This window comes from Bos javanicus, chromosome 15 (genome assembly GCF_032452875.1).
Source record: "Bos javanicus breed banteng chromosome 15, ARS-OSU_banteng_1.0, whole genome shotgun sequence".
Lineage (NCBI taxonomy): Eukaryota > Metazoa > Chordata > Mammalia > Artiodactyla > Bovidae > Bos > Bos javanicus.
This window is the reverse complement of record NC_083882.1, coordinates 14,464,867-14,609,045: the sequence shown is the minus strand read 5'-3', so window position 1 is coordinate 14,609,045 and position 144,179 is coordinate 14,464,867. Positions and strand designations below refer to the sequence as shown.

Genomic DNA, 144,179 nt, shown 5'->3' with positions numbered 1-144,179 from the left:
TATATTTAATATCTAGTGATAAACCATCATGGAAAAGAATATGAAAAAGTCTCTGTGATCCCCAGTTCAGTCTAGAATTTTACCTCCTAACCAACACAGTACTGACCACTGAGGTTTCTGCCGCTGTCTTGAGAGAGAGAAAGTAGGAAGACTGGGTGTAGCTTGGTTACTGAAAGCCCGCCAGGCTCTACAACCAGGGCACCCAGCAACTAGCCATTAAGGTAGTGAAGGGTTTATAAGGCTAGGAGAGTCTCAGGGCTTGCATCCTTTCTGCTGGAGAGGAGGAGCACCAAAGCTGTTCTCCTTCCCATGACCTGCCCCACCAATCACAGTTTGAGGATTTTAGTAACACCGTCTTTTTTCTTTGGACTGGTTTCGCTGTGGAAGAAGGCTGGAGACATTCAGCAGAAGTGCCACGGGCTGCACCGCTTGCTGTCTTGGCCCTAAGACAGGAATGAAGATGAGAACCCAAGTATCAGACTTAGGTTTTCATAACTGAATAGGCAAAAAAAATCGTTAAAGACCTCCACATATTTCAGATTGATGGGGGAAGTAGTCTAAAATTAATGATACTTTTATAACAGTTAAGACTTTGGTTTGATCATTATAAAAGGTATTAGTTGGTCTACAAGTTGTTCTCTTTTCAATTAACAGCCAGTTATGTCTACAGCTACTCATAATGCCTCCACTAAATGAGAGGGCTGAAGAAAAAAAAGTGAAGCATAGGAGAGTGTTACATCATTTCCAGCACTATACACTGATGGAAAAAAAAAAAAAAAGGAAAATCTCCAGAAGTTCCAACACTACACAGACCTGGGCAGTAGTACTTTGGAAGCAGGGTCATTAAAGAAACACATGAGTGCATGAATGCATGCTCAGTCACTTCAGTCGTGTTCGACTGTGTGCAACACTAGACTCTATGCAACGCTATGGACTGTAACCACCAGGCTCCTCTGTCCATGGGATTCTCCAGGCAAGAATACTGGAGTGGGTTGCCATTTCTTCCTCCAGGGGATCTTCCCGACACGGGGATCGAACCTGCAGTTCCTGTGTCTCCTGCACTGGCAGGCAGATTCTTTAACTGCTGAAATACAGCTGATAGAAACTCAAAGTGTGAATTCTGAGCAGTTGCAGAGAGCCTGAGAATTCTAAAGTAGAATAAGAGCTCTGATTCAAGAAGTAAATCATTCCAACACAGACCTGTGAGGAATAAGGAATAGTGTGGCATACAGAAGATAACAAAACCACATCCTAGAACAAGATGAAAATGGGGAGGGGAACTGGGCATAGATATTTCCCTTAGGCATTCCTGACCAAATCTTTACCAGTTCTCTAAGGAGTTAAGATGGGAAATCTTGTGATTGCTTGAATGTGTAAGATTTGGTAATTTGGTGTGTACCTATGTGTGTGTATATTTGCTTGTTTACTTAGTAAGTGGGACCTAGTATATGTTGTTTAATTATCCTCATTTAATTCTTCTTGTCTTCATTACTAGACCCAGTGTGAAACTCCACAGAAAATATCATAATAAATAATTACCTGGAATGTCTGTGCCCAGTGGACAATCATAATCAGATTCTGGTGATTTGAGTGAGCAGACATTAGTAACAAGCCTTCCAGAATGTTGCTCCAGCAAGATTATTCTTATCTGGATATGCCATACCAACATACTGGCAGGGTACAGAGCTGCAGAAGAAGGGATCCAAGAGATTTTGTGTAATATAAAATTCTCCCCATAGAGGTGTGATTTGACAGAAATTGATGACCTGGTCACCCACAAGCCATCTCCTTCATTAGCCTGACATGTGCCTGAAATTCTTCACTCCTTTTGTTGAGGCAAGCATGATGTTAACATGTAGTTGAGGGGAAGGGGTGATTGACATGCTTTGCTTCTACTCGGGCACTGCTAAGGCCATTGCTTCAGATTAACTAGCAAGGGATCTCAAATACAGTGAGCATATTTTTACAAGTCTAAAGCTGGGTCAAGGGGTTACAAAAGTATAAGTGTAGTTGTGAACTTTAAATTTTTTGAAATCATAACCGTACTGTAAGGACTAAGCTATTAAGTCATCACAAGCATGGAATAGGGTCATTTTAATTGAGTAAGAGAAAGACATGGCAATAGGTCCAGGTGGAATGGAAGAGTGTGGGGCCATCAGTCCCGGAGAAGATCACAGCAGTCACAAGAGGAATGGGAAAATGGGAAAGGAACGGGAATCACCAGCTTTGAAAAGACGAAGTCACAGGGCAGCTCTGAGTGGCCCTAATGTTTCCACTTAGCCCTTGAAATTTTTGCTTTAGTCTTTAGGGAAAGAAGAAGTAAAAGTGGACAAAGATAAATATGGATAGAATGGGTGCTCAATTCATGGTTTCCTGAGTCCCTACGCTGGGCCAACCCCTGACTCTCCCCACGGGGCCAAGGACCAGGTGGTGGAATGTGTGTTCCCTTAGTGACCCACCACTGAAAACGCCTCTTGCCCCACTTACACTGAGCTTCTGTTCTAAATATTCTCAAGGCTTATCTCAAGCAGAAATAGAGTTTCCTTCACACTTCTGAAAAAGGGCTGTACTTACTGATTAGTTATTTATTGCCATAAAGCTTAGCAATAATATGAAAACTTTAAGTACTAGGAAAGAAACAAAGCAGACACTCAATGGCAAGAAAGTTTTTTGCATTTAAAAGATCATCGTCTACCTGATATCCAGGCAGAATAGCACCAGCTCTTAATGCAGCTCTCAATTCCCTCTGCCAAAATAAGCTTCAAAAACGTCTTTAAGAAATAAATCTCCCAGCCCCCACACCTCAACAATATCATGAAAAAGCTAAATAGTTAAAATTAAAGCGATGAGGGATTCACTAAAACAAGTCATGGTAATTCCTTTACTGAGTAGGAAAGTGACTCACTTCAGATTTAGGGGAGGGTAGACCAACCCACTCCAGCGTTCTTGCCTGGAGAATCCCAGGGACGGAGGTGCCTAGTAGGCTGCTGTCTATGGGGTCGCACAGAGTCGGACACGACTGAAGCGACTTAACAGCAGCAGCAGCAGACCTCAGTCAGACTTTGCCTAGTCAGTGGAGGCTCTTTCTGCCTTGGTTGGAGAGCTCCACCTAGTGTATCTACCCCACTACACTGCTCACAAAGGCCCTTCTTGGTCAGCATCCCAAATACCCAAGGCTTTGAAAGCCCAGGGCCAACACTAATATTTATAAGCATCAGGGGGACACATGTGTCCTGGACTGTAGGATAAAGAAAGAGGAAGGAAGGGCCAGCTCTGAAGATTAGAAAGAGGAGTATTTTGGAGTGTGGAGGGACAGCTTTAGATTTCTTCTTACCGCCCACACACCCGGTCTGACCCCCTCTGCACCAGCCCACTTTCTTGGCCTTACCTGCCACCAGTCCTTGGATCCAAGTCTGCATTAAACTGAATTCCTCCTCATCTCTTACATTGTTTTCCATGGCTTCATTCATTCCATTCCTACTCCCTCAGCCTCACCTCCAAGTCAAACCCTGTGCATCTTTCGATTACTAATTTTTTTTAACTTGAATGCAAGCTTTCTTTCCAGTCTCTATGATTCCTCATACCATACACAAAGAGAAATTATTTCTCAGTTAAACTGCTTAGTGACATCTCTTGGAGGTTTTTTTATTTAATTCTTTGCTGGTTCACTAGGTATCGTGTGCTTTGGGGTAACTGCTCCTGGAGGGCAGTGGTGATGCAAGATATTCATTCATATCACATAGCACTCAGAGTGGGGCCTTAAACCAGATAGGCGCTTTCTTTTGATCTTATGCTTTCTTCTTCAGAACTTATTTCACTGTGCTTTGCATAATTCCTCATAAGAACTTATCTTTGTGAGAGAGTTCTGAATCCAGTTGTTAATCATGTACTCTCTTATCTTCACAACACAGTGGATGAGAGGATGGAGTGAGGATGGGCAAAAGTGGAAAAGAAGTACCTGCAAAGCTGAAGACTGAATAATTTTTTCTTTGCTTTAGGGGTTCCTCATGACCCAATAACCTAACAAGCTTAATTTTAATTACCCAGCCAATGCTACGTAAATTCTTGAATTCCTTGTTTTCATTAATATTTATAAACAGATTAATGTATATAGCCCTCTCTGAAGCATAGTAGCTAAGATCATAAATTTTAGAAAAATGTGTAAACTAAGCTCAATTTCCAGCTCTTATCAGTTGTATCCCATGTAACCCTGGACACATTTTTTGATACCATAGAACTTGTTCCCCCATATGTAAAAGAAGATAACATTCACCTAATGGGATTTTTATGAGAATTAAATGAGTAATATACATAAATCACTTATTGCAGTGCATAAGAGTAAGTGTTGGTGGTGATGGTATTTATATTCACAAGGTCTAACAGGAACCTGGCCCCCAGGAAATACTCAACACACCATACACACATACACATCTAAGTAAATAGAACAGAGAATAGATTCATCCTATCCCAGACACTATGAACAAGTACCCCAGACACCTGACTAACCACTGCTGCTGCTGCTGCTAAGTTGCGTCAGTCGTGTCCGACTCTGTGCTACCCCATAGACAGTAGCCCACCAGGCTCCGCCGTCCCTGGGATTCTCCAGGCAAGAACACTGGAGTGGGTTGCCATTTCCTTCTCCAATGCATGAAAGTGAAAGTGAAGTCGCTCAGTCATGTCCAACTCTTAGCGACCCCATGAACTGCAGCCTACCAGGCTCCATCATCCATGGGATTTTCCATGCAAGAGTACTGGAGTGGGGTGCCATTACCTTCTCCACTAGATGATGCAAATCCACAAAGATCCACTCTTGGCCCTGTCTTCAGCATCCAGTACTTGTCCAAGCAGTTCATTTATTACAGTCTTCTCTTTCTGCTCTCGTCTCCTCTGAATCTTTGATCTCTTCTTCCAGTTTCTACTTCTGGCCCTCTGTGCTGATGACCCAGTGGGACATGCCCCTGTGAGCTGACCCCCATGCTCTTTGACCCCTCTGAGAAGCATAGTCCGGGTCCACATACTCTCCACTCCGTAAAGGTTGCTTCTGCTTCCCATCCTTCCAGGGAATCCCTTCTGACCTCATCAAGGGAGGGAAATGGGCCACCATTATCTGAATGAGTAACTAACAAAAGCAACAATATCTGTCATTTACTTGAAAGATGAATACACTCTCAATTTTTCAATTACATTTTGACCAGTTGCAGGAAAATAATGTATTCCACATTTTAACATTGTACATTAGCCTGTCTACTGCTCGAGATTAATGCTTACCATTGTTAATTTTTACAATAAACTATAAATACGTGTCCTGCAAATGTGATGTGCCAAAACCTCTTGCAATAGGATGATTATTGCACACATATGCAGGACCAAGAATGTGTGAACTTGACAAAGTTTGTCCTTGGTTTGTTTTAGCACCATTTCCTGGCAAACTGTGAGATGCACTGTTTTTCCTGTTATTTTGCTTTCAGCTAGTTGTCAATGAATATCCCTCAGGTGTGGATTGACATTGCCTTAAGGTGTTCTAAGTGCAAAGACGTGTAAGTCTTAAAATACAATACCTCCCAGTGGTATTTGCACTTTTATATGGAACTCTTGAGGCAAGTCCCAGGAGAAGGGCTCTCAGTGTAAGATTTCAGATGTCTTGAAAAAGGTTGGAAGTTACATCGGTTCCTAAAATTACATCATTTGTGGGCTCGGTCACTCCATCATCCCGCTAACACTAGAGCCCAGACAGAACAGACAGTAAACAGTAAAAAGATAGTGATGAATATATAAAATATAGGACTCCCTTCTTTCATTTGATTTCTGAGGTTAGAACCAGAGCCATTGACTCACAGCTGCTCCAACAAGAGTTTTAGAACAATCAAGGCCAGCTATGAAAAAGCCTCTCCTGATTTGGCTCCTGACAAACAGCAGCTTTTTTACAAAAAGTAACAGCTCCTTTCCCTCAGGTAAAACCTGAAATGGCTGTGCTCTCTGTGAAATCCAAATTGGCCAAAGATTTTGAAAGGATATCATTTTGATACTGAAACCACCAACATGGAGAGAAAGTAGAAATGTTCTTTTTAGCAGGCAGTATGAGTCATAAAGACCGAAGATAAAGCTATAGAACTCAAACTACGTTATTTCCAGATGGCTGGCGTGTGTGCATGCTCAGTCACTTCGGTTGTGTCTGACTCTGCAACCCCATGGATTGTAGCCCACCAGGCTCCTCTGTCCACGGGATTCTCCAGGCACGAATACTGGAGTGGGTTGCCGTGCTCTCCTCCAGCAGATCTTTCCCACCCAGGGATTGAACCCATATCTCTTGCATTGCAGGTGGGTTCTTTACTCACTGAGCCACCTGGGAAGCCCTCCAGATGGCTCAGGGTACCTACATTCAATGAACAACATAGTCCTAATCCTCTAATGTTGTATTCCTCCTATGCCCAGTTCAACAGCATAAAGCTCACCACTTCATTTTGCTAACAAATTGAAAAACAACAACAACAACAACATTTGGAGGAAACTGTGACGGAATCCCAAGGCAACCAGTAAAAAACACAACAGAACATTAAGTATGGATGTAATTTGGCCAACATGCCATAGACGAAGGGAGGGGATTGTGGGCGATGCAGCACGTGGCTGGGGTGGAGAGCTTCAAGGGGGACCAATGATGACCATGGCCAGGAAATAAAGGCCCTGTGTGTACAAGGATGGGGAAAGGAATTACACCCCAATCCTGTCAGCATATTAGGGAGCATGTGAGTATCAGAGTGAGCTTCAATGGAATGATTCCTACTACATTAATGCATCTTCAGTTCAGTTCAGTCGCCAGTCATGTCCGATTCTTTGCAACCCCATGAATCACAGCACGCCAGGCCTCCCTGTCCATCACCAACTCCCAGAGTTCACTCAGGTTCACGTCCATCGAGCCAGTGATGCCCAGCCATCTCATCCTCTGTCGTCCCCTTCTCCTCCTGCCCCCAATGCCTCCCAGCATCAGAGTCTTTTCCAATGAGTCAACTCTTCGCATGAGGTGGCCAAAGTACTGGAGTTTCAGCTTTAGCATCATTCCTTCCAAAGAAATCCCAGGGCTGATCTCCTTCAGAATGGACTGATTGGATCTCCTTTCAGTCCAAGGGACTCTCAAGAGTCTTCTCCAACACCACAGTTCAAAAGCATCAATTCTTCAGCGCTCAGCCTTCTTCACAGTCCAACTCTCACATCCATACATGACCACAGGAAAAACCATAGCCTTGACTAGATGGACCTTCGTTGGCAAAGTAATGTCTCTGCTTTTGAATATGCTATCTAGGTTGGTCTAGGCAAGGTCAAAGACTCTCACTAGATGAGAAACAAGCAGAGATTTCCAGTTTTATATTATAACCTCTGAATTGATGGAGTTTTTTCCCCTATTTAAGCCTTAACATAACAATATGTTAAGAGTTTCTTGCCCCACATATTTCAAGATTTACTTCTGGGAGAAAGAAATATGTTAACCCAAAAACAGTCTATGAAACTTATTGCCTGGTAAATTTATACAAAAAATTAATGCAGAGTTATTAAATAAGAGATCTGGAAGACATTTTATTCTGAAATCAATAGATTTAAATAAAACCATCATGGTATAACATGTGACATAACACAGAGAATGTCCATTGAAGTGTGCGGTAGGGAAGTAGAATTATCTCTGGCATCTTTTGCAAGCTACACACATCTACCCATACATAGTTTCTGATGGAATCTCAAGGGAAAACTTTTCCCTTCCCAGCTCAGAGAGGAAGACTGCTGTGGATGGACAGAAGTCATCAGGTGTGTTAACTGAGAAAAGGTTGGCAGTCATCAGCAAAAAGAGGAAAACCACTGAGTTGGATGGAACAAGAAGTGAATTTGGGTTCCCACACATACCAGATACTTGTTTAGGGCTATTAAGTAACTTCTCCCTGAATCCGTTTCCTTGTCTTCAAAAAAGAGCATTGAGGGGTAGTCAAAGCTACTTTACTAGTTTAATGTAAACATTAAATAAGATAATATATGCAATAATGATATCAAAATAAATGTTAGTGGACTCTGAATTATATTGTGCCTTTCATGACTGTTTATGATATTTTATCAATAAATATGTCATATTCTACCCACTGTTTTCATTTTACCTATTTTCATTTATATCAACTTCCCCCGGTTTGTACCAGAAGGATTTCCTGGATTGTACATTTTTAATCAATTTGTGGGAAAGGAAGTTCTCAAAGGAAAGACTCTCCTCTATATCCAATGAAATCACTGGCATAGTATTTAGAAAGTTAAGAAAAAATAACTTGTTTACAATTATTTGATTCAACATGGAAATTTCCTTAAGTTTGGATTTCTTTCTGTTGATTTCATTGGCATAAAGTCAAACTGCTGAATATAAAGATATGAATCTAGTGTTTATGGAACAAAGCTGTGAAATTCTATCAAGTAACCTACATTTTATTCTCATTGGTGTTATCAATTAATGTGAAGTTGGACAAATAATTTTCCCAGATTACAAGTTAGTCCATCCAAAAGTCTACGAAATGCCACCTACCTGTCAAAGAAATAAATACTAGCATAATTCCATTGTAGAATATCACAAAACTAGATTTATATAAGTCTACACGCATAAGGATAAAGCCTTATTTACCTATTCCTATTTATGTATCACTAATATTTCTGTCGGAGAAGGCAATGGCAACGCACTCCAGTAGTCTTGCCCGGAAAATCCCATGGATGGAGGAGCCTGGTAGGCTGCAGTCCATGGGGTTTCGAAGAGTCGGACACAACTGAGCAACTTCACTTTCACTTTTCACTTTCAGTCAACACGGGTGTATATACTGGAAACTCCATGAGATTCGCAGTTTGGTGGATCAGATAAGAAGATTATGCTGAGACCAACATGCTCCTTTCTTTACCTAATGGTTTATCCACTTAACTGAAGGTTACCATTTTCTTTGGGAATCCATAAGAGTTCTAGGTAAAACTGACAAAATAATTCATTTTCTTAGAATTTTGTGATGTAGTTAATATTCATCTTAGAACCTTCAACATTTAAGAAAAGAGTCAAGTGTAGAAAGAAACTTCAAAGGCTATTTAAGAAGCAATGGGGAGGAATTTTCCTCTTTCTTCCCATCACACACCTCAATCCTCTGTCCATCTAAAATACTGAGAAATCAATACAGTTAAGTGAATATGTGTGAATTTATCATTGTCTAAGAACTGTACCCAGGCTTTACAAGCTACATTCTGCACCTTCTAAGCTGTCATAAAATGTAGTTTCATTTAGCTGAGGTTGAGAATATTGGGCAAAGTCAAGGTGAACATCCTGTAAAGAGCTTTGGAAACACTCTAGGGAGAAAGCTGAAGCCATTAGTCACTGGAACAACAGATAAAGTTGATTGTTCTAGAATTTGCTCCTAGACCTCCTTCCCCCACCTCCACTTTCATTTTGGCTGCTGTTGCTGCTGCTAAGATGTTTCAGTCGTGTCCGACTCTATGCAACCCCATAGACGGCAGCCCACCAGGTTCCCCCGTCCCTGGGATTCTCCAGGCAAGAACACTGGAGTGGGTTGCCATTTCCTTCTCCAATGCATGAAAGTGAAAAGTGAAAGTGAAGTCACTCAGTAAGGGTCCGACTCTTCATGACCCCAGGGACTGCAGCCTACCAGGTTCCTCCATCCATGGGATTTTCCAGGCAAGAGTACTGGAGTGTGTTGCCATTGCCTTCTCCGTTCATTTTGGCAACCAGTATTAAATACTGGTTCTACTCTGTTCGTGAAATAATACTGAAGGGAACAGGAACTCAACATTTACCTCCATTTATCTCAAATCTAATCAAGAAAATATGACAAAATTTCTAACACTTCCCCTGAAAGATGTTTTAAAATGTAGCTATATAAAATACATGAAAGTATTTAAAAATCATATTAGTAATAAAAATTCATTCTTAGGCTCAGAAATTTTGCCTAAACAACATCCTTTGCCGGGAGCCAGCATATTGCATATTGAGTGCATATTGCATATTGCATATTGAGTGCAGCACTTTCCACAGCATCATCTTTCAGGATCTGGAATAGCTCAACTGGAATTCTATCACTGCCGGGAGCCAGCGTGAGGAGCTCCACCCATGACAAAGGTCATGAGGAAGGAGGCTCGGCATACGCAAAGAGGGGATCGAGCCTCAGGAGTCCCCCTGGAAATTCTCGAGCATCTAGCCCCAAAACCAGAGTCTGCCTACTTTCTGCTTGTGCTTTCACCTACACCTCTGACTTTACGGGGGGCTGTCCCCCACTACCTCTCTCTGAAAAAGAGTTAGCTTACAGTTCCAGTTAATAATTCCTGGGTGTGACAGTGTTTAACCTACAAACTCCTTTGGAAATCCTCTAGCCTGCCTGAATAGGTTTTTCTGGCCACATGTGATTGTTCAGAGCCTCCCAACTGTGAGAGGCAGGAGATGTTCTAAACTGTCTAAACACAGATTCTTTTGAGTAGTTAAAAGATCGATTAGAAATTGTATTGGTGAAGGGATTTTCACTTATTGGGCCAATGTTTGCTGTGAAGTTTCCATATCCCCTTACCTGCTGTGTCCCTGGCAGTGTATTGATTAATATAATTGGTGTAAGTAGTAGCTTTAATGTTTGTAACCTGGGACCCTTGAGTTAATTCTTTTTCTTGTTATAGCCCACCACACCTTTGCTCTGTAGGAATGCAACTTTATCTAATGCTTTTGGAGGGTGGCTCCAACCAATCACCTTTAGAGAAAAATAAGTTTTCTGAAGAAAGGGTCTTAAAATGTTAACAGGCCTCCGGGCCAGAAGATGATGTAAATCACCTAAGCTTTTGCATATGATAAGTTTGCAGGAAGAAAGCCTGGCTTGCTGCATGACTCTACCCCTTCCCCCATTATCCTCTATGCATAACTTAAGGTATAAAAACTACTTTGCAAAATAAAGTGCGGGCCTAGTTCACCGAAACTTGGTCTCACCATGTCGTTCTTTCTCTTACCTTCTGGCTGAATTATTCAGCCTCTTTTCTCTACTGAATTTCCTCACTGAGCTATCCTTATTTCAGCCTCTTTTCTCCACTGAATTTCCTCACTGAGCTATCCTCATTCTATTACTCTTTATATCCTTAATTAACGTTTAATTAAGCAATTGTTTCCTGATCTTCGCCTACGCCGTCTCTCCTTCGAATACCCTGGATCAGTCGGGGCTGGTCCCCGGCAATCCTTCTCTGGAGTGCTGATAAAGCAGAATAAATACTCCTCAGAAATATTCAACTGCAAAAGGTCCTTTATGAAGCAACAATTTTACAAATGAAGAAATTAGGATTCAGAAGGTACAAATGATTTGCCCTGTCATGGACCTAGTTAAGAGAAGAGCAAGTTGTTTCTTCCACTTACTATCATTCTTTTTTTAATCATTTATATATAATTCCTGAGTATCTATTGTATCCACAGTGCTGTCTAAGGGCTGTACAGCATATAAACCAAGACAAGTCATGATTCCTGCTCCCAAATATAATTAGACACTTGACACAGAAAAAAATGATAAGTACTATTTATCAAACATTCATTATGTGAGAGAAATTAGGCCAATGTCAGGATTACAGACATTATTTCTTTAAGTGTTATTTTCTTCAGGTCACATATGGGAAAACCAGGATACAAAATGGTCATGTAATTGTCTCAAGTCACACAATTCATCTGAAGCAGGGGTCATATTTGAACCAAGATCTGCCTGATTCCAAGACCTTAGCTCTGTACTACACCTCTGAAACTTAACACTTATCCTCAGAGGTGATGGGAAATATTTGAATTAAATATAAAAGACATTTTTGAAAACAAGCTTTATTTACCCTGGAATAATTTACCAGAGAAACCTACAGAATTTCATCCTCTCTAAGTGACTTAAAAGTAGGAGATTTGATTTAAAAGTGGGCCTATGTGATTGCTTAATAGGAAATGAAACCAAATGTCATCTCAGGCTGTCTTCTAGCCTCTGACTCTAGAGAAAAACAATGACAACCAAAAAATAAAAACATCTACAAACCATAGTGTCTTTCTCCTGTATTTTCCCTTGCGTTCACATGAACTAAAAAGGTGATATATTGTAAATAAAGTAATTGCAATGCCATGTCGTGGGAACAGATGCATGGACTATGAAACTTTGAGGTGGTCTCAAGGAGGTTTTGCAGAATTTTTCATAGTAAAGCCTGGTACTGAAGTTTGGGCAAAGAGGAGTGTTTGTGTGCAGTGATGAAGCCTGTGTGTGGGCAAGGCAAACACTGCAGATGGCTGGAAAAGATGCTAATGCTGGAAGGCCCACGTGATCATTGGCATCCCGAAAGAGAGACAGATGTTTCCTCAAAAGAAGAATTTTAGAACAAGTGGCTTGCAGTCCTATTCAGGCTTGGTTCTTTAGCTGCCTCTCAGGGTCATATATACATTGGAACAACTATGTACCTCCCTCTGTATCCCAAGAAATAGACAGAGCAGATAGCTAAGAATCACAAGGACTTGAATAATAGTACCTTTCACCTGAAATACGTTTTTAAGTTTTCAAGATGTTTTCACGTTTTCTAACCCTTGCTTTAGAAACTTTGTCTTTGCTCACAGAGCGTGACCCTCTACAGTGCCCCCACACACTGTACCTTCTTTTCCTCATAAACCAGTCCTCTAGTATTCAGTTTGTAATACACTATCTCTTCTCTGCTAAGCTATATGCTCATTTCATGGCAGGGGATATGGCTGCCTTATTAAAACCCTAAGGGCCCAACGCAATGCCAGACACCTAGCAGGTGCTCAAAAGCATTTTTTCTCAGCACTCCTGAGAATATCTCTAAATATTCTCAGACATTCCAGAGAGGCAGAGTCTGGACTGGTTCTTTCATTAGGCTGCTTAAACAAAATCATTCATTCATTTATTCAACAAGTAATTTTTAGTTCATACTACATGTCAGACTCTTCACTAAGTGATTGGGAGACTGGGACTCTACAATGAAAAGAAGAAAAGGGACAAAAACTTTGTACTCATGGAACTTGCATGAAAGCATAACTATATTTGAGATAGAAATTTTAAAATCCAGCAATTTGACCACAAAATCCTTAAGTTTGCAGATTACATATGTGGCAAAGGATTTCACAAATTTTCCATCTTGATCGGGTGGAGATATGTGTCCATATAACCAGGGGAGTTTTAACTTGAGAAATAACTTAAACGGATAGAAATGTATTGTAATGAATATCAAACCCAGCCAGGGCCATGCTTCCGTGTGTACCATTAGAATATTCCCCAGTGGCTTTAGCACGAATACATATGTCCTATTGTTTCTTGCCACATATTAGGGTTCTGAGTAATGGGCCCTAGGTTCTGATGGGAATAGAAACTTGTGAAATGCAGAGATATATGTCCAGAGAAGGAAGGTGAAACTAACATGTACCAAGCTATTTGCAGGTGCTAAATTACGATGGATGTTTTCACATACTACATCATCTCATTTAATCTGGACAATAAACAAACAATAAATCAATCATATGGGCTCCCTTTTATTTCCTATATAATGAAGAAATAGGGTCAGAAGCAGAGCTGTGTCTTTACATATCAGTAGAGAGATTATAGCTTTTGCAGTGACCAGAGCTCCTAAATCACTTATTAACTTTCCAACTAACAAATTTATGAACTTGCTTAAAGAGTGAATAAATGAATGGTCTCTCCAGATACTAAGAAATTTGTTCTTCATGATCCTGTGCCAAAAAAAGAAATTGGAAACCATCAGACTAGAGAGAATGGCCATCTACTTTCTATTCAGCTGGGCAAGATGCTGTAGAAAATATGGAAACTGACTACAGCTGATGCTATTTAAAGAAATCCTGACTTTTCAGATTCTCCGCTCCCTTTCTTAATGGCAATTTTTTTTCCCTGTCCTTTAGGTCACAAGCTTTTCTCCAGCTGAAAACACAGCTGTCTCACAGAAACACTGCATAAGAAAATTAATAACAAGATGACCCAGAGGAATCAGGGAAGTTGTGATAAGACTGCTTGATGCTTTTCCTTTATTCAACTGGGAACTTCCTCTGGGCTTCACTTGCTGAGTGCCAAGAGACCAGGGGAGAACTCTAGGCATATGGAAGGGTGGGTGGGGGTGGCTGGAGAGAAGCAAAGAAAAGAGAGAGCAAAGGGAATTTTACAAAGGAGAAATGTCTCCAGCTGGGGCTGGTCCAAGGAAAAATCAAGGTCAGCAGAGGGGCTTTAACACAATCCTCTGCACCTCTCTCTCTTCCCCCCTCGCTCTCTGTTCTCTGCCCTGTTCTCATCACCTTCCGTTCCCATTCCCTTCCCAGCTGCTCTGTTTTCTATCCCCTCAAGCACCTGAAATAACAAATGCTCTGAAACAGGAGTTAGCCTGTGTGTGTGCAGTGGGGCCTCATTTTGTCCAAAAATTTGGGGGGGCGATGAATGCTTTTTATTTTATATTAAAACATTGGACACTGTACTCATGTTTCCCTTTGAATGCAACATTAGCAAATCAGTTTTCATTTTACAGGTTCTAGAGTATACAGACTTTTTCCTTTTTAAAAAAATTTTATTGGAGTCTAGTTGATTTACACTTTTGTGTAGGTTTCAGGGGAACAGCAAATTTAACTTCTATTCTGGCTTTAGAATCTAGACCTGCAACTACTTACTTTTAACTTTCAACCACAAACAAACCTATTAGCAGGCATTAAGGTTATAGTGGCTCAATAGTCCAAACCAGAATGGAATATACCCTGCAGGCAGGAATTGACACTCCCTTTCTCCTTCTGAAGTTTAATAGGTACTTCAAAGGCAGAATGTTGTGTAGGGCCAGATATCAGAATATATATATTCTTTTTATACCACTTTTGGTCTAGATCAATGATAATCAAATTCCAATATGCGTAAAAACTACTGAAAAGCAAAATACCTCTAAACCACGTATACGGTTCTTCATAGATTAGCTAAGGGCTTTTCAAACAAAACATTGCCTCTAAGTTTTTACTTTTGAACGTGCCCAGGTGCAAAAGTCACTTCCATTGTATGTATTTTTCCCCCCCCTGGGGAGAAGGTCTTTGAAATACTCTCTAAGGAATTTAAAACCACCCAAGGTGAGAATCACTTCTCTTCCCATATCAAATCTCATCTCTCTTACATTCTTTTCCCTCAGGCGTATCCTATCCCCTTGCTAAATTACCATGGCTTGGCACGCCACTCCAGTACTCTTGCTTGGAAAATCCCATAGACGGAGGAGCCTGTTAGGCTGCAATCCATGGGGTCGCTAAGAGTCAGAGAAGACTGAGCAACTTCACTTTCACTTTTCACTTTCATGCATTGGAGAAGGAAATGACAACTCACTCCGGTGTTCTTGCCTGGAGAATCCCAGGGACGGGGGAGCCTGGTGGGCTGCCGTCTATGGGGTCGCACAGAGTCGGACATGACTGAAGTGACTTAGCATAGCATAGCAACTGATAAATTAATCTGAGTTCAATTTTTCTTGGTTCCTGCACCTACACAGCACACGTACTTCACAAAAAACTTTAGCACCCAAACCTGAGGGAGTAGGTGATTTGGGGACATTCCAAGAACTTTGGCAGGATCAGGAAGGGAAATGCTTGAGTAAAGGAGTCAAAAAGGATTTTTAGAGTCTCTAAATCCACACCTTGAAGTAAGAAATGCCTCCTCCTTAAGGAAATTTCTTCTTGGCACTCTATCCATCCTACACCACTGCGGGTGTGCGGCAACATCAATGTGACTCTAAATTGCCTAACTCTGAAGATCTTTCGGGGAATAAAAGAGAAAGGACCTGAGAATCTTGAAGCAAGAGTGAGGTCTTGGGGGAGAGCTCCTTAGGCTTCCACCACCACAATCTTCCATCTGTTGAAAGAGAAGAGAATAAAATCAACAAATCTTATAGCCAAGCTCCTGAGATCCATCTCATGCCTTCAGGTCAGACAAGTATACAGAAATTACAGATCCCAAAATGGTTCAACACAGTTGGCATTCTTTGCCTCTAGGAAGTGTTGCTGTTAAAAGGAGGTTGGCCACCCCCCAGCCAGTTCTGGGTAGGGAAAATAACACTGGGAGCTCCCATTCCAACTGCCACACCAGGTAATTATTAATGCTCACTTGATCAGTCTAAAGAATCCACGAATTCCCTACCTTTGGGGAACACTCTCAGGTCGTCCCTACTTAAGCAGCGGCTCTTTCCCTCCACAAAGCAAAAATCACCAGGACAGCACACATCAGAGCATGCATGTGCAAAGCAATAGGGGAAGCTGAATCCGGTGTCTTGTAGAGATTTGATTATGGCTGAGCAATTACATGAAAAAAAATGGCTAGAGATAATAAACACCTTTCACTCAGAACACTGCATCTGCACTTTGGGCAATTGCAAATAGAAATACAGAAAATTCTATGCAATTAGATGTAAAACCAATGAAGAAAGTAATCTATCTGCACATAGAGTCTGGGGTATAAGAGTGTGAGGCACAGCAGTATAGCAAGGTAGGCCCTGGATAAAAAACTAAAACAAAAATGCTTGTTTTCTTTGGTCATGTCTAGCAGAGGGTTTCACCAGTTCTTTGGGATGGAGGAATCAGAATTCCTACCAGAACAGGGTTTTTAGTTTGTTATATACTACTATTTGTTCATATTAGCTGTGTAATCAAGTTCATATAATTTTCATTTTATAACATAGACTCACTAACCACAGATTAATTCTTCTATTTTCTTAATAAAATCCAAGATAAGGAATTTCCTCATATATTGTTACATCAAGACTTCTGGAGTATAATGAAACTTCAGTGAACTTTGCAGTCAAGATTTTTATATCCAGACAAAAATTCTAGGTAAACAGCAAGTGTTCTTATTCCATATTTTTGTTTTATAAACAGGAAACACAAAGGATTGAGGGATATATTTCCCCTTCCAGTGTCCCATGGATTTACTCTAATCCTTGTAGGTTTTAAAAAAGATGCAATCATAGAGTCAGGAAGTAGAATTGTTCTCAGTATAAAGCTAACAGGATTGCATACTCAATGACTTTCCATCTTAGCCTCAGAAACACGGCCCCATCACCTGAGCCCATGTAATGCCTGGCACAAGGGATCAGCTCATGCTCACAGTTCATGTCTCTGTTTCTCAAAAAACATCTCTTGCCATGTGACTTCTTCAAACTCTATCCAACAAACTTAACCATATTATTATTTTTGTTTTGTTTGCTTTTTGATTGTAGAAAATGGCCCCACTAATAGCCTTGGTATGATTTCCCTTCTATTAGATGCCACTGGGACTTTGAAAAGTAACTGGTCCTCAATTTGCTGATTTGTAAAACGAGGGTTTGGTCCAGAAGGTAATTTGTAAATTGCATATTTAGAGGACACATGAGTAAATGTTAATTCGTTAATTTAACAACAAAGAGATAACACTACATACCTATTCAAACGGCTAAAATCCAACATACTGACAATACTAAGTGCACAGAGGTAGGTGAAGCAATAGGAACTCTCACTTAAAGCTGGTGGGAACACAAAATGGTACATACAATTTGGAAGACAATTGCTTATAAAACTAATAGTCTTACTAGCGGTTGTGTTTCTAGGTGTTTGCCCAACTTATTTGCAAACAATGTCCATAAAAAGCTGCTGCTGCTGCTGCTGCTAAGTTGCTTCAGTCGTGTCCGACTCTGTGTGACCCCATAGACAGCAGCCCACCAGGCTCCCCTGTCCCTGGGATTCTCCAGGCAAGAACACTGGAGTGGGTTGCCATTTCCTTCTCCAATGCATGAAAGGGAAAAGTGAAAGTGAAGTCGCTCAGTAAGTGTCTGACTCTTCTCGAGCCCATGGACTGCAGCCTACCAGGCTCCTCTGTCCATGGAATTTTCCAGGCAAGAGTACTGGAGTGGGGTGCCATTGCCTTCTCCATAAGAAGCTGCATATGAATGTTTATATCAGCTCTATTCATAATTGCCCAAAACTGCAAGCAACAAAAATGCTCTTCAATAGGAATGGATAAACAAACATTACTATGTTGATACAATGAAATATCATTCAGTGGTTTAAAAAAAAATGTTGTGTACTTCCAATTATATGACTTTTTGGAAAGGTTAAACTATGGAGACATTAAACAGATCAGTTGTTGCCAGATATTCAGGTGGGAGGTGAGTGGGTAGGGTTGAATAGGTGAAATGCAAAAGATTTTTAGGGTGATGAAACTATTCTCTATGATACTGAAATAGTGGATATGTGACATTACACATTTGTCAAAGCCCACAGAACATTACAACACAACGTGCAACCTTAATGTATGCAAATATTTTAAAAATCGTTTTGGAGGTCAGAGGATCCCAGCATTGAATTTAGACTGTGACAAAGGAATCTAAATATATTACAGATTTATGAAACAACCACAATGAAGACAGCAAAGAATTAGGGTGCTGTCCCAAAAAACATTGGAAATCAGTGGAGTCTATAAGTCTAAAAGGGTTCTACATGTTCTATAGTTGATAAACTTGTTTCCTGTGAAATATAGGTTAATAATTCTAAAACCACTAATGGATATTGGAAATGAATCAGTACATAAATGATAGCAAATGATGGAAGCCAGGTTTCCCACTATTGGAGTGGGAGATTACAGACAAACAATGGGAAGAGTCTAGAACAGTCCATGTGGTAACAAGTTAGAGTTGGAGGCATCAGTATAAGCTAATATTTATCTCAACATAGATACAAATGGTTTCATATAAAAATATTTATAGATATGTGTATAAAGACTGGTAAGAATACACACGCATATCTCCTTGCTTTGTCATCTGAGAGGACTCAGAAGCAATGACACTTCAACAGCAATGAGCATTTCTAGTGCCCAGATCTTGGTTCCTAACACCATTCTCCAAGAAAAGGAATGAGAATTCCTTGCAGAAATAGATGATTCTAGGACTTCCACATAAAATAAGAAAAATGAGCCTAGAGCAACTTGTAGTGTCAGAAAGCACGCACAACAAAACAAAACCCTGCACTGATGAGGGATGGGGGAGTGTCAAAGGTATACAGGAGCCAACTGAAACAGTTCCTAGTGACAAACTTTGGAATAATTTCAGAAAAAAAAACAACGTTGCATTGGATTCTAACCCAAAGCATAAAGTAAGTATCCGTGAGTTCACACTGATGTAAATGATTAGATAAATAAGTAAGTAGAGTAGAAATAAATCTCCTGAGCAGAAAAATTCCAAATAATGTTTGTAGATATTCCACCCTAAAGAAAATGCAACTTATCCCCAGTACTTAAAGATGGGCTTCACATAATGATTTTCTTCCAAATAGTACAATGGAAGGGGAGAAACAAAAGAGTAACATTATAGTGAAGAAACCTGAAAAACACTGCCTCAAGCCAGGTGATAGAAGTTAACATCAACAGTTGCCGGGGTCCAGCCCCGGCTGATCCAGGGTATTCGAAGGAGAGACGGCGTAGGCGAGGATCAGGAAACAACTGCTTAATTAAACGTTAATTAAGGATATAAAGAGTAATAGAATGAGGATAGCTCAGTGAGGAAATTCAGTGGAGAAAAGCGGCTGAAATAAGGATAGCTCAGTAGGAAAATTCAGTGAAGAAAAGAGGCTGAGTAGCTTGGTTTACGCAAGATACCAATGAAACTTCAAGACAAGAAGTTTGCACCACTTACGCAGGCCGCAGGCATCCTTCCGTTCTCCCAAAGGAGAGGAGACACTGAGGCCTCCCCGGTCGGATCTTAGAAGCCCAGGCATAATTAGCAAGCATGGCGGGTTCCACGCTCCAGATGGAGACTCAGCCAGAATTTGGGAGAGAGAGCGACATGGGGAGACCAAGTTTCGGTGAACAAGGCCCGCACTTTATTTTCCGAAGTAGTTTTTATACCTTAAGTTGTGCATAGAGGATAATGGGGGAAGGGGTGGAACCATGCAGGGACAGCAGTTCCTGGTCCTAATCGAAGCCAGGCTTTCAAACTTATCATATGCAAAAGTTCAGGTGAATTACATCATCTTCTGGCCAGGAGGCCTGTTAACATTTTAAGAAACTTATCTTTCTCTAAAGGTGATTATTCCAAAGTCAGGCACCAGCCTCCAAAAAGCATTGGACAAAGCTGCATTCCTATAGGGCAAAGGTGTGGTGGGCTCAATCAAGAAAAGAATTAACTCAAGGGTCCAAGGTTACAAACATTAAGGCTACTACTTACATTTCTATACACCCATTATATCAATCAATACACTGCCAAGGACACAGTAGGTAAGGAGTATGGAGACTTAGCAGCAAACATTGGCCCAATAAGTGAAAAACCCTTCACCAATACAATTTCTAATCAATCTTTTAACTACTCAAAGGAATCTGTGTTTAGACAGTTTAGAACATCTCCTGCCTCTCACAGTTGGGAGGCTCTGAACAATCACATGTGGCCGGAAAAACCTATTCAGGCAGGCTAGAGGATTTCCAAAGGAGTTTGTAGGTTAAACACTGTCACACCCAGGAATTATTAACTGGAGCTGTAAGCTAACTCTTTTTCAGAGAGAGGTAGTGGGGGACAGCCCCCCATAAAGTCAGAGGTGCAGGTGAAAGCACAAAACAGAAAGTAGGCAGACTCTGGTTTTGGGGTAGATGCTCAAGAATTTCCAGGGGGACTCCTGAGGCTCGATCCCCCCTTTGCGTATGCCGAGCCTCCTTCCTCATGACCTTTGTCATGGGTGGAGCTCCTCACGCTGGCTCCCGGCAGTGATAGAATTCCAGTTGAGCTATTCCAGATCCTGAAAGATGATGCTGTGGAAAGTGCTGCACTCAATATGCAATATGCACTCAATATGCAATATGCAATATGCACTCAATATGCAATATGCCGGCTCCCGGCAAACAGTGATAAGTCACATGGCTAGTATGTACCCTTGATATGATATAGTGAGAATGACACTCTACCTAAGTGGTCATCCTCCCCAAAACGCATTACCCAATCCAAGCATGAGAGAAAAAAAAAAAAAATCAGACAAATCTCAACTGAGGGACATTCTACAAAATATATGACTAGTGTTCCACAAAATTTTCAAAGTCCTCAAAGCAGAGATGTCTGAGAAGTTGTCACAGCCATAAAGAGACTTGACTATTGAGTGTAATATTGTATCCTAGATGTTGTTGTTCAGTCGTTCAGTCATGTTTGACTCTTTGCAACCCCGTGGACTACAGCATGCAGTTTCCAGGTGAGATTCTGGAAATTAAAAGGATATTGGATTTTAAGAAAACTAGAGTTCAAAGGATTTCTGAATGAAATCATTGAAAACTGAAAGTGAAAATGTTAGTCACTCAGTCATGTCCTACACTTTGTGACTCCATGGACTGTAGCCCACCAGGTTCCTCTGTCCATGGAATTCTCCAGGCAAGAATACTGGAGTGGGATACCATTCCCTTCTGCAGGGGATCTTCCTGACCCAGAGACCGAACCCAGATCTCCAGCATTGAAGGCAATTTCTTTATCATCTGAGCCACCAGGAAGGCTCATAGTATCAATACTCCTGCTAAGTCACTTCAGTCGTGTCCGACTCTGTGCGACCCCATAGACAGCAGCCCACCAGGCTCCCCCATCCGTGGATTCTCCAGGCAAGAACACTGGAATGGGTTGCCATTTCCTTCTCCAATGCATGAAAGTGAAAATGAAAGTGAAGTTGCTCAATCGTGTCCGACTCTTATCGACCCCATGGACTGCAGCCTACCAGGCTCCTCCATCCCTGGGATTTTCCAGGCAAGAGTACTGAAGTGGGGTGCCATTGCCTTCTCCGCATAGTATCAATATTGGTTCACTAATTGTGACAGATGTTCCACACTAATGTAAGACATGAATAATAGTGGAAACTGAAAGTGGAATATACGGAAAGACCGTACCATCTTCACAATAATTCTGTATATCAATAAAACTGTTCTAAAAAGAACATTTATTTTTTAAATTATCCATAGTTGGATAATTGGATAATTTCAAATGTATCCAAATGTTACTATGCTCCTGCGTTGTATTGGGCTATTGCCTATAAAGTGGTGAGCAAAACAAACCTGCTTCATGCCCTCAGGAACTTATCTAATTTGAAGTGATGACATTCAGCAAATACTGAAAGAGTGAGAGAGAAACTATGCTGTGAGGATTTTATAAAGTCTAATGGTTACAGATGTGTAAAGATGTCCTAAAACTGATCCCAAAGGAGGAAGCAACATCCCCTGTCCATGTAATTTTCCAGGGGTGGGTTGCCATGCCCTTTATCCTTTACTCTAGCCCCACAACCACAGGCTGACTTTTAATTCAGCTAGCAAACACTTTCTGTTGATGACAAAGAAGACTCTATGAAAGGTGGGGTAGGCAGGACTTGAATGGATCTAATAGAATCAGACGATCTGGCATCAAATTCCTCATCCTGTCCCTTATTAGTCATTTAATTCCCTGAATTACAATTTCCTCACGAGTATAATACCTACTTTTCAGAGTTGGTATGAAGATTAAGTGTGATTTTATAAACTGCAAGGCACACTTAATGTCTATTTTCAGGCTCAGCTAAAACCTTGCACAAGTCAGCTCCCTTAGTCCATGTTCTATCCCATAATGCTGTCTTCCTTTTTCTCAAGTAGATCACAAATCACAGTCTTGCCAGGTATGCTTTCTCCTTTCTCCCCAAATATGCTTCTTTCTCCTTGAGAACTCTTGTCCCTCCACACCTGACTTTCTTATCTATAAAAGCCTGCTGTGCAATGACACTACAACTCAGCAGAGCTGCCCAAAATGGAAAAAATCATTTTTTCTACTTGCTTTGCTTTCACACAAGGAAGCTCAATTTATCTTGCAGAGGGCAAAAGGAAGTTTCTTCTGATTTATTTCTGGAAGCAGGGAAGATGTTACAGAGAAAGAGAAAAAAATTAGAGGACACAACTGCATGTAGGAGACATTACCTCATTGACTTGTATACCACTAACTCAGACTTTTTGATAATTAGAAGAATCCATGTATTTCTATTGAATAAAAATACAGGCTAGTAGTTGCAGTGTAATATGTTTAGTGGTATATTCTATTTAAATTAATTGACTTGATAGAAACAAACCCATACTAAATTACATTGACGTTATATGAGCACACTCTTCTAGTCATTTTACATGTATTAGATAACTGAGTCACAATCATATTCTGGATATGTGATGTTGTGTTGCATTAGTAATTCCAAGGATACTGAAACCGAACCAAAGGGCTCACCAAACATACAATAGCTGTGTGTAAGATGATGATTAAAAAAAAAGGTGTTGTTAGTATAGGAGTGAAAGGAGAAAGTAATACTTGGAATGTCAAATAAGAAAATGTTCTCAGGTGAACAATCATCAGAAGTCCCAAATCCATTGCCTGGTTAATCTTAATTTTTAATGTAATTCAGATGATGGTGTCTAGCACCTATTGAAAAATTGAGCATATTAATATCAGCAGCCCTGAAGCAAACACAGAATTAAACTTTATCCCTGCCTCCCCTCTCCCCATCCTAAAATGTGATTGAGTTAGCAACTGTTTAGATAGGTTGATTATAATAAATCTAGAGAAGATATCACCTGCAACAAGCACTAAAAAGCCTACAAAGAAGATTTTGACAAATACATATTCTTAGTTCATTCTAATGAATTCATAAATATGCATTGCGTGCATGTGTGCTAATTCACTTCAGTCATGTTCGACTCTTTGTGACCCTATGGACTGTAGCCCGCCAGGCTCCTCAGTCCATGGGATTCTCCAGGCAAGAAGACTGGAGTGGATTGCCATGCCCTCTTCCAAGGGATGTTCCCAACCCACGGAACAAACCCAGTTCTCTTATGACTCCTGCATTGGCAGGTGGTTTCATTACCACTAGTGCCACCTGAGAAGCCCTAAATATATATTATATACTGCCAAAAATATTTATTCATTAAAATACATCTCTTTAAGAATATTTCATAGTTTGGTGTGATCCACACAAGTCAAAGGCTTTAGTGTAGTCAATGAATCAGAACTAAATGTTCTTTTGGAATTCCCTTGGTTTTTCTAGGATCCAGCATGTGCTGGCAATTTGATCTCTGGTTCCTCTGCCTTCCAGCTTGTGCCTTCCAGCTTCCCTCTGGAAGCTGGAGAAGACTCTAGAGAGACCCTTGGGCAGCAAGGAGATCAGACCAATCAATCTTAAAGTAAATCAACCCTGAATACTCACTGGAAGGACTGGTGTTGAAGTTGAAGCTCCAATACTTTGGCCACCTGATGAGAAAAACTGACTCATTGGAAAAGACCCTGAAGCTGGGAAAGATTGAGGGCTAGAGGAGAAGGGGACAACAGAGGATGAGATGGTTGGACGGCATCACTGACTCAGTGGATGTGAGTTTGCACAAACTCAGGGAGATAGTGAAAGACAGAGAAGCCTGGCGTGCTGCAGTTCATGAGGTTGCACAGTCAGACATGATTTAGTGACTGAACAACTGCCAGAGATATTTATTCATTCAAATACATCATTATTTCTCTACTAATTTTAGCTTTAATACTATTTGAAATATTTTTCTTGTAGTACTTTCAAACGTATTATGAAAAGCTCTCAAGAAAAAGTTGTACACATCTTCTACAAAGAAACTGAGAAAGTACTCTCGATGTCTTCTGTTTACTGTTTCTGTTATTAATACCCTGCACTTTGCCTTTTCATAACAGTGCCCTTTTCACAACATCTGTCATCTGTTTTAAAGGTGGTGCAATAATTTTAGGGATACTAAATGCCTGACTTAATGTCTTGCAACAAATAAATGATGGGCCTCCTTGCCTGGGACCAAATTACATGTCTCTCAGTGTATAGCCAGGACTAGACCTTTAGAAGTCCATATTATTTGCAGTACAGCTGCACTGAGAGTTGTTTATTAAAAGAACATTTTTCAATTTAACTGTTTATAAAACACATAAATATATTAATGAGACTGAGAATGTTAAACTTCGTAGTATCAGAGGAAAAGGAAATTACCCAACAATCTGTTCTGTTAATTAATGCTGACAACAAATCACATCAGAAAAACGAGTTAAGCCCTCAACGTTAATTCATCTGAGAGAGACTCATTTTGTAGGATATAACTAGCAATGGAGAGCTTGGGAATAATCTTGGGAATTCTGAAGAAATGAAAGGATTCAGAACAGAAAAAGTAACCGTGTTCAGAGAGAAACAAACCACTCCCTCCTTCCACGCTTGTTTCAGCTGAGATTCTTCTTGTTGAAAGTAAGAGACACTAACTTAGTTTTGTTTAAGCCAAACATGGACATTTTTATTACAAGGACTCGGTGCTGTACAGAATCCAGTATTGTGTGTTTGGGGCTCATGATTCTGAAGGCTCTATTTTTAAGCATTCTTTGCCTGGAGGGAAGAGACTGGAGAATAGAAAAGAAGGTCTAGAGAGGACTCAAACGGTAGAAAAATCTGAACAGACTTGTTTCTGCATGTACAGAAACACTCTCAGATTCCCGTACTTAAGATACGCAGACATGGGTGGGGACTACTAATTTACTGAAGTTCAATAAATGAAGACAAAGGAAAATTTTGGACATTCTTGGCTCAGATGGTAAAGAATCTGCCTGCCATGCGGGAGACCTGGGTTCGATCCCTGGGTCAGGAAGATCCCCTGGAGGAGGGCATGGCAACCCACTCCAATTTTCTTGCCTGGAGAATCCCATGGACAGAGGGGCCTGGCGGGCTACAGTCCATGGGGTTGCAAAGAGTCAGATGTGACTGAGCGAAGCACACGCTAAGGTAGCTTTATTTCTATCCACAGAAGAAGCCTGAGGACATGAGTTACACAGAGACTAGGAATGAGATACAAAAGAGGGAGAGGGATTCTCCACAGACCAGTGAAGAACACAGCATGAGGTTTCTGCACCAAAGCTGTCCCCATTGGTGACTTTGGCACAATGAAATGGCTTTAGTACGGGGAAAAGCTGGGGCCAGGAAGTAGGAGGGAGCCAAGCCAAGTGCCGTGGGCAGTAGCATCTGCTCTTTGGCATTGGGAAAGTTGGCAGCAGACTCTACCCTGGGCAGAGAAGCTGTGGCTGGAAAAAAGTAGAATGGTGTTTGTGCATGTCCATTATAGTGAGACTCTCTCTAAGGACAGCTCAGAAATAATCTGTAACGGTTTTAAAGGAGTCGAGTGAATAGGCAGAGTGAAGGAAATAATATATTTGTACTGATTTTCTGATCCTCTTCTTTTACCTCTTACCCAATGTGGCTTGGGAAACCTGATGTATAATACATCACTAGAAATCTGTGACTGTATCTCTCTATCTCTGTATCTATAGAAATCTCTGATTATTACCCTGGAGCCATACTATTCATGGGACTTGACGGTAGAAAAACTGTTTTGTACATTTGTCTGCCCTGGCCTGAGCACTATTTGACACACTTTAAGGATTTGATAAACTTTGGTGTTTACAACAAGCCTGATGCCTCACATATATGGTCTCCTTTCAGGGTCATTTCTGTTCTCTTCAAAGGATTGGTCAAGATGTCAGTAAGTAATATGTATGGAGTACAGCAACATAGATCTTTTGAAACCCAGAACACGTCTATTACATTCATTTTATTAATTAATTAAAGGATTCCTTTTGGCTGCCCTTGGTCTTCATTGCTGCGTGCAGGCTTCCTCTAGTTGCGACCTAGCTGTGGTGTGCGGGCTGCTCTTACTGGTGGCTTCTCTTTAGTAGAGCATGGGTTCCAGGGTGCTCAGACTTCAGTAGTTGTGGCATGCGGGTTCAGTAGTTTTACTTGTGGGCTGACAATACTTGTAATACTTCATATAGTTGAGTGTTGAGTTTTAAGCCAACTTTTTCACTTTCCTCTTTCACTTTCATCAAGATACTCAACATCACTCATTATCAGAGAAAAAACAAATCAAAACCACAATAAGGTACCATTTCACGCCAGTTGGAATGGCTGCAATCCAAAAGTCTACAAGCAATAAATGCTGGAGAGGGTGTGGAGGAAAGGGAACCCTCTTACACTGCTGGTGGGAATGCAAACTAGTACAGCCACCATGGAGAACAGTGTGGAGATTCCATAAAAAAAATGGAAATAGAACTGCCATATGACCCAGCAATCCCACTGCTGGGCATACACACCAAGGAAACCAGAATGGAAAGAGACACAGGTACCCCAATGTTCATCGCAGCACTGTTTATAATAGCCAGGACATGGAAGCAACCTAGATGTCCATCAGCAGATGAATGGATAAGAAAGCTGTGGTACATATACACAATGGAGTATTACTCAGTCATTAAAAAGAATACATTTGAATCAGTTCTAATGAGGTGGATGAAACTGGAGCCTATTATACAGAGTGAAGTAAGCCAGAAAGAAAAATACCAACACAGTATACTAATGCATATATATGGAATTTAGAAAGATGGTAACGATAACCCTGTATGTGAGACAGCAAAAGAGACACAGATGTACAGAATAGTCTTTTGGACTCTGTGGGAGAGGGAGAGGGTGGGATGATTTGGGAGAATGGCATTGAAACATGTATAATATCATATGTGAAACAAATCGCCAGTCCAGGTTCAATGCATGATACAGGATGCTCAGGGCTGGTGCACTGGGATGACCCAGAGGGATGGTATGGGGAGGGAGGAGGGAGGGGATTCAGGATGGGGAACACGTGTACACCCGTGGCAGATGCATATTGATATATGGCAAAACCAACACAATATTGTAAAGTAATTAGCCTTCAATTAAATAAATTTATATTAAAAAAATACTTCATATAATACATGTAATACCTACATTCCTGAAAACTCTATGCAGTGAATTGCATATACAAGCAAATGCTATTTTAAACACCCATCACTGAAAAAAAAAAATCCAGAGTGAGAATTCCTTTGTAAAACAAATAATCACTTATTCATTTCTTTTATAGATTTGTCTTGCTTCCTTAGTGGGTTTTCAGAAAGGGGATGACACAGCAGTGTGCAAAGAGCATGGGATTAAAATCAAATAGACTAAAATCAATCTTTATCTACCGTTAACTAGCTGCGTGATCTCAAAGAAGTTTCTAAGATTTATTGAGCATGCTTCCTCATCTGTAAGTAAAGCTATAATCTCACAGTTTACTGTGAGAAACCATATAAGGAAGTTGTACATATTAGACGCTCACATATGTCATATTTTGTATTTTTCTCTTTCTCCATAAATATATATATATTCATATGGAGATAAAAATATATGCATATATACTTTTGTTGCTGTTGTTCAGTCACTAAGTCATCTCTGACTCTCTGTGACCCCAAGGACTGCAAAATGCCAGGCTTCCCTGTCCTATACTGCCTCCTACTGCCAGAGTCTGCTCAGTTCTAGTCCATTGAGTCGGTGGTACTATCTAACCATCTCATCCTCTGTTGCCCTCTTCTCCTTTTGCCTTCAATCTTTCCCAGCATCAGGGTCTTTTCCAGTGAGTCAGCTCTTTGCATCAGGTGGCCAAAGCACTGGAGCTTCAATGTCAGCATCAGTCCTTTCAATGAATATTCAGGGTTGATTTCCTTTAGGATTGACTGGTCTGATCTCCTTGTTGTCCAAGGGACTCTCAAGAGTTTTATCCAACATCATAATTCAAAAGTATCAATTCTTTGGCACTCAGCCTTCTTTATGGTCCAACTCTCACATCTATACATGACTACTGGAAAAACCATAGCTTTGGCTATATGGACCTTTGTCAGCAAAGTAATGCCTCTGCTTTTTAATACACTGTCTAGGTTTGTCAATTCCAGGTTCCTATGCAATGTTGTTCTTTACAGCATTGGACTACACAAAAAAGATCTTAATGACCCAGATAACAATGATGGTGTGATCACTCACCTAGAGCCAGACATCCTGGAGTGCGAAGTCAAGTGTACCTTAGGAAGCATCACTATGAACGAAGCTAGTGGAGGTGATGGAATTCCAGCTGAGCTTTTTCAAATGCTAAAAGAAGATGCTATGAAAGTGCTGCACTCAATATGCATACACAAAATAGAGAATTCCACACAAAAAAAATCTACTATGCTTCATTGACTACACTAAAGCCTTTAACTGTGTGGATCACAACAAACTGTAGAAAATTCTTAAAGAGAGGGGAATACCAGACCAACATACCTGCCTCCTGAGAAATCTGTATACAGGTCAAGAAGCAACAGCTAGAACCAGACATGGAACAATGGACTGGTTCTAAATTGGGAAAGGAGTACTTCAAGGCTGTATACTGTCACCTTTCTTATTTAACTTATGTGCAGAGTACATCATGCAAAATGCCAGGCTGGATGGAGCCCAAGCTGGAATCAAGAGTACCAGGAGAAATATCAATAACCTCAGATATGCAGATGCCACCACCCTTAAGGAAGAAAGCGAAGAGGAACTAAAGAGCCTCTTGATGAAAGTGAAAGAGAAGAGTGAAAAATCTGGCTTAAACTCAACATTCAAAAAATGAAGATTATGCATCAAACCTGGACTGGCAATTCATTTCACATGTGATAATTTACATGTTTCAATGCCATGATACAGGGTGCTCAGGGCTGGTGCACTGGGACGACCCAGAGGGATGGGATGGGGAGAGAGGTGGGAGGGGGTTAAGGATGGGGAACACAGGTATACCCAAGGCGGATTCATGTCAGTGTATGGCAAAACCAATACAATATTGTAAAGTAAAATAAATAAATAAATAAAACTGAGATTAAAAAAAAAAAAAGATGATGACATCCGGTCCCATCACTTCATGGCAAATAGATGGGGAAACAAGGAAAACACAGACTTTATTTTCTTGGGCTCCAAAATCACTGCAGATGGTGATTGCAGCCATGGAATTAAAAGATGCTTGTTCCTTGGAAGAAAAGCTATGACCAACCTAGATGGCATATCTAAAAGCATTACTTTTCCGACAAAGGTCCATCTAGTCAAAGCTATGGTTTTTCCAATAGTAATGTATGGATGTGAGAGTTGGGCCATAAAGAAAGCTGAATAACAAAGAATTGATACTTTTGAACTGTGGTGTTGGAGAAGACTCTTGAGAATCCCTTAGACTTCAAGGAGATCCAACCAGTCAATCCTAAAGGAAATCTTTCCTGAATATTCATTGAAAGGACTGAAGCTAAAGCTGAAAACCCAATACACCGGCCACCTGATGCAAAGAACTAACTCACTGGAAAAGACCCTGATGCTGGGAAAGATTGAAGGCAGGAGGAGAAGGGGACAACAGAGGATGAGATGGTTGGATGGCATCACCAACTTGATGGACATGAGTTTGAGCAAACTCCAGGAGTTGTTCATGGACAGGGAAGCCTGGCATGCTGCAGTCCATGGGGTTGCAAAGAGTTGGACATGACTGAGTGACAACTGAACTGAACTGAGGTTTGCCATAGCTTCTCTTCCAAGGAGCAAGCATCTTTCATTTTCATGGCTGAAGTTACCATCATCAGTTATTTTGGAGCCCGAGAAAATAAAATCTGTCACTGCTTCCACTTTTTCTCCTCTAATATCACATATATCTATGCATCTATAATATGTATATACACATATATAAGCTATGGGGTTTCTCTAGTGGCTCACATGATAAAGAATTTGCCTGCAATGCAGGAGACCCAGGTTTGCTTCCTGGGTTCGTAAGATCCCCTGGAGAAGGAAATGGCAACACACTTTAGTATTCTTGCCTGGAGAATTCGATGGAGAGGGGAACCTGGCAGGCTGGTGTCCATGGAGGTTACAGAGTCGAACACAACTGAGTGACTTTCACTGCTACTACTACCACTATTAATATGTGATATATATAATATTCACATTTTTTGTTTCCAAATAAAATAGCATTTTTAGAATTTTTAAGTAATATATACAGAAATAAAAGTTTAAAAGTCATACAAGACAGGAAAAACATCACAACACCTCAATATTCTGGATAAAAACTATTAAATTTACACTTTTTAACCCTTTCAAATTTACTGAAATTAGCACCTTGCCTTATCATTTTATTACTGCTGCTGCTGCTGCTGCTAAGTCGCTTCAGTTGTGTCCGACTCTGTGCGACCCCATGGACTGCAGCCTACTAGGCTCCTCCGTCCATGGGATTTTCCAGGCAAGAGTACTGGAGTGGGGTGCCATTGCCTTCTCTGATTTTAGTACTACTTTTGACTAAAGTTGAAAATTTCGCCTCAGTTCCTACTAAATGAAAGAATAAATGATTGAGATGCACTTTTCTACATCCCTCCATCTCTATGAAAATTCCAATCAGGTGGTCAGTCTACACCTGCCAAAGAAACAAGACTGTATAAGTATCTCAGATCAGATATTTAAACATCCTTTTTTTTTGTTTGCTTTGCACTGAAATGATACACCTAGCTTCCCCCAAATCTTATTGTTGGTAATTTTATCTATCCTCTAAATTTTAGGAAAAAAGTTTGCTCAAAATAGCAATGAATTCCAAGAGTCAACTTCAGATAGCTTTTCTTCTTTTATAATTTAGTCACCCAGATGCCATGTTTTATATATTTTATAACATAGTCACTCAGATACCATGACTGTTAGTTGCTGCTCCAGTTTTAAAATTTGTGTATTTGCAGCTGCAAAATGGGCTTCAAATATGCTCAAAAACTGGTGTATTTCAATCACAAGGTTTTTCCCAGGAGGAAAGCTAGAATAAATTTTGTATGGTAAAATTACTGATTTGCATTCTGCGACCTTAGCTGATTTCTACACTAATGTGGAAGAATTACAGGAATCATTTCTGGAACACATCCGTCATTGAGTTTGCTAGAAGAGAGTAATCCGAGGGCTTAAAGAGGCCAAAGTATGAGTTGGAAGAATGTGTTCCTCAATGTTGGGAACTCTGTGTCAAAGAAATTTGTCGACGTGTTTATCTCCACATAGGACATTAGTTCTTATTTTTAGATTCTCATTAAACCCAGTGAAGTAAGTGTCTGCATAAACTGAAATTTCATTGATATGCTTGGGATGCATATGGGTAGAAATTACATTGCTTCTTATTATTGGTAATGCTTGCTTTAAAAGCAGAATCCTAAAAGTATTTTAGTAACCAAACTTAAAAAGCTCTTTAGTTTCACTCTTACTCGAGTGGTCAAATCCTGTTATCATAAATGTAGTTTCAGAGAAAAAAATCACTAGCAAAATATTGCTTCACACTAGCCAATGTGATAACACTGAACTTAGGTGCTTCAAATCAAATGATACAATTTGAGATTTGAGAATGACCTTAGAGATTATCATGTTATCCAACCTACTTCTTTTTATAGGTGAGTGAATTTAAGTCCATAGCTGTATCTCTTGTTGATCTCATAGCATCAGACACTGATATGCCAGTTCCATGAGTAGTCTCTCACAGGTTGTGAACATTAAAAGGTTTTTTCCCTAATAAGTGTTAAAACTAACTGTGTTCTCACCCTGTAACCAAGCAGGGACTCTATGGGGCCTTCCTGTAACAGACACCTTCCCAAAGTCCTCCACCTGCCTCTTTTCTGTAGAAAAACTTTACCCTCCTATACCTTCCCCAAGTTCTGAAGAGTAAATTTAATCAGAGAAGACAGAAAATGCAGAAAGAAAGGAAAACGGTCAAGCAAGACAAAGTAATAGCAGTTTAACCATTAATGCAAAGAAATAGAGGAAAACAACAGAATTGGGAAAGATTAGAGATCTCTTCAAGAAAATTAGAGATACCAAGGGAACATGTCATGCAAAGACAGGCTTGATAAAGGACAGAAATGGTAGGGACCTAACAGAAGCAGAAGATATTAAGAAGAGGTGGCAAGAATACACAGAAAAACTGTACAAAAAAGAGCTTCACGATCCAGATAATCACAGTGGTGTGATCACTCACCTAGAACCAGACATCCTGGAATGTGAAGTCAAGTGGGCCTTAGAAAGCATCACTACGAACAAAGCTAGTGGAGGTGATGGAATTCCAGTTGAGCTATTTCAAATCCTGAAAGATGATGCTGTGAAAGTGTTGCACTCAATATGCCAGCAAATTTGGAAAACTCAGCAGTGGCCACAGGACTGGAAAAGGTCAGTTTTCATTCCAATCCCAAAGAAAGGCAATGCCAAAGAATGCTCAAACTACCACACAATTGCACTCATCTCACATGCTAGTAAAGTAATGCTCAAAATTCTCCAAGCCAGGCTTCAGCAGTATGTGAATCGTGAACTTCCAGATGTTCAAGCTGATTTTAGAAAAAGCAGAGGAACCAGAGATAAAATTGCCAACATCCTCTGTATCATCAAAAAAGCAAGAGAGTTCCAGAAAAACATCTACTTCTGCTTTATTGACTATGCCAAAGCCTTTGACTGTGTGGATCACAATAAACTGTGGAAAATTCTGAAAGAGATGGGAATATGCAGGTCAGGAAGCAACAGTTAGAACTGGACATGGAACAATAGACTGGTTCCAAATAGGAAAAGGAGTACATCAGGGCTGTGTATTGTCACCCTGCTTATTTAACTTATATGCAGAGTACATCATGAGACACACTGGGCTGGAAGAAGCACAGGCTGGAATCAAGATTGCCGGGAGATATCAGTAACCTCAGATATGCAGATGACACCACCCTTATGGCAGAAAGTGAAGAGGAACTAAAAAGCCTCTTGATAAAAGTGAAAAAGGAGAGTGAAAAAGTTGGCTTAAAGCTCAACATTCAGAAAATGAAGATCATGGCATCTGGTCCCATCACTTCATGGGAAATAGATGGGGAAACAGTGGAAACAGTGTCAGACTTTATTTTTTTGGGCTCCAAAATCACTGCAGATGGTGATTGCAGCCATGAAATTAAAAGATGCTTACTCCTTGGAAGGAAAGTTGTGACCAACCTAGATAGCATATTCAAAAGCAGAGACATTACTTTGCCAACAAAGATCCGTCTAGATAAGGCTATGGTTTTTCCAGTGGTCATATATGGATGTGAGAGTTGGACTGTGAGCGCCAAAGAATTGATGGTTTTGAACTGTGGTGTTGGAGAAGACTCTTGAGAGTCCCTTGGACTGCCAGGAGATCCAACCAGTCCATTCTGAAGGAGATCAGCCCTGGGATTTCTTTGGAAGGAATGATGCTAAAGCTGAAACTCCAGTACTTTGCCACCTCATGCGAAGAGTTGACTCATTGGAAAAGACCCTGATGCTAGGAGGGATTAGGGGCAGGAGGAGAAGGGGACAACAGAGGATGAGATGGCTGGATGGCATTACCGACTCAACGGACATGAGTCTGAGTGAACTCCGGGAGTTGGTGATGGACAGGGAGGCCTGGCGTGGTGTGATTCATGGGGTCACAAAGAGTTAGAGATGACTGAGCGACTGAACTGAACTGAACCATTAATAAAAGTCAAGGACCTTTAGTTCCTCCTCAAGGGCTATCGATAATATTCTGAGACATATCCTAATGAAAGCCCCACCAGGTGGAAGAAGTTAACTGCATGCTACCCACAAGTATGTGGACGCCAGATGGCCGGAACCAGAAGGTTGATGGTGTTCATTCATGATTAGCTTACTTCCGACCAATCAGAAGACTGTCCATGAGATAAAAATCACACTCTACAACCGCCTTCCCCCACTCTGTCTTTGAACCCTTTCCCTGAGGGCCTTTGGAGAGTTCGGGCCTTATAAGCTCTAGCTACCTGGACTGCTTGCTTTACACCCTGCACTAAACACTGGACTTTCCTTTGTCACAACCTGGTGTCAGTAGATTAACTTCACCGAGGGCAGGCAAGTGGACCCAAGTTTGGATTAGTCACAAGCACACATCAGTTTCCAGGCTAGGGAGCAGACTCCCTTCAGGCGTCTCATTCCGGCTCCATAACTTTGTAGCCACTTTCAGTTATTCAAATAGTCACATTGTGGATTTAAAAACTGAGTGCTGCTCCTTTGACTTCAGTCTCAAATTTGATTCTCAGTCCTCTTTCTCCCTGCCCTGGCAGACTAGACTAATGACTCCAGAAACTTGGAGGAGGGTGAGGAGCACATTGGTTGACTTTTCCTCCTTTCATCCCTCCTCTTCCTGCTTCCTGTCCTCCTCTGATGTGGAGTCAGGGAGGAGAGGAAGTGACAAGTGAACAAGGCTCCTGTTCTGATCTGCCCCCCTGAGGTTTCCATCTTCTCCCTGATGGTGGTTTCTCCTTTCTCTCTTGCATGGGCAGGCTAGCAATCCATCCAGCATGACTGACATTCAAATGCCCCTGAACCTCTCCTTTCGCCTAGTGTCCCTTGCTTCACTGGTAACGTCCCCCAGTCTGGTAGCTTTATACTAAAAACCCGTGACGTCCAACTGTCTGATCCTCATCTCTACTTGGATGTTCAACAGGCATCTCACACTGAACATGCACACAAAGCCTGCTCCACCTGCTGTCTCTCGCACTCAGCTGACGGCAGCTCCATCCTTCTTGTTGCATAAGCCAAAATTTGGAATCACTTTTATTCTTTTCTTCTTCTCTTACCCCACGTTCAATCTTTCCACAAATTCCATCATCTCTCCTTCGAAATTACCTCCAGAATCCACCTCTTTTTACTGCCTCCCCTGCTGACACTCTCATCTAAGCCATCACTGACTCTGATTGCAATTCATAGCAATGGATTTCCAGCTTCTGGCTCAGTGTGGTCAATGGGAAGCCCTGAAGGAGTGGGAAGGTGAGAGAAATGGAGATGTCAGGGGTGTAATAGAGATCTTGTAATGGGTCTGCCTTGGGTCTTTTAATGGGTCAACACAGCAACCAGAGTTGATCCTGTTAAAACATATATCAGATCATATCACATATATGTGGAGTTTAAATCAACAAATGAATGTATCTATGAAGCAGAAAAAGACACATAGAAATGAACAACAGACTTGTGGTTATGAAACAGGGAGGTGGAAGGGGAAGGAATGGGAGTTTGGGATTAGCAGAGGCAAACTCATATATATAGGATGGATAAACAACAATGTCCTACTGTGTAGCACAGAAAACTATATTCAGTATCCTGTAATAAACCATAAGAGTTTAATTACAGGTGCGTTAAGTCACTTCAAGCGTTCTGTCCAAATTTTTGTGACCCCATGGACTGTTGCCCACCAGGCTCCTCTGCCCATGGGGATTCTCCAGGCAAGAATACTGGAGTGAGTTGCCATGCTCTCCTCCAGGGGGGTCTTCATGACCTAGGGATCAAACCCACATCTCTTATGTCATCTGCACTGGCAAGTGGGTTCTTTACCACGAATGCCATCCGGGAAGCCCAATAGTTTAATTAATAGATCCCTATTAAACTCTGACATCTCCATTTCTCTCATCCTCCCATCTCCTTCAGGGCTTACCACTGACCACATCGAGCCAGAAGCCAGCTGACACATGAACCTAGGAAAGAGCCTACAGGGATCAGCCCACCCAAGCAGGGGCAGGGCAAGGATTGGATCTGAGGGCAGCAATCAGCACTGCACCAAAGCAAGAATAAACACACATAGCAGAATTTGAAAATTGTTCAATAATTCTTACCAGAATAGATGCTTTTTCAGAACATTTCAAAATGCATGTTTTAACATAAACAAGATTAAATGACTTATGCTTACTTAGTTTCCAAAAAATTAAAGCTACCTAATGGTAAAATTCGGAGAAGGCAATGGGACCCCACTCCAGTACTCTTGCCTGGAAAATCCCATGGATGGAGGAATCTGGTAGGCTGCAGTCCATGGGGTCGCTAGGAGTCAGACACAACTGAGCGACTTCACTTTATTTTTTCACTTTCTTGCATTGGAGAAGGAAATGGCAACCCACTCCAGTGTTCTTGCCTGGAGAATCCCAGGGATGGGGGAGCCTAGCGGGCTGCCGTCTCTGGGGTCACACAGAGTCGGACACGACTGAAGTGACTTAGCAGCGGCAGCAATGGTAAAATTAAAAGACACTTACTCCTTGGAAGAAAAGTTATGACCAACCTAGATAGCATATTGAAAAGCAGAGACATTACTCTGCCAACAAAGGTCTGTCTAGTCAAGGCTATGGTTTTTCCAGTGGTCTTATATGGATGTGAGAGTTGGACTGTGAAGAAAGCTGAGTGCTGAAGAATTGATTCTTTTGAACGGTAGTGTTGGAGAAGACTCTTGGGAGTACCTTGGACTGCAAGGAGATCCAACAAGTCCATTCTGAAGGAGATCAGCCCTGGGATTTCTTTGGAAAGAATGATGCTGAAGCTGAAACTCCAGTACTTTGGCCACCTCCTGCGAAGAGTTGACTCATTGGAAAAGACTCTGATGCTGGGAGGGATTGGCGGGAGGAGGAAAAGGGGACGACAGAGGATGAGATGGCTGGATGGCATCACTGACTCAATGGACATGAGTCTGAGTGAACTCCGGGAGTTGGTGATGGACAGGGAGGCCTGGCGTGCTGGGTTCATGGGGTCGCAAAGAGTCGGACATGACTGAGCGACTGAACTGAACTGAACTTAATGGTAAAACACTATTAGAATCGATAACAACTCAAGCAGAGCTTTTAAAGGGAGCTCTTGTTGGATTCCACCACACAATAATCCTATTCTGTTGGCCTTTGTAGCATAAGAGATTGGTAGCAGTGAGGTGAAAAAAAGGTTAGAAGTTTACTTGTTATTTCTGGCTACTCAAGTTGCAGCGTAGGAAAAAAAAACAGTAATGGTGCAGATTTGATCTTGATATTAAACTCAAAGTTTTGTATATTTTTAGAGAAATGAAACTAGTAAATAAAATTGGAAGGTAAAGTTTATTGTAATATTATTTTAACAATTAAAAATTTTTACTCTGACACATGTATCCCAATGTTCATCGCAGCACTGTTTATAATAGCCAGGACATGGAAGCAACCTAGATGTCCATCAGCAGACAAATGGATGAGAAAGCTGTGGTATATATACACAATGGAGTATTACTCAGCCATTAAAAGAATACATTTGAATCAGTTCTAATGAGGTGGATGAAACTGGAGCCTATTATACAGAGTGAAGTAAGCCAGAAAGAAAAACACCAACACAGTATACTAACACATATATATGGAATTTAGAAAGATAGTAACAATAACCCTATATGAGAGACAGCAAAAGAGACACAGATGTATAGAACAGTCTTTTGGACTCTGTGGGAGAGGGAGAGGGTGGGATGATTTGGGAGAATGGCACTGAAACATGTATAATAACATACGTGAAACAAATCTCCAGTCCATGCTGTATGCATGATACAGGATGCTTGGGGCTGGTGCACTGGGATGATCCAGAGGGATGGTATGGGGAAGGAGGTGGGAGGGGGGTTCAGGATGGGGAACACGTGTACACCCGTGGCGGATTCATGTTGATGTGTGGCAAAACCAATACAATATTGTAAAGTAATTAGCCTCCAATTAAAATAAATAAATTTATATTTAAATTTTTTTTAATAAATTAATTTTTAAAAAATTTAAAAAAAGTTTTTACTCTGAAAAAAGATTGTGTCATAAAGTTCAAGAGTCTATAGTCTACAATTTGTTAGGCAGAATGTTATGACAAGAATAACAATCAGACTATTATTGCATAAAGACTATGATAACTTAGGACAGGAGAGAGTGAGTGCCCAGCGTTTTGAGTTCCAACACATGGGTCTGAGTGTCACCTGGAATACTTTCCTAGCTGTGTATTTTTAGACAAAGAACTTGACAACTCTGAGTCTTGGGTCTTTGCAAATAATAGTACGATCACATTACCACTTGGTGGTGATGACTTAAAGAAATAAAGTTGGTGACTATGATTGCACAAATGTTGGCTATTGTTTTCTTTTTTATTTCAGGGACCCAAGAATGAACCTTCCTTTTATTGCATGAAAAAACATGGAGCACACACATTATGTAGTCAGAAGCAATCTAAAATAGCCATGATATAATTAACCCAGTCTCCAGAAGAGAAAATGATTATAGGAATAGAGAAGGAAAAACACAATTTTCTATGCCTTATCCACTGCAGCAGCTGAGTGAAGACCTTCAAGCTCACTGATGGCCTCCATCTACTTTACTGAATCTTTGCACTCAGTTGCTTGTCATGTGGGACTCTTTGTGACCCTATGGACTGTAGACCACCAGGATCCTCTGTTCATGGAATTTCCCAGGGAAGAATACAGGAGCAAGTTGCCATTTCCTCCTCCAGGGGATCGTCCCAACCCAGGGATCCAAACCACGTCTCCCACATCTCCTGCATTGCAGGTAGATTCCTAAATAGTCCAACTGTATAGGGCTTACCTGGGTCTGGTAAGCCATGAAACAAGATAACCAATGATTTCCCACCAGACAGGGGAATTAAATAATCACAAGACATAAAGATTACCTGAACATTTTTGTCTTAAAAAAATTGACACGGAGGTAGAAAAAATATTATTTTATAAATCCAAGTTTCTTGCAGCAGTTTTCTTATTCAAATACCTCATGGGAAGCTGTTTGTCTAACCAAATCACCAAACTGGTTTCCACTTCCTGGCTTTGTATTCCTCTCTAATTCAGACCCTGAGAACTGCTCTATTAAACCCACTCGGTCTTCTTTTCAAAGGATACTATTTTTTTTTTCATAAAAGTACTTTTTCTCTTTTTCATAAAATTACCTCCAGTTTAGTTCCTTGATGGAGTATGGCAAAGAATTCATCATGCAACAAATACTTAAAAACCTCCAGTTGCCATGCCCTCAAGTAGGCTTTTGGTATACATTAAGAAATAAATAAAGGTCCATGCCCTTGTAGAGCTTATATTCTAGTGGAGGATACAGACAATAAATAAGAACTATAATAAAGAAGTAAGCTACATAATGTGTTACATGGTTTGTGTTAGATGGTTAGTGTTAGGTGTGTTGGTGTTACAAATGGTAGCACAGGATCAAAACTGCTGAGTTGGGTTTGGGGAGGGGGCAGATGGTTCTCCCCTGCCCTCTCAACCATAGCATTTAAAGAGTGGGGATTCGCCAACAACATAAAAAGATCATACATTATGACCAAGTGGACTTTATTCCAGGAATGCAAGGATTCTTCAGTATTTGCAAATCAATCAATGTGATACATCATATTAACAAGTTGAAAGATAAAAACCATATGATTATCTCAATAGATGCGGAGAAAGCTATTGACAAAATTCAATACCCATTTATGGTAAAAACAAAACAAAACAAAACAAAACTCTCCAGAAAGCAGGCACAGAAGGAACATAACTCAACATGATAAAAGCCATATATGACAAACCTACAGCAAACATTATCCTCAATGGGGAAAAATTAATAGCATTTCCTCTAAAATCAGGACTAAGTCAAGGATGCCCATTCTCACCATTACTATTCAACATAGCTTTGGAAGTCCTAGCCACAGCAACCAGAAAAGAAAAATAAATAAAAGGAATCCAGATTGGAAAACAAGTAAAACTCTCACTGTTTGCAGATGGCATGATCCTGTACATAGAAAATCCTAAAGATACTGCCAAAAAATTACTAGAGCTAATCAATGAATATAGTAAAGTTGCAGGATATAAAAGAATAAAATACTTAGGAATAAATTTACCTAATGAAACAAAAGACCTATATGTAGAAAACTATAAAACAGTGATGAAAGGAATCAAAGGTAACACAAATAGATGGAGAACTATACCACGTTTGTGGATTGGAAGAATCAATATCATGAAAATAAGTATACTACCCAAAGCAATCTACAGATTCAGCACAATCCCTATTAGGCTACCAATTGTATTTTTCACAGAACTAGAACAAATAATGTCACAATTTGTATGGAAACACAAGAACCCTTGAATAGCCAAAGCAGTCTTGAGAAAGAAGAATGAAACTGGACAAATCGACATTCCTGACTCAAACTATACTACAAAGCTACAATCATCAAGACAGTATGGTACTGGCACAAAGACAGAAATAGAGGTCAATGGAACAAAATAGAAAGCCCAGAGATAAATCCATGCACCTATGGATACTTAATCTTTGACAAAGGAATCAAAAAAGTACAATGGACAAAAGACAGTTCCTTTAACAAGTAGTGCTGGGAAAACTGGTCAACCATGTGTAAAAAGTGAAACTAAAACACTTTCTAATACCATACACAAAAATAAACTCAAAATGGATTAAAGGTTTAAAAGCAAGACCAGAAACTATAAAAATCTTAGAGTAAAACGCAGGCAGAAGACTCTTTGACATAAATCAGAGCAAGAGCCTATATGACCCACCTCCCAGAGTAATGGAAATAAAAATAAGCAAATGGGACCTAATTAAACTTAAAAGCTTTTGCACAAGGAAGGAAACAATAAGCAAGGTGAAAAAGCAGCCTTTGGAATGGGAGAAAACAATAGCAAATGAAACAACTGACAGAAAATTAATCTCCAAAACATACAAGCAGCTCATGCAGCTCAATAATAGAAAATCAAACACCCCAATCAAAAAGTGGGTCAAAGAACTAAACAGACAGTTCTCCAAAGAAGACATACAGATGGCTAATAAACACACAAAAAGACGCTTAACATCACTCATTATTAGAGAAATGCAAATCAAAACCACAATGTGGTATCATCTCATGCATCAGAATGGCCACCATCAAAAAAACCTACAAGCAATAACTGCTAGAGAGGGTGTGGAGAAAAGAGAACCTTCTTACCCTGTTGGTGGGAATGCAAACTAGTAGAGCCACTATGGAAGACAGTGCGGAGACTCCTTAAAAAACTGGAAATAGAACCGCCATATGATCCAGCAATCCCACTGCTGGGCATACACACTGAGGAAACCAGAAGTGACAGAGACACATGTACCCCAATGTTCATCGCAGCACTGTTTACAATAGCTAGGACATGGAAGCAACCTAGACGTCCATCGGCAGGCAAATGGATAAGGAAGTTGTAGTAGATATACACAATGGAATATTATTCAGCTACAAAAAGGAATGCATTTGAGTCAGTTCTAATGGGGTAGATAAAACTGGAACCTATTACACAGAGAGAAGTAAGTCAGAAAGAGAAACACCAACACTCTAAATTAATGCATATATATGGAATTTAGAAAGACAGTAACAATGATAACAATGATCTTACATGCAAGACAGCAAAAGAGACACAGATGTAAAGAACATAGTTTTGACTCTGTGGGAGCAGGCAAGGGTGGGATGATTTGAAAGAATAGCATTGAAACATGTAAATTACCATATGTAAAATAAATGACCAGTGCAAGTTCAATGCATGATGCAGGGCACTCAAAGCCAGTGCTCTGGGACAACCCTGAGAGATGGGGTGGGAAGGGAGGTGGGAGGGGAGGTTCAGGATGGGGGGACACATGTGCACCCACGGCTGGTTCATGTCAATGTATGGCAAAAACCATCACAATATTGTAAAGTAGCTATCCTCCAATTAAAATAGGAATGCAAACTAGTACAGCCACTGTGGAGAACAGTGTGGAGATTCCTTAAAAAACTGGAAATAGAACTGCCTTATGACCCAGCAATCCCACTGCTGGGCATACACACTGAGGAAACCAGAATTGAAAGAAACATGTGTACCCCAGTGTCCATCGCAGCACTGTTTATATTAGCCAGGACATGGAAGCAACCTAGATGTCCATCAGCAGATGAATGGATAAGAAAGCTGTGGTACATATACACAATGGAGTATTACTCAGCCATTAAAAAGAATACATTTGAATCAGTTCTAATGAGGTGGATGAAACTGGAGCCTATTATACAGAGTGAAGTAAGCCAGAAAGAAAAACACCAATACAGTATACTAACGCATATATATGGAATTCAGAGAGATGGTAACAATAATCCTGTATACTACTACTAAGTCGTTTCAGTCGTGTGTGACCCCACAGACGGCAGCCCACCAGGCCCCGCTGTCCCTGGGATTCTCCAGGCAAGAACACTGGAGTGGGTTGCCATTTCCTTCTCCAATGCATGAAAGTGAAAAGTGAAAGTGAAGTCGCTCAGTCGTGTCTGACTCTTAGCGACCCCATGGACTGCAGCCTACCAGGCTCCTCCATCCATGGGATTCTCCAGGCAAGAGTATTGGAGTGGGTTGCCATTGCCTTCTCCGATAATCCTGTATACGAGACAGCAAAAGAGACACTGATGTATAGAACAGTCTTTTGGACTCTGTGGGAGAGGGAGAGGGTGGGATGATTTGGGAGAATGGCATTGAAACATGTATAATATCATATATGAAAGGAGTCGCCAGTCCAGGTTCGATGCACGATACTGAATGCTTGGGGCTGGTGCACTGGGATGACCCAGAGGGATGGTACGGGGAGGGAGGAGGGAGGAGGGTTCAGGATGGGAACACCTGTATACCTGTGGTGGATTAATGTTGATATATGGCAAAACCAATACAATATTGTAAAATTTAAAAATAAAATTAAATAAATAAAAATAAAATTTAAAAAAAATCAGGTATCTGATTACCCTACAGGCTTTATATTTTGAGTGTAAGTCTTCTCTGCTTTTCCTAAACCATTTATTTTCCAATAAAAAATAAAGTAAATAAAATGTATTACTTTTTTTAAAAAAAAAGAGTGAGGATTCTGTAAAGGCCCACATCCTTTCCTCTAGAACAATGCTTCATACTGGCAAGTAATAGCTTTGTCCCCTTTTAGTTCAAGTAAGTAAATTTTATATAGTTGTTTTCACTCTTTATGGAAACTAGGATACCCTAGTTTCTACATCCATTATATTTCATTAGGGCTAATTTAGCTTCTCCATCTCAAGTCCTCCATCCTTCCATATTCCCTTCACAAATAGAATAATTACCAGTTCACATCTTTTGACATCAGAATAGTCCAATCAGTCAGTGCTTTAGAAATTCAGTTCTAAGACTTTCCTGGGACCTCATTTGAACTTCTATGGGTACCAGCCTATCTTAATAAGAGACATGTTTTTGTTATGCGGCAAAATTGTGGAGTAGTTGAAAACTGGAAGACCGTCCAAAACTCATTTCTGAGGTTCTTCACCCATTTATTACTGTACTTTCCTTCTCCCCTCCCTTCCAAGGTATAGTGTTCTGATGGCGGCCCAACTCTGTAGTACAACTCTCCCCAAGTTTACCTGGTGCGTGGCACTTCCTTGAGGACTTTCCACATAACCTGTGCATCAGTGGTTGCTAATGAGTTAATTTACCATTACATGATCCAACTAAAGTAAAAAAATTTTAAGGGGGATGTGGTTTCTGGCCTCATCTTATTCAGCCTTGTATCTCCAGGGCTCAATGCACCTTAGTACTCAATGCGTGTTTGATTAATGAACAGTTGGATAAATGAATGAATGACTAACACTAATACATGAAAATATAATCCTGTCAGAGGGAAGGAAACAATGTGAATTTTAAGTTGTTGAAACTGAGACGACATCTCTCCTATATTCTGCTTTATCCCCTATTCGTGCATATTTTCATTTCACAATATTTCCTTCGTCTCTTTGCCTGTCTCTTCCACTGGATTCTGAGCTCCTTGAGAGACTCTATGCATTTAGCTGTTTCATCTCCTGACAGCAACATCCAGAATGGGAGAAAACTTCTTTCCCCACTACTTGTTTCCAGCCAGAGAGGAGCAGGAATGTCTATTTTTCCTTCTAAGAAAAGCACAGGAGGAACTTCTAATGTCTCTCACAGCCCTCCCTCACTCCGTTTAGACTGCTTGCTTCATTGGGAAGTGCAGGGGAAGAAACCACACACGCTCACCTCAGCGCCGTCTGCCTCCCTGTTTGGGCTGACCGCCCTCAGAACATCGGTATTCTGTCACTGCCCTGGGGTAAGTGTACAAGGTAGGCTGGAGAGTGAGGACTTGTACTGTCCTTCCAGCCCAGGGTGGGTAAGTCTGCCTCATCCAGGAGTTAAGTCTTAGGTGGCCCACTGGAGATGCTGTTTCTAAACCATGTTCCCTAATCAGGCTTACCAGCAAAGCCAGTTTTGTATCTCTGTAAAATTCCTGCAGCTGTGCCTGAATCCGCTGAATACCACATCCAGCAAAGGGCCTGGCTGGTCACATGTGCTCAAAAGTGGGAGAGTTTAATGAAATAATATTGTCGGAGTCTTTGTGATACTTGACAAGAAATGTAAAGGATGAGCTAGATCAGCACAAGGCAACTTCGATGTTCAGGAAAATGGAGAGTCAGGTCTGATTCCAGGCTAGGACTCATTCATTTATTTGGTACTTAGAGGAAAGGAGCAAAATAGGGGAAGACACAGAATGTCTGACCTCAGCGCTGTGTTTCCTTATTATTATATCATCCTGTTATTAACGTCTTCAGCCTGAGCTGCGGCAATACTTGTCTTTATCCTGGGGATGCCCTTCTCAAAGTATGTCCCATGGGATTCTGCTTGAGGAAGATACTCTTTGGGAAAAAAAATCATTTTTAAAGGAAGAAGATACAGCATTGTGGTCAATACCATGGATTCTGCCGCCAAACTATTTTGGTTCATATCACAGCAAAGTCACTCACTCATAATGCCTTTGGCAAAGATATTAAAGCATTCCTGGCCTCGGGACGTCATGCCAGAAAAAACAAAGATGTGCCATAGAATTGTTATATGGATTAAACGAGGTAACCTATGTAAAGCATTTAATGTAATAAACAGTACATAGGTATGTGCATGCTCAGTCACATCCAATGCTTTGCGACCCCATTGTAGCCCGCCAGGCAAGAATACGGGGGTGAGTTGCCATTTCCTACTCCAGCAGATCTTCCTGACCCGGGGATCGAACCCATGTCTCCAGCATTGGCACGCAGATTCTTTACCACTAGCGCCACCTAGGAAGCCCAGGAGGCTTCGTAAATGCTGACTTCCTTGCATACCTTTGATAACTGTATTACTTCCCTCTGTTAGAGATTCACAATTACTGGAAGTATCCTAAGGGCTCTGAAATACACTGCAATATGCATTGACTTCCTAAATGTATTTCACCATGAACTCTTTGTGTGTGTGTGTGGTTTTAAAATTATTTCTTAGCATCCATGTAAAAACTTTATGCACCACCACCGTGGGATTGTGAATATAGCTAAGAGCCACAAACACCCCAGTGGTCATCAAACCCTAAAAAAAGGAAACACAATTCAGACATATATCCCCATCCAGCTGGAGGGGCATCTCTGAAGCCTAACAGTGCAGCTTCCCCCACCATCTGCCTTTTCAAGACCAGTGCTACACTCAGGCCCTAGTTAATTGAACATTCAAAGTGCTGCCTGCAGGCAATGATCTCAGTGTCTATTTTGACTCATCATCTGACAAAATCAAGAGATGAAAGCAACATCTAATGGCGGTGAATACATAAATAGCCATTTCCATTCACTTTCCATTACCCTGCAGAGGAATCTGGTCACAGATGAGCTTAGTAAATTCACAGTATGTTATCCTCGATAGCCACGCTGGGCAAAATCACCCAATTTGTTAGAACATTAATCCTCTAAAAGCTTGCAACCCTAATGATTTTATGGCTTCAGATTGCTTTAATGGTAAAGCTGAGAGGACCACCCAAGGAGGCCTAGGTGTGACCGTCGGATATGCAGACAGGCTTCTGATAATGTGCATGCAAGTCTTGCTGCCTCAATACCTGCTTTGCACTGGGGTGGCAGGTGCCCAACACTCTTCTTTGACTATAGGTCTTTCACAAATTCACCTCGGAGGAACGTCTGGTCCTTTGAAAGTCAAGATTGCATTTTATTTACTTCTGAATGCCCAGTAGTGGACATAATATCAAGCCCATGGAGTCTGCACGAAATGTATTCGTTAAATGAAAAATCAAGTAAGTGACAGGCATTTACCCTCAGGAAAGAGGGGGAAAGAGAAAGAAGGAAGGAAAGGAGGAAGGAACAGAGAAGAGGGGAGGAAAAAGGGGAGGGAGGGAGAGAAGGAGCAAAGGAAGAGAGAACGGTCATTTTTTCATACTTCTCAGTCTGAGGGCTGAGGGGAAGGCCCTCTTGATTCTACTTGTGAATCTGAAATTCGGAAGCTCTGATAACTTCACAGTACCCCTGGTAGAGTTATGCAACAACTCAAAGTGGACTGCGGACTGTCCTATGTGGGTTTAAATCTTGGATGTCTTTTAGTAGCTGTGCGACTCTGAGCCAATTATTTAGCCTCTCTGTATCTTAGTTTCTAAACTATCAGACAGGGATGATAATGAGGATGAGCAAGAGGACTGAATATGGTTTATATAATCTCTGTACTATCTATCTGTATATCTATGTTTATCTGTCTATGTAGAATGTCTGGTACGTGGTAAACACCATGTAAGCCTGCAGGACTAGGAGTACAGCGTTAATGAACTTATGATCCTTGTTTCCACGTCAATGGGTCTCTCTTAATGTAACACACTGTTCCCTTTTCTGCATCTCTTAGAATTCATTTCTCAACAGGCAGAGGCAGCGAAGAGTGTGCGTGTGCGTGCTCAGTCGCTTCAGTCTTGTTTGACTCTTTGCAACCCTATGGACTGTAGCCTGCCAGGCTCCTCTCTCTATGGGATTCTCCAGGCAAGAATACTGAAGTGAGTTGTCATGCCCGCCTCCAGGGTATCTTCCTGACCCGGGGATCAAACCCACATCTCTTAGGTCTCCTGCATTGGCAGGAGAGTTCTTCACTACTAGTGTCACCTGGGAAGCCCCTGCCAAGAGTCTACCAAGGAATAAATAGTATGTACATGTTTGTCTGGAGAAGGAAATGGCAACCTGCTCCAGTGTTCTTGCCTGGAAAATTCCATGGATAGAACAACCTGGCAGGCTACAGTCCATGGGGTCGCAAAGAGTTGGACACGACTGAGCGCGCGCGCGCACACACACACACACACACACACACACATTTGTCTGGCCTTTGCCCCCTACTCAGATCTCTCTAGGACCTAGTAGAAGTGGAGAGGAGTCAGACACTGTTTACCACCTGGCAGACTGGTGCTCTTTGGCCTCTCCTCTTATCGCTCCTGGGGGGGTCTCTGATTCACACCTTCCGTTCGCAGAGACCATGATAGATTGCAAACCCCCCACAGTCTCACCTGGGGGGCTATATTCATCCTGCCTTGGATAGTGAGTCAGTGTAATGTGAATTCATACAGCTAGCAGGATGACAGTTGCTGGCTGACTAGTGATCATCTCAGGGACTTGTGCTTCGTAACGGCTTTCCTCTTTCGCAATGAAAAGAGCTTTTTTAAAAATTAACTTCAGGGACTTCCCTGGTCATCCAGTGCTTAAGACTCCATGCTCCCAAAACAGAGGGGCTGGGTTCATTCTGGTCAAAGGAACTAGAGCCCACATCAGACAACAAAGACCCAGTACAGTCACACACACACAAAAAAAGAAGAAGTCAACTTAATTGAAGTATAAATTATATGTAGTAAAATGCTCCCATTTTAAACGTTCAGTACAATCAGTATAATGAGATTTGACAAATGTATACACCTGTGTAACTACTACCATCATGAATACATTTCCATTCCTCCAAAATTTCCCGTGTGCCCCTTGGTAGTAAATTATTCCCACACCAGTCCCCAAGCAATCACTCATTTCCCACTACAGATGAGTTTTGCCTTTGCTAGAATTTCATATAAATTCACTTTTGTGTGTTCTCTTTTATTCAACATGTTTCTGAGAGTTACTCATGTTTTTATATATTGCAGTGGTTTGCTTCTTTCTATTGCAAAGTAGTGGTCCTGTGAATAGATATATTTTGTTTTATTCAACTGTTGATGGACATTTGAATTATTTGCAGCTTTTGGCTCTGATGAATAAAGTTTTTGGGGATGTTCATGTACAATTTTTGGTGTGACGTATGCTTTTGATTTCTCTTGGATAGATTCCTAGGCATGAATCCTGGTCCTGTGGTAAATCTGTGTTTAACTTTATAAAAATTGGCCAGATTGTTTTCCAAAGTGTCTTACCATTTTGTGTTCCTATAAGTAATGTACAACAGTTCTAGTTACTCCACATTATTGTCAATTCTTGATATTATCAATTTTTTTTAATTTTAGTAATTCCAGCAGATATGTGATTATATCTTACTGTGTTTTAACTTTCATTCTCTGATATTTAGTGATGGTCAGCACCTTTTCATGTGCTACTGGCCATTTGTATGTCTTTGGTAGGGTATCTGTTAACTCTTTTGCCCATTTTCTACTTTGGTTTCTTTTGAATTCTAAGAGTTCTTTATACATTAAAGATACAAGTTTTTTGCCATATATATATATATATATATATATGCATGTGTGTGTATATATATACATATATACTTTTTTTTTAATTGGAGGATAATTGCTTTACAATTGTGTTGTGTTGGTTTCTGCTGTACAACAATGCAAATCAGCCTATATCCCCTCCCTTTTGAGCCTCCCTCCCACCATCCCCATATCCCACCCCTCTAGGTTGTCACAGAGTGCCAGGCTGGGCTCCCTGTGTTATTATGTGGCAGCTTTCCACTATTATCTGTTTTACATATGATAGTGTATATATGTCAATGCTACTTTCTCAATTTGTCCCACCCTCTCCTTCCCCTACTGTGTCCATGAGTCCATTCTCTACATATGCACCTCTATTCCTGCCCTGCAAATTGGCTCTTGAGTACCATTTTTCTAGATTTATGTGTTAATATGAAATAACTGTTTTCTTCTTTCTGACTTATTTCACCCTGTATAACAGGCTCTAGGTTCATCCACCTCAGTTCAACTGATTCACATTTGTTCCTTTTTATTCCATTACATATATATATATATATATATATATATATATATATACATATATATGCATATATATTGAAATATATATTTTGAAAATATTTTGAAAATACTTTTTCCTATGCTTGCCTTTTCATTTTCTTAATGGTATCTTAGGAAGATCAGAAAATTTTCATTATGATAAAGTTAAATTTTTCAACTTTTCCTTCACATTTCATGTTGTGTTCCTAATCTACGCCAGTACGTGTTCACAAAGGTTTTCTTATATTTTTCCTTTAAAAAGTTCATAGTTTAGGCATTTACATTTATGTCTGTTCAACATTTCAAAGTACTGTGTGAGAATGATGTGAAGTACAATGTTCATTTTTTTCCTAAGTGGACACCCAGTTGTTCCAGCACCATTTGTGAAAAAGACTTTCTTCAAAGTTAATTCAATACACACACACATATACACACACACACTATCTTCTGTTCTAGCCTTATATCAGTACCATGCTATCTTGATTACCATAGCTTTTAGAAATCTTGAAAGCAGGTAGTGAAAATTCTCCACTCTTGTTCTTCTTCAAAATTGTTCTGACCTTGTATGTCCTTTGTATTTCCATATAAATTGTAGAATCAAGTTGATAATTTCTCCCCTTCCCCCCCACAAAATTATGCTATGATTGAGCTATAATTCTATGTCCGTGAGAACTGATACCTTAATCCGGAGTCTTTCAATTCGTGAACACATATCTTACCATTTATTTAAGTGTCCTTTCATTTCTCTCAGCAACATTTTGTAGTTTTCAAGTTTCATAGTGTACAGTCTTAATACCTAGTGTTAAGTTCATCCTTGAGTACTTCATGCATTTTACCCCACTTTTTGGAATCACTATTTTTCCTTGAATCCTCCAGTAATTCATGGCTAATATATAAAAATACATTTTTTTTTGCATACTAACTTTTATCCTATGACCTTTCCACTTAATTCTAATAGATTTCTTATAGATTCCTTAGGGTTTTTCTACATATATGATCATGTCATACTTGAATAAAGGCAGTTTTACTTCTTCCATTGTAATTTGTATGCTTTTTTATTTGTCTGCCTTTATTGCACAGATGTTGACCATGTACTAGGACCAATGAGGTGCTGAATAGAATTGACAAAACAGACCTCCTTGTTTTGTTCCCAGTCTTACATTGAGTCCGTCACCATTAAGTCTGATATTAGACGTGATTTCTTTTCTTTTTTTTTTTTTTTGTATCTGCCTTTCATCAGATCAGAAAGTTTCCTTTTATTCTTAGTTCGCTGAGATATTTTACCGTGAATATATGTTGAATTTTGTTCAATGCTTTTTCTGTAGGTAATGAGGCTTATATTGTTTTTCTTCTTTATTCTGTTGACATGGTGATTGATATTGATTTTTTAATATAAACCAGCTTTGCATTCCTAGGATAAATCTTATTTGTTCATTTTGTATTATTTCTTTCATGTATGGCTGGATTCCATTTTCTGATCATTTGTAATTTTGTTTCAATGTTTATGAGGAACACGAGTCCACAGTTTTCTTGTAATACCTCAGTCTGTTTTTTTTATCTGACTAAGGCTGACCTTATAAAACAAATAAGAAGTACTTATATTTCTGCTGTTTTCCAAAAAAGTTTGTGTAAAACATGTGGTTTCTTCGATAAATATTTGATGGAATTCACCAATGAAGCAACCTAGCAAATCAGCAGTAGTCTTTATAGGACATCTTTTAGTTTTGAATGCTGTATCTTCTATAGATATAGGCTATATAGACTTTCTATTTTACCTAAGTTGGTTTTGGTAATTTGCACTTTTCAAGAAATGCTTTTTTCATCTAAGTTGTCAATTTTTTGGCATAAAGTTGTTCACAATACTTCCTCATTTTCCTTTTAATGCAGCAGGATCTATATGATAAATTCTTTTATTCTTTTTATTGTTGGTTGATTGATTGACTTGGCTGCACCTAATCCTGGTTGCAGCATGCAGACTCTTTGCACATTGCGGGTGGGCTCTCTAGTTGTGGTGCTCGGGCTCAGTATTTGTGCTTACGCTTAGTTGCAGCACGGCATGTGGGACCTTGGTTCCCCCAGCCAGAGATCAGACTCCAGTCCCTGCATCTCAGGTCAGATTCTCAACCACTGCACACCAGGGAAGTCCCAGTCCTTTTATTCTTGATATTTGGTAAGGTGTATCTTTTTTCTTTTTTTTTCTGATCAGCTTGCCTAAAGGCTTATCTATTTTATTGCTTTTATTTTTTTCAAAGAATCAGCTTTTGGTTTTATTTTCTGGTTTTATTTTCTCTCACTTTGTATTTAATAACTTTTGTCCTTATCTTTATTATTTTTTTTCTTCTGTTTATTTTGGGTTTCATTTCCTCTGTAGTGTACAACATGCAGATTCTTAAAGTAGAAGCCTAGATCATAATGCCCTTTTTTATCCTGGTAATATTCCTTGTTCTGAGTCTACTTTATCTAATATTAATACAGTCACTCTTTCTTTTGATTAGTTTTTCCTTGGTATTTTTTTTTTCATTCTTTTAACTTTAACCTGGTTTTTGATAATTAAAAATAGGTTTCTTGCAGGTATCACAGAGTTGAGTATTGCTTTTTTTTAATCCAGTTTAGCGATCTTGGTCTTTTATTTAGGATCCTTAGTTCATTTACATTTCATAAATTATTGATATGCTGCTGCTGCTAAGTTGCTTCAGTCGTGTCCGACTCTGTTCGACCCCATAGACAGCAGCCCACCAGGCTCTGCTGTCCCTGGGATTCTCCAGGCAAGAACACTGGGGTGGGTTGCCATTTCCTTCTCCAATGCATGAAAGTGAAGAGTGAAAGTGAAGTCGCTCAGTCGTGTCTGACTCTTAGCGACCCCATGGACTGCAGCCTACCAGGCTCCTCCATCCATGGGATTTTCCAGGCAGGAGTACTGGAGTGGGGTGCCACTGCCTTCTCCAATTATTCATATAGTTGGGTTTAAATCCATAATCTTGTCATGTGCTGTTTGTATTTGTCTGAATACATTTTTTCTCATCTTTATTTTCTGAAGGATGTTTTTGCTTAATATAGACTTAATATAACTTAATCTAGGTTAGCAAGTTTGCTTTTTTCTTTGTACTTTTATCAGCATTTTAAATGTTTTTCCATTATGTATTAGCTCACACTCTTTCTAATAAGAAGTCTGATATCATTCTTATCTGTTCTCTTATATAATATGATATTCTCTTATCCTCTGGCTGTTTTAGAATCATCTCTTTATCATTTATTTTTAGCAATTTGATTAAGATAAGCCTTGGTGGGTTTGGGGGGCTTTGCTTGTTTATGTGATTGTTCATATTGGTTGGGGTTTGTTGAGTTTCTTGACCATATTATTTTATGGTTTATATCAAACTTGGAATTTTTTTCTTTATTTCACCAAATACTTTTTCTATCCTTTCCTTTCTTATTGGATTTCAGTTACACATATGTTCAGTTCAGTCGCTCAGTCGTGTCCAACTTTGCAACCCCATGAATTGCAGCACACCAGGCCTCCCTGTCCATCACCAACTCCTGGAGTTCACCCAAACTCATGTCCATCTAGTCTGTGATGCCATCCAGCCATCTCATCCTCTGTTGTCCTCTTCTCCTCCTGCCCCCAATCGCTCCCAGCATCAGAGTCTTTTCCAATGAGTCAACTCTTCGCAGGAGGTGGCCAAAGTACTAGAGTTTCAGCTTTAGCATCAGTCCTTCCAAACAACACCCAGGACTGATTTCCTTTAGGATGGACTGGTTGGATCTCCTTGCAGTCCAAGGGACTCTCAAGAGTCTTCTCCAACACCACAATTCAAAAGCATCAATTTTTCGGTGTTCACATATGTAGAGTACTTGAAATTCTTGGAAAGATCACTGAGGAGCTGTTCACTTACTTTTTCTTTGTGTGCTTCCATTTGGATAGTTTCTATTCCTGCATCTTCAACTTAACTGATCTGTTCTTCTACACAATCTAATCTTCTGTATTTTCATTCTGTAACATGTTTATCTTAGATATTGATTTTTTCATTCCTGAAAGTTCCATTTTCTTCTTTTTAAATGTTTTATTTCTTTCCTCACTAACTTCAGTAAAGAATCTGTGTGCAATGCAGGAGACCCAGGTTCAATCCCTGGGTCTGGAAGATCCCCTGGAGAATGAAATGGCAACCCAGTCCAGTATTCTTGCCTGGTTTTGCAGAGTCAGACATGACTGAATGACTAACACACACATAGACACACACACTAACTTCATGTTTCTCTTTAAATACCTGAGCATATTTTTTTATAGCACTTATAAAGCCGTTACATGTTAATTTTCTCTTGTCATTTCTAGGTTTACTGATTGACTTTTTCCTGGTTACGGGTCACATTGTCCTGCTTTTTACACATGTAATAACTTGTATTGGATGCTGGGGATTGTGACTGTTACACTTTGAATGCCTAGATTTTATTGGTTTTCATTAAAGTGTGTTTGTTTTTCAAGTAGTGATGTATGGATGTGAAAGTTGGACTATAAAGAAATCTGAGTGCCAAATAATTGATGCTTTTGAGCTGTGGTGTTGGAGAAGACTCTGGAGAGTCCCTTGGACTGCAAGGAGACCAAACCAGTCAATCCTAAAGGAAATCAGTCCTGAGTATTCCTTGGAAGGACTGATGCTGAAGCTGAAGCTCCAATACTTTGGCCACCTGATGCGAAGAACTGACTCTTTGGAAAAGTCAGAGAAAGATTGAGTACAGGAGGAGAAGGGGATGACATCCATGGTTGGATGGCATCACCAACTCAATAGACATGAGTTTGAGCAAGTTTCGGGAGCTGGTGATGGACAGGGAGGCCTGGTGTGCTGCAGTCCATGGGGTGGCAAAGAGTCAGACGTGACTGAGCAACTGAACTGAACTGAACTGAAAGTTTGTTTTGGCAAGAGGTTAATTTCTCTGTGAATCAGCTTGATCTTTTTGAAGTTTGCTTTCAAGTTTTAAGGAATGTCAAGAGTAGCCTCTACTCTAGGGTTAGTCTAGATTTAGTACTAAAGTGTGAGCTTTCTTGAGTCCCCATTTAATATTCAGTGTCTTACTACTCTGACTACTTGGAACTCAAATAGATTCTAGTCAAGTGTGATCTCTGAGAATTGCTTGTTTTATACCTCCCTCAGTTCAGCCATCTTATCTTCTGTCGTCCCCTTTTCCTCCTGCCCCCAATCCCTCCCAGCATCAGAGTCTTTTCCAATGAGTCAACTCTTCGCATGAGGTAGCCAAAGTACTGGAGTTTCAGCTTCAGCATCAGTCCTTCCAAACAACACCCAGGACTGATCTCCTTCAGAATGGACTGGTTGGACTTCCTTGCAGTACAAGGGACTCTCAAGAGTCTTCTCCAACACCACAGTTCAAAAGTATCAATTCTTCGTTGCTCAGCCTTTTTCACAGTCCAACTTTCACATCCATACATGACCACTGGAAAAACCATAGCCTTGACTAGATGGACCTTTGTTGCAAAGTAATGTCTCTGCTTTTCAATGTGCTATCTAGGTTGGTCATAACTTTTCTTCCAAGGAGTAAGCGTCTTTTAATTTCATGACTGCAATCACCATCTGCAGTGATTTTGGAGCCCAAAAAAATAAAGTCTGACACTGTTTCCACTGTTTCCCCATCTATTTCCCATGAAGTGATGGAACCAGATGCCTTGATCTTCATTTTCTGAATGTTGACCTGTAAGCTAACTTGTTCACTCTCCTCTTTCACTTTCATCAAGAGGCTTTTTAGTTCCTCTTCACTTTCTGCCATAAGGGTGGTGTCATCTGCATATCTGAGGTTATTGATATTTCTCCCAGCAATCTTGATTCCAGCTTGTGCTTCTTCCAGCCCAGCGTTTCTCATGATGTACTCTGCATATAAGTTAAATAAGCACCTCCCTAGTGGTTCCTTAATTGGCTTTGAGGGATTTTCATCCTCTGCATGCAAAGCTTACAATTCATTTATAGACTCCAGTGGACCTCTGGGCAAGTGTAGGGTGCTCTTTCTCTGCATGGTGCCCTACGGTCCAGTTCCCTGACCTAAAGACTGCAGCTGTCTGAGCCTTCCCAGCCACTGGTTTCTGTGTCCTCAATGCAAAAGGGTCACTGCGCTCTGCCTACTCTCCCTCTATGAGCTGAGGTCATTGAAAGGATGACTCCACATTGCTTTCTTACATTTACTGTAATCTCTTAAAGATCACAGTGCTGCACTGCCTATTACCCAAAATCTGAAGTTGCTGTTGTTTAGTCTCTAAGTCATGTCTGACTCTTATGCAATCCCATGGCCCTTTGCCCACCTGGTTCCTCTGTCCATGGGATTTCCCAGACAAGAATACCAGAGTTGGTTGTCATTTCCTTCTCCAGGGCGTTTTCCTGACCCAACGATCAAACCCACATCTCCTGCATTGAGCCACCTGGGAAGCCCAGAGTCTGAAGACAGTTGTTTAATGTATTTTTGTCTAATTTTCTAGTGTTTCTGGTGGGAGAACAAGTCCAATCTCAGTTACATTATCATATTTGGAACTGAAAGTCAAATGCTGTTTTTTCTGTTATACTTTAAGCAAAATGATTTTCCGATTTAAGTAAAATTAACATTAAACTACAAAAGACTTAACCTTCCCCTTCAAAGATCACAGTAATCCCTTTTCATCATTGAAAAGATTTGGGAAAAAGAAAAGAACAAATGGTCAAAGAAATCCTAAACGTGTACCCCAATGTTCATCGCAGCACTGTTTATAATAGCCAGGACATGGAAGCAACCTAGATGTCCATCAGCAGATGAATGGATAAGAAAGCTGTGGTACATATACACAATGGAGTATTACTCAGCCATTAAAAAGAATACATTTGAATCAGTTCTAATGAGGTGGATGAAACTGGAGCCTATTATACAGAGTGAAGTAAGCCAGAAGGACAAACACCAATACAGTATACTAACGCATATATATGGAATTTAGAAAGATGGTAACAATAACCCAGTGTACGAGACAACAAAAGAGACACTGATGTATAGAACAGTCTTATGGACTCTGTGGGAGAGGGAGAGGGTGGGAAGATTTGGGAGAATGACATTGAAACATGTAAAATATCATATAAGAAATGAGTTGCCAGTCCAGGTTCGATGCACGATACTGGATGCTTGGGGCTAGTGCACTGGGACGACTCAGAGGGATGGTATGGGGAGGGAGGAGGGAGGTGGGTTCAGGATGGGGAACACATGTATACCTGTGGCAGATTCATTTTGATATTTGGCAAAACTAATACAATTATGTAAAGTTTAAAAATAAAATAAAATTTAAAAAAAAAAAAGAAATCCTAAATGGTTACTTTGTCAGGATTTCCATTAAATGAATGTGTGTACCTCTTCACTTAGCAACAACTCTCTGCCTCACTGCTTTTGTTCATTTGGATTCTTGATTCTGGATTCCCCCATGTAGTAAGTCCCCCACTTCATTCAAAATGTCTCTCAGCAGAATTTCTTGCCTAATTATCCATCTCTTCAGAGTCCAACTCCCCATGCAGGGACCATCTATGTGGGCCACACTTCAGTGGTGGTGGGAGACCAACTTAGGGTTTATTGCCTTTGACCAATGTAATATCTATTATTACCAGCAGACACCTTCTGAAGAAATACTTCTGCCTTTGTTGTTTAACCCAAAAGGGTACATCTAATTAATCCAGGAAGAACAAAGGCCTCTTGGCCAGTCATTGGAAGTGAACATTTTAATTAAATGAGGTCTTTAAATGTCTCCAGGTGGGCAGTTAATAAAACAAGAGAACTTTCAATGACATTTAACCAAAATTTATTTCTCTCCCTCCAGTCTCCAGAAGAGCAATAGAAGGAAGCATTCAAAACAATTCCTTCTTAATTGACTTCCAAGGGATGATACAGTTACCCGCCAGGCAGTTACAGGCTAGATGTTTATTTTATTTTGTTTTTACTATTTTAATTAATTTGTTAAATGGCATTTTCATTTATTTATTAATTCAGAAACACTGAATTATTTATTTCACTCTTATTACATGTCATGCCTTATCCTAGCCATTCCCTATTGGTGGCTGGAGATGGTGGCTGTTCCCAAGATTCTCACAGTCTCCTAAAGGAGCAAGATGTGTAACTGGATCATTATGATATAATGAAGTCATTTTAGGGAGACGTGCTCAGAGCTACAGCAGTACAGAAGGAGTCATTCTCTATGCCTGGCAAGAACTCCCAAGGGGTTACCATTTCAGCAATGATTATGGTCAATATATCTGAACCTCTCAGAATTGAGCCAACCTTGAACTGGATACATGGTAAGAAATATAAGGGGAAGTAACACAAAAGAAGAGAAAATAGTATAGTAGCCCACCCATGTACTATTCATAGTTTCAATATTATCAACATATAGCCCATCTTGTTTCACCTATACCCCATCTTCTCACTGGATTATTTTAAGGTAAATATATCATATCATTTTACCTATATACACCTTAGCATGTTTCTTTAAAAAAAAAAAGGATTCTTTATAAAAACAAAAGGTATTGCCATTTTTAACATAACAAGTGTCATTATTTCACCTCCCAAATTGAAGTAAATCCTCAATATAATCACTGCACAAATTTCCCTGCATAAGAGCCCAAAGTCCGCTTTGGTTGAGAGGGCTCCCGAAGTTCACTCCATGGTGACCTGTCCAAAGCCTCCTCGCCAGGGCCCTCAGTACCCTTCCCCTGCAGCTCCTGAGCCCAGGCTGATCTGGCTAGGATTGTAGCAGTGTTAACGACCAGCAGGGGGATCTGAAAACTACTTTCCTTGCCATACCTCTTATCAGCCATAGCTGAGTCTGAGTTTCCTTTGTGCTCCTGCTTTACTTCCCTGATAAGTTTCCGACCATTTGACTACCGCACACGTGACTATCTGTGGTGTCTCTAAACCTACTACAAATTCTTGGACACGTCTTCTGTTGGGAAATGATGTCAGTGCCCCAGTTGAATCAGGGTGGCTTTGGACTGCTGATCAATACAGTCGAAGTGATACAATGTGACTTACAAGGCTGGGTCATAAATGGCCAGGGAGCTCCAGTCATTGTGGCTGCACCGCTCCACCATGCGCAAAGCATGGAGAAGTCACAGGCCACATGGAGACATCACATGTGGACATTCCAGTTGAGAATCCCAGTCAAACCCAGTCTTTATACCAGCTCAGCAGGCACCACACCAGCAGTTGAAGAAGTTTCCAGCTGATTTCAGTCCATTACCAGTTGAGTCATTCCAGAAATCTGAGTCTTCTCAGCTGAGACTTGAGGTATTATAAAGCAGAGACGAATCATCTCCACTTAATTTTTATTAGAAAGTGTCCCATCTGAAATCTTACCCACAGAATAATGGACTCAGAATAATTAAATGGTGAATGCTTTTGTCACTAAATTGTGTGGTAATTTGTTACATACAACATTAATAACCACCCTAGTTCTTGCATGCCTGTTTCCTTAGAGCATTGAAAGTGAGAGTGGTAGTCGCTCAGTCATGTACCACTCTTTGCGATCCCATCCTCTGTCCATTTCCCAGGCAAGAATACTGGAGTTGGGTGCCCATTCCCTTCTGCAGGGGATCTTCCGGCCCTAGGGATTGGAGGTGGGTCTCCTTCATTGCAGGTAGATTCTTTACCGTCTGAGCCACCAGGGAAGCCCAAAGGAGTGAGATGCTATGTACATCACATGCGTGTGTACATGCTCAGTAGCTTCAGTCGTGTCCAGCCCTCCAGGCTTCTCTGTCCATGGTATCCTCCAGGCAAGAATGCTGGAGTGGGTTGCCATTCCCTTCTCCAAGGGATCTTCCTGGCCAAGGATTAAACCCAGGTCTCTTGCATGGCAGGCAGATTCTTTATGGTCTGAGCCACAGGGAAACTTTTGCCACAAGGAAGAGGTTATTTGTTTGCACCAGTCTCTCCTTACCTGTTCTTCTTGTTGCTGGTGCAGCTTGTTCTGCTTCAGGTCCCCCACCCTTCAGAGACCATGCCTACTTGAAACAGAATAGGACCCTACGGGGCTATTCCCCTACCCAGGATAGACCCCTGCCTTGTGTCCTCCACTGACTTTTGTCTATAGAAAAGCTTTAGCCAAAGAATAAGTTTAATCAGAGAAGTGAGAAAATGCAACAGCAGCAACCAAACAAAACCAAATAATTGTTTAGACATTTGTTGTTGTTGTTGTTGTTGTTGTTCGGTTGTGTCCAACTCTTTGTGACCCCATGGACTGCAGCACGCCAGGCTTTCCTGTCCTTCACCATCTCCCGGAGCTTGTTGAAACTCATGTCCATTGAGTCATTGATGACATCCAACCATCTCGTCCTCTGTCATCCCCTTCTCCTCCTGCCTTCAATCTTTCCCAGTATCAGGGTCTTTTCCAATGAGTTGGCTCTTTGTATTAGGTGGCCAAAGTATTGGAGCTTCAGCTTCAGTCCCTCCAAGGAAAATACAGGGTTGATTTTCTTAAGGATTGACTGGTTTGATCTCCTTGAAGTCCAAGGGACTCTCAAGAGTCTTCTCCAGCACCACAGTTCAAAAGCATCAATTCTTCAGCACTCAACCTTCTTTACAGTCCAACTCTCACATCAATTAGGCATTAAACAAAATCAAAGACCTTTAGTTCTCCCTCAAGGGCTATAAATAATATTCTGAGCCATATCCTTTGAGCTGTTTTGTATATACTGAAACCCCCACCAGGTGAAAGAAGTTCACTACATGATGACAAGACTTTAGTCATGACATAAGCTTGCCACAATTCCAAGAACTGGCCTCAAGGAAATGGGAGCAATAAAGATGATGCTGATTAGATCACCTCATGATCAGTTTCAAGATACTGTCAGAACTGATGGTGCTGCTTTGCATTGGAGCCTCCTCCTTCTGTCTGTGCACCCTCGAAAGTTCCTCTTAAAAGCTTTTGCTCATTGATTGTCAGTGGGGATTGCTGGTCTCCAAAATAAAGCAAACTTTCTACCAGCCTTGCCTCTTGAGTATTGGCTTTTGAGCAGGCAAGCAGCTGGACCTCACTTTCAGTAACAAACTGACACAGAGCCCCAGAAAGCAATCAAAGGCCTCCCTCCCCCAGACCACAGTCCTCACTTATCTCAGGTTATGACAGTGGGAATATCTATTGCCTTCAGGGGAAAGCCTTTCCCCACAGCAAGGTGTTACATGGTTCGTGGCCTCAACAAAATAATTTGGTACATACTGGATCATCCTAACTGCAATTTTCATTCATATTCATGATCATCTTGGCTCAAGGTCCCATTTATCGAATTGGATCTGTTGGCTGGCTGGTTAGGATACTAAAATTGCAAAAAGCACTTTCTTTGGTCTCTGTTGGCCAGGAAAGTCAGGCAACTCACTAGCACAGCAAAATTAAAACAAAGCAACAGTAAACAAGCAAAAATAACAAAATAAAAATTACTCGGGAGAAAGACAAGAGGGAGAAAGACTAAAGAAGAGTCAGAGTAGCAAATGCTGGCAGTCAAAGAAAACAGCTATCTCCGGAGCTTACTGAGAACTTGTGGTCCAGGGGGACATTTACTGAAAGGGCATCTGACTTGTTTCTTGTGGCAGTCCATAGAACATGGCACAATTCAGAGTGTGTCAAGTTCAAGGTACTCCAATGGGTTTGGCTCAGCTTCCAAGGGAGCATGTATTACTTGGTCTTTAATAACAATAACATTTGGGCTTCCCTGGTGGCTCAGTGGTAAAGAATCCACCTGCCAGGGCAGGAGACATGGATTCAATCCCTGGTCTGGGAAGATCCCGCATGCCAAAATGCAACTAAGCCCATGGGCTACAACTATTGAGCCTGTGCCCTGCAGCCCGCGAATGGCAACTATCAAGCCCATGTGCAGCAACTACTGAAACCCACACTCCAGAGCCTGTACCATGCTGAGCTGCTTCAGCTGTGTCTGACTCTGTGCGATCCCATGGACTGTAGCCCTCCAGGCTCCTCTGTCCGTGGGATTCTCCAGGCAAGAATACTGGAGCGGATTGCCATTCCCTTCCCCAGGGGATCTTCCCAACTCAAGGATAGAACCAGTCTCTCTTACATCTAACCTGCATTGGCTGGCGGGTTCTTTACCACCAGCGCCACCCAGAACGCCCTGCTGCACAAGAGAAACCACCAGTGAGAAGCCGGCGCCCTGCACTGGAGGGCAGCCCTGCTTCCCACCACTAGACAAGGCCCATGCAGCAGCGAAGACCCAGCACAGTCGAAGAAAATACAATTTAAAGAACAATAACATTTATGGCAGCTTATGAAATGTATAGGAATTTTCATAATCATGATCTTATTTGATCCTCACAGCCCCAGGCAGTGATAGTTACAGCAGTATTACTGCATTTAAAACTGAGCAAAGTAAGATGAAAATAAGAAAAGTTATCTTCTCAAGGACTCCCCATTTCACATTTCTTTCTATACATCACAACGGACTTTGATTCAATAATTAATTGACTAGAAACTCAGCTCTGGAAGTTATGCAGTGACAGAGATATCACTCTTCTTTATTCAGAAGAGACAAATAATTAACAAGAAAGTGGCTATCAAGGATTTTCCAAGTGAGCAAGTTCCAGTGTCCTATCTTATTCAGTCCTATATTTACCTTTATAAGGAATAATCATAGCCCGTTTATCGAGCGTTTAATGGGATCAGCATCTTAGATGCTTTATATAAACCTGACAACAAATGTGACCGACCTTCATTTTAATGACAAAACTGAGGCTCAGAGAGGCGAAGTAACTCACCCAGCGTTGCACAGTCAGATAATAACAGAGTCTGAATTCGAATGAGTGCCTGAGTCTAAAGTCTTGGTTCTTTTTTATTATTATTATTATTAAATATTAATAGCTGATTTACAATTTTTTGCAAGTTTCCTCTGTACAGTGAAGTAACTCAGATATGTATACATATTTTTTCATAGTCTTTTCCATTAAGGTTTGTCACAGAATATTATAGTTCCTTGTGCTATACAACAGTATGATCTTGTTTATCCATCCTATATATATGTTTACCTCCACTAATCCCAAACTCCCAATCCTTCCCTCTCCTACACCCTCTTCCCCTTGGCAACCACAAGTCTCTTCTCTATATCTTTGAGTCTGTTTTCATTTCATAGATATATTGAATTGTATCATATTTTAGCTTCCACACAGAAGTTATATCATATGGTATTTGTCATTCTCTTTCTGACTCACTTTGCTTAGTATGATAATCTCTAGGTCCGTCCATGTTACTGCAGATGGCTTTGTTTAATCCTTTTTGATGGCTGAGTAATATTCCATTGTGTATATACCACATTTTCTTTACCCATTCACCTGCATATGGACATTTAGGTTGTTCCCATGTCTTGGCTATTGTAAACAGTTAAAGCCTTGGTTCTTAAAGACCACATCTTATTGCCTTGGTAAGCAACAATGTGCTAAGTCACATGTGATGTGTCTTATCTTTGAGTTAAGGGAAAGTTAAATTCTTACCAGCAATCACTATCAAAGAATGTCAGAAAGTGTTATATATAAAAATATTGGCAAGCGTAGTGGGGAGGGAAGAGGAGCATCATCAAAATCTAGTTTAAATGTTTTGACTTAATTAAACTTCAGTGATCTGGAGGAATTACTTTTCCAAATTACATTTTTCCTTGCAGTTCAGTGCACATGAGTTGTTATTCCACGTTTACTTTGTATATATGCTTATGCTCAATTGTGTCCAACTCTTTGTGGCCCTTTAGACTGTAGCCCACCAGGCTCCTCTGTATGTGATTTTCTAGGCAAGAATACTGGAGTGGGTTGCCATTTCCTTCTCTAGGGGAATCTTCCAAGCCCTTATCTTTATTAGTAGTATTTTTTATTGCACTATTATCTTTATTTACATAAAGCAAAAGGATTTTCTTCTAAAAATTAAAAAAAAATCTTGATCAGTAGTTAAAAACATTTACAAGTACATACCCCCATAAGTTTTTGGAAAAGGAATAGATGAATAAATGTGATATATTCATACTGGATTCTTATGGCACAATCCTTTTCTTTGTGACTTCTCTTCTTTGAACCATTCCACATTTCTGTCATTTCTACCTTCCTGTGGTTATGTTTTGAATAAGGTTTCCTTTTTGCCTTTTCATTATTTTTGTTGGTGTGATCAAGCTGCTTTCAGTCCAGTTTTTCCCCTGTTATTTTGCAAGTCTCACCTCCCCTTCATTTCATTGATGGCTGCAGTCCCTTTCTGTGCTCTCAATCATGCTTAGGCTTTTCTGTTTTATTTGAAGAAGAGATACCAGTGGTTTCTCCTCTACCCCAGGCGTCCTATTTTTTCCATTTTCTCCTGATCCTAATGATACCAAGTTTTAAAATATACTCATTCCCCTTTTTCTTCCTGTCCTTGACAGCCTGCCTTCCTCACCATGAAACTTCAGGAATGGAAAAATTTAGTCCTTCTTCCTATCTCCAACTTTTAGACTTTGCTGAGATAGTTAAAATCATTGGTTTGTCTTTTCAAGAGCTCATATTTATCACTTCATATTATTAAAATGGGCTTCCCTAATGGCTCAGATGGTAAAGAATCTGCCTACCATGCAGGAGACTCTGGTTTGACCTCTCGGTCGGGACGATCCCTTGGAGAAAGGAATGGCAACCCACTCCAGTATTCTTGCCTGGAGAATCCCGTGGACAGAGGAACCTGTACAGTCCATGAGGTCACAAAGAGTTGGATACAAGTGAGGAACTAACATTTTCATTTTCATATTAAACATATTAAAATCTCCCAGGCTAATATTATCTATTAGATTTAAAATAAATACATTTTGCAAGCCTGGTTTCTCATCACTGTTTCCTCCCTTCGACATTTCCATACTGATTTTGTTTTTCCATTCCTTTGTTTGGTGTCGTTTCTAGAATCATTTCTTCATATGGAGAAGATAGATGCTAGAGTCTCTGATTACTGGCACAACCACAATTAAATTCCTTTCATCTTGACAAGAGAATGATCATTGGTTAGTTGTAGGATTCCTAGATTGTAGGCTTTTTTTTTTTTTTAAGTAGTTTTTTGGGATGTTAGTTTGCTGTTGCTGCTACTATTATCAATAAGAAGGTTGATTCCTCATCATGTGTAGGAAATCTGACTTTTCCGGAAAGTCTTTTTGTCTGGAAGTTTGTGAGATTTTTCCTCCCACCCTTAGAATTACCAAGACATGTCTTCTTTAAAAAAAAAAAAAAATCAATACTACCAGAAACTCACTGATTCCTTTCAATATGCAGACTCAAGTCTTTCATAATTCTGGGAAGTTTTCTACTATAATTTAATTAATTCTCTACTTGATTTTTTTCTTCTAGGACTTCTTTTAAAATTACTGCTACACTACTTTTCATGTCAGGGCTCCTAAATATATCTTAGGAAAAAAATATATTTTCTCATCATTTCTACTTTGCATTTTGGATTTATTTTTTGCTATTATTCTTCCAGACCCACTAGTCCCAATCAGCAAATGTTTGGCTAGGAAATCCTCTTTTTGGGGTCAAGAAAGTCTCTTCCCTCTCCACATGCTGGCTGTGCTTCAAATGTATTTTATGATCCTTCTGTTTGAATGTTCCTCTCTCCCCATCAGCAGCTCTAGTTCATTGTGCAGTGTTATTCGTTCTGGCTGATCTTCCTTCTCTAAATTCTGGGCCTTGTTCACTGGGAGAAAGTCCTTCATGAGCTCCCAGGAACTCAGGTGGAATGCTGGGGACCCTAAGCAGTGGCTGGATCACTGAATCTCTTGGAATCCACTGCTTTAAGATTCTCACTAGGGCTTCTCTAATGGCTCACTGGTAATGAATCTGCCTGCAATGCAAGAGACCTGGGTTCGATCCCTGGGTTGGGAATATCCTCTGGAAAAGGAAATGGCAACCCACTCCAGTATTCTTGCCTGGAGAAGTCCATGAACAGAGTAACCTGGTGGGCTACAGTCCATGGGGTCACAGAGGCAGACACGACCGAGTGACTATCACTTCATGTGTTGATTAAAACAAAGATTGTAATATTAAGAGACTTCCCTAATGGTCCAGTGGTTGAGATTTTGCCTTTCAATGAAGGACGTGTGGGTTCAATCTTTTGTCAAAGAGTTAAGGTCCCACATGCCTCATGGCCAAAAAACCAAAACACAAAACAGAAGCAGTATTGTAACAAATTCAACAAAGACTTTACAAGATGGTCCACATCAAAAAAGTCTTTAAAATAAAAATAATAATAATAATAAAACATTATTTTTAATAATAATAATAAAAACATTATTATTGTTGAGATGCATTCTCCTCTCCAGCTGAGGATCGCTGTGGACTAGCCACTGCAGTGGGGAGAGAGGTCCCAGCCTTCTCTTCTCTCACTTCCCTTTTGTCCTCTTCTGCCAGCTTGCCAGTGTCTCTGACCCAGGGGCACCAAAGCAGGGAGATGAAGAGCAGTGAACAGAGTGGGAGTTTTTACTCTAATGACAATGGAAGGACTGATGTTGAAGCTGAAACTCCAATATTTTGGCCACCTGATGCAAAGAGCTGGCTCATTTGAAAAGATCCTGATGCTGGGAAAGATTGAGGGCAGGAGGTGAAGGGGACGACAGAGGATGAGATGGTTGGATGGCATCACTGACTCGATGGACATGGGTTTGGATGGACTCTGGGAGTTGGTGATGGACAGGGAGGCCTGGAGTGCTGCAGTTCATGGGGTTGCAAAGAGTCGGACACAACTGAGTGACTGAACTGAACTGGACTGATGTTTTTCCGAGATGGCTTCACTCTTTGAATTTGCCAAGTGTCACATCTGGCGTCTTCTCTTGTGCTGGGACTTGGTGCTCTCCTGAGTGCTTCTGCTATCTCCAGCCAGGCCATGGGCATCATCATGTTGTACGTTCCACAGCACGAACAAGAGAGTTTCCTGTGGCTTACTGGATGCCTTAACATCCAGGTTTGTCTTCTGACTCTTCACTGAAGACCCTTTGCTGGGATCCCCTCTTTGCTCATCTCCTACTCATCCAAAGCAGTCCTCTCGGACAAGATTCAGACCAGCTCCTAGTTGGCTAAGTCACATTCCCACAATTGGAAACACTACACACGGACGCTTGATGCAATAATCTCTGAGAACAGAATCCAATCTCAAGGCAGGACCATATTCTTAGTTGGTACCATCAGAGAAACTAGCCAAGCCAGGCAACTCTCTCAGAATTAATTTCCTAGGAAGAAGCTTTATCTCCCCAGGGGCAGGGAACAAACCAAGCTCTTCAAATAAATTCACTGAAGATCCTCTCTTTTCATGGGGTTCACACCCCAACTACCTCTTTGAGTGGAGAGAATGGTTTACAGCTATGCTCTGTCCAAACAAATCTTCTCCTAGGTATGACTCTCAACCTTTAAACCCTCAGTGTAGGGAGAGGTTTAAAATTTGCATCCTGTATAGGGAACAAACTTGTGATTGCCAATGGGGCAGAAGGTGAGAGAGGGATGGATTGGGAGTTTGGGATTAGCAGATGCACAGTATTATCTGTACAAAGGATAAACAATAGGTCCTATTGCATAGCACAGGCAACTATACGCAATAGCCTGTGACAAACCATGATGGAATGAATATGAAAAAGAATGTGTATGTATATAACTGAATCACTTTGCTGTACAGCATAAATTAACAGAACATTGTAAATCAACTATACTTCAATTTAGAAAAAATAAAGATTTGTGTCTTGAGTTTTCAGTTACCTCCTTTTCCAGGTCCCCAAGGGTGGCTCATCTCACTTTGGAATCTACTATCTACTGTATCTTGGCATCTCAAACATGATTTTTAAATCCATCAGTTCAGTTCAGTTCAGTCGCTCAGTCGTGTCCGACTCTTTGTGACCCCATAAATTGCACCACGCCAGGCCTCCCTGTCCATCACCAACTCCTGGAGTTCACCCAGACTCATGTCCATCGAGTCAGTGATGCCATCCAGCCATCTCATCCTCTGTTGTCCCCTTCTCCTCCTGCCCCCAATCCCTCCCAGCATCAGGGTCTTTTCCAATGAGTCAACTCTTCGCATGAGGTTGCCAAAGTACTGGAGTTTCAGCTTTAGCATCATTCCTTCCGAAGAAATCCCAGGGCTGATCTCCTTCAGAATGGACTGGTTGGATCTCCTTGCAGTCCAAGGGACTCTCAAGAGTCTTCTCCAACACCACAGTTCAAAAGCATCAATTCTTCAGTGCTCAGCTTTCTTCACAGTCCAACTCTCCATATCCTAATACAAATGATGTTTGCATTTGCCAAATTCATAGCCTGATTTCTACTTCAAATGTTTGTTTTGCACTTCCTTTCAAATGCTTCTGAAAGATTTTTTTCCTTCAACATTAAGTACCTTGAGACTAGTGGATTAGGAACAGTTGTTTATAGTAAGGGTCCCCAACCTCCAGGATCTAATGCTTGATGATCTGAAGTGGAGCTGATATTAATATAATCATAATAGAAATAAAGTGCACCCAACCCATACCTCCCCACCCCAATCTATGAGAAAAATCATCCTGAAACTGGTCCCTGGTGCCCAAAAGGTTGGGGACTGCCGATTTAGAAATCACAGAGAATGTGGAGTGTTTTATATTTTAAAAATATTTATATCACAACATCCTCAAATTGATTTAACAAAGGAGAGACTGCTGCTGCTGCTGCTGCTGCTAAATCGCTTCAGTCGTGTCTGACTCTGTGCGATCCCATAGACGAGGAGAGACTAAATACTAACAAATGCCCTTTTCTCCTTCTGGTTTGTACAGCTACACAGATATTCACAGCCTGGAGCCAGACCACTCCACCAACACAGATGATCCAGAATCAGGGTCCATCTTGGTAACCACAGGAGCAGGCAGGCAGTGACATCCGAAGCCAGCACCGTGACTTCTGTTTGCCTAGTGCTGCTGCGTTGAGGAAATCACAAGGTGGTGTAAGGAAAACATTAGACAAAAAGCCTTTCATTCCTGTTGAGAGGTGCTTGGGAATGGTTTCTAAAGGAAGTTTCTGAATCCCCGCAGCCATTTTTAAACCTTCAACTTGCATTAATAAAAGGTATATAGAAAAGAACTTGACAGTTTGAAAGTGATGTAAAGTAATAAGAATGCAGATTCAAATAGATCTACTCTCTATTTTTCATTATATTATATATATATACACACACACATATGTATGTATATATAGGCTTCCCAGCTGGCTCAGTGGTAAAGAACCCGCCTGCCAATGCAGGAGACCTAAGAGACGTGTGTTCAATCCCTGGGTTGGGAAGATCCCTGGAGGGGGAAATAGCAACCCACTCCAGTCTTCTTGCCTGTAAAATCCTGTGGATAGAGGAGCCTGGAGGGCTACAGTCCATGGGGTCACAAAGAGTCGGACGTGACAAGCGTCCAGCACCAGCACATACATTCTCTTTAAACCAATTATTAGTTTTGGCTTTTGGTTTGACTATAAAGGCACCCAGCTGTAAGGTGGTTATGCCATCACCCCAGACTCAATCAGACTTGTATAAAGTCATTTTCATATAAACACAAGTTGGATGCAGTAATTAGGCTGGCCTATGGTGTTTATTGATTTCTGCTTGAACTCTGCTTTTCCTAACACTCCACTTTCCTTCCAGCTACACTCTAGGCTCTCATATTACCTCCTCACACCTGTTCTGCTCCATCATGACTTCCAGCTTCACTCATTACTTTTCAGGGCATCTCTAAAACTGTACCCTGAAATAACATGCCACACACCAGATTTATTATTCAGAATGCTCATGCATGTAATATATTTGGCTTACAGCCTCAAAAAAATAAGTTGGAGATTTATCCCACTAAGAAAATTCACAAGCCCCATCCTGGTTACAAGAACTAGCAGTTGGTTAGTTGTTCTCTGGGCAAGAGAGAAACAATTTTCTGGCTGCACTGACTACTAAGATTATTAAAAAGAGGGGCTTTCAAGAGAAGCTGAAAGGACGTCCCTGGGGGTGCAGTGGTTAAGACTTCACACTTCTACGGCAGGGGGCATAAGAAACTAAGATCCCACATGCCTCACCAGGTGGCCAAGAAAAAAACAAAACAAAACAATAAAAGTTAAAAAAAATAGAAGTTGAATGGCCCAGTCTATATGAGTTCCTGATATCTTGGCAGACCATTATTACTCATGATTAAGGGAGGCCTAACAACCCTCTCAAAGAAAAATCCATGTCACATGAGATGTGCAAAAATGAGAAAAGCTCTACAAAGAAATGTCATCTAGCAGCAGTCCAACACATTCACAGCCTGACTCAAAGGACAGCACTCCAGCCCTGAAATCTGCCTGGTTGCAGGCCACTGTCGATGACTACACAGGCCATGTCATACGACCCAGGACTCCAGGCTATGTTGACATACCTGCTCAGTGACGTAGTGGCCGTGTCACGCCTCTCTGGAGACACAGCTTAGCTGGAGATGCAGGACTTCTGACTTAGGACTGCTGACTCCCTGATCCGTTAGGTCGCCCCTAAGTAAGTGTCTTGTCTCCAGGGAGTCCCTCCCACGTAGGAGGAGGAAGGCCCAAACAGATGACCCAGTGCTTTAGCAGGACTGGCTTTGGAGAAAGACATATATACAAAACATCAAGACAAATCTTTAGAGTAACTCTTTTTAAAATAGTGTTTCTGAGTTCAAAAATAACTCATCCAAACATTTTAAAACTCATTTTATGTGAGCTAATCGGCTGAGTGAATTGAAAAGTTGTGGGACTTGTGCAAAACCAATTGTTTCTGCAAATGGGTTATCCCACTTAAAACAAGTCTGACTCTGTGACCCGGTGGACTGAGCCTGCCAGTCTCCTCTGTCCATGAGATTTCCTAGGCAAGAATACTGGAGAGGGTTGACATTTTCCTCTCCAGGGGATCTTCCGGACCCAGGGATCAAACCCAGGTCTCCTGCCTGCACTGTAAGCGGGTTCTTTACTGACAGAGCCACAGGGGTGTGCTCATACATGCCAAAACTTGTTTTTACAAAGAGTAGCTATGAGAATGCTTGCTCTTACCAGGGTGACTCCTCTGCACAGTTAAATTGTGTAGTATTATTTAGCAGTGAAGCACACCCCCTGGTGGACATAAGTAGGAATTTAAAATCAGTAAAACCTTTACATAAATTTCATTCCTATTTAATGTTTAAATCACAGAATTAAAAATTAAAAGGGGATAGCTGCTTCATTTGGTGGGCCATAAGTGCTGTAGGACTGTAGAAACTTTATGTTAATGTCAAGGCTTTTTAGGCCTTTGTAAGGGTTGAGATGAAAAGCCATTTTAGGGTGTGGAATGGGACAGGGGTCTCTCAATCTTGGCACTATTGACATTTTGAGCTTGACAATTCTTTGTCTGTTCTGGGCATTGTAGGATGTTCAGCAGATCCCTGGCCTCTACCAAGCCAATGTTAGTAGTACTACTCCACACACACACACACACACATGCACACACACACGCATTGCTAACACTACAAATAACCCCTAGTTGAGAACCACTGGAGTAGGAGTTACAGGGATGACATGATATGATATGATATCATTTAATAAGATCATTCTCTGCTTCTCTGTTGAGGCAGGCAACAGCTAGGCATGGAGATGGTAAAAAGCAGTCAGATTCTAGATTTATTCTGAAGTTAGAGCTGACGGAAAGATTTGAAGGACAGATATGGAGTGAGAGGGAGAAAGAATCAAGGCTGACACCCAAGATTTTGGCCTGAACAACTAGAATTATGTTGCCATTAACTGAGGTGGGAAAACAGCAGGAAGACCTGGCTCTGGAGTTGTTTGGACTTGAGGACCCAGATCAGGAGCACACAACTGTGGATGTTAGCTTTGAGAGGCATTGCAGACACCCAACAGAGATGATGTTATTAGACAGTCTAGAAATCAGGAGCGAGGTCCAGACTGTTGCTATAAGTTTGGGAGTCAGTACCTTATAGATAATATTATAGATAATGTTTAATGAACTTAAGAAATGAAAAAAATTATATGTATTTATGAAAAAGGGTGATGTTCTGGAAGTCATGTGTCTGTACGCAGATTTTTTTTTTCTTTTAAAAAAATGGTTTTATCCTAGTAGCTCCTTTCTTAATGTTATCTTTAGTCAATATCTATAATTTATCATACTTTCTGCAATAACTTAATTACCTGGTTGTTTCTAGATTATGAGCTCCTGAGAATGAAGATCTATCTTGCATCTTTGTAGCAACTGGCACAGTGCCTGGCATCTAGTACATAAAAGATGTTTATAATTTAATAGGAAATTCACTCCTCTGAAATGAAATTACCTCTACAATAAGATGACAGCCATTGAGATTCTCAATTAATTCAAAATTAGCAATAACTCAGACATAATTCTAGTTACTAAGATCTTTAGATGATGTGGCATTATCAAGGACTCTTAGCCACCAACATGTGCTGTGGTGAATCCTACAATGAAAGGGATATCATTCTTGCCTTGACTGCAACCATAGAGTCTCAGCTTTTATGTGTTTCACATATTGGGACTCCTGATAAGATTTTACTTGATAAAAGAAAATTAGTTCTATGGTTAAAACCTATGAAGTCATGAATCAATCCCAGTAGTCTGTTGCCATCTGACTCATCAAAAGATGTGCCTGAAAACTGAAAAGCACAGTCTTCCTGTTATCTTTACAAAGTTTTAGTTGATTAAGTAAAAATTGAGTTAGTGCATGTTGGTAGCTACGAGTCCTTGATAATGCCACATCATCTAAAGATCTTAGTAACTAGAATTATGTCTGAGTTATTGCTAATTTTGAATTAATTGAGACTCTCAATGACTGTCATCTTACTGTGCAGGTATTTTCCTTTCAGAGGAGTGAATTTCCTATTAAATTATAAACATCTTTTATGTACTAGATGCCAGGCACTGTGCCAGTTGCTACAAAGATGCAAGATAGATCTTCATTCGCAGGAGCTCACAACCTAGAAGAAACAACCAGATAATTAAGTTATTGCAGAAAGTATGATAAATTACAGCTATTCACTAATGACAACATTAAGAAGGGAGCTACTAAGATACTTAGCTACTAAGATTTTTTAAAGAAAAAAATCTACATACAAAGACACATGACTTCCAGAACATCACCCTTTATCTTTAGTTATGGAGTTGGGGATTGAAATGTACACACTGCCATATTTAAAATGGATAACCAACAAGGACCTACTGTGTAGCACAGGGAACTCTGCTCAGGATTAGGTAACAACCTAATAAGGAAAAGAATTTGAAAAAGAATAGATACATGTGCTGTAGTGAATCCTACAATGAAAGGGATATCATTCTTGCCTTGACTACAACCAAAGAGTCTCAGCTTTTACTTGTTTTACATAATGGGACTCCTCATAAGATTTTACTTGATAAAAGAAAATTAGTTCTATGGTTAAAAACTGTGAAGTCACGAATCAATCCCAGTAGTCTGTTGTCATCTGACTCATCAAAAGATGTGCCTGAAAACTGAAAAGGCACAGTTAGTCTTCATGTTCTCTTTTAAAAGTTTTAATTGATTACGTAAACATTTGCCTCATCATGTTATATGTCTACTATGTGCCAGAGAATATGTAAAGGGCTTTGTATATTAACACTTTTATCTTATTTAAATGTAACAATGCTATAAATTCTTTGAGATACAGATGAGGAAACTGAGACTCAGGGATAGTAATAAATATACTCCCAAGATATCTAGTTAATAAATGGCAGAGTTGGCTTTGAAACCAGATTTGATTCCAAAAATAATGGGCTCTTCTGCCATACATGTATGCCTATGAAATGACTACAAATGGTTTTATAATGTAGGAATTGCTTTTGTGATGGTGAGGGGAGAAAGGAAGAATGAAAATAAGGAATTAAAATTATATTGTAACATGATTATAGCCCTTACAGATAATGCTAGAAGAATATCTGTGCAACAGAAACATGAATGTCTCAGCAGTGGAATTGTGGGTGGTCTGTTTTCCTTATCTCTACTCTTTTTTTTGGTATTGTCCCTGATTTTTTCAATAAAGGTGTATTGTTTAAGGTGAGCCATTATTCAGCAGAATTGATAGTGGTGGTAGTGGTGGTAGTATTTTTTATTATAAAAAAATAACACACTAAAATTGAACTGAAGAGTATAATAAACTGCCATACACCGATTGCTCATTTCTGGTAATTACCAACTGCAGTCAATCTTGCTTCATTTATATTGCCATCCATCTCCCTCCCTCTGTTGTTCTGAATCAAATACCAAACATGTCATTTCACTGTATTTTAGTAGGTGTCTTAAACATAGCTGCAATAAAGCCTAACAAGTAAACATAGTTCCTTACTGTTATTAAATAACCAGTGGGTATTCAAATTTCCAATTGTGTCATAAATGTTAGAAACTTTTTTTTTAATTTTTGTGTCTTTGATTTAAGATCTAAAGATCAGGTCCACCCATTGTGATTGGTTGATGCCTTCTTAGTACCTCTCACCTTGTATGTTTCCCCTTCAACTTCCCTCCATCAGTTTTTTTCTCCTTAAAAGTTACTGAAGAAATAATTGTGCCAGCACCATCCCTTTGTGTCATTCAACAATATACATTGTTCTCTTTCCTGTGAATTGGTAGATGCTCGATCAGATTTAAGTTTGATTCTTTTTGGCAAAATAACGCTATGGGCAGTAGTATGCGCCTCCCTCAGAGATGCAAAGAAAGCATCTCTGTGTATTTTAAGCAGCTCATCAATAGCATGACCAACATTTATTATCTTCATTAATTCTTTGGAAGGTGCAAAATGATATTGCAATTCCATCATTCCTTTTTCACTCATTAAGTGGAACTTGTTTTTTGGTTTTGTTTTGTTTTTTTAAAGAAAAAGTGTCCCTCATTTAGTTTGCATACCCAGAGGTATGGGAGTTTGTATGGGAACTGTAGGAAATACTGAATTACTTTGTTTATTTACAACTTTTCAAAATGATGAGCTAGCTTGCTAGCATCTTCCAATGGTGAGCAATTGGTGCTTTGGTTATGGTATGGTGTGTTTGTCTCTTCATTTAGTCTCATTTGGATTCTTGTGTTTTAAACATACTCAGTGTTTCCACCCACTACAGATATTATTTTCTATATCAATGTTCAAATTGTGCTATCTTCTGCCTGGCTCATGAGTCTTTTGAGAGTCCGCTAAATTGTCCTTGATAGTTTCCTTGCTATCTGACCTGACAAGATTTATAGGCTCATTTTACACTTTTCCTATTGAATACATCTATTTCTTCTTAAAGTAACTTGAGTTTATGCTGATAATTCTAATTAAAAACAAGATTATATTAAACTTCCATTTATATTTCCTTTTTCTTTAGCCAAGAAACCTAGTCCTAAACAATGAAAGGAATAATGGAATTAGAAAATCATAAAATTATTCTCTTGCCTTATTCCACAATGTTTTAATCCCACACAATAATCTCAGAATGCTGACACTGTCACCAACAATAGGATTGTCAAGAGACTAAGATGATTTTGGAGTTTTTACTTTAGGACACGCCCACTAGGGAGGTACAAATTACTGCATTTATAGCAATTATTATAGTTATCTGCTGGCAGCAACTGGCTATATATTTGGGTACATTTGTTTCGTTTATGTTTTTATTGTTTTATAACTCTGTAAAAATACTTAAATGACTCCAAAGTCAAATGAACAAAACATGGTATAATCAAAGAATTCCAGCTTCCGACTGTATTGTCCCTTCCAGCCTATTCCTACACCTGTCCCTTATTGATAACCATTTTTTAAAAGTCATGGTTAAACCTTTGGTTTTAAAAATGTATAAGCAGATATTTGTATGTGTACAAGAGTGTGTGTGTGTGCATGTGTAGAGCCCTATCCTTCTTAAATAGTAACCTGCTTTTAACATACTTTCCTCTAGTTTGCTTCTTTCAATTAACAATTGAGAGAAATTGCTTCTAGAGAAATAGCTATTTTTATAGCTACATCATATATATATGTATATATGTAATGTATATAGTATGTTCATTACATGGACATACAATAGTTTTTAATCAATCTCTTGAACATATATATATATGATTATATATTATATATTCAAAAACATATATGTGTGTGTTTGAGATTTTTAGAAATTGAATTGCCAAGTCAAAGCACAATTGCATATGTAATTTTGCTAGTTATTGAAATATACTTCCATAGTGACTGTTTTGCAATGACAAATAGGAATGTAGGAGAGTCTTTCCCCAAAACTTTTTCAACAAATATTTTGTCAGATTTGGAATATTGCAAACCTATTCCCAGGTGGCAAAATGGCAAAGAAACTGCCTGCCAATGCAGGAGATGCAAGAGATGCAGGAGACACAAGAGATGCAGGTTTGATCCCTGGGTGGAGAAGATCCCTTGGAGAAGGAAATGGCAACCTACTCCAGTATTCTTGCCTGGAGAGTCCTATGGACAACAGGGCCTGGCGGGCTACAGTCCATGAGGTCACTAAGATCAGATATGACTGAGGGACTGAACACACACACACAGACAAACCTATAGGTAAGAAATGGTGACTCCATCAACTTCCGACCAGCTATCAAACCCGGGCCCCCTGCATTGGGAGCATGGAGTCTTAGCCATTGGCCACCAAGGAAGTCTCTCCATGTACTTTTTTCATTTTTCTAAGTGAGGTTGAGTATCTTTTCACAAGGTTAAGAACCGTATGCATGTATCCTATGACTGTCTGTTCATTTCTCTGGCCTCGTTTTGATAGGGTTGTGGGTCTCGTCTCTATTTTGGAAACAAGTCAATCATTTTGGTCAAAATCGTTTTCAACCCTCTAACCATATAACTTTTCATACTATGTGTTTCTTGAAAAGTGGTGAGTAGCACTACATATTCCAAATACAACCCTATTACATTAAACATGAGAAAAGAAACACTGGGCTTGAGTCATCTACCATTTCCTTGTCAATTAAAAAAACAAAGTCTGTGCCTTATATGTCATTGCTGAGAATGGAGATTTTCTCTGCCCGTAAGCTTGTTGCATCCAACTGACTTTCCTCCCTATCCTCAAGGTAACTCTGATATGATTATACACATTTCTCCCTAAAACTGATTTTAACTATGTTGCAAACTGGCTAGTTACAAATCACTTAAACCAAGCGACCTCAAATGCTTTTTAGAAAATGTCAGGACATTAATAAAAGTCAATACTTAAGTCATTTGCCCTTGCCTGCTCCGTTTCTTTGGCTATATAATAAAAGCAGTTGGAAAAAAATGATTCTGGTCTCACATCTCTTCCTTCTATGGAGACTCTACCCAAACTGCTTTTAAAATGCATCTCCAAAACCTTTTCCAAATTTATTCTCCAATTCTCAACATGGCTTCCACTCAATGTCCCTTAAACCTTCTCAAGCTTTTTTTTCTTAATTGCTCATTAAGGTGTGGGCTCTGCATCAGAGGAATCAGGCCCACCTGAGTCTGAAATGTCTGTCTGGGGCCCCATCCCAGAGGCATGGACTCAAGAATTGGGCTGAGCCCCACCACCCCATCCCTGACTGACACATGCTCAGGCTCGAGAAAACAATGATATAGACTAACCTTGCCCACAGTTATGGGAATGCTCATGCTAAAAGCTGTTAGCCTCTATTGCCTTAATACTGAAGTTAAGTTCTAGGTATTTTTTCATGTATATTATCTCCCCAGCTAGGCTATAAATTATGGAGAAGGGAATGGTTACCCACTTCAGTATTCTTGACTGGAGAATCAGACAGAGGAGCCTGGTGGGCTACAGCCCATAGGGTCACAGAGTCGGACACGACTGAGCAACACACACACACAGGTTATAAATTAAGAAGTCATAATCTTCAAGTCTTATTCTATCATAACTCTTATTCTATCATAACTCTCATTCTATCATCTAGCATGGTTCTAGTCACGTTCCAGCACTTGCAAAGGCTTAATTACATATAGCTTGATGCATCTATTGTTGCTTTGAAATAGCACAATAAAAATTTACAACATTTTTTCAGAAAAGTATTTCACAAAAGCAGTCTTAACAGGTAGGAAAATTACATTTGGCCTGCATCAATGCTCTCAAATCTATTGTTTTAGAGCCTTGTACTGGGAAAACTGGAAGCTTATGGCAGCCTCAATAATGTTGCCTCGAGTAGTCCAAGTCCTAATCCCTAGAACATATAAACAACTATGTTCCTTACATGATAAAAGGGAGTATGTGGATGTAGTTACAGACTTGAGACAGGGAGACTGTGTTGATCATCCACGAGCTCCCGACAACGTCCTCATCCTTGTAAGGTCCTAATAAGCAGGAAGGAGACACTATGACCAAGAGATCTATGACCACAGAGGCAGAGACTTGAAGATGCTGTAGTTTGAGTGTGAAGATGGAGCAAGTGGCAAAGAACCACAGAATATAAGAAATGCATTTCAGAAGCTGGAAGAGGCAAGGAGATAAGTTACTCCCCTGCAGCCTCATGAAGGAAGCAGCCCTGCCCACACCTTGACTTCACCCCCATCAGACTGATTTGGGGCTTCTGGCCTCCAGAACTGTAAGAGAACTGATTTGTGCTGTTTTAAGCCACTAAATCTATGGGAAGATGTTACTGCAGCAACAATAAACCAATACAAAATTTTTGGTGAGTTTTTATTGTGAAATATTGGATTTAGAAAAAAGTACAAAATGTCAACGGTCAGATGTGTACAGGTACAGTATTTCAATAGTCTATACATGTGAACAGCTTAACAGGTTCACTGCAGAATGCATATTTAAACCAATACAATCTAAAAAGGACTGCAATATTCACAGGCTATTAATACATAAATAACTGGAGCCAAAATGACCCTCACTGGTAAATGCTAATCAATAGCTGAAAGCAGCCTAAAAAAGCACAATATACGGCACACCATAGTATCTCCTTACAGGTCCACATTGAGAGGATATTAGGTCATTAGGTCAATACACTACAGATCCAGGACTGGGACTCATTACTAATTTATACAATTGCAAAATAATTAAGTTATAAAACCAGGTCATGGAATAAAGAGAGGCATTTAATTAGGACTAAATACTGTGAAGCCCCTAAAATGTTTTAGCCTCCAAATTTACAAAGCTTAATTATTTAGATTGATTTTAATTTTTAATCACTTACCTACAAAAAAGGGGAAGGGGCACCTTTCTTTTGTAGCAGCTCCAACAAGGTGTAAGAACTATTACACAGTTTATTTTAAAACCACAATGACCACTGTGGATTGACAAAGGGCTATGAATCCAGAATACAAACAGTATAAATTTTAAAGAAAGGTAATGACTGTATTATGAATTTAGCAAATCCTGAAAACATTAAAATCTGTGTTAGGAAGGCATTAGCTATCACTGTTGAGAGTACTAAATTTAGGAAAATTATTGCATGAGGTCTCATAAAAACAAACTGGTTTAATTTTTCCAAGTCTGACTGATTCAATATTTTACTATCACTTGAAAATTACCCTAGATTATATGTATTCAAACTGGATAAAAAATTATTTGAAATCAGTTTAAAATGAAACTTTAGGAACAATCTACTGAAACATGAATTATGTTAAAAACAATTAATACAATCATCCTGTGTTCTGAGGAAAGAGGATAGGACATTCTTAGAAACAATCTTCAAAACTGATAAATTTAATAACAATTTACTAAAAACAAATTTATCCTTGCCCATAAATTCCTAAGAGGAGACTTTCTACTCTGTACAGTATACCTGGCAATGTTTGATATTTTAAAAATGAACTGAAAAGTCTGAATTGGCATTTACTAAGAAGGAGATCAATTCTATTACAGGCTGAAAACCACTGGATCAGAATGCAATTAGTCAATAATTTCTCCTAACCTATCCCACCCTACCTTTAACCTTTTATAGACAATTTTAAAGACTCTGATATAATTTTCTTATAAATAGTGCCTGAATCTTACAGTAGATTCCAATTTATTCAAAGATAATCACAGAATGATATAAAAGATATTTAATTTTTCCAGATTTGCTTTAAACTTACAATTTAAGTATGGTATACATAAATATTAACTTAGATAACCACATATTATAGAGAAAGCAGATATATGGACCATTGAAGAAAATTTTTTTTTAATTTTAATAAAAGAAGAATAAAACATGTAACTCACAAAATATGAACATGAAGCCATATGACATAAAAAATAAAATTATTCTACCCATACTGATTTAAAATTAAATCTTTTGGGAACTATTTTAACATAATTCAATGAATTCAATGACCAACAGTTTCCCATACCACACAGAAACAAACCACGAAATCATCTCAAGTCTAATGCATTGTCAGTTCTTAATGCAACCGCAAACATTTTACTAGCAACTTTTCCTTCTGAAATAGGCTTCTGTACATATGCATTTATATACAAACATTTATTAAACATGATTTTAAAACAAACCGTATGTACAAAAGATCAGCATTCCTATAAATAAAAACATTAGGTGGCAAAAAGGCACTTGTAAGTAAAAATCTACAGTAGTTTTTACAAAACAAACACATTTTACCTTGGATACTGTACAATAAACATTAATTCCTATACCAATAATGAAAATACTAGTTTACTAACTAATGTTAACAATGTAACTTTTAAAAACATATTTACATATACTCTGAAGTTCATTTAATAAAAGCACCATGATTCTCTCCTATTTCATGTTGATGAAAAGTATAAACACAATTACCAAAAAACCAGTGTTCACAATTTTTCTTGTTCAAAAGTTTTTGTATTTCTGAATTGAAAACTGTTTATATGAAATTAGCATAGTGTAAAACAAAAAAACAAACAAAAAGCCCTGCTGTTCTGACTTCTGAAAACCATCCTACTCTATTATTGCATGTTGCATTTTATAAAGGGCACTAGTCATGCACTCCTTTACAACAATACTATTGCTGGCAAAAAAGTTCCTGGATATCAAATAATTAAAAAGTTACTTCAAACCAGTTGAAGTTTCATTTGAATGTTTTACAACTTAAAAAATGCTGTATATCAATTACAAAAGTGAATAGGAAACACGCCAATTCATTTGGTGTGCAAAAATATTTTTTCACTACACAGAATTTAAGGGCTTCACAGAATTTTTTTCAAATTTTACATTTTCAGCAGAAACACTTAACGAATAAGCACTTTCTCAAGGGGATGTTAATATGCTTCCACTTTTGTCAAACTTTTTACCCTTTGACAACGCTGCAACCTGTTTGAGTAGCTCTCTGTTTTTGGCCTGTGGGAGACAAAAACATTTACCATTAAAAATATTTCAAATATTAAGTCATGCTGAAGAATACACACTATCAGAATGAAAGAGGTATTTAGGCTCATCTCTTTGATATGTAAAAGGAAAACTTTAGATTGGTTTGTCAGCCCCCTTTGTAAATGTCCATATTAATGCGATTGTTGTCCAGATTCAACTGGTTACAAAAAAAGCAACTTAAAGTGAATCCATTTAAAACAGGGTCAAGTTTTTAAATACGGGGAAAATATTTCAGCTTTATTGTAAAAACATGAAGCAAAAGCTATGAATATAAGTATTATTTTATAATGAATAAGATCAAATAATTCAAGTGATAATTTGAGAGGACCATTTCCAGAACTATAAAGACCTTCATTCTGATGTGTATACCTTATAAAACACGCATAAAAGGTCCTTTTTGCAAAAATGTACAGACTTTATTGCTTTGCCAAACAGACTACTCTGTTAACAATACTTAAATAATTTTTTTTGAAGCACCAATCAGAACCACACCTTTCTGGTCTTTTGTTGTTCCTTTAATTGGCATACAGTTAATCTGGTATTGGCTTTGATATAATTTGAGTAGTTATACATCATCACTGTGGCTTATGTTTGAAAATCATTTTCCTTTACAGGTCTTAAGATCTTTTTATTATCTAGACTTTTTTAACCTCAGTGCTTTATCTTCTAATTTTAGCCTTTGTATGGCAAGGTAGCACTGCCTAACCTGTCTCAGGCTTTATACTTAGCACCTCACCCTTCTCCAATCAAATTCTCCCTAATTAATACCCATGACGACCCCCAAAATGCAAATAACCTAGCTATCTTATATTTGCAAGTCAAATCAATTTTTTACGTTCTACTGCATGATTAACAGCATTTCTCTATTCCATGATTATTAAATAATTAAGGTTATAATTAGGACTTTCAGTTTCAAATTCAATTTCAGAGAACCATAAAGAATCTAAAAGGATTTTTATTTTCCCTTTAGAACTAGTTTGAGAAACTCAGAGGACAAATCAATGAGAATGCCTGGCAGTTAGTGAAAGTCAAATACACCCACTCATTATTAACTGGTGTAACACTCAGTTGACCATCCTAGTAAATACGGTAGTCATAAATTGTTTTCTTTTCATTGTTAGCTACATATATTACTTAATTTATAATAGACTCACTGGCTAAAACAAGGAATCTTAAGAAACAAATTTTAAAATACAAACTAATGAAGGGCATAAAAAAAGGAAATGTTTGCAAAGTTGCTCCAAAGAGATCTCTGTCAGATCTGTAAGCTACATTATGTAGAAGTGTTTACAATGACATAGCAAATCATTAAAAAGTTAACTTTTAAACTACCTTTTCTCATTCATGATTAAAAAATAAACAAAATATCAATGAGTTTATAATTGTCATATTCTAAGTATGAAATACAAGAACTCAAACGTTAGATATTACAAGGGTGGGGGAGAAGAGGGAGAGGATGAGATAAATGGAAAGCAGCATGGAGGCACATACACTGCTGCTACTGCTAAGTCACTTCAGTCATGTCTGACCCTGTGCGACCCCAGAGACGGCAGCCCACCAGGCTCCCCTGTCCCTGGGATTCTCCAGGCAAGAACACTGGAGTGGGTTGCCATTTCCTTCTCCAATGCATGAAAGTGAAAAGTGAAAGGGAAGTCCCTCAGTAGTGTCCAACTCCTAGTGACCCCATAGACTGCAGCCTACCAGGCTCCTCCATCCGTGGGATTTGCCAGGCAAGAGTACTGGAGTGGGTTGCCATTGCCTTCGCCCAGCACATACACTAACATATGTGAACAGACAGCCAATGGGGATTTGCTGTATGACTCGGGGAACTCACACTGGGGCCCTGTGATAACCTAGAGGGGTGGGGATGGCGGCAGGTGGAAGGGAGATTCAAGAGGGAGGGGACATATGTACACCTATGGTTAATTTATGTTGATGACAGACATCAAACCAATATTGTAAAGCAATCATCAATTAAAAATAAATAAATATTAAAAAAAAACATTAGGTATTGAAAAGTTTTTCCTTTTAATTCTTTATCAGCGAATTTTCAATCTGCATGTATTATTTAGTATCCTAATCACATCATTAAATCTGCTGATAAATTATGTAAGAAAAAAGCCTTTAAGAAAAATCAACAGTCAGTTGCTAAAAGGAGACAAGTCTAAATCTTATTCTGATACAATTAAAATACACTTTATAATAATATTTAGTTACATGCATTAAAAGTTTTATCCTGGTATTTATTACTTCTTTATTACACACCATGCAAAAATCAATTATTTAAGAACTCTTAAGCAAGTTGAAAATGTTTAGAAATGCTGGCCTAAAGGAAAGAATATGTATTAATCACAGATGCTTCTCTGATTCCTGGTTTTGCCATTTATCTGCTATGTAATTGAAATTTATTTTCTCATATGTAAAACAGTACTCACACCATCTATCTCAACAAGGGTTGAAAGAACTAATCAAATATACAAAACACTTAACCTAACACAGTGGCTGGTATACAGCAGGCACTCAAATGTTATTTCCCTTTTCCTTTTTATCACCTTATCCCCTAAATGAAGGTGTATTTTTTATTGGATATTCCTGGTATTTCAGATAATCTGGTTACTGTTTGGTTGGTTGGGTTTTGTTAAGGGGTTTTTTTTGGGGGGGGACAGTTTTTTTGTGTTGCTCAATGATTATTTTTCAGGTTTGGTAATTTCAAATGTTTTGAGAGCTATTAGAACAAGGTAAATTTTCTGCTTCAGTGTTCAGTTTCTTATCACAAAAAGATAAGAACAACAGTTCACTATATTTACTCAGGTAGAGAACCTTACTAGTACATGGCTGCTAAGGGGAATGGGGTTAAAAGAGGATACTTAACTGTGACAGAAGGTCACCAATAATAACACAAATAGGGAAGTGGTCTAACAGCAAGAATGAAACACAAAACCTGAGTAACCTGAGGTGGGAGACAGTGCAGAACAGAAGAAAGTATAGTTAAATCTGAGTTAGAAGATGTAGGTTTCTATGCCACTTCTGACTACGTTTCCACAATTTCATGTGTAAAATGAGGACATCACATAACTCAAAGTTACACTAAGGTGCAAATAAGACAGCCTATGTAAAATTATGTTGAAAATGTACACTTTCATCTTATTATTAGTTATTATTCTATGAAATTTCAGCTATCAACCAAGAAGAGGTGGGCTACGGATACTAAACAGACTAAAATGTCAAAGAGAAGTCCCCTGTGCTTACAACTACAAAATCAAACAACGAACTGCTCTTCTGAACAGTGAGATGTACTAAGGTTTATCAAATTTAAGTACTGCTCACAGGTTTTTTGCTGTATCATTCTGAATTTATTCATGTTTTGGCTACATCAAACTGGAGATCACCATGCAGAAGATTTTATTTCCAGTTATCAGTCAGCCCTAACAACTGAATGAGTAACACAAAATGAAACTACTATTTGCTGGTGGATGAGAAACGATAATGTACAAGAAGCCTAGTATATAAAAAGGGCAAATCTCTCAGAAAAGAGGGCTGATGGGTATTTCCATAAATCACCACTCATTCGGCAAACTAACTGAACATCTACTATGTGTCAGGTTCTACGGAAGTTTCTCTTCACAATTCTTTGACAGTAAGATCAGCATTAGGACTAGCCAACCTCTACCTTGAATTTCAGCAAGTTCCTAATCCACTTTACAATCTTACTCAATGTAAGCTATGTTAAAAGAATGAAGAACACAAAACCAAAAGATAGGAACAGCAAATGTCCCTTGGTGTTACAATGTTTAAAAAAAAAAAAAAAAAAGGTAGGGCAGTATTAATTCCTTCCTTCCCAAGCTGCACTCTCCCAACGGATGGCCCGAAGTCTGTGTGCTGCCATCTTCTATGCTTTTAAGACAACAAATGTCAGAATGTATAAATTAACAGAATATGTAATTAACTTAGTGCATCTGATTTTTAAATTCATGAGACCAGGATGAAAAAAGGCTTGAAGAAGGGGATAACCTGTGTCTATGTTGGATGCGCTCCATCTCTGTGTGCCAGACCTCAGACACACCCTCTTTGTCACTGTGGTGACTCCTGGCATCACCATTCAGTTGTTCTACATACAGAAACCCTACCGAGTACACCCTGCAGTACTCAGAGGCTGGCTTGTACAGGATCCCTCCTGTGGATACTGAGAGCCCTATTTGCTGCTGCTGCTGAGTTGTTTCAGTCGTGTCCAAGTCGTGCAACCCCATCAACTGTAGCCCGCCAGGCTCCTCTATCCATGGGGATTCTCCAGGCAGGAATACTGGAGCGGATTACCATTCCCTGCTCTAAGGGATCTTCCCAACCCAGTGATCAAACCCAGGTCTCCCACTTTGCAGGCCACCAAGAAAGCCCAGAGCTCTGCTTGGCACTTTGGAAATCGTAGTCCAAAGGTTAAGGTGCACTCTTGGGCCTTGCATCTCTGCATGCAGCATGAATTTCCTTCACTTGAGGTCCCTAAAAATTGGTGTGTACCTCTACTTCTCCTCCATATCTGGGAGGAAACAGAAGAATAGCTACACAGTGTACTAAACTTAATTTTCACCTTAGTTTCACGAATCTGAAAACTCCATCTAAATTTCAGGCAAAAGTTTTCAGATTTAATCTACTGAATCCCCTCTATCAAGTGATTTCAAGCAACAACTTTTAATGGGAGCAGGATTAAAAACTATTATAAACTCAAAATCAAAGCTGAAAGTGCTCTGGATATGCATAAAGTAGGGATACCAATATGATTCTAAGAGAAAGAATACTATTAACCACATTTAGCCATCCTTGCCTAACAGTTTACATAAATTATCTCATTTACCTGGAGTTGTTCCACTGTTTCTTTGTGAGCTTTTTCCATACTGTTCATCTTTGTTCTCAAGTTTGACTCTTGGTACTGAAAATCTGCCTTAAGTTCAGTTAACTGAAAGGTTAAAAAATATATAGATAAATATTCATATATATGCATATATACAACCTGATAAACAAACACCCACCATTTTAAATATTTTTCACAGTAAACTCACAATTCATTATAAAATGGAGAATGTTAACAGATTCCTGCATTTTGTAACTTATCTAGAATTTGTTTTGTGAAATGAATTCTAATTTACTAGTTTAACACTAATATTACGATAATATTGAAACATCAGTAAAATTTTGAGAAGTTGCTATTTTTGTTTCTTTTTAAGGTAGTTTCGCTGGACACAGAATTTGGCAACTGGTATGCCAACAGGAAAGCTTAGTGGTTAATGCTTTGGAAAATGCTTCGGTTAAAACATACTTCACATATAAAAACAAAGTAAACAATACAACTGGTTTCAGGTTAAAACAATCTTTCAATGATAGAAGAAAAAAGGTTCACACTGGACAAGTATGAAAATCAGAGAAACAGTTTTATCAACTGAAAGCTATATTGCTTTTTCCTTTAAACTTTATGTCCAGAACTCCATATCTGATACCACCTAAGATCTGAGGTAAAGATGGAGAACAAAACACAGAAATACAACTAACATGGAATGAGAAAGGAAAGAGGGTTACTTTAAAATTTGCGCTTAGACAACTTAAAAAAGTTAAGGGATTTGAGAAAGACAGCTAACTACATGACAATTTTTCTTCATAAATATAGATGGCCTAAAGATATAAAATCTCATGACTTCACACTAAAAAATAAGTTGGTATTATATAATTTCAATAAAAGAACCAGGTAGAAGAAAGATTCTGGTCATTTTTATTGATTGATTGCTTTTTATTTTTTTTTTAAATTGGAATATAGTTGCTTCTCACTGCTCTGTCAGTTTCTGCTGTACAACAAAGTAAATCAGCCTTACATATACGTATATCCCCTCTTTTTTGGATTTCCTTCCCATTTAGGGCACCACAAAGCACCAAGTAGACATCCCTGTGCCTTGTGCTACAGGTTCTCGTTAGATATCTACTTTATACACAGCAGTACAGTATAGTAATGTCAATCCCACTCCTACCTTTCCCCTTGGTATCCATGTTTGTTCTTTATGTCTGCATACCTACTTCTGCTTTACAAATAAGTTCATCTTTACCACTTTTGTAGATTCTACATGCTTCTGGTTATTTTTAAATGGTTTTCATTATGTAAGTTTTAAAGGTTTGCAGGTTCTTTTCTGTAATTACCCAGTAATCACTAAACAAAGAAGTACACCAAAAAGAGAAAAAGGAAGTCACAGTATCTTATATTCTGATTTTCTGAATAAAAGCTCTTGCTTTTGTCAAATTCAAAGAATAACTGAATTCTGCTTTCTATATTACAGAGGAATTCTTGTGCTAAAACACCAGTTCACTACAGATAAACTATGATATTCTCATCTCTATGTTCTAAGTTGCCTCCATATTATTAAAGTTCTGAAAAATAAGAACATGTCTTTTTTTTTATTATTATTCTATCTTTTTATCCTTCTGATCTAGTATGTGGCTGGCTGCAGAAGTCACTGAATGAAGTGAACTAAATTCAAGAAAATAACATGACTGTCTTACACTTACATTGTAAGAAAAAGGTGTAAATATGTAGCTATTTTTAGGCTTACAATTATTTTGCTCAAAATACTGCGAATTTCCATGCCCATCAGTGTTTAAGAAAAAAGGAACACTAACAAAAACAGAAAACTGTTACCTAAGTGCAGGAACAGTCTAGTCATGCTAGAAAAAGAAAACAAAATCTAAGGAAGCCAAAATTCCACAATTTATTACTACTTGGTTTTGGAATCATTGCTATTTTATAGTAAACTTACCATTTTACTCAACTTTTATCTAGGTTAGTACAGATAGACCTGTCTTTGTGTAACAGAAATTTCTCTGAAATTTTGAGTGTAAAACAAATTTTCATAAAAACTAACCGAAAATATTGTTACTAAGCAAAAAGAACCATAAAAAATAAGACACTCATAATTTTGCTACTTTTATGTCAATTCTAAATTTCAAAAATTGAATTTGCTTAAAAGGTAAGGTACAAATGTATTAAAATAAATTTAAATCTGTTAACCGTCAAGGTCAGGGAAAATGTAAAAGTTACATTTTTTTACATGAATGTCAGAAGTATAAGCCAACTTAGATTCAAGCATTACCGTGGATACTCAGAGACAGCTATATTCATAATTATGTCTTGTTCGTAATTTTAAGAAGAGTATTTTTAATGTTTTCCTATTGCAATAATGTTTGAAGTAGGTCAAACTAGATAGTCCAGGACCATAAAACAAGTACAGAAGTAGGTTCTACCCTCAAAGATGACCAGACCCCAGTAATAGCAGCTATGAGCACTTATACACGGACTTTACATTTTCATTTCATTACAATCATCCCATGAGATGGTGTTAATACTCTCATTTTTAAAATGAGAAAATTGAGGCCCAAAGAGGTACAATTCAGCTAATGTGCACAAAGAAAGTATTACAACTTTTTACTAAACAGACTGTGTATTTGATTATTCCTCTTGATCTAACTTATATAAAAGTTCCAATAAGCGGATTTACTTTCCACCTTATATATAGCTAATCACTATCACATAGGAAATTCCCATAGCATTAATTTTCACCTGTTATTTGATCCTGATTGAAATAGACAATTGGTATATAAAAGACTGCATTCAATTCAATTACTTTATCAAAAGAATTGACACAATATTCATTTATATCTTGTTTTCAAATTAAGACATTAGACCTAACTTTAGATTTCTGGCTTAGTGAAACTAATATCCAGAAATTAATAGAATTTTATAGCCCTCAACTAATTCTGAGAACTAAAATTCTGAAATACTGTTTTTATGTATCATCATTAGATGGCTTAGGTTCCAATTTGCACTTCTGTGTCTTGTAAGAATCATGCACAACACACATTAAGAAGTTATTAAACAAAGTCTAGTAAAATTTGCATTTATCAAGCAATAGTCAAGATGTAAATCTTACCAGGCTTCAGTGAACCATGTACTTACCTTTTTATCTTTTTCTAAAATGGTCTGGTCTCTCTGCTGTAAGAGACGTTTAAGTGACATCACTTCTTCTTTCAGTTGACTTATAAGGACAAAATTGTCTGTTCCCCCACTATCTGCTGACTGATTTATAGAGCTACTAAAAAGAAAAAAGTAAAATACAGTTAAATGAAGTAGAAAGAAAATTAGCAGGTGTTCAAATTGCATAAATTAGACAATTCCACAAACATCCTTAAGGCTAATGCAAAAAAATATGTACCTGACAGAAATGGATGCAACTGGCAAATTACCTTACTAATGGCACACATTACATACACCTGCAGAAATATAATTCAGTATTAGCTTTTAGGGGGTCAATACTTCTAGTGTAAAGCAATAGGCAGCCAATTTGTACAGTAACATCAGCAAACTTTTGGCTAATGAACTAAAACAAAGTCACTCTCATAATACTTTAAATCTAAAAACATTTTCCAAGCAGGTCAATCTCAAATATCACAATTAGTTTTGTGTTTCACTGAAGAATAATTAAGATACAGAGAATTCAGAAAATTTTTTTCAAAACCCAAATTTATGCCCCAAATAGAATAACATAGTTCAGTGCCACTTTCTTATTACTAAAATTAAGTTAAAAATTTTAACTGATTTTGTTTACTCTTCAAGGTGACTCAAAGAAGTCAATGTAGAAGATACATGTTTCTATTCTTTTACCTAGTAATAACTGGCAACCAGCCATGATTGTTCAACTAAGTTGAATTTTCACAGCACTAAAGGAATTAATTTTTACCTATCTCCATTAGATGGCTTAGATTCCAATTTGGGCTTTTTCTTTGGAGTTTCATTCTGAATTGCTGCAGAGGATTTATGGCTGAAACCAAACATTAATAAAAATAATTAGAGTAAAAAGGGAAGAGGCACCAAAGGAAAATATAGTTTTCTTCCCCTAAAACATTACTGAATATCAATTTTTTTAAAGCCTAAATAACAAAGGTAAAGAAATGTCACATTTTAAAAAATACATGTCAAAGTATTTCAGGAAATATATTAACATATTTACCTCTGTTTCCACAGTCCCTGTTCTTGTTCTGGACTCAGATTGCTGATTCTGAAAAATACACAAATGACATCTAATAACAACATTTATTTAAAACATCAACATTTTAACAGCATTCTTCCCAATGGAATCAGATGATACATGTTTACACTCTTTTGTTCAATGAATGGCATATTCAACTAAGTTTTCAGACTAAGCTAATATATTGAATAAATCACATTTTAATAAAATAAATTCTAATCAAATGACTACTGGCCATCTTGTTAAGAAAAATACAACGATAGGGGATTGGATTTTCTTTTTAATTAGTATTTTTATAATTCAATTTAATATCACATTAAGAGTTAGGGTATATGAGCATGAAAACGAACGTAATAGGGTTCTATAATGATAAAGTTGGAAAATCGTCTTACTTAGGCTACCCTTACTATTTTAGACAGAAGATATTTTATCTTAAAGTTAAGCCTTCCTAGTAATCCTACATGGAGATGAACCAGAGTAACTCAGGTAGCTCAGAATAGTGTGTCAGGCTAAACCAGGAAATATCTGAATTTTTCTTTCTTTTCTACTTTTCCTAAGAATCCTCTCCTCCAAAGTCTCCAGTCTTTCATTAGGCTGTACTCTAGAGCAGTCAAGCTGCAAATATGGGGAAATCTCATAGAAACAAGTGATTTTACTTTTCCTTATAACTACTGCTGCCGTTTAGTCACTAAGCCATGTCTGACTTTTGCGACTCCATAGACTAACCTGCCACGTTCCTCTGTCCATGGGATTTCTCAGGCAAGAATACTGGAATGTGTTGCCATTTCCTTCTCCAGGGGATCTTCCTAACTCAGGGATCGAACTTGTGGTCTCCTGCTTGGCAGGCAGATGGATTCTTTACCACTTAGCCACCTGGTAAGCTCCTTATAATTACTACTACAGTACTACTTCTTTTGCATTATGCCACAATGCTAATAACCACTTAATAATTCACTATGAAATGTCCATACCTTTCTCCCGTATTTTCCCACTAGCCAATCCTTCACTAACCTCTAGTTTATTCATTCAACATGTGCAGAGCATCTCCTATGTATGTATCAGAAACCACGTAAAATGCTGCCTCTTGAACAATGTGGGGCTTTGGGGGCAGTGATCCTCCAAGCAGTTGAAAATCTTTGCACAGTCAGTCCTCCATTTAGGAGGTTCTGCATCTAGACTCAATCAACCACAGATCATGAACTACAGTAAATATTGAGTAAAACAAAACAAAGTCTGAGTATATAAGTGGACTTATGCAGTTTAAATTTGTTGTTCAAGGGTCCACTTGAACCTTATACAATATAAGAGGTGTTAGATGACCTGGGCTGTGCGACCTTTTGCAACTTACTGAAAATCCCTGAGCCTCAATTACCTCATCTGCAAAATGGATATAATGCATAGCTTATAGGGAATATGAGGATTAAATGAGTTATGTATGTAAAATATTTAGTACAGTGCTATATACACAATAGAAATATGTACATGTGTTTATGTGTGTGTATAAAATTTATTGCTGTTGTAGATGTACAAGTTTTTTAACCATGTTCTTAAGAATCAGCTATAAATAAATAAGCCGGGGAAACAACAGCTGAAATTCTATCAATCTGAGCTATTCTCTACTTGTGGTGGGAAACAGTAACACTACGGAGGAATTCAGTTGCCATTTTCTCTTACAAATTTCATTAAGAGCACTGGCAAGTCATATGCATTGGCAAAGTCCAGACCTTGAAATGAGAAAAACCACAATAGTGACTTAATAGAAACACTTGGAATCTCAGCTTTCTGAGGTGGGCTTTTCTTGTATCCATATTAACCTGAGTTTCTTCCTTCCTCCAACACCCATCAATTTATATCACAATATGTAAACTGTCTGTAATCATCCTCATCCACTGAATTTCAGATATGACTCCACCAACTGGTTGCCTACTCATCACATACAAAATAGTATTTACACTTCTTAAATAATCAAAAGGAAAATTAAAAAATCAATCCATTCTCTTTCCCTTTACTTTTGAAACCTGTCATTCTTTCAAAAGATTAAGTTACTGTGACAATGTTAGATCTTAATAAACACAATGTGCATGTGTCCTTTCACCTCATGCCAGAACAAATTTATCCGTAAAACACAAGGAAAAGAGGTATGTCAGCTGAGTCTGAGAAGTAGGTCTGCCAGTCACCATCATGGTAGTTATTTTTTCATATTTTTCCCTAAAGCAAGAAGTGAAAATAAGGAAGATTTATGTTCCTTTGCTCCTTACTGTAATTCTCCGATACAGAGACCAGAACATTTCTTTAAAGTAGCCAGGTTAGAAAGCACTATGTAATCTACCACCATTACATTCAGAAAGCACTACAGCACAGCGACAAATGAAAAATGGCTAGAGAAGCAAACAGTATCAGTGCCTCAATGAACCCCCATAATCTGATACGTGTGCTTGTCTAAAGTTCAGAGTCAAACGTTGTTTACTAGACAGACCTATAAAATACTCCAAATATATCATCCGTGTTCCTAAATGTGGCAGACATCAGTTTTCTGTACATGAAACTATGTTCTGACTACCTAGAACTTGAAAATCATTCAGAGAAATTTGAGAAAATATAATAAATTCTCCTGAAACTCAGTGTGTATCATGTCCCTTTTTTCTCCATTTTAATTTTTGTATTTAATTTACATTTTAATAGTCTTGATTTTCCATGAAGACTAAAGCCACATTTAAAAAAAAAACCTTTACACACATTAAGGGTTACTATATTACTACTATTTAACTTTTCTTCCTAAGGCAATTTAAAAATCAAGTAGCTGATATTTGAATACAGTTTCTGTTTTTAAAAATAGCAAAGTACCACTACTCAGAAAGATTTTTGTCTCACATTTTGGGAATCTTCAATGTTTAGAATGCTTCTATCATAGTCACAAATGATAGTGTTACAATCTGTTCTCCAAAAATACAAAATACATTTCCTAGTCACTGGTTAAAATTTATTTTAACTAAAACAAATTAATAGGAACTGCTGCTGCTGCTAAGTCGCTTCAGTCATGTCCAACTCTGTGCGACCCCATAGACGGCAGCCCACCAGGCTCCGCCGTCCCTGGGATTCTCCAGGCAAGAACACTGGAGTGGGTTGCCATTTCCTTCTCCAATGCATGAAAGTGAAAAGTCAAAGTGAAGTCGCTCAGTCGTGTCTGACTCTTCGCAACCCCATGGACTGTAGCCTACCAGGCTCCTCCATCCATGGGATTTTCCAGGCAAGAGTGCTGGGAGTGGGTTGCCATGTCCTTCTCCAAATAGTAACTGAGGCAAATGTAATTTTTACAAGTAAAATCCTAACGATTCTTTGAATATTGAGGTTTTTGATAACATGAATCAATGAAGTATTAACTGTGTACTTGTATTTTGACTTCATTACATGATAACTTTATACTGTAATTCCCGAAATGTCCGATCTTCACATTTATGGTAAACAACTTAACACACTCACTATGTGTAATCCTGTACACTGAATAAAGTGAGGAAATTGCCCTAGACACTCAAGAAGCTTACCACATACTAAACTAGTACACAGCTAGCATTTACAAAAAGTTAAACACCAAAAGCAGGTATTAAAATGCCACAGAGGACTTTGGAAAACACGCTTTCAAAGTACTTACTTATGATGACTACTGCTGTGACGATGGTGGTGATGGTGGTGGTGGTGGTGGTGTTTTGCATGATGCTGGTCTTTCTCAGTAAGAGATGAAGATGATGAATTTGAATGTGAAGATCCAAGGCTCTTCCTCTGTTCTTTTGTCTTCTGTAAAACTCTCTTGTATGATAAAGTACAAAGCCAGCATAATAACTTCCCATCAACCTTTTAAAAGAGAATACTTATATTAGATTAAACGTACCCGTAACTGGCTATAAGTGAAACCAGGTGAAGATAAGCTGTTCAACTTCTGACTCTCTCTCTTGTACACACAGATTTTTGCAAAATGGAAGTAAAATTAGACTGTTTGAATCTTGGGAAAACACTTCTTTAGAGGCTCACAAAAGGGCAAAGGATGATATACAGACATCCATTTGTTTGATGAATTTGAATTTATAGAGAGAAATTTGTTTTCTTATTACTGGAAAATAAACATAAATTGATGACAGATATATTTCAAAGAAACCTTATCTAAGCACTAACCTGAATTCTTAAATCACTGTTATTATTAAAAAGACAAAGTATCTATCATGACAGCAAAACTGTTAATTTACAGAAAAAAGGAGAGATTGAATGACACACAGAACCAATTTTCATTTGCAAATTCACCACCTAACAAGCTAAAAACTATGTCACCCCTAAATCAACTTGCAGCACTTTTGTGATCATTCACCCACGTGCATCTCTCTTTAGTCACCAAGTCGTGTCCAACTCTCACGACCCCATGGACTGTATAGCCTGCCAGGCTCCTCTGTCCATGGGACTCTCCAGGCTAGAATATTGGAGTGGAAACCCACATGCACAGAGCAGCACAAAATTTGTGTAGCTGGACTACAAATGTTCCCAGATGAGGCTGAACAAGGTAAAGTTCTGCTGCATTTTTTCAGCTCTCACATTATAAACAAGTATCCTTTTCACAGTCTACTTAGTGTTTTTTATTGTTTTATTTTTATTGGATTTATTTTTTATTGTTTTTTACTGTTTTTTATTGGTGATTTCACTGTTAACATTGTCCCCAAGTATAATGCTAGAGTAATGTAGTGTTCCTAAGCACAAGGTGGCTGTGTACCTTACGTGGAAAACTGTTGTTCAGTTGCTAAGTTGTGTCCGACACTTTTGTGACCCATGAACTGTAGCCCACCAGGCTCCTCTGTCTGGGATTTCCTAGGCAAGAATACTGGAGTGCATTGCAATTTCCTCCTCCAGGGGATCTTCCCAACCCTGGGATCGAACCCATGTCTCCTGCATTGGTATGCAGATTCTTTATCACTAAGCCACTCCGGAAGCCCTTAAGTGGAAAACACCTGTGTTAGGTAAGATTCAATCAGGCAGTTATAGTGCTGTTTGCTCCAAGTTCAATGTAGTCAATCAACAATATATATTAAGTAAGGTGTCTTTAAACAGAGACATATACAAAACAGGATTAGATATTGATTGACTCTACCAGATTGTGACCAGAGGCAGGAACCTAATCCCGTACTACCCTAGGAGCCACAGTTCAGTATTCACTAACTCAGTGTTCGCAGTACTTTTATAGAACAAAACTATGACAAACAATGGAAGTCCACTGTACGCCTATCAATGGGGAGAAAAGGAGATTTCTTTCCAAATTAAGACTAAAATGATAAAAATTAGGTTTCTATCTTCTGTTTGTTCACACAAGAGTGCTGAAGGGACACGTTTTCCAACTAGGGTACATATATTGTTGTGGAGGGACCTAGGAGAGCCCCTCAAAGTTGACACTCATCCTCCAAATCAGTTGACACTGACAGACATCAGGAAGCCTGTGTGAATGAATGCTCAGCAGAGGAATGTCACACACATACAAATACTTTCACTACAGGTAGAGGAAAAAAAAATGATATAAAATATGAGCCTCAAATCAAAAGGCACATGACTAACTTAGAAATATATATATGCTGAAGTGCCATCAGGTATTTTTTCACACTAGCAACATCAAGTAACCAGCAGATGGTTAAGTAGCTGAAAGGATTTAAAAGCAGTCAGCAATTTTTCCACACAAAATGTTGGAGCCAAACAGTACAGAACAGTCATACAGAATATTTTTTAAAGTATGTGTGCTGTGCTTAGTCACTCAGTTATGTTCAACTCTTTGCGACCCCACGGACTGTAGACCGCCAGGCTCCTCTGTCCATGGGGATTCTCCAGAACACTGGAGTGAGTTGACATGCTCTCCTCCAGGGGATCTTCCCAACCAGTGATGGAACCCAGGTCTCCCACATTGCAGGTGGATTCTTTATCGTCTGAGCCACCAGGGAAGCCCAAGACTACTGGAGTGGGTAGCCTATCCCTTCTGCAGGGGATCTTCCCGACCCAGGAAGTAAACCGGGGTCTCCTGTAATGCAGGTGGATTCTTTACCAGCTGAGCTACCAGGTAAGCCCCCTTTTTAAAATAGAGTAACCTTGATTGATCAAGATGAATCTACATATGACGCCAAGGAGAAAATGTACTGTTTGTGAACTATCATCTAACCACCTGTTTTCAGGGACTCAAAGAATATATCAAGCTTCAGTAATGTATTAATCGTAAAAACTTCCAACTTGTTTGTGATGTATTTAATTTCCAGAAGATGTCATAACATAAATAAAACATACCTTTCTTCTTCCTTCCTCCTTCCGATCAAAAGCACATTGTTGTTTGCACTGCTCACAAGTCTGAGGTGGTCCATATTTTTTTTCTGAATTTGTGCAACGCTGACACTTTGTACCAATAAATGCCGCAATTATGTTACAGTACTGACAGGGCTTAGGCTGAAAAAAACAGATATGTATTTTCTTTAATTGAGACATTTAAAAATACTAAAATTTTGGTGCATAACCTAATCTGAGTGCACAGGACACATTTCAGGAGTTAATTAAGGAAATGTCATAATGGGCGAAAAAATTTGTTAATTATGTTGCTCTATTGTAGTCAAAGACATTTGATTCATTTACTAACACTTATTTCTAGACTCATGAAACTTTTTACTCTATTAAACAGATAAATAACACCATGAGAAATGTATTTATGATTTGCACAGTATGTTATATAATACAAAAGCTACATGTAAAAAAGTTCCAATCAAAGGCACACACTTATAGAAAAGTTTCATATATCCATATTTGAGGGAAAGAATTTCTACTAACTTAATGTCCTGTTAGTTTAATTACTTTATCATTTATTCAGCATACATTTAGCAGTTTTCATCATATATAAGTACAGATGATGCAATGAACAGATGAATTTTCAACTAAAAAATTTGGCACAAGCAAATTCAACTAAAACATACCTTCATTTTCTTTGACATTCAAGACAACCCAGATTTTAGAAAGCCTTAAGGCCAGCAATTTTACTAATCATGACTGTAACATACCAATAATGAGTGCAATATACATAAAAGAAAAGAATTATACTAGGATAACTTCTTGACTTTTGAGACTAAATGCCTAAACACTGTGCCATATACAAAAACTGTCAGAGATTCTGAGGAAGGTGGAAAATATAATTATGCAAATTATGAACATGTAAGTTCTCTAAAATCAGGAGTCTGTTATATTTGAGTCTTTAAAGAATAAGATCATAAACATCACATTGAAATTCAATATATATAAACATGGACATAATATGACTGTTTTAAAATGCTGTCTTCCCAGTTGACCCTCCATAGAAAGTTTCTTTCCTGAAATATTTTGCTACTTTGAAACATTTAAAAACACAGCGATATATTTTTTTTAAAAGGTGAATCTTTGTGAAAACATTAACAGATCAATGCCAATAAGATAAAACTATAAGATATACTTACAGTGCCAAATTGCTTCACATTTTGAGCACACTTCTTACAAATTGTATTAGTTTTGCTGAAAAGGAAATTGTATATAGATGATGAAACTTATGCAGCACAATGTTGAACTAAAGCAAGTAGTCAAAGTGTACTATCAGTAAAAGTGTACTATTTGCTTTAGTAGTACTTAAAACTTATTCTAACACAGAGAATTTTTCAAAAATACCAACATAAGATCTTTTCAGGGCTGTGTATTATCTAAGTTTACTCTTAATTAAGATAAATGTTTTTACATGTTTTTATTGCATATTTTAAATGGAAACAAAACTAAAATTTTGTTTCCTATTTACACATTTACAATGGCAATCTTCACACTTGCCATTATGTATGCACAGAATCAGTGCCTACATAACCTTCCATTGTTCGCTCTTCACTATTATGATACTCATACCTACTTGTGAAGAAATTCTTCTTCTTCATTATTCTTTTTATAAGCTCTTCTATGGGTACTGAGGCTCTAACAGGAATCACTCCATTAAAAGGTACGTGTTTTTCTTCCACTGGTGACAAGTTACTAGACTTTGCTGTGGACCTTTCCGCAAGTCCATGTCAGCACTAACGTTCTACCTTTTTAAGGTTTTTTGATGTGGGCCATTTTTAAAGTCCTTACTCGGACTTTAAACAAACAAACATTATTTGTTAAAGTACTGTTTCTGTTTTTGTGTTTTGTTTTTTGATGGCCTGAGAGCATGTTGGATCTTAGCTCCTTCACCAGGGATGGAACCTGCACCCCCCTGCATTGGAAGGCACTTAACCACCGAACTACAAAAGATGATCCTGTCATTTTTTTCCCCCCACATCTTAACAATAACAATTGATATTTGCACTTTTCATTAGCAAGGCTGTATATTTTCCTTGCAATATTTTTTATTTCCTCAGGTATAAAGTATAGCTGTAAAATAGTCATTAATTTTTGGTGAACATTCTCTCTCTTACTATGTAGAAACATGTAGTAAGTGCTTACAACTAAAATTTTGAGAAACTAAAGCATTTTACTTAAAAAAGCTTTAACATATATATGGGGTTACAAGCCTCAAGTATTCCTTACAGACAATACTTTGCCTTTAACAATCAAAAACTGTTCAATATACAAACCTCTCTTGTTGAAATTCTGATCTGCAGTAAGTACATTTTACAATTGGATGTGCAATCCGACATTCCTGTAATAAGACAATATATTAGTCAGTATCTATCTCGAAGTCCCAAATTTCACTTTTCTGGTGGAGAATTATTACTCAACCTAGTCAAATGCCTGAAATGTCAATAAAATCTGTCCCCCAACGAAGACAATTGAGTGATTTTATCAAGTAAGTGGCCAATTACAGCATAATTCCTTAGGGAAGGCTTAGGTGTCTTTGTCTTTATTAGATGTGGGGGGTACTCAACAGATGAAAATTACAGAACGCTGTCAGGGCCGACCCCAAGGACTGGTTAAATGTGAAACTACTTGTTATTTTGCACCGTCGCTCACAGACAGCATCCCGGCTTTAATGGGATGGGAGGAGCTCCAAATCTTAGAGCATTCTGTTCCCAAGCCAGACGCTTCGCTTTCCCGGACAGGGAAGGAGGATGCCATCAGCTCTGCGGCTTCGGGTTCCTAGCAAGAAAGTGCAAACACCGTCCTCTGCCTCCCGGTGGAAGGAGAGGACAGACCAGACAGAAAACCGAGAGGAAAACGTCTCCACCCCGGGGTCTCTGCGGCATAGACAGGTGGCTGCCTCACGCAGCCCCACCCCGAGACCCCCTCAACGTTGCTGGGGCCCGGACCCTTCTCGGGTCGCCTGAAGAGGGCACGGCTCTGTCCTCCTCTCAGGGGCTTTCCCAGCGGATGCCCAGGTCCTCGGAGAACCGGGTCTCTGGGTGAGGAGGCGAGAACTCCAAACCCCCAAAACGCCAGCGAGGAGACACAGGGGGAGGAGTGGGGGGGGGGGGGGCTGCAGTGCCACACGGGCACCCAGCTCCCTCGGGCCACGGCCGAGGAAACCCCGCCCGCCCGCCACCCAGCGCCCACGGACCTTGCAGAGCTGCTGGCCCTGGGAGAGCTCCTCGAAGGGATAGCGCTGGGTGCACTTGGTGCAGGCGTACAGGGCCGAGGCCGCCATCCTGCTCCTCAGCCTCCTCCTCTACCGCCGCCCGCTCCGAGGCGGGGCCCCACGGGGAACTCGGGCGCCGCCGCCGCCACCGCCGCCGCCCGGGCCGCGCGGGCTCCTCCTCCTCCTCCCCCGCCCTCGGCCTCGCGCCCACCAGACCCTCGCCGCCAGAGCCCGAGGCCCCGCGGCCGCAGCCGTCTCCCTCCGCCTCCACTTCCGCCCCAGCCCACCCAGTGACGCCGTCCCAGCCGCTCCCGCTTAGGCCCCGAGAGCGGCGGAGGGAGACGAAGCGGGGAGTTTCGCTGCGTTTAGCTGCGCGGCGGCAGATCCGCTTCCTCCTCGGCCTCCCCTTCCCCACCCCTGATTGGCTGAGGCGGCGACTGCGTCACTCGGCCGCCCCGCCTAGCTTCTGACCCCCGCTACGCCGGGCGCGCCCACAAAAGGAGGACGTCGCTGGCCAATAACAGCCAGACGGCCTCAGCGCGCGAAAGCAGCTTTAAACTCGCCCCGCCCCGAGGCCCCGGTCGCGGCTATTTCCAGCAGCCAGTCCCAGGTTTGCGTGGGAGCTCCCAATTTAATTGGGCAGTTGTTTGTGGAGGTTTACTCTCTGCCCCGACTCTTTTTTTTTTTTTCTCCCCTTGACTTCCATTGGACCAAATCTCTAGGCTCCTCCTTATCGTATTTGTTATTGGCCGAAAGGGAAGTACCTCACCTGGAGAGGCGTCCCCGGGTCAAACTCAAGCTCTCTCCGGCGTTTAGCCCGAGGGAAGTGATGGAGAGTTTTGAGCTTCGAATTCGGTTTTATTTTATCCCATTCGACTCACTCGCCACTGGAGACACCAAAACCCCTCGCCCAGGTTTCCCCCTCGAGAAGGCCCGCCTCTGCGCAGGAGCCCCTCAGGAGCGCCGCCCGGTCGCCCGCCGCGTCCCGGCGGCGCTCCGTCAGCGACGAGCTACCTTATGACGTCACCGAGGGAAGAGGCGGGTTCTCCCGCCAGCGGAAGACGCCTGCTCTCTTGATTGGCTGCTCAGGACGTCCGTTAGGGCGTGTGGTCCTTTCCGTGTGCGCTCCGAGCGTGGGCGTCCCGCTGGGGGTGTGTGGCAGGGGTTTCCAGAGCCGGCACCAGCACCCTAGCCCCTTCCATCAGGGGTTCGGCTCAGGGTCGCCCCTGGCGGGCGGCTCGCGAATCTTGAAGAACAGCCACGCGAACCCAGAGCGTGCCGGGGCTGCGGAGCTCCCCTGGGCGGGCTGGAAGATGGCGGCAGCATCGGTCTCTGAGACTTCGGCTTCTCAGTTCTCGGTAAGAAGCCGTTGACCTCCGAACAGACCCTGAGTCGGTCCCGGTGCCCCCTGTGCATTATCTCACTTTTCAGAGCGCTCTCGGTCCCGCGTCTCCCCCAGTCCGCGGGGTGGCCCCGTTGCTGCCTCGGCGCCCACTGCTTCGTTTGAGGCTGCACCCTGCAATTGAGACGACTCAGGTCTGTCTCTCCCCCCGTCACCTTTCGGCGTAGCCGCCCTGGTTTGCAGAACGTTGCCTGGACTCGCAGGGATGGCTACCTACACCTTGGCCCGCGAAAACCGCGTTCCCGGGTCACGTGGGTGTAACGGCCCCTCTTGGAAACTCCGAGACCAGGTGGGCGCTCTAGTTCGTCGGCTTGATTGGCAGCTATTGAATTGTACGCAGTCGAGTGCTCCTGCGGATTTCTTTGCTTTCAGTGCCTCCTCCCTTCCTCCCAGAAACTTCGATTTGTGCTTAGCCTACCCCGAGCGCGCGCGCGCGCTCTTCCCGCTTCCACCATATTACGATGACCCCGGGTTGCAAATCAGCAGGGAGAGCTGATGTTAAATACTGTATTGGCCTCTAGAAGAATCGCTAGCCTGTTAAGGTACTAGTATTTTGTTGGAGCGGGACCCTTCGCATTGGGAGTAGATAGGCAGTAATGAATGTGAAGAAGTTCAAGTTGGAGCCGTTAGCTCTTTATCTAGCAAACCTGAGTGGCATACAGACAGACTCTAGGATTACACAGATGAATAGGGGAGAATCCTTGCTACTAAGGAAGAAAGCACTGAAGAGAATCTACACGTAATTAGGTTGTTACACAGTACAGTTTGATAAATACCAACCTGGTAGAAGAACCTACGTTAAAGTGATTAGCAGTTCTTGGGGTGGGGAAGATGAAACTAGCTGAGTGGTGAAGGAATAGGAAATGCTTGTCCCAGAAGACGCAAAGGGAGGAGAAAAAGGCACCGCAGGCAATTTGGAATATGTGTCAAGACAAGTGCTTTCAGAAAACTTGAAATAATTTGAAATAGGCAGAGGTAGTGTGAAGGTAGAGTTCGGTTAGGTGAATTGTTAAAATATGACAAAAGAGGGAGAATATTAGGGTAAGATTGTCATAGAAGTTAATGGGGAAAAATTTAGGGAGACAGTAACAGCAGAATCACTTTGGCGAAAATACACCTTTTCCCAGTTTCACCTTTTGGTGACTGTTGCTAAAATTTGTTTTAGTGAGGCCAGAAGTGGTTTTCAGGGTTTCAGCACAATGAAGGCACAATGAAGTGTGTGGAGAGGTGAGAGAAGATTAACAGGAAAGAAGGAAGGTGACAACTGGAGTTATCCAGGAACTAAGTCAGTAAAAGGGAAGATAAAAGACAAGCTTAGCCTATTACGTGTAAGTAGATGGATGAGATTATATCAGTCAGTTCAGTCACTCAGTAGTGTCCGACTGTTTGCCACCACATGGACTACAGCACACCAGACCTCCCTGTCCATCACCAACTCTGGAGTTTACCCAAACTCATGTCCATTGAGTCGGTAATGCCATCCAACCATCGTATCTACTGTTGTCCCTTTTTCTCCCACCTTCAATCTTTCCCAATATCAGGGTCTTTTCAAATGAGTCAGCTCTTTGCATCACATGGCCAAACTATTGGAATTGCAGCTTCAACATCAGTCCTTCCAGTAAACATTCAGGACTGATTGTAGGATGGACTGGTTGGATCTCTTTGCAGTCCAAGGGACTCTCAAGAGTCTTCTTCAGCACCACAGTTCAATAGCATCTCTTTCTTTGGTGCTCGGATTTCTTTATAGTCCAACTCTCACATCCATACATGACTACTGGAAAAACCATAGCCTTGACTAGATGGACCTATGTTGGCAAAGTAATGTCTCTGCTTCTTAATATGCTGCCTAGGTTGGTCATAATTTTCCTGCCAAGGAGTAAGCATCTTTTAATTTCATGGCTGCAGTCACCATGTGCAGTGATTTTAGAGCCCCCCAAAATAAAGTCTGTCACTGTTTGCCCATCTATTTACCATGAAGAGATGGGACCAGATGCCATGATCTTAGTTTTCTGAATGTTGAGCTTTAAGCCAACTTTTTCACTCTCTTCTTTCACTTTTATCAAGAGGCTCTTTAGTTCTTCACTTTCTGCCATAAGGGTGGTATCATCTGCATATCTGAGGTTATTTATATTTCTCTTGGCAATCTTGATTCCAGCTTGTGCTTCATTCAGCCCAGCATTTCTCTTGATGTACTTTGCATATAAGTTAGATAAGCAGGGTGACAATATACAGTCTTGATGTACTCCTTTACCTATTTGGAACCAGTCTGTTGTTCCAAGTCTGGTTCTAACTGTTGCTTCCTGACCTGCATACAGATTTCTCAAGAGGCAGGTCAGGTGGTCTGGTATTCCCATCTCTTTCAGAATTTCCCACAGTTTATTGTGATCCACACAGTCAAAGGCTTTGGCATAGTCAATAAAACAGAAGTAGATTTTTTCTGGAACTCTCTTGCTTTTTCAATGATCCAGCAGATGTTGGCAATTTGATCCCTGGTTCCTCTGCCTTTTCTAAATCCAGCTTGAACATCTGAAAGTTCACGGTTCACATATTACTGAAGCCTGGCTTGGAGAATTTTGAGTATTATTTTGCTAGCATGTGAGATGAGTGCAAGTGTGCGGTAGTTTGAGCATTCTTTGGCATTGCCTTTCTTTGGGATTGGAATGAAAATTGATCTTTCCAGTCCTGTGGCCACTTCTGAGTTTTCCAAATTTGCCGGCATATTGAGTGCAGCACTTACACAGCATCATCTTTTAGGATTTGAAATAGCTCAACTGGAATTCCATCACCTCCACCGGCCCACTTGTCTTCACATTCCAGGATGTCTGGCTCTAGGTGAGTGATCACACCATCATCATTATCTGGGTCATGAAGATCTTTTTTCTACAGTTCTATATATTCTCGCCACCTCTTCTTAATATCTTCTGCTTCTGTTAGGTCCCTACCATTTCTGTCCTTTATCGAGCCCATCTTTGCATGAAATGTTCCCTTGGTATCTCTAATTTTCTTGAAGAGAACTCTAGTCTTTCCCATTCTTTTGTTTTCCTCTATTTCTTTGCACTGATCACTGAGGAAGGCTTTCTTATCTCTCCTTGCTATTCTTTGGAACTCTGCATTCAAATGGATGTATCTTTCCTTTTCTCCTTTGCTTTTCGCTTCTCTATCAGATCTAGTCCCTTAAATCTATTTCTCACTTCCACTGTATAATCATAAGGGATTTGATTTAAGTCATACCTGAATGGTCTGGTGGTTTTCCCTACTTTCTTCAATTTAAGTCTGAATTTGGCATTAAGGAGTTTATGATCTGAGCCACAGTCAGCTCCTGGTCTTGTTTTAGCCCAACTGTATAGAGCTTCTCCATCTTTGGCCGCAAAGAATATAATCAGTCTGATTTCGGTGTTGATGGTGATGTCCATGTGTAGAGTCGTCTCTTGTGTTGTTAGACGAGGGTGTTTGCTATGACCAGTGCATTCTCTTGGCAAAACTCTATTAGCCGTTGCCCTACTTCATTCTGTACTCCAAGGCCAGATTTGCCTGTTACCCCAGGTATTTCTGGACTTCCTACTTTTGCATTCCAGTCATCTGTAATGAAAAGGATATCTTTTTTGGGTGTTAGTTAGGTCTGTTCATCTTCAACTTCTTCAGCATTACTGGTCGGGGCATAGACTTGGATTACTGTGATACTGAATGGTTTGCCTTGGAAACGAACAGAGATCATTATGTCGTTTTTGAGATTGCACCCAAGTACTACTGCATGTCAGACTCTTGTTGACTGTGATGGCTACTCCATTTCTTCTAAGGGATTCTTGCCCACAGTAGTAGATATAGTGGTCATCTGAGTTAAATTCACCCATTCCAGTCCATTTTAGTTGGCTGATTCCTAAAATGTCGACGTTCACTCTTGCCATCTCCTGTTTGACCACTTCCAGTTTGCCTTGATTCATGGACCTAACATTCCAGGTTCCTATGCTGTATTGGTCTTTACAGCATCGAACCTTGCTTCCATCACCAGTCACATCCACAACTGAGTGTTGTTTTTCCTTTGGCTCCATCTCTTCATTGCTTTGGCTCTCGTCTTTTTGGAGTTATTTCTCCCCTGATCTCCAGTAGCATATTGGGCACCTACCACCTGGGGAGTTCATCTTTCAGTGTCCTGTCTTTTTGCCTTTTCATAACGTTCATGGGGTTCTCAAGAATACTGAAGTGGTTTGCCATTCCCTTCTCCAGTGGACCACATTTTGTCAGAACTCTCCACCATGACCGATCTGTCTTGGATGGCCCTACACAGCATGGCTCATAGTTTCATTGAATTAGACAAGGCTGTGGTCCTTGTGATTAGATTGGTTAGTTTTCTGTGATTGTGGTTTTGAGATTATATAGGAGTTGTGATTAAACTTAATTGGGAGAAAAAAATAAATAATATTAGGAGAGATGTGTTTTTCACCACTCTTAAAACATCATTTGGAGACTGAGAAAGGAAAACGCCTATAAATGTTGACTTGAACTGAAGTCTGCCAAGGCCATCTAGCCGAAGTAGTTACTGGGGTGTGGTTAACCCTTAGTCTTTTAAGGTAACCTGGACAGAAATCCTGAAAGTGAAGTGGCTCAGTTGTGTCCGACTTTTGCGACCCCGTGGACTGTAGCCTACCAGGCTTGTCCACCCATGGGATTCTCCAGGCAAGAATACTGGAGTGGGTTGCCATTTCCTTCTCCAGGGGACAGAAATGCTATAGAGTTTTTAATAGAAAACATATTTTTATATCTAAGCTCAGCTTTAAGTGGATTCTCAGCTTCCAGAGTACTCTTAAGAATATCTAGAATGCTTTACACGTCAAAGTGTAACTCTTTTAACTTGATCTTTTAAATCAAAATGTCTAATTTGGAAGTCACTATGTCTCAAAACAAAAATGACAATTTATCAATGTATAATGGCCATGCTTTGATACTTTAACTGTCATATCAAAAATAAGCCTGGCATTTATAGCAGAATTTATAAAGCACTTTAGCTTAACAGACAACTGCTCATAAAATAAGACAACAGAAGACCTTTTAAACCTACAACATGAACTCAGGCTACTCATAATGAGATTTCAGAGTTGTGAATATTAACAGTTTCTGTGTATTTAACATTGATAAATCCAGCATGGGTACTCAGTTGCTTTAGTTGGGTCCGACTCTTTGTGACTCCATGGACTGTAGCCTGCCAGGCTCCTCTGTCCATGGGATTCTCCAATCAAGGATACTGGAGTGGGTTGCCATGCCCTCAGGGGATCTTCCTGACCCAGGGTTTGAACTCAGGGCTCCTGCGTTGCAGGCAAATTCTTTACTGCAGAACCAAGGGGATAGCCCTGGACCCAGTTTAGGTGTAGTATAAATGGAGATGCTTTTAGTAGGCAAGGATTTTTCTTAGGTAAATTCACAAATAACACAATCTGTAAATAGCAGTTGAGGTGTAAATCTCAAATGTGAACAGTGTGGAAGTAGGTGATACATTTGAATTGTTCTTATAAGCCTTTCACTGCAACAACAGTAGGAAGAGTGACAGCTAGCAGCTAACATTTATTGAATGACTGCTATGTATCAACTCACTAGTGGAGAGTATCAGGAAAATATTAGCAAGTATGATCAGGCATACTGATACAAAAGTATATAGTCAGCATAGTGTTGTAACAATATCTTTCCTGTGTGTGTTTTTTTTTTTTTAATTTGTTTTACATTTTCGCATTAGTTAATGGTCAGTCTTTGCTTTTCGCTCAGCTGGTAAAGAATCCACCTGCAATGCAGGAGACCCCGGTTTGATTCCTGAGTTGGGAAGATCCCCTGGAGAAGGGATAGGCTACCCACTCCAGTAGTCTTGTGCTTCCCTGGTGGCTCAGCTGGTAAAGAATCAGCCTGCAATGCAGGAGACCTGGTTTCAGTCCCTGGGTTGGGAAGATCTCCTGGAGCAGGAAAAGGCAACCCAGTCCAGTATTCTGGCCTGAGAATTCATGGATTGAATAGTCTGGTCAACACACACTTAATGTCACTTTGGACTTAACAAGCTAGTCTCCTAATTGGTCTCTCTGGGTTTTTATCCAGGCCCATTAACAAACTTGCTCTTTATTTATTTTTCTTAGAAGTGTTTTATGATTGTTTCATAGATTTCCTATGAGATTTATTTTTGGGAATCATAAAATGAATACATTCATGCCCCTTTGTGCATCTTCCTGCTTTTGTCTTCTACTCTCACTCTTTCACACACACATTTTGAGGTTATAATAATGTGTAATACTTGTGTAGCACTCATTATCTGGCAGGCATTTTAAATACTTTTCATATATTAATATGTCTAATCCTTAAAGTAATTTTATGAGATTGGCTTTAGTATCTGCATTTTCAAATGAGCAAAATAAGGTACAGAAAGGTTAATTCAGAATTCTGCAACTAGCAAATGTTGTGCTTTTATATTTCTGTGTACTATAGTATCTTGATGGGCTTTGGAGTTTTTAGGATTTGTTCATATATTTGCCAGCTATAATGAACAGTCCTGTTGTGATCATCTCTGTATGTTCCTTATGTGCAAATTTTTCTCTAGAATGGTAGTTTTCAGAATGGTCTGAAGACCTTTGAGGAGGTCTTCAGTATCCTTCCTTACCCAGCCACTTTGTGGGAAACCAGATTCTTTATATACATCAACCAAAACAAGGTGAATACAGAAGCAGATAAAATCTAGCAGCCTTCTTTTACGTCAAGAATTAAAGAGATTTGCAGAAATGTAAAACAGTGCCACTTAATTTTTTGGGTGATATAGTTAATTTTTATTCAAAAATTATATTTATGCTAACATGGATTTATTATTTTTAAGGTAGTAAATATCTTTAAATTTTCTCAGTTTTAATTTTGTCATGTGATAAATAGCAACTGATGTAACCCACTTATAAGGAAAAGCTTGTTGGGGTCTTAAGCAATTTTTGAGTGTAAGGGCTGCCTGGCACCAAAAGGTCTGAGAAGCAGCAATTTTACAAGTGATGGTTGGGCTGCGAATTGCAACTCAGTAATGGGTTGTAGTATATGTTCAGAAACTGAGAACACTTTTTTTTTTTTAAGAGAATACAGAGAAAATAGTTCAGTTAATAATTTAATGAAATACTGGGTCATAGAGTAGGTGCATCTTTGGCTTTATTTGGAATTGCTGAATTGCTTGCCAAAGTGATTGTTACAGTTTGCGTTCCCATCAACAATCTCCTTTAGTCTATTTTAATAGGTCTATCCTATTTTAACAGGTGATGTGTCTTGTTGTTGAGAGGTTCTGTGAAGTGATATCCTGTTATTTGTGCGCCCTCTTCATTGATGAAGATGCTTTTTTTCTTTTCATAATTTTGCTAATCTTGTGGGTTTTGTTATTCTATGAAATGCCCGTTGGTAACTTTTGCCTGCTTTCGATTTTTTTTTAAAACTGATTTATAGTCATTCTGGATGTATTCTAGGTGTTTATTATCTATCAGGAGTATTCTAGTACTCTTTGGTTTGTCTTTTTATGATATGTTTTGATGAACAAGAGTTCATTGTTTTAATGTAATAAAAGTTATTCTTTCTTTTAGGATTATTATTTTTTGGTTAAATTCTTCCTTGGTTAAGTTCTTCCAAAGCCTTAGTGATATTCTTCCATATTTTTCTCTACATGTTTTAAAGTTGGGGCATATTGTCTTTTATTTGCTTGAAATTAGTGTGCTGTGAGGTAGGGATCCAATTTCATGTTTTATTTAAGATGCACAATTATTTCAGCATTACTTGTTGAAGCTCATTCTCTCCCTAGCAGTTTACCATTCCAGCTGTCAGTATATTAATTTCCATATGTGTGTGGCTGTGTTACTGGGCTCTTTGTCCCATTGTTGTATTTGTCTCTGCCTGTGTCTCTACTCACTTTCCTAATAATTTTGATTTTTTTTTTTTAATCTAAGTGCAACTATCTGCCTTGTTCTTCAAAAGAAATGCAGCTATTCTTGATCTTCTGCTGTTCTTCGGTGGAAATTCTAGAACTTTATTGAACAGAATAATTCAGTATTATAAACACTATGAAGTTTTCCTATTTTGAAGAATATTTATATAATTCATTGAACAGATTAAGCATTTATTATCTGTTTGGAACTTAAACTCTTAATAGGATGACTATGTTTTTTCAACATCCAATTTTTCTGTGCCAACTGTGCCATCAGTCAGTTCTGACATTAGCTGGAGATAGTGCAGTACAGATACTAAGTCTCACAAGACTGGCCCCATTTCAGTTGCCACCTGCAAATTCCACATGTCCCCAAGGAATCTATTTCTTCCCAGCCAACTGCAGCTTAAGGAGTTCTGCTAACTCTCCCCCATCACATTCAGTAATTTGCTAGAAAGACTCAGAATTCAGGAAAACACTACACTTACAGTTAAAACTTTTTTCATTTTAAATAAAGGATACAACTCCAGAACAGCCAAATGGAGAGACACACAGGGTAAGATGTAAACGAGCTTCTGTGACCAATCTGGACACTCCAGGGGCCTCATTGTTCAAGAGTTTTTTTTATGGAGGTTACATTATGTGGGTATGATAATTTAAATCATCAGCCATTGGTGATCGGACTCAATCTCTAGCCCCTTCTCTTGAGGGCTAATTGCCTGGTAGGTTTTTGTTTTGTTTTGTTTTTACTGTCAGAGGCCCCACTATAACAAAGACTGTCCATCACTTAAAAATTGTAAGAGTTTTTAAAATCTCTGTCAGGGATATAAACTAAATATATAGTTTTTATTTTTTCACAGGACATAGAGATAATAAATATATCATGTAGGAATAAGTGTTTTTAAAAGGGTAAGAAGATAGAATGACAAAGGGTGCAACTTTAGATAGGCAGGGAAAACTCACAGACTTCTCTGGGGCTTTATCTTGCTCCTTTATCTGGGACAGAATCTTCTGCCTTTTAACTTTTTTAAATTTATTTTTAATATGGAGCATAATTGCTTTATAATGTTGGTTTCTGCCATACATCAGCGTGAATTAGCCATAGGTATACATATGTCTTCTCCCTCTTGAACCTCCTTCCCACATCCCACTTCTCCAGGTTGTCACAGAACACCAGGCTTGAGCTTGCGTCATACAGCCAATTCATACTATCTGATTTACATATGGTAATGTATATGTTTCAGTGCTACTCTCTCAATTCATCCCAACTTCTCCTGACTAAATGTAAGACCAGTAACTGTAAAACTCTTACAGGAAAACATAGGCAGAACACTCTGACGTAAATCACAGCAAGATCCTCTATGACCCACCTCCTAGGATATTGGAAATAAAAACAGGAATAACCAAGTGAGACCTAAATTAAACTTTAAAGCTTTTGCACAGCAAAGGAAATTAAACAAGGTGAAAAAACTTTTGAAAAAATATCCAAAAGACAGCCCTAAGAGTGGGAGAAAATAATTGTAAATGAAATAACTGACAAAGGATTAATCTCCAAAATATACAGGCAGCTCAAGAAGACATACAGGTCTACTATATATTAATAAATCTAGTAATAAACACATGAAAAGATGCTCAGCATTGTTCATTATTAGAGAAATGCAAATCAAAATGGCCTCATGGACAGAATGGCCATCATCAAAAAATCTACAAAGAGTAAATGCTAGAGAGGGTGTAGAGAAAAGAGAACCCTGCTACACTGTTGGTGGGAATGTAAATTGATACAGCCACTATGGAGAACAGTGTGGAGATTTCTTTAAAAAAAAAAAAAAAAAAACCTAGGAGTGAAACTACCATATGACCGAGCAATCCCACTGCTGGGCATATACCCTGAGAAAACCATAATTGCAAAAGACACAGGTACTCCAGTGTTCATTGCAGCACTATTTACAATAGTCAGGACCTGGAAGCAACCTAGATGTCCTCTGACAGATGAATGGATAAAGAAGTTGTGGTACATATACAACGGAATATTATTCAGCCATAAAAAGGAATGAGTTTGAGTAAGTTCTAATAAGGTGGATGAACCTAGAGCCTGTTATACAGGGTGAAAAAGTCAGAAAGAGAAAAATAAGTATAACATATTAATGCATATATATGGAATCTAGAAAAAATGCCTTTTCATTTTGATTTTCTTTCTGTGATTGTGGTTTTCATTCTGGAGGCTGTGGGAAGGTAGTTCTTCTAGCTTCTTTTGTCTGCTCTCTGGTGGATGAGGCCAAGAGACTTGGGCAAGCTTCCTGATGGAGGGACTAGTGGTGGGAAAGACTAGATCTGACTCTGGTGGGCAGGGCAAACGTTCGGTAAAGCTTGAATCCAAGTATCTGCTGGTGGGTGGGGCTCTGTTGCACCTCTGTCAGTCCTTTTGTCTGAGGGACCCAGCCCTGGAATCTACAGACTTTAGGTAGGACTGACCTCCAAGACCTATATGCAGGTCAGGGAGCAACAGTTAGAACTGGACATGGAACGACAGACTGGTTCCAAATAGGAAAAGGAATACCTCAAGGCTGTATATTGTCACCCTGCTTATTTAATTTATATGCAGAGTACATCATGAGACACACTGGGCTGGAAGAAGCACAAGCTGGAATCAGGATTGCCGGGAGAAGTATCAATAACCTCAGATATGCAGATGACACCACCCTTATGGCAGAAAGTGAAGAGGAACTAAAAAGCCTCTTGATGAAAGTGAAAATGGAAAGTGAAAAAGTTGACTTAAAGCTCAACATTGAAGACCATGGCATCTGGTCCCATCACTTCATGGGAAATAGATGAGGAAACAGTGTCAGACTTTATTTTGAGGGGCTCCAAAATCACTGAAGATGGTGATTGCAGCCATGAAATTAAAAGACGCTTACTCCTTGGAAGAAAAGTTATGACCAACCTAGATAGCATATTCAAAAGCAGAGATATTACTTTGCCAGCAAAGGTCCGTCTAGTCAAAGCTATGGTTTTTCCAGTGGTCATGTATAGATGTGAGAGTTGGACTGTGAAGAAAGCTGAGCACCAAAGAGTTGATGCTTTTGAACTGTGGTGTTGGAGAAGACTCTTGAGAGTCCCTTGGACTGCCAGGAGATCCAACCAGTCCATTCTGAAGGAGATCAGTCCTGGGTGTTGTTTGGAAGGACTGATGCTAAAGCTGAAACTCCAATACTTTGCCCACCTCATGCGGAGAGTTGACTCATTGGAAAAGACTCTGATGCTGGGAGGGATTGGGGGCAGGAGGAGAAGGGGACGACAGAGGATGAGATGGCTGGATGGCATCACCAACTTGATGGACATGAGTTTGGGTGAACTCTGGGAGTTGGTGATGGACAGAGGCCTGGCGTGCTGCAATTCATGGAATTGCAAAGAGATAGGACTGAGCGACTGAACTGAACTGAACCTCCAAGAGGGCTTACGCCAGGGGGCCACCTCCCAGGCCTGCTGCAGCCAGTGCCCCTGTCCCCTCTGTGAGCCCCTGCCAGCCCACGCCTCCCCAGGAGACCCTCCAACGCTAGCAGGTAGGTCTGGTTCAGTCTCCTGTGGGATCTCTGCTCCTTTCCCTGAGCCCTAGTGTTCATAAGATTTTGTTTGTGTCCTCCAAGAATGGAGTCTGTTTCCTCCAGTCCTGTGGATGTTCTGCAGTCAAATCCCACTGGCCTTCAAAGTCAGATTCCTTGGGGATTGATCTTTGTCAGATCCTTTTGTGAGATCCCCAAGTTGGGAAGCCTGATGTGGGGCTTGGAATCTTCACAACAGTGGGAGAACCTCTGTGGTGTAATTGTTCTCCAGTTCGTGTGTTGCCCACCTGGTGGGTATGGGATTTGATTTTATCATGGTTGCATCCCTCCTTCCATCTTGTGGCTTCTCCCTTGCCTTTGGTATCTTTTTGGTGGGTTCCCACATCCTCCTGTCCACAATGGTTCTACAGCTAGTTACAGTTCAGTGCTTTCACAGGAAGAGATGAACTCATATCCATCTATTCCACCGTCTTGAACCAATCTCCCCTTACCTCACTGACAGACTTTCAAATAGATAACTGAGTGGTGTGTGGAAGGGAGCTTTCCGAGCAGAGTAAATGTAGCAAATGAAAATGGAGTGTACTGTGCATTGTAGAAATCCAAAAGTTGGTCAGTATGGCTGGAAAATCTGGGGCCGGAGGGAGGGTGGGTAGGTAGTTTAGAGAGAGACTGGTGAGGAATGAGGTCAATGTCAGCCTGGTGTCAGATAATGTGGAGCCATGGTAAAAATTTTGGATTTTACTTTGTGACGGAAGGCAGTTGGGAGGGCTTGATTAAGGACATTACTTGAATTATTTTCTTAATCATAACAACTACTATCTGGAAAATGGAGTTGTGGGGACTGTGGCAAGAATGGTTCGGGGGGGAGGGGAGCTGTTATGGTAGTCCAGACAGAAAGATCACGGAGAATTAGTAGTGGAATTGATGAGAAGTTGTAGAGTTTCTGACTATATTGTGAAGACAGAGACCCAGCAAGATTTACTGAAAGATTGGATGTGGAATATATAGGAGAAATGACTCATCCACGGGTTTTGACCAGATCAGCTAGGTAGGTGGTGGTAGCAGTTATTGTGCTATGCTTATGAGAGGAGTTGGTTTGAGAAGTAGATTCAATAACTTGGTTATAGACACATTCTTTGGGATACTCATTGACATCCAAGTGGAGGAAGCACGTAGGAAGGTTGATTTGAGTATGGAGTTTCAAGAGGGAAAAGTGTGTATTCCATACTTGGAAGTTATCAGCAAACAGAGGCTTTTTGAAAGCCCTGAGAGTTGATGATATCATCAAAGGTATCCATGTAGATGGAAACAAGAGGAGGAAAGACTAGGCTTTAGAGAAGTCCAGCATTAAAGTTAGAAAGGGGAAAGTGAGAGAGAGCCAGAGATTCTGATGGAGACACTGGTGTGTTAGAAGGAAAACCAGATTGTGGTGTTCCTTCCACTGAAGAAAGTGTTGGGATGAAGTGATCTGCTGTATCACGTGCTTCTGGGAGATCAGTGAGTTCAGCACTGTGAAAGTCATGGGTGAGCTTGAAAAAGTGTTTCTCTGAATGAGTGAGAACTCGAGTCTGATTGTTGTTGAGTTGTTAAGTCATGTCTGACTCTACAACCCCACGGACTGCAGCACACCAGGCTTCCCTGTCCTTCACTATCTCCTGGAGCTTACTCAAACTCATGTCCATTGAGTCAGTGATGCCATCCAACCATCTCCTTCTCTGTCACCCCCTTCTCCTCCTGCCCTCAATCTTTCCCAGCATCAGGGAATGAGCTAATGAGTCAGATCCTCGCATCAGGTGGCCAAAGTATTATAATCTTAGGTGTTTATCTACTACCTTACCATCTTTGTTATTTAGTCGCTCAGTCCTGTCCGACTCTGCAACGCCATGGACTGTAACCCACCAGGCTCCTCTGTCCATGGGAGTCTCCAGGAGAGAATACTAGAGTGGGTTGCCATTTCCTTCTCCAACCTTACCATCTTAATCATTTATAAAGTACAGTTCAGTAATATTAAATATATTCACATTGTTGTGCAACAGATCTTCAGAACTTTTTCATCTTGCAAAATGGAAACTCTGTAACCTATTAAACAACTCCCCTTTGCAACCTTCCTCAGTCTTACTAATAACCATTTCTACTTTGTTGCTATGAATTTAATTACTTTAAATATCTCATGTAAATGGAATCATAAAATATTTGTCTTTTTGTAACAGGTTTATTTCCCTAAGCATAAATCCTCAAGGTTCATCATTATGTAGCATGTGATGGGATTTCACTTCTAAGACTGAAGTACCACATTTTATCCTTTACAATTTTTAATAGATACTTTGTATATGTAATTGTTATCAGTTTCTTATTTCTTGGTTTAATTTTATTTCAGAATAGTTCTTATAATTAATTTTTATAAAGCTGTTTTATTTTCTGTCTTGCTTTTGTTTTGGGGTGACTTCCGATTCTTTGCTTCAGACTTCTGGCAGCAAATGAGGACAGTGTCCAAAGCATTCATAGTAACACTGACTTCATTGCTTAAACCCTGATGTTCAAAATGAGGTGACAGACTTAGAAAATGGAATATATTTAGAATTACTAGTCCAAAACAATTCATTATAACTTGCCTTTTTATATTAAAAGACTTTGCATAATTTTTGTCAATTGACCCAGCCCAAGCAGTATTTTGATGATATATATGTAACAGATTTTTTTGAGGTTGGAATTACTTTTATTGGAGCGAGAAATACAAATTTTGAACTGTTCACTTTACAAGGTCTAGTAGGTGATGAATTTAGCAAAGATTCTCATTTTTTGATTTGGGTGTTTTACTTTTTGGTTTTTGGTAAATTATTTATACACAATCCTTTTGTTAATATCTGTACCATGTTTGGTAATACTGATAAAATTTGTTTTGAAAATCATAAGTTTATTTGCTCATGGTTTATATGTTCATTAAATGCTTCCTAACCATTGTTATTTGAATAGTACTTAAATGATAGGATTCTCATAGGTATGGAGATAAAAGGCTCTCTGTGAAGAATAGTACTTAAAGTTATGTGAATATTCATGGTGTTTTGCGAGAGCTTTGGCGATATTATATATTTAAAGAATTGAAAGACACCCTGTTTTCCAGCCACCTCCAAAACTTGATGTCAGTTTGCCCAAAAGTTGCAAGCTGTTAGTCCTTGTTGCATGTGAACAGACTTTTCACAGCAGAGTAGCATTGATTTGAGAACTTCTTGAGATATATCTCCTACTCTTTCCAAGCCCTTTTCCCTCGCTTTTAGTTTTCACAGCCGTAGTGTGTGTTTTTTATTTGCTTTCTTAAATCAGCTGCAAAATTGCACGGCTTTTATTGTAGAAATACAGTCCACCATTTTTAATAAGAATTAGGTAAAATACGGTTATTTTGATGGCCTCTGTTTATCCCAGGAGGCATTGTTCTGTATTGTAAATATTCATTGTTCCTTTTTACTTTTCTGGACTCAGGTTATTACAAGTATACTTTATAATCATAGTTCCCCAAAAGTAAGAGTTGAGAACCTAGTTTACTGTGGCTGTTTGAATAAGAAAAATGGATGTCTTAGTTTTGAGCAGCTAGGAGTCATATCTTCCACTTGAGCTTTTCCCACTCTGGGTCTTTCTACCAGCACTTGACCTACAACAAGCAAAATATTATCATGCACTGAAAATCATCATGTAAAACATAATCCCAAATTAAACAATATGACAAATGACAAAATGATGTATATGTGGAAATAAAGTTTTATATTTAGGTGTTTGATAAGACTTAATGTTTTCTAGTAGCTCCTTCCTTTTTTCTCCCCTAACTGAATGTAAAATTTTTGAGATAAGGACTATACCTTATTTTCTTTCTGTATACCCCCAGAGTTTTGGATATTTGATAGATACTTAGGAAGTATGTAGTTGACTGGGAATAGACTAGTTTAGTCTCTTTGTAGCAGTTCCTGATACTGTAAGAAGATAGTTATTTACTTTTCTGAATATATATCTTACAGTACGTATTTTTAAAAGAAAGTAAATTCATTGTGAGTACCACGTTTAAGTATTTCTATGGAGCAATTGTATTCAAGTTATGTGAACATTATTTCCTTTTTATAGTATTTGGCATATGGCTACATTTAGACATGTGGAAGCACTTTAAAAGTTTTATTATTTTCGAGTAATGATTAAATTCTGTTGTGTATGATCATTGACTTTTTATTTCTTCTTTTGTCGCTATCAGTGGAACATAGGTATATATTCATAATACATGTGATTTAAAATTTTGAAAGGTAATTTCACATTTTTATTTTTCAGAACATCTTAGCAGAACCATCAAAGTCTAATGGAAGTATGGTTCGCCATTCCTCATCTCCATATGTAGTATATCCACCCGATAAGCCTTTCCTTAACAGTGATCTGCGACGCTCCCCAAATAAGCCTACGTTTGCCTACCCGGAAAGCAACAGCAGAGGTAATAGAGCCTAAGGAAATAGGTGCTGCCTTTGTGTGTGTGTTGTCGTTTAGTTGCTCAGTCGTGTCCGACTCTTGCGACCCCATGGACTGTGGCCCACTAGGCTTCTCTGTCCATGAGATTTCCCAGGCCAGAATACTGGCGCGGTTTGCCTTTCCTTCTCCAGGGGATCTTCCCAACTCAGGGATCAAACCCAGGTCTCCTGCGTTGGTGGGCAGATTCTTTACCACAGAGCCACCAAGGAAGCCCTTTGTGTGTTTACTCAGTGCTTAAAACTCTTAATTTATGTTTTCCATTTATTTTAAAATTATGTCCCTCTTCCTGTTTTGTGTTTAATCTATTCAGTTGCAATAGGTCTTAGTTGCGGCATGTGGGATCATTGTGGCATACAAACTCTTTGTTAGGGCGTGTGGGATCTAGTTCCTTATTAGAGAGAGAGAGAGAGAGTGTGTGTGTGTGTGTGTGTGTGTGTTAGGGCGTGTGGGATCTAGTTCCTTGTTTGTGTGTGCGCGTGTGTGCATGCATGCTTAGTCACTCAGTTGTGTCCGACTCTTTGCGACCCCATGTACTGCAGCCCTGGCCAGGGATCAGACCTAGGCCCCTACACTCGGGGTGTGGAGTCTTAGCTGCTGTGCCACCGGGGAAGCCCTACCCGTTCCTGTTTTAACCTCAAAATATTTTGCCTTTCTTTTGTTCCCTGAGTAAACATTATCATCCACCTAATCATCAGGACTAAGCTATGAATTATCTAGGACTGCTCTTTTCATTTCCAGCACCACTCAGGAACCAAGCCTTGTGTTTTGCTTCTGAAATGCCCCCCAAACTTACTGGTTCTGTCTCTCCATTCTCATTGGTTGGTTCAGGTTTTCATCATCTAGTGCACTGATAATTGTAATACAACCTGTACTCATACCCAGTGAAGAGCATTGCTGCCACTTGCTGTTACTCATCGTCTCTCCCACTTTAAAAGTTTCAGCATCTCTCCGTGCCTTAAATAACACTTGTAGATTTCTTATACCCTGGACTGTACCTGCTTTACAGTTTCATCCCTGTCAGCTCCTCCATTCTTCCTTACCCACACATCCTTTGCTCTACTTTGAAATATGTTTTTTTCCTGAAACTTACCATCTGTATTAGTTTTCTTGCTGCCTTAACAAATTACCACAAATTTAGCAGCTTTAAATAACCAAAATGTATTGTCTCACAGTTTCTGTAGGTCAGAAACTTGAATGAGGTCCGCAGGTTTCTCTATTTGGGGTCCTGCGAGGCTGAAATCATGGTGTTGACTGGCCTGTGTTCCTTACTGGAGAGTCTAGGCAGCACCTTCTGCTAGCTCATTCATGTTCTTGGCCAGTTCAGTTCCTTGTTGTTGTAGAACTGAGGTTCACTGTCTTGCTGACTTTCGATCAGGGCCAGTCCTTGTTCCTAGCAACTGTCTGCATTCTCGCGCTTTTCTTAAGGTCCCGGTAGGAATGGTGGGTCAAGGCGCTCTCATACTTCAGATCTCTCTGATATCTCTTGTCCACTTTTAAGGGTTCATGTGTTTAGTTACGTTGAGCCCACTCAAATCATCAGAAATAATTTCATTATCTGAAAAGTCCATAGCTTTAATTACATCTTCCAAAGTCTTTTTTGTCATGTAACAGGTATTCAAGGCTTCTCTGATTAGGACACAGGCTTCCTTGGGTGTCCTTTCTGCCTACCACGCCAGCCACATTAAGTTGACAAGCGTTTCTCATGCTGTACCCTTTAGTGAAATTTTCTGTTGTAGAATTATACTCTTTCTCTGAAACCGAGATTATGTATTTCTTCTGAGAAGTCTTCTCTACCAACTCCCTCTACCTCTCTCTTTCCTCACATGTCTCTTCTGGACCCTCTCCGGCCTTTGTTCATGTCTCATAGCCCCACACTTTGTTTGAGGGGTGATGGTTTCTGTCTCTAATCATCCTGTGTTAAAAGTTGGTATCATTGGATTGATACTGAAAACAACAGTAAAACTATAATGGATCTTACTAATTATCCTGGGGCATTGCTAAATAGTTCATAACACCACATTCTGAAAGAATAAAAGAAACTTACTGCCTTCCACATTCTTTTTTCTCTTGTTTACTTTCTTCTTCTCTCCTTTTCCCTGCCCTCAACTCTCTCATTCTTGAAAGCCACTAATTACTCACAAGCAGAATTTAGCTTTATTGTGAACACACTAGATAAAACCTTTGCTAACTCTTCACTAAGTAAATTTGCCCCATTTAATTTTTGTTATTCTTTAGTAATTTGCTTTTCTCTGAACTTTAAAAAAAAGGTTGCTTTCTTTTTAATATGAATGTAAAGATCAGAATTAGATGTAATACCATGGTTGGTTTGATATCTTATTCTTAGACTTTGTGTTCCTGCTAGAACTCCGGCATGTTTTTGTGTATGCTTATTTTTTTTTAAGAAATTATTAATAAAATTTAATTGATTTTTGCTCCACTGTCGATTTCAGCTATTTATTTTTGCTTTTTTGGATATTTGAAAGTTACACAACTTTTGTTATTTTTCTAAATTGCCAGTCTTTAACTGCTGTATTCTGATGAGTAGCACTTTATCAATTGTTTTATCAACCATTAAATTAGCAATTTCTTTATCATCATCTTTGAGATACAGTGTTTTCTAAGATGTTTCTTGGTAGAAATCCTTAAAAAACACTTAAATTTTTAACATTCTTAAAAGACCTCAGATTAAATTTATTTCAGCAAACAGTTTCAAGGCCCCATTATGGGCTCAAATTTACATTCATAACCATACTTGGATACTGTTATCTTCCTCGTACTCCATTATACAGTCAGTGCATAGTTTATAAAATAGTGTTACTGTGAGATTAATTTTCAAGATATTTGCAATGCATTTCTCAGTTGAAACAAAAGGGTGCCTAAACTAATTTGCAAACACCTGTTTAACCCATACATGAATAAAATATAACACTTCTTTCATCTAGAAAATCATTAGTAAGTATAATTGCCACGGTACAAATGATTAAACACAATTTTAAAACATGAATAAAATGCAGTAACATTTCAGACAAAGCAAGTATATTTCATTTAAACCTCTCAGAAAAACTGTATAAGGTGGGTATATTGAAAATGACTGATGAAGAAACATCTCAAAGCTGGTCACTTTCACATAGGCAGTGTCACAACCATTTTCTCTTTCCACTTTTTCCCCAGTTTGCTGAACGAACCTTCAGATATTGACTGAATGAGTGAAGGCTTATTTTGAATGAATACTCAACTATGATAAACTTTTTCTTTTCTACTTAGTAAATGTTTTTTTCTCACTAATACATGAGAGGGGGAAAACTAAACCTTTTTTAGTTTAGTTATAGTTTAGCATTTTCATTAATAAATAACCATTTCACTTTGCTATCTGAAAATCACTTTGAAAGTGTAATTTGACTAATGCCATGGAAAGAGATAATTAAAGAGCAGTTAATTCTTAAGAACAGTTAACTGTTCTTCTTGTAATTCTCACATTAATTTTAAACTTTAGAAAGAAATGAACAAATTCGAAATTATTACTGACATCAAAAAATGTACTATGACAACATCATTCCAAAAACTTTCACTATAATTTTAGCTCATGTTATTCAGTACGTTTCAAATGATAGTAATGTGACGAATGGCTTAGATGCTTAAAGCTAGATAAGCAGCTGTAAGGCAGTTCTACTAGGCCAGTGCCTTCTAACCTTTAATCACATACCATAGTACCTGTGGACAGTAAAATGGTAATATGTGTACAGCAGGCTGAGATAAACTGGTGGGGCTGATGGCAGCTAATCTGAGGTCTTTTGTTGTCCCAAAACAAAAAACCTTTTTGTTGTTATTCCCCATAAAAACTGAGAGAAAAAACATCTTGATGTATCTTTTACAAATTCAGTGATTTGGGGACCAATAAAGGAGTCAAATTATAGCTATTCTGTTAGATATTAATAACAATTTACTGTGCATCTGATTGTTCTCCTTTAAAGTGTTGGTTCTCAGATTTTTATTTTTTTATTTTTGGTCTAGGAAACTCATTACGTGTGTATATAAGTTTTTCAATGAAGGCTATTTTCCCAAATTTAAAAAACATACTACAAAGAGTAACATTGTTTTATTTTACACTGTGTAAATCTCTTATTTCTGGCTTAATAGAAGACAGCTTAACTCACATATCTACTTTTGCATTCCACTTATGATGATAAATTATTTTGATTAAAGTGTGTGGGAAAGAAAATCGGGCCTTCCACAGGCATGCAGTTGGAAAAGGAGTAAAATTTTAATACTTTGCTAACAATTTGTGGCTATTCTTCCTTGATACTTCATCGCAACTTGGCAAATAATAGTTTCTTAAAATTTTGTTGGAATGTGGATTATGAAAACAAAGGTTTTCATACTCTGGGACCTCGGGACCATCTACATTGTCGCAGATTAAATTTAAGATTCAGAAGCAGTTGTAATTACAACTGTTATTTATTACAGTGGCATCTGGAGAAATCCACATTCAGAGTCCTGAAGTTTTTTCTCATGGTCACACAAAACACACTTCTTCCTCCAGCAGTAAACTGCACAACTAGGCTTCGAGACAAGGGCTCTTATCTGGAGTCGGTTCCACAAACACTTTGTGCCTGCTCAGCCAATCATGATATTTCCCATAAAGCACATTGTTTATACAGCCTGGGCAGACTGGTACAGCAGGACTCAGTGCCCTAGTCGTACAAAGCTACCTTATCAGTTAGTAACCTAGAGAACATTCCAAAAGTGAATTCCTACAAGTTAAATGTTCAAGCCTGTCAACTTTTTTTATTTTAGTGCTTTTCCACTGAAATCCATTGGTTTTGTTTTGAACGTTGCATTGCTCTTTAGCCATGCATGATGTTTTTAATTGTATTGACTTATCCACACTTTCAAATCTGATGTTTCATTAAACAATATCAAAAAATTAATTTGCTAATATCATTGATCTCAGTAGAAGAAAATCTTGATATTGGGGAACTATAACTCTCAAAACAGATAACTTTTAATATTTTAGGATTTTCACTTGAATTTTACCACTGACAGCAATTATTTTCAGATCTTTGAAGGCCCAGGTCATTCCAGAAATTCAGGACAAGCTCATTAGATTCTCAGAATGACTACTGAATTCCTTACATCTGAGTAGTCTTGGTCTAACAAAAATGCTTTCAAAATAAAATTGGTGTTTCCTTAAAGGAAATGGTTTTTGTTCTGTTCGGAAGTCAAACATTCATACATCACGACAATTGGCCTTTGTTATGTACTTTACAGATGTGTTATGTATTTTACGCAATATTAAGTGGATGTGTACTCAAGGCTTGAGATTTGATTTTCACTGCTTTATCAAGGGCAATAAACACACGACTTTGTTTTTTGTTCCTGGGAGCAGTGGTGAAGAGTACAATGCCAAAACTATAGTGCCAGGACCTTGATTTGTGCTAAAATTAACAATTTTACCCAGCATTGTTTTTGCATCATCTTTACAAATAACACAGTGGAAAGAGTAAATATTAAAATCTCAGTATTAATAGTATAATGGAAACAAACACTAGTGATCTCACAGATCTCACAAATACAGTGATCTCACAGACCTGGTAATAAGCACCCCCCACCATAGGGCCATATGCTGTGCTTTGAGAAGCAACATAATAAAGATGATGAGTACATGCAGAGTAATGTTTGTTTCTGTAAATATTTTTTACCAGAGGTAGGAAGAGTACATAATAGCTTCTCTTTCCAGAAACTAGATAGTAGCTCCTTGAAAGCAAGGACTTGTAACTTTCTCCTTTATCTTACAGAGTGCTCTGTAAATGTTTGTTGGACTGAAATTTTGATCAGAAATTAAACTGAAACAATGCCTGTTGGAATGGAGATTGGGAGATTTATCCATATTTTTGATGTGGGCAATGAAGAAGGAGCATTCTTTGAATCCAAGATTTCTGTTGTGGATAAAAGATGGTGTGATTAAGACAGATTATAGGAAAACTGGGATCTTTCCAAGAAAGATAATTTAATTTTGGCTATATCAAATTTGAGATGCCTGTGAGTTAAGTGGAGGTGACTAGTAAGCAAAGGAAAATATAAGTGTAGTGTAAGAGAACTCTGCACTGATGAACTCAGACATGAACAGGTATACAACAGTGAATGACGCCATGTGTATGGAAGGATTTCTCTGGAGAGAGAGTAGAGAGGGAAAAGGGTACTGGAAAAGAGCGCTGTTTAAATGGTGAACTAAAAAGTGGAAATAGCCAAAAGGCTAGAGAGATACCAAGACAGAAAAATACTTGGGAAATCGAAAAATGTGTACTAGTGATTTGGGTCTCCCCCTCACCCTACTTAAGCTATAGCAAACATGCTGATACATTAGTGATAGAAATATTCTAGATAACAATAGACCCAACTTTGTTGTTAATGAGGTGATGCTGAGATCTGCTAGACTTAATGCACCCCTCATGCACCCCAAGTTATGAATGAGTAACAAACTGGGATTGTAAAGAGGAGAAAGTCTTTGTGTTTTTTAGTGCTCCTAGATGTTACTAGAGAGTTTTCAAACTTTTCCATGTTAGAACCACCTGAGGATCTTCTTGGATCCATAGCTTTCATTCCAAATGTCCTTTGATATTTTTAGTTTACTTGTTTTTATGGGTTATGTTCTGGGCATTAGGATTTTTTAAAGCTCACCAAATAGTGCAGGAGAAAATGCAGCAAACGAAGGGAATCACTGCCTGTCTTAGGCAAATGGAATGAATTATAAATTAGTAATAGGAGGTTTAATCTTGTTAAATAAAAGAATTCAAGAGGTTGCTGCCATTTGTTTCTAATTTTAAATTAATCATGGAGACTTTCCTAGATACGTTTGTTGAACATTATCTGCGTACCACCTATGTACCATACAGAGTATGTAGCGTTGGAGTTTCAATTATGAATAATAGGTTCTGTCTTTCCAATATGGAGTTCACATTTCAGAGATGATGAAGTAAAGTTTAAGGAGAACTCAATATCTGTCTTTAATGCTAAGGTTTCCAGTTTTCTCTCATACTCAGCTATCCAAAATGTATTTAATATTTCAGATGTGTGTTCAGGTTACTGAGGGTGAAGAGGATAAAAATTTTAAATCTAGTGTTTGCTGTGAAAGGTCTGTTTGTGAAAATAAAGCAAATAAGTATGACATTGTATTTCAATATGTCACTCTTTTCCATCTTTCAGTATTTGAATATACTTCTTGTTCTAGAAATGTATTTCCACTGTATCCCTTCCCAGTAAATATATGAAGTTAAAAATCTCTGAATTTTTCATTATTCTTTTCTACATAAAATATTTTTCACTCAAGGGTCTTTCTAGGTAATGTAGTTATTTGAACATAAATGATGCAGTGGTACAAGAGTTCACTCACATACTTTTCTACAAGAAAAGAAAAACAAGACCAATCATTTTGTCACCTAGAATGTTTTTCTTTTAACTCTTAAAGTGAAGATGTAAGTCTTAATAAAGTAAGTTATTTAATTGTCTGGATCAAAAAAACCCAGTTTTTTAACTGGAAAATAAATAGATGGAATAAAAGTTTGTCATATTTCTTACATGAACTCTTTGTGTAAAATTTCATTTTTGACATTGAAAATGTTTTCAGGGATGTGTGTGCATATGAACTTAGGTTTTTATATATTTTTAAATATAGGTCATTGGTAGAATAAAATCACTTTTTGTCTTCACAGTACTAGATTTATTTAATAAAACTTAGAATGGAAAAAGCAGCCAATAAAAACTTAAGTTATAAGAAATTCCCAGTATGAAATTAGCTTTGGCAAAGAGGAATCTTTTTGGTTTACAAACGTGCAAGGAAGGATTGAACAACCAAGAAAAGAATGGCAGATACACAGATGGGCTTTAAGAACATTGGAAACCAGGTACTCAGACATGGCCAATAGTTTCTCTCCATCTGTTTGTTTGTTGTTTTGTTTTTTGTTTTTAATTCTTATAGCTAACTTCACTCTCTAGCCACAGACTCGCTTTTTCCATATATCGGGAAACATGGCTACTAAAACTTGAGTTTTAAGTTAACTTCACCTTTTTGGACCAGAGTCCAAAAATCCCAAGAAGAGAGCCGTTGTCTGGGCTTCATTTGAGTGCCCTTGTAGGTCAGTCAGTGGTGGCCAGGTTTGTGAGAGAATACTAAACGAACACATCAATTATAGTTACAGCCATGTTGATGTAAGAAGAAATTACCAGGAAAAGAGGTGAATAACATAAACAGTTCACTATACTTATAGTAAAATAAAATAATGAGAAAGCCAAGGAAATGAAATTAGAAAACATAAAGTGAAAAAGTAGGGCGACCTTTATCACATAGGATGACGAGTGTGACTGTGTTTGAAAAAACAACTCAAAAGTCAATTTATGCTCAAACAGAATGACACAGATTAAAAGTGAAAAGTTGGCAGAGACAAGTAAGGAGCATAGCAAATAAAAAGGATGATGGCAGTATTACTGTCAGACAATAGTGTAATAGACAAATAGACAAATGTATAACAAAAGAAGTAAATAAAACCCAGCTTTAAAGCAAGAAAGAAATACCTAGGTGCCAGAAATACAATGAATTTAAGGCTGAAAGCCTCGGAGACACTATTAGGAGTCTTGATACCGTATAAAAGCCTTAGGTATTAGGGTACAGTAGGGGAAAATGGCATCACCGACTCTATACTCATGAGTCTGAGTGAACTCCAGAAGTTGGTGATGGACAGGGAGGCCTGACCTGCTGCGATTCATGGGGTCGCGAAGAGTCAGACATGACTGAGCGACTGAACTGTGGGGAGAAGTTGGGATTTTAAATCCAGGTAGCAACTGTAGATAAAAACTTTAGGCCCAGATGAAGTGACTTCCTTTGGAAGTCTAATTGGAGAAAAGGAACTGGAATAGCCCAGCTCCCTGGCCTGGGAAGGAGGCTGTGGTAGCAGAGTCCCCTGTGGTATATCAGCCTAGGCTTGTTCTGTGTGCTCTGCTAAGAGAATACTTGAAGACCTGAGTAGAGCTGTGCAGTGTTCCTCAGTGGAAACTTTAGTATTATGAATATCACTTAAAGAATAATGTGTGAGAAGTGTGCTTTTTCTTTTAATAGAAAGCTTCACTCAGATAAAGGATGGCCTCACCATATCAACTAGTAATAGATTGTAGAGCTGTAAAAATAGGAAGTGTGCAGCTGGTACAGAAATAGACATTAGTGGAATAGAAAGTTCATAGACAAGTATGTATAAAGATGGAGTTCTAGAAATGTACCTATAGACTGACATGGAGAAGTACTAAACTTATGGATTGTAGTAGTTGGAGGGAAATTCATATAATCTTAAATACTTTCATTTTCAAGCAAGAAAAGAATAAAAATAATTGAATATTGTTAACACTGCTGTATGATATATAGGAACTTAGGTTTATATGAAATTCATATATCACAATATTTAAATTTTTAATAGAAATGCAAAATAAAATAACTGGAGTACCCTGGGTTTCTTAATCAGAATGGCAGTGACCTTGTAATTAATAATGGTCTGTATTGGCAAATACAGGTACTTCTGATAAAAGTGTAAATTGATTCAGCCTTTTTTTTTTTAAGGTATTTTGCTCTATTCAGGAACCTTTAAATATAAATAGTCTTTGATCTAATAACTTTGTTTTTCAACTCCTAACTGATCACAGGGAAATTATCTCTTAAGTAATGACCAAAATTGATAGTCATTATCTCTTGGTAGTAGTTCTTCTCTTTGTTGTATTTGCCTTCTACAGTGAATATGTATTATAATTAGAGGCGTTTTGAGGGGCAGAGTGCTTAGGGTTTTTTGGAGATCAAAAAAATAGTCCTTTCTGTGCTTGTATGTGTGTGCTCAGTCATACCTGACTCTTTGCAACCCCGTGGACTGTAGCCCACCAGGCTCCTCTATCCACGGGATTTTCCAGGCAAGAATACTGGAGTGGTTTGCCATTTCCTTCTCCAGTTTTTGTGCTTAACTGTTTTTTACTCTATAATTGGATTCTTCATGTGATCTTATTAGTAAAACAAAAGATTGATAGTTAATAATATGCCTTAGCACAGTTCGTGGCTTTTGTATGATTAGCTAAATATTTTTACCATTTTATAAAATCCTTAAAATGTTTTTACCATGGCAGCATTTCAGAGATTCACAAGATGTCTTTAAAGAGATTTTTTAAAAACAATTATCCTCCATCAATTTTATTTTTTATTTAGATGAATTTATTCTTTTTCAGTAAACTTCTCCATGGATAGTATCTTATGATATCCATATTTGTATTTGACAGCTATATTTTCTGCTCTGAAGAATCTTCAAGATAAAATTCGACGTTTAGAACTTGAAAGGATTCAGGCAGAAGAAAGTGTGAAAACCTTGTCTAAGGAAACGATTGAATATAAGAAAGTATTGGATGAACAGATACAAGAAAGGGAGAATTCAAAGAACGAGGAATCAAAGCACAATCAAGGTTTGTTTAATTATGAGGGAAATAAAACACTATCAAAATAAGTATTATGAAATTACTCTTTAAAAAATTACTCTAAAAGAAATTCCACATCAGTGTTTTCTAGTGCTTAGTGTCTTCTAGCACTACAAAACTGCATCATATTTGAGTGCATTTTGAGGAACAAGTGCTGATGTCCTGCATTAAAATTATTATCTGAATGCAAGGCCGATTAGACTAACATACAGAAAGTGAATGACTTAGGGCCTCTGAAAACGCTTCCTGAGGTACTGGAAAATGTTTATTATATATACTGTAGATTCATGTTAAACAGATTGTTAAACTGTCCTGTGCGTGAGCTAATTTCTGTTTTTCTTTTTAGAACTGACATCTCAGTTGTTAGCTGCAGAAAATAAATGTAATCTTTTAGAAAAACAATTGGAATACATGCGGAACATGATAAAGCATGCAGAAATGGAGAGGACATCTGTATTAGAGAAACAGGTTTGTTACTTCACAGAGTCATTGTCAAGAAAAGTTAGCTATAGAGAAAATTAGGTGGATATAAAGACCTTTTTACTCAGTGAGGACTAACGGTGCTATTACAAATAATCAGTTCTCTGTCTATCTTAAAAGGTAATAGTAGCTGTCATTTTGAAAAACTGCTAGTGGAAACTTTGAGAGAAAAGTGGTTGTTTTTTTTTCTTTCAGCAAAGCTGTAAAGAAGAGTTTGCTTTTTGGATGACCCTCATACACACTGACATATTCTCTATAGCTTCTGCTTTGGGATGGTATAATAGCCCAGGACTGAAATTACTTGGGATCGGTTATAGTGTCTGAAGATTTGATTGTTCTCTTTCGTTGTTGTTGTGTTTGGTAGAGGTTTACTTATATTGAAAAAATACTGTCACTTGTATTTTCAAATCATGTTAACTTCTTTGTACATTATAAAAAGCATAAACAAGCATATTATGTACCTCTCTGCTTCTTGCATTTTGTTTAAAAGACTCAAGTCAGGAAGCATGTTTCAAAGTTCTTTATACTCTGAAAAGCTCTTCACAGTTGTTACTTTAGCAAAAATATTTTGTTCTGTCATATCAGAGGTATAAATAACTTATACATTTGTGAGAGAACAGCTTCAACATCAGCCTCAAATATATTTTTTAAAACATGCCTCATTTTCCTATTATAAATCTAGAATTTGAATTCATCATGAATACTTTTTTAGCATCTTAATTTTGTTATACAGAAATTGAATATTTTGTTGGACACTCTGCAGTGTGAAAAAAATTGAATGCTTTCCACCTTAGTTAGCCTTTAGTCATAGTTGGAGATATTAGACCTAAAAGAAATACTTGATTGCATGACAGTATTTAAGAGAATGTTTCAGCAGTTCTTTAGTGTGAATTATATTATAGTTCTCTTTACTATGCCAGTGAGTTTATTGTGACCTTATATTCTTGTTTCCAGTTGGGTCTAACATTTTTATGTGATAGTTGGAGTGGGGAAGGAGGTGATCTGCCACATGATTGGAAATAGCCAAGCATGTTCAGTAAGCAATATAGTAATTCTCTTTATTAGGATATTTCAGTTCACAGGTTAGAAAGCACCTATAAAACGGTAGTGAGATGTCTTGACTAATACATCTATTATACATAAATATGTCTTTGAATTAAGCTCTATTTTCATCAGTAAACTTTGAATAATTCATTTAATAAGAATGGTTCCAGTACTGAAAAAATGTGATTTGTGCCAATTTTTAACTTAATGTATTTTAAGGACAGTTACTATCCACTAAGGTGGGTAGGAGGAAATTGGTAGTTCACACAAATTCCTGAGAAATGTATTATTTTGTATTACTTTGTCATATTCAAATTTCTGTTAGTATGATGCCTATTGCTGACTTGTATATGAAGATACGCTGTTTCCAAGTTCAAATGCTTAGTGTTTGGACTTTTTATGTGTATACTTCAATTTAGCATATTTCCACTTCTTATTCTAGTTTAATTATTCTAGTTTATCCTGTGACTGACAGTCATTAAATCTGATAGGTGGCAGTCTTCAAATCCTTAACCATAAACCTCAGAAAAGAAAAAATGATGGATGCTTTGCATAGAATTCAGAGGAAGTATAAATGGTAGATGCCAAAACCATGACTAGTGCCTTAATTAAAACCGTTTAAGAAAACCAGACAAATTACAAGTATTTGTGTGCAGCCTGTGTGTCGTGAATACTGTAAAGAGTATTATCAGTGTATAGAACCACATGTTATGATAGTATATGATAAGAAGATTTCACTTGTATTTGTTAACATTTCTATGGTTTCATCTTAATACTGTTTTCCTAGAATTTCTCTGCAGTATCTAAGTAGTTCTGTGAAAAGACAAGTAGCCTATTATACTCTGTATTGGTTTTTTTCAGTTTTTTGTAAGATTATCATGCTATATTTTCATGTTATATTTAATATTGTTTCCCAGGTCTCCCTGGAAAGAGAACGACAACATGATCAAACACATGTTCAAAACCAGCTTGAAAAATTGGACCTTCTGGAACAGGAGTATAACAAGCTTACCACAATGCAGGCCCTTGCAGAAGTCAGTGAAAATTTCTTCCTCACCAGTGCATAATATTGGTTCTTTTGTAAAATTGGTCATTTTATAATACTAGATATTTTATAGGAAAAAAGTGACCTTATAGCAAAGAAACACATAGGAGGTTTTTTTTTTGTTTTTTTTTTTTTTTTAAGGAAGAAACATAAATTTGGAGAGAAAGTTCACATTTCACAATAGTAGTGTACCTAAGGAAAGAGTTCTTTTTGAAAATATTGACAGATGAAATGTTCTTCAGTATCCTTAAGTCTTGTATCACTTTAAGTTTTTCTCTGAACTAATTTTACTTTTAATTGATTGATTTGGGAAGTACTTAATACCACTGAGACTGTAAGGTTCCAGATCCAACTTCCATGTAGCCTATAGGCCTTCATACGGAGGCTGTGTTCTTTGGCCATGGATTTCGCTCGTAATTCTGTTAAGTCTTAAGGCAGAGTCATGGACGCTGGCAAGCCCAGAGCCATTACTAGGGTGAACTCACAGGCTTATATTTACCATGCTAAAATTTTACACTTCCCTATGTTGCTTATATTAAAATTTAACAAAAACACATTGAAACTCTCTTCACTATTACCACTTTTAATATTTTTATCACTAGAAAAAAATGCAAGAGTTGGAAGCAAAACTCCGTCAGGAAGAACAAGAAAGGAAACGAATGCAAGCTAAGGCAGCCCAGGTAAGTTGAAATGTGAGCAGATAGGCTCCTCACATTTCCTGCTATTCTTTATGTATAAATAGATGTATATGTGCACTGCTTTGATTATTTATATTTCAGAATGGTCCAGTATATAAATTTGCAGACTTAGCTTCATGTGAAAAATTTAAACTTTTTTATAGGCAGATAGTAAAAGCTGAGCAATTCTTTAGGGTTTTTCCAGTTGTGGACTTTCAGCCAGCTTTTTTTTTTAATCAATAGACCAAAAAATACCAGAATCTATACACATAATCACATAAAACTTTACAATCGTATAAAACTTCACATCAGTCACCATTGGAAATGTTTGAAAGCCTCATTCAGTAATCCCATCTTACAAGAGCTTCTCTTCTTTGGTGCCTCCAGACACCAGGTCAGTAGTGAAGGTAGTGGGCTGCCCAATAGTTGGTGACCTGTACTAATTCACTAAAGCCACTATATGAGGAAAATGAACTGTGCTCATTCCTAGCCCTGGATTTTTATCCCATGCCATGGTCACCAGGTGGGATAGGTGAAGCAGTGTGATGATCGGAATTTTTCTCAAAAACTCAGACAGTTTTGTTTCATAGGTTTGAAAACCACCGTTCAAGACAACACACACACGTACATATGTATGTAATTATATTTTTTAAGGAAAGGTTGAAAACAGCAGCCCTTTTTGAAATCCTTAGTAGTTGCCTATGGAATTTCTACTGTATTAAATTGCTGCAGTTCCCTGGTGGCTCAGAGGTTAAAGCGTCTTCCTGAAATGCGGGAGACCTGGGTTCGATCCCTGGGTTGGGAAGATCTCCTGGAGAAGACAATGGCACCCCACTGCAGTACTCTTGCCTGGAGAACCCCATGGATGGAGGAGCCTGGTAGGCTGCAGTCCATGGGGTCACAAAGAGTCGGACACGACTGAGCGACTTCACCTTCACTTTTCACTTTCATGCATTGGAGAAGGAAATGGCAACCCACTCCAGTGTTCTTGCCTGGAGAATCCCAGGGACGGCGGAGCCTGGTGGGCTGCCGTCTATGAGGTCGCACAGAGTCGGACACGACTGAAGTGACTTAGCAGCAGCAAGCTTCTAGAGAAAAGGGCTTAATTACATTCTCTGACATACCTTCCAGTTCCTTTGGACATAGATTTCCAGTTCCTTTTTCTTACATTAAGCGTATGAGCTTTTAAAAGAGGAAGATTGTACTTTGTTGTCCAGCTGCTTTGTGTCTAGCACTGTTGTACATGCTGTGTATGAAAAGAAGAAAATACTGAAACGTTGGTTGAGTTAGAAATATTGGCTTTAACTTGTTAGATAAAATTTAAAGACCAACCTCAAATAAAGAACTAAAAGGAGCCAGGCTAAGTCAAAGGACAAATTATAGGACAGTACTTCAAGATAAAATGAGAGCGTGGTATTGATTTAAAATCGTGGACACATGTTCACAGATTGACTCAAGGCATAGTTACATAGCTATGACAAGACACAGTTACACAGCTGTGATGTGTTTTTTAATCTGTACTGTATGACAGTGCTGTAGGTTTTGTGTAGGCCTTTACGTGGCATTGAGTCATAACTTTTATTTCTTCAATATTAACTTTAGGCTCTCATGTTTTTCCTAGTTGCAGACTGGTCTAGAAGTAAATAGACTTATCTATGAAGATAAGGCAACTTCATGTGTTCCCAATACAAAAAGAATTAAAAAAAAGAAGTCAAAACCACCAGAAAAGGTATGAAAAAAGAACCATAAGGTACTGTTTATTGCTAGGCATAGTTTATGTGAAAGTACTCATAAACCATGTGGTCCGTCAATCTTGGATAAGTAAAATCTGTTTCATTCTAAGTTTCTTCATTGGGAAAATGGGGATAAGTAATACCTTCTAAATTTTAACCCTAACAGTGAGATGATGAATATGAAAACATTTTAGAACTACGTAGCACTGCACAAATATTAGTTATTATTCAGTATTGCATTAATTACCCTTTGCTCTTGAAAGTTTGTGTGTGTGTATACGTATGTACGTGCATATAGACACACAGAGAATTTCTCTACTGACACTAACTGCTGTTTTGTCAGGTACTATTTTTTTTCTTTCTTAGCCTTTCCTTGGGGTAAGATGTGTGTTGAAAAGTATTAAGAGGAGCACTGGCCGTAATGCCAGTAGAGATAAAACAAGCAGGAGCCCAACAGTTATGTGAAGTTGCAGGTTAGTCTTATATAGGCAGCTCTTACCGTCATGTGAGTAAAAGTTCTTTCCTTTTTTCTCTTCCATGCAGAAGGGTTCTAGGAACTATTTTGCTGTACAGCCACATTATCGATTATGCTTGGGTGATATGCCATTTGTAGCTGGAAAGGTGAGTTGGTTGAACTCTGAATTTTTTTGTACAACTTAGATCTTTGAATTAAATCCACTCATTTGCCTGTATACCTATAAATGGTGAAAACTTATTCTGCTTTTTTACCAAGGGATCCTAGTGTTGTAAGAAGGAGATGGAAGAAAGTTTTATAGGACTGGGGAACAGGGGGAAGGCTCGGTGGGACACTTTAAAGCAGGTGGAGTGTATGTGGAAGGAAGTAATGAACAAAAGCAGAGACCCTGGTTTGGTGAAGGTATGGTTATGGATAGGAAAGGAAATGGGAAACTGTATATTTGTAGCACCAGAATTTTCATATCAGCTCTGTTGATTTGTATTTAGGTATAGATTGAAGACATTTAAGTGAAAAGAAGTCACGTCCTCTTTGTCTTCACATGCTTATTGCTTAAGGATTGATTCTTGGAGAAGCAGCCACACATAGACTTGAATCTTAAGTTCCTTTAGTGCTTAAAAATGTGGAGATGGTAATTTTGTCAAATATCAGCAAGTACTGGATGATTTCTAAGAAGTGCTTAACATTGTATTAGTTTATACCACTTTTTTCATTAATGTTTGTGTTGCTGGCTGTTTCAATACCTTGAATACCGAACTCTAGATAGTGAGTTTCAGAGGCTTGAGGAATACATTTTATTTATTTACTTTAACCCACAGTAAATTCTCAGTGAAAGCTTGGGGAAGGAACAATTTCCTAGCTTTTCCACTTGTCCTTTATAGATGTGCGTGGCACAAATCATTCCTTAAAAATTTTGCCATTGGCTGTCCTTTACCCTAAATTTATTAACCTCTTCTTGGATTGCAGATACCTTTTAACCTACGTTTTTTCTTGTCATCTGTTGCTCCTAACCATGGTTCTGCTTTGCCATAGAATCTCTGAGTTGGGCTGGAAACAGTTTCTTAAAGGATGACCAGCTGTATCAGAATCATTGACTGTGCATTTGAAAAAGCAGATTATGAAGCCTCACCACAATTCTACTAAATCAGAATTGTTTAGGTGTGGGGCCTAGAAAGTATATTTAATTAGTGCCCAGTCTCAGTCTGATGTTCAGTTATATTTGGAACCCATTTAATAACAGTTCCCCGTCCAATGTTTTCATTATGTAAACATTCAGCATAATGGTCCTAGACTCTGTCCAAACACACTACTGATGAAACCTCATTATACCTCAGACAGCCCTTCACGTTTCTTTAAGGCTTTACTTGGAAATGCTTCAGTTCAGTTCAGTCGCTCAGTCATGTCTGACTCTTTGCGACCCCGTGAATCGCAGCACGCCAGGCCTCCCTGTCCATCACCAACTCCCGGAGTTCACTCAGACTCACGTCCATTGAGTCAGTGATGCCATCCAGCCATCTCATCCTCTGTCGTCCCCTTCTCCTCCTGCCCCCAATCCCTCCCAGCATCAGAGTCTTTTCCAGTGAGTCAACTCTTCGCATGAGGTGGCCAAAGTACTTGACTAGATGGACGTTTGTTGGCAAAGGGTGAATCAATTCCTATAGTGTGCTTCATTTAATTAAAAATTCTGTGTAAAAAAATCAGTTCCACAAATACAGGACCTAGAAAGGCTGATGCTAAGACTAAGTAAAAGACCTGAGTAAAAGTCAACTTTAGTTGACTCTGGAATTAACGAGTGAAAGGGATGTTAGGCTTCCCTGTAACATGAATTAGATACTAGGCTGAATTCCTAGACCTCCAGAACATGACACTCTATTCTGTGCTGGTCACAAATTGAGAGGCCTATATTCAGTTTAGGAAGCAATGGAGTGAAGTGGTTAAGGAACTCACAAAGCACATCTTATCATGAATCGCTGAAGAAAAACATTTAGTAACCTAGAAGAAGGTAAGAATAAAAATAAAGCTATCTTCAAAAGTTCATCATCATCTATATGTATCCCTGAGAGCAGAAAAAACCCCACTGAGTAGAATTTACAACAATAGATTTCATGTCACTAAGACAGTTACTCCTTAGGAAAAAAGTTATGTCCAACCTAGATAGCATGTTGAAAAGCAGAGACATTACTTTGCCAACAAAGGTCCGTCTAGTCAAGGCTACGGTTTTTCCAGTGGTCATGTATGGATGTGAGAATTGGACTATGAAGAAAGCTGAGCACCAAAGAACTGATGCTTTTGAACTGTGGTGTTGGAGAAGACTCTAGAGAGTCCCTTGGACTGCAAGGAGATCCAAACAGTCCATCCTAAAGGAGATCAGTCCTGGGTGTTCATTGGAAGGATTGATGCTAAAGCTAAGGCTCCAATATTTTGGCCACCTCATGCGAAGAGCTGACTCATTGGAAAAGACTCTGATGCTGGGAGGAATTGGGGGCAGGAGGAGAAGGGGACGACAGAGGACGAGATGGCTGGATGGCATCACGGACTCGATGGACGTGAGTTTGAGTGAACTCCGGGAGTTGGTGATGGACAGGGAGGCCTGGCACGCGTGATTCATGGGGTCGCAAAGAGACACGACTGAGCGACTGAACTGAACTGAACTGAACCCATGTTAGATTAGTTCAGTTTTCTATTGTATTTGTATTATCCCCAAATTTAATTTGCTTATCTTCGGTAATTCCCATTGACGTCATTAATAGATTGAACAGGGCAGGTTCAAAGATACGGTTTTCAACCCAAAGTCGTCTTTTTTTCAACTTTTTAAATTTTAATTGGAGGCTAATTACTTTACAGTATTGTAGTGGTTTTGCCATGCATTTGACATGAATCAGCCATGGGTGTACATGTGTCCCTCATCCCAGACCCCTCTCCCTCCCCATCCCGTCCCTCTCGGTGGTCCCAGTGCACTGGCTTTGCAAGCCCCGTTTGTTGCGTTGAACTTGGACTGGCGATCTCTTTCACAAATGGTAATACACACGTTTCAGTGCTATTCTCTGAAATCATCCCACCCTTGGCTTCTCCCACAGAGCCAGTATAACAGTGTTGTGATAGTTTCAGGTGCCCTGAGGTCTCTACAAGTTATAATTTGTGCTTTTTGTGAAATATTATTCAAACAGCTAAGAATGTGCTACCAATTTGAGTATATCCCAAACTGTCTAGTGTGAAGGCCAGTTATTTTTATTTATACATTGTCATAAACTAATACACTTGTAAAATGCAATAAAAGTTAATTGCTAGAAAAAAATGAAATTTAAGACAAATACAAGTTACAGTTTTTTCATTTCTGAATTCAGTAGACATAAAATTATCTTAAGGAGGGTCAGAAAAGTAACAAAAAAGAATTTCAAAATTCTTTAAGCTTTTCTACTTCATCTTTCCATGTGAATTTTAGACTAAACTTCTCTACCAAAAATATGTCGTGCTGGGATTTTGATAGGAATGTATTAGTTAGGGAGAATTGACATCCTTGTTGATAGCCGTGAGAATGGTGTATCTCTTATTTATTTAGATCATTGATTTCTTTCATCAGGCCTTTCAACATAATAGTCGCATACCAGTTTTGTTAGATTTGTATTCAATTTTTTTTAGCAGTTGTGAATTGTGTTGAGTTTCAACTTGTTTCTACATGATCATTAGTAGTATGTTTGGGCTTTGTATGTTTATCTTACATTCTGTGACCTTGCTGAATTCACTTATTAGTCCTAGGAATTTTTTTTTTATTATTATTATTTACTTAAGCTTTTCTATGGCCTCACTGACTCCATGGACACGAGTTTGAGTAAACTCCGGGAGTTGGTGATGGGCAGGGAGGCCTGGCGTGCTGCATCCATGGGGTCTCAAAGAGTCGGACATGACTGAGCGACTGAACTGACTGAACTGAAGCTTTTCTGTGTAAAAAATCATGTCATATGTAAATAAGGATAGTTTATTTCTTCCTTTCTAATTTGCGTACCTTTTTACTTCTCTCTTGTGTTACTGCACGGGCTAGGATTTCCTGTATCATGTTGTAAGTAACAATGATGAGAGTGGACATCCTTGCCTTTTTCTGGTCTTCAGGGGAAAGCATTCAGTCTTTCACCAATAAGTATGATATTAGGTTTAAGCTCTTTGTCTATGCTCTTCATCAACTTGAGGAAATTTCTCTCTCTGCCTAGTTTGCTAAAAGTTTATACCCTTAATGGGTATTGGAGTTTTTCACATGCTTTTTTTCAAGCGATAATGGTTATGTGGTTTTTCTTTCTTACCTTATTGATATGCTGGATTACATGGATTCATTTTCACATACTGAAGTATCATTGCATCCCTAGAATAAACCCCACTTGGATGTTGTATATGCATCTTTGTATATTATATACACAGTCAGTCATGTCCAACTCTTTGTGACCCCATCGATAGTAGCCCGCCAGGCTCCTCTGTCCATGGAATTCTCTTGGCAATAATACTACAGTGGGTACCCATGCCCTCCTCCAGAGAATCTTCCCAACCCAGGGATTGAACCCAGGTCTCCTGCATTGCAGGCAGATTCTTTACCACCTGAGCCACCAGGAAAGCTAATACCAATTTAAGTGTTTAATTTAATTACTAAATTCGATTTGCTACCTAACCATAAAAACTAGGGTAAACAAAGCATCTGTTTAACTTAGCAGAGTGGTTTGCAAATCTGGCTGATCAGAATCAATTGGCAAATTTTAAATGTAAATTTCTAAGCCTTGACCCTGAACTGATTGAGTAGGGAGTGCTGCCCAGGAATCTGCATTTTAAACAGTCTGTCTAGCTGATGCTTATGGAGCCAAGTTGGCCCAACTGTCTGTTTATACATTGAAATTGCACATTGAGACAGTTGTTTAGTGTTCAAAAACAAAAATGTTTTGAGAGGGCTGCCAGGTTTTTCCTGCTGTTTATATGACAGACATGAACTTAGTGCTTCCTACTAGAGGACAGCGAAATAAATATGGTAACAGTCTCTATCACCTGGAAGTACTTACACTATTTAATAGATGAAATAGACATGCAAATGCAGTTAACAATCTATTGTGATAAATGCTGTGATAGAGATACATGCCATAGGTCATCTGAGACTAGACCAATGAATGAACTGGAGGTTTTAAGAAAGTCTTTACAAAGCATATAAGAACTGTGTACTTTTCTTTTTATTGGCACATGAAAGAAATGGCATGTGCAAGTACAGTTTACTGAAAGAGTGCAGAGCAGGTAGGAGACACTGGGACATAAGGCTGAGGTGTCGAAGTTGCAGCTTAGTGTCCACAGGGCCTTGATTTCTATGCGAGGAGTTTGTACATTTAGAGTCAGCGGGCCTAAGATCAGATTGTGTTAAATAGGAGAACATGACCAGAATAATATTTTAGGAGGACAGCTGATAGCACTGTGGAGTTAAGAGACAGGGAACAGGAGGACAGACAGTTGGGATGTTCTTCCATAACTGACAGAGGTGGGCACTAAGCCACATGCATGACAGTAGGGTGGAGCGTAAGAGGCAGACTGGAAATGCACTTGTAATGTTGGAAGTTTGTATCATAGGGGTTTTGTGGGAAAGGAAAGAGTCTTTTTACCCAGGTTAGGGGGTAAAAACATTTTTCCAGAAGATGTGGCTTCAATTACTTCTCTTTTCTTCAGTCCACCAGCCCCAGCCATGCAGTGGTAGCCAATGTTCAGCATGTCTTGCATCTAATGAAGCAACACAGCAAAGTCTTGTGCAACGATCGCGTAGTCAGCAGTATCCCTTTGGCAAAACAAGTGTCTTCACGAACTGGGAAGAGCAAGAAGTCAGCAACACCTCCCTCTTCTAGCAGTGTTAATGAAGAGCTGTCTGAAGTCCTACAGACTTTACAAGATGAATTTGGGCAAATGAGCTTGTGAGTTTCACTGTTTCCTTTTTTTTTTTTTTTTTAAATTTCATTTAATTCTAAAACCTCATTTTAACTTCTTGGTGACTTTAATAATTCTATCATATTTAAATACTTCAAGAAATATTTACTGAACACAATCATTTTACCAATCACTCAACAAGTTACTAGGACTTTAACAAATAACAGCTCTTCTGGGCAAAGTGTCTCCCTTTTCTATTACTGTTAAATGTTTTGAAGACCAGAAGTTTAGTTAAGTTTATCTAAATGTAACTGATAAGTTAGGAAGTGAGTGAAGGACAAGAATCCTTCTCTGGGCTTTCCTTTTCTACATTATGTAATGCTCTGTGGGGGAGATAGATAATTAGTGCTTTAAACTTTTTCCTGTGCCTCTGGTACCCTTTTTGGACTTCTTTACTATCATTAATAATAAGGAAATTTGCTCTATTTAAAAAAAATGAGTCACGTTTTAATGGGCAAAGCAGGGATCCCATGGTGAGGGAGATGTAGTGGACTTAGCCGTGTAACATAGGAAACGAAGCCCTCTTCTGTGTTTTATATAGTGATCACCAGCAGCTTGCAAAACTTATCCAAGAATCACCAACTGTTGAACTGAAAGACAACTTAGAGTGTGAACTGGAGGCGTTAGTGGGAAGGATGGAGGCAAAAGCCAATCAGATAACTAAAGTTCGAAAATATCAAGCCCAGGTAACTGTTTTCCTTTACTCATTTCTAATGATTAAAAAACAAGAATAAAACAGAACAAAAAACCCTTTCCTTCAAGTAAATTGATGACATTGTATCATAGATAGCTATAAGAAATATTTCCTTATTGTAGATATTTACTAATTCAGTTCATTAGTTATTAAGAACTGGTGTTAAGCAGGCTAGGAAGACACTGTCTTGTAGTCTCTTGGAGTAGATTTTATCATCTGAAATACATCTTCCAAGTACTGAATATATTTAATGTTCTTACATGAAAGAGATTTCTCTATCTGTGTTTGGCTGCACTGGGTCTTCACTGCTTTTGGCGGGTTGTGGTGCGTGGGCTTCTCATGGTGGTGGCTTCTCTTTGGCAGAGCACAGGCTCTACCCGTGGGCTCCAGTGGTTGCAGCACGTGGGCTCAGTGATGACGGCGTGCAGGCTCAGGAGCTGTGGTACACGGGCTTAGTTGCCCCGAGACATGTGGAAGCTTCCAGGAAGCAGGGATTGAACCTGTGTTCCCTGCACTGGGAGGCAGATTCTTAACCACCGGACTACCAGGGTTAATGTTTTCTGTACATTAAATTTACCTTTTTCTAATTAAACACCAGCAACAATTTATTTTAGCCAACAGCTAAAGTAAAAATAAAGCTCCCTCTTTGAAATTAAATTATTCTAAAAGAGAGATAATAAAATTAAAAAATCCTTTTCATAGTACTAATACATAACCATTACATTCCATCTATCCAGAACATGCTTCTCTCTGCTCAGACTAGTTTCAAGAATGCCTTTCTCTTCCTCATTTATTTAAAATCCTTCTTGTCTTCCATTACCCGTGTGGGAGTTTTTGCCTCCTCCTTGACTTCCCCCAAACCTTCTTGCTTCTCACACACCCTGTCCTGCATTTGGCAGCGTTATCCTAACTTCTGGTGTAGCACCAGAATTGATTTCTCCTCTTGTTTTGATGTCACTATACACTAGTACAATAGGTTTTTGAAGGCTTTAAAAAAAACCCAGGGGAAAAAAAATATATATATGCGTTTTGGTTAGCATGAGAGTTAAAAATACCAGTTTTTGCAAGCATATGTTTTTATTAATCTTTCCTTTTTCTTTCTTGCCTTGGTTTTTTGGTATAGCTGGAGAAGCAAAAGTTGGAGAAGCAGAAGAAGGAATTAAAAGCCACCAGAAAGACTCTTGATGAGGAAGGAAACAGCAGCAGCCATTCTACAACCACAGGGACCACAAATAAGAAGGACTTTGCCAAACCGAGACCTGGAGAAAAAAGCAGGAAAAATCTTCAGTTATTGAAAGATATGCAATCCATACAGAATTCATTACAAAGCAATAGTTTGTGTTGGGATTACTGACTGGTACCAGGTCATAAATTTTATTCACATAATCTGTACCTCATCAATCAGATATTGACTTTCCAGGTCTCATGTTGGAATTACTTAATAGCAGGCATTTAGGGACCCACGCTACATTACATAGGCTTCTTGTGCCACACGTCACAACTAAATGGTAGCCATCTAAACAGAAACGGGGGGGAGTTTTAAAGGCCAAGAAGCCACACATACTCTGTTTCTTTGTTTGAGATGAATTTGCTGTACTGAGATATTGCACTTTGTAAACAAATTACCAATTTTTTACTTGTGGGTGTGATTTTTTTAAATAGTTCTATTATATAAGTAAAATTAGGTTTAAATTATCAAAGTATGAGGCTATCCCATAGGCAGTGTTTGTTTGAAAAGTCTCATTTTTAAATCTTCCCTGGCATGAATCGCCTGCTTTTACTTTTCAATACAACCATTAAATATGCTCCATTTTGACTACTGATGGAGGTTTTCTATATTTAAATATTTATACATATTTAAGAGGATTGCTTTATTTTGCTTTTTGACATTACAGACATTGGTCAGTATTAAATACACTTGCATTGATGTTAATTCACCATTAAAATTTTTAAAGATGCATTCATTTTAAATCAGTTAAAGGTGAAAATCACAAAAGCATTTTTAAAACTATAAACAAATTGTTAATGACGTAAATGAGGTTTTCAAATGAAGAGAGAAAGGGAGGTGTTGTAAAGTATATACATATGTATTTTTAGATAATACCTGTTTGTAATCATGCTATTCATTTCAAGGCATTATGGTTTTTAATCTTAAAATCCCTGATTATTTAATTTTGTGTACAGTATGAGTGCAATATTAACTGTACACATGTAATTGTCATTGTTAATAATGTGAATCATAGTTTTGAATAGTTCAAGACATGTTAACTTTATAAATTTGCCACTGAAATCAATAAAGCAGCTTTTTTAAGGAAACACTGAAATTTTCCTTAGCAGCCTGTTAATAAAGGCTTTATTTGTTGTAATCTCTCAAAAAAAATACATTTTTAAATAGAACATTAATCTCTTATGAGAAACAGTAAGGATATATGGTATTTAATACATAATTTGCCTTTTTCATGCTTACACAGAAACCAGATCCAACAAAACTGAACTGTCTCACAGTATATAAGACACTCTTTGTTGTTGTTAAGTCTCTCAGTCACGTCTGACTCTCTGCAACCCCATGAACTGCAGCACGCCACACTTCCCTGTCCTTCACTATCTCCCGAGTTTCCTCAAACTCACGTGCATCAAGTCAGTAATGCCATCCAACATCTCATCCTCTGTCGTCCCCTTCTTCTCCCGCCTTCAATCTTTCCCAGCATCAGGGTCTTTTCCAATGAGTCAGTTCTTCACATCAGGTGGCCAAAGTATTGGAGTTTCAGCTTCAGCATCAGACCTGCCAATAAATATTCAGGACTGATCTCCTTTAGGATGGACTGGTTGGATCTCCTTGCAGTCCAAGGGACTCTCAAGAGTCTTCTCCATCACCACAGTTCAAAAGCATCAGTTCTTCGGCACTCAGCTTTCTTTATAGTTCAACTCTCACATCCATACATGACTACTGGAAAACCCCTAGTTTTGACTAGACGGACCTTTGTCAGCAAAATAATGTCTCTGCTTTTCAATATGCTGTCTAGGTTGGTCATAACTTTACTTCCAAGGAGCAAGCATCTTTTAATTTCATGGTTGTGGATTTTGGAGCCCAAGAAAATAAAATCTGTCACTGTTTCCATTATTTCCCCATCTCTTTGCTATGAAGAGATGGAACCAGATGCCATGATCTTCGTTTTTTGAATGTTGAGTTTGTAGCCAGCTTTTTCACTCTCCTCTTTCACTTTCATCAAGAGGCTTTTTAGTTCCTCTTCACTTTCTGCCATAAGGGTGGTGTCACCTGCATATCTGAGGTTATTGATATTTTTCCAGCAATCTTGATTCCAGCTTGTGCTTCTTCCTCCAGCCCAGTGTTTCTCATGATGTACTTTGCAAGTAAGTTAAATAAGCAGGGTGACAATATACAGCCTTAATGTACTCCTTTCCCAATTTAGTGCTAGTGAACACATTGAGTAGATATTAAAGAGATTCCTTTTTGCCTGGGGTTGAAATGGAGTTCTAGGATTTTGTCTAGACAAGCAGCATGAAATGCAGTGGCTGTGGTCACTAAGCGTATTAGGCCTTTTACTGCATTGACGATGCGTTCCGGGACAGTGGTGGGTGGGGTGTGCAGTGCTGTGGTGGTGCAGAGGGAGGCGGGGCCGGGCAGAGAAGGGAGTGGTGAAGCAAGGATCATTTCCTGGGGAAGGCAATGACTCCTCACCCACACAACAGCAACGGCCTTGAGGGAGAACAGTTTCAGGTCCACAGGATAACGAAACAGAGGCAAGGATGCAGGAATCTGCACTTTACATAGGAGAATTGGGACCAGTTGAGTAGTACTTGTACATAAAAGTTGAGTTTATGCCAGTGAGAATAGAAGGGTAAGCAGAGAAGTGCCAGGAGACTCAGGAGCTTTGACTTAACCACACAAGTTTGTCTGTAAATTTCATATCCCTAATCATAAAGGAAAAAGTAGACCTGTGCAACCAATAGTCAGATAATCTAACAGTATAACTGTAGATATAAAAAGTGCTAAGACTGCTCTCCCCAGCTTCCAAACACACCCCAGTGGATTATCTTTTAGTTCTGTTAGGAACACCTTTATTACAAGTGTGTTTGTTTGAACACATGCATTACAGAATGGGTATCACTTGCATGCACTGAAATAATACTGCTGAATACAGCATCAAGTAGCTTTGTTGGAAACAATCTTTATTATGTCTTCCTAAATACTTAACTACATGCATTTCAAAGTGGGTGTCACTTCCAATCCCTGAAATGACACTGCTGGAACACAGCTTGTAAGTAGCTTTGTTAAAAACATCTTTATTGTAAGGTTTTCAAATAGAACAAATTTGACATGTAATGTACAAATTCAAGGTGTATAGTGTGTTACTTTGATACATTTATATATTGTAATATTGCCACTGTAGTGCCATTTATCACATTATATAACTATAGTTCAGTATTGTTGTCTGCACTCATTATATTGTGCATTCTCTCTATGGGTTATTTACTACTTGTTGCAAGTTTGTACCCTTAACATCAATCTTGTCCATCTCCTGCTAACCACTATTTTACTGATTTTTATAAGTTTGATGTTTTTAGAGTCAACATATGAGACCATACAGTGTCCTTCTCTGACTTAGCGTAATGT

The 144,179-nt window shown here is 39.1% G+C and overlaps 2 protein-coding genes across 7 annotated transcripts; one reads left to right on the top strand and one right to left on the bottom strand.

Moving 5' to 3' along the window:
* Positions 1 to 73,027: 73,027 nt before the first annotated feature.
* On the bottom strand, positions 73,028 to 99,868 carry FAM76B (family with sequence similarity 76 member B). 4 transcript variants are annotated; one of them, XM_061440167.1, is made up of 10 exons: positions 99,570 to 99,868; positions 98,650 to 98,714; positions 97,516 to 97,570; positions 96,329 to 96,484; positions 93,678 to 93,877; positions 90,011 to 90,058; positions 89,741 to 89,821; positions 88,960 to 89,092; positions 85,822 to 85,923; positions 73,028 to 73,168 (listed from the first exon to the last, which is right to left on the bottom strand). In XM_061440167.1, exons 1-10 carry the CDS (start codon positions 99,654 to 99,656, stop codon positions 73,055 to 73,057), a joined length of 1,041 nt encoding a protein of 346 aa, XP_061296151.1. In that variant the 5' UTR covers positions 99,657 to 99,868; the 3' UTR covers positions 73,028 to 73,054. The 4 variants fall into 4 exon arrangements, with proteins under 4 accessions (XP_061296151.1, XP_061296150.1, XP_061296154.1 ...); XM_061440166.1 differs by having other exon boundaries at positions 73,029 to 73,168; positions 88,960 to 89,095; XM_061440170.1 differs by lacking the exon at positions 73,028 to 73,168 and adding an exon at positions 78,309 to 80,945 and having other exon boundaries at positions 99,570 to 99,865.
* Positions 99,869 to 100,346: 478 nt separating this feature from the next.
* Positions 100,347 to 141,859, top strand: CEP57 (centrosomal protein 57). Of its 3 annotated transcripts, none has more exons than XM_061440164.1 (12): positions 100,347 to 100,945; positions 111,507 to 112,464; positions 116,773 to 116,929; positions 127,267 to 127,446; positions 127,805 to 127,926; positions 129,900 to 130,016; positions 130,630 to 130,707; positions 132,326 to 132,433; positions 132,981 to 133,058; positions 138,598 to 138,836; positions 139,391 to 139,535; positions 140,667 to 141,859. In XM_061440164.1, exons 3-12 carry the CDS (start codon positions 116,809 to 116,811, stop codon positions 140,895 to 140,897), a joined length of 1,419 nt encoding a protein of 472 aa, XP_061296148.1. In that variant the 5' UTR covers positions 100,347 to 100,945; positions 111,507 to 112,464; positions 116,773 to 116,808; the 3' UTR covers positions 140,898 to 141,859. The 3 variants fall into 3 exon arrangements, with proteins under 3 accessions (XP_061296148.1, XP_061296149.1, XP_061296147.1); XM_061440165.1 differs by lacking the exon at positions 111,507 to 112,464 and adding an exon at positions 103,744 to 103,821; XM_061440163.1 differs by lacking the exon at positions 111,507 to 112,464.
* Positions 141,860 to 144,179: the final 2,320 nt, after the last annotated feature.

Bases quoted from the DNA above. Each gene is read 5' to 3' on its own strand.
- CEP57 (XM_061440163.1), top strand. From the start codon at position 100,901: ATGGCGGCAGCATCGGTCTCTGAGACTTCGGCTTCTCAGTTCTCG. The intron at 127,447-127,804 runs GTTTGTTTAATT...TTTTCTTTTTAG, and splicing joins GGAATCAAAGCACAATCAAG to AACTGACATCTCAGTTGTTA. The intron at 127,927-129,899 runs GTTTGTTACTTC...ATTGTTTCCCAG, and splicing joins CATCTGTATTAGAGAAACAG to GTCTCCCTGGAAAGAGAACG.
- FAM76B (XM_061440166.1), bottom strand. From the start codon at position 99,656: ATGGCGGCCTCGGCCCTGTACGCCTGCACCAAGTGCACCCAGCGCTAT. The intron at 97,571-98,649 runs GTTTGTATATTG...TTTCCTTTTCAG, and splicing joins TCAGAATTTCAACAAGAGAG to CAAAACTAATACAATTTGTA. The intron at 96,485-97,515 runs GTAAGTATATCT...TGTTTTTTTCAG, and splicing joins ATGTGAAGCAATTTGGCACT to CCTAAGCCCTGTCAGTACTG.